Source organism: Palaemon carinicauda, chromosome 25 (assembly GCF_036898095.1).
Source record: "Palaemon carinicauda isolate YSFRI2023 chromosome 25, ASM3689809v2, whole genome shotgun sequence".
Classification (NCBI taxonomy): Eukaryota; Metazoa; Arthropoda; class Malacostraca; order Decapoda; family Palaemonidae; genus Palaemon; species Palaemon carinicauda.
Window position 1 is genome coordinate 95391138 of NC_090749.1, and position 111166 is coordinate 95502303.

Sequence of the window (111166 nt, forward strand, 5' to 3'; positions counted from 1 at the left end):
TCTCTAGGGCATTGTCATTGTCGCTTACCTCTGCCATTCAAGAGCGGATAAAAGGGGACAGTGCGCTAAGGGAATACCACAACCAATGCAGGAGAAATGCAACATAGAAATTCGGCGGCCGCCTTCAGGTAACTGAGGCAGTCATTGACTCACAGGCTTCCGTTCCACAGACTGCACTATTTCTTTCTTACTTTACATTGAAGGCCGCTTTCTAGTTTTACTTCTCACGAAAAAGGACTTTTTTCCTCATGTACATTATTTTTAAGTATTTGACGAATCATATGGTATCGTTGATTTTAATTGTAAAATTAACACTTATGACACTTGGGAAACAAGAAAGTGTTCAACTTCTTGAAACACTTGAATGTCAAGTTAGAACTTATCGTATAATCTTGGGGCCACATATTTTAAAGCTCTTGAACCCGCAGTAGGTGCTAGTTGGCTCTAATGATTCAAAATCATTTGTAACTGTTAGCACGATCAGTTGGCTGTATGATATGCAGAAAATATTTCAAAAACTTTGGGCATTCAGTTTTGCATATTAGATTGCCCTATGCAGATAGCGCCGTCAGTGCGCCTCATGTCGTGTACTGTTGGCATTACTTACGGGTCTTGTTCCTTTAACCCTATCTGCACTTACTTTACCTCTGTTCTCGCTTCCTTTCTTTCATCTTGTAAAAATCTTTTCTTCTTAGTTGTACAGACCCCAGCATTAGGGATATATAGCCCAAAATCAAAATTAATAAATCCGATACCTATTTTTTATTCCAGGCACAGTGAAGTATGATAGAATGTCTTTTCCGCGGAAGAGCCACCGGTTGCTATTGAGAAAATATTATTCATTGGATTAAACCAGCCAGTTTATTGGTCAGAAAGTTTGTGTGGAGCATATTTCATGCTCCTAGGAAAATTATACTGGATCTAAATGATAGTACTCATGAGAGAAGTCAGGAATGATTTGTTTAAGAGCCACGATACCCTCATTGTCATGTGTTGCACATTGAAGGCGATGCACATAGATGTATGCCTGCCATCCAGCAAAACTAATGTACAAGCCCCTAGCTGCACTCTTTCTAGCTTTATACTATGCCTCCATTCCCATTCAAATTTTATTATCTTGCTATAGAAGCTCTCTTAACTTTTATTTCATAGCATAACTAAGAGGTTTTTCCTCGGGTACATTTATGCACCGCCGAATGGCCTCACTGTCTCCAGCTCAGGATCATACAGCAGCTGACAAGGACCTTGATGTGAACGAAGAAGATACAGTTTCATCAATGCAAAGTGAAGACAGAAGCAAGCCACCCACAAGTCATTATAGCTGCTGAAATTATGGTGGGAAATGTAAACAAAACTTAATGTTGTGCCGAGTAAAGAAATATTTGCCCAGGTATACGATGCTTGGAAAAAAATGCCACAGAATGTATATGAAGCTACCAGCTGAACCCAAAGCTTCTTCAGTAACACTAGGAGTACCTATTGCAAGCTTGCGACTACCACCACAGCTAATAAACGAGTTGGACAGGGTGCTGGTGACAGAAATTAATTACCCTGAACTCTTTTTTTCAAAAGGAATCCTACAATGTAGTACTGATGTGGTTTATGAGAGATTTTTAATACCCAGCTAGGCTTGAAAATCCAATCAAGCATTAAAGTGGCAACGGAGGTTGAGTACTTCATAAATTCAGCAAAATTCCTTTTATATCACTATCATTACACAAGGAACTGAACTTGATAACTATAAGATTTGCCTCTTCATATCCCTGATTCAACAAGCATATCATCCTATGTTGAGATTGACAGCACAGTGCTCTCATCCAAACCCTATTCGAAATAAATTCATGTGCACAGCGAACGACATGTTGCGAACATATAGCTACATGTATGCAGCATATCCTGATAGACTTCTGAAGGTGGCTGACTTCCCAATGTTATCAAGAGTAATAAGTGTTGAGAAAATACTTCTTGACGTAGGGTGTTTCAGATTAAATATTCATGAATGGTTGCGTATGCATCATCAGTGATGCAACGACCAAATTCTACTTGGAATGAGTTACAATTACTCAGTGGTAGAGTGGCGGTGACAGTAAAAATGGCTTACAAGATCATTGGGCAAAGATAGAAAATGGGTTTTCCTTGAGTGTTACAGATTATCTTTGGCCATCTTTCAATACCTCAACACACCATTCAAAGATGGGGAGAAGTCCCTAGTAAATTTTACCACTGGTAAAAAGCTCTTGGACAGTCCCAACAACCTGGCAGCATGACAAAATGTGGTGATTCTTTGGCCAAAAACTGCATCATATGAAGCTTCAATTGGACAAATTATGGGAGTCCGTCATTGCTGAAAACAGTTTGAAGTCTCATTTCCGAAGTGAGTTCCTGAGTGATATTGCAAGATCTGGCCACTGAGGTTTGTTACTGCCTAGGGATAGTGCTCAGACGCTCCTCTACCGCCAAAAGTCTCAACAGTCTGGTAGATGTTACGGGGGATTCTAAGAAACTGGAAACGGCAGAATATACACATCTACTCTTGACATTTGCATGAAAGACAAACATGATTCACAGAAGACAATTTGTCCTCTTGAGCTATATGGGCAATTACATAAAGGGAAGTTCTGGAATGACTACGATAAACATTGTTTGTTTTATAACTGCTATAATCTTATTTCTTTTTCAATATCTGTTGGCAGAACTTCTGAATGCATATGCTGAAAGTAATCTTGTTTCCTACTTTAGTATGGAACTTGTGATGCTTCAGTTACAAATACCATAAATCATTTCATTCTGGTCATAAAGCTCAAACGATTTGTCTTGATTTCTGCAGTACTTTTGACTGACAGCCATAAGGCTTTTGTTTTTCAAACTGTTAACAGGAAAGAGTCAGTGAATCATTGCTTCTTATAATTAAATTTTAACCAATAGATTTGTAAAATCTCACAGTGGCAACGGTAAGTTTTTTTTTTTTTTTAAGTTACTTTTCCTATTGTATGTGGTTTTGTCTTGAAAACAGATTTTTGCTTATGCAGATGATGCTACTCTCGATACTTTACTTGCTTATCAAGTACTGTTTTTGTGATCCTATCACACAGGGGAACCTCCCTAAAGGATCGACAACATCAGTTTATGGTATACATTCTTGGATATTTCACATATCGCACAGCGTATTATGTGTTTATTATCAAATCCCTATTATTGAAGCACTTAGAGAACAAGAAAGTTTTCAGTTTCTTCTTGAAAACCTTAATATCTTCAGTCTTTCGTATACCTATAGTGGGAGCTTGTTATATAGAATTGGGGTGTCGTATTTGAAAGCTCTAGAACCTACAATAGACATAATATATCTTAGTTCCAACTTCCAATAATTTGAAACCATCTGTAACTATTCCCGTGTCTACATAATTCATTGGCTGCATAATGTGTAGTAATTCTCTAAGATATTTACCTCGATCGAGTGGTTGCTGAATCAATTAATTAACAGATATAGACAAAATCAATGCACAGTGCAAATTATGGGGAATCACGATAAACTCTAAAAATTAAAGTATGACTTTAGTAGGTCAAAGAGATCGGATCCTCCCGAACAGAATATCTTCGTTGGTAATGTTTCTAGATTACAATTTGATTATTTATTTCAAAAGAAACTTAACTAAACTCTCTCTCCTTCAGATGCATAAAAAATATATTGAGTCTCATAATATATTTCGGACGAAAACCTGTGATCTAATAAATTCCTTAAACTTGATCTGGATAATAATATTGGGTACAGTGACTTAAGTAACTTGTGAGGGCACGTAATGAGAAGCAGCTGAGAACTGACTTGATTATTAGGGACATTCTGCTTATATACAGGAGTGCAGATGGAAAGGAAGTACCCGGGTCGGGGCGAACGACCTTCGTCGCGCAAAGGTCAAGTATGACCGGGCATTTGTGTTTATTACAAAAGTTTACATACAATGTGTGGAGCATCAAATACATGAAATGGCATAATATATACATCAGCTGAAAGGCCGGAAAAAAATCTACATTCATTGGTATATACAAGCAGGCCGTAGCAAGTACGGGTAAGAAATGATGAATACAAAACTAGGATTCTGCCAACTGGAATCCAAAAGAATTATGTCTTTACAAGTAAAGTACTCCCCCGCCAGACAAGGATTATTTTAGCCTACAATGATCATTGTTGATAATGTTGCATCTTTGATCCTGGTATCCTTGAGGAGGACGAAGATGCCCCCCTGGATTCTTGAGAGTTGTGGTCAGGGGTAGTTTTCAGAGGTTGGCAACTCTGACGTACTGTCCGACAGCATGCCTCCCTGGGCAAGGTCCCCGGTGGGTTCAACTGTCTGCCACTGACGCTGGTTGCGCCGAGTGGGAGGAGGCTTGTTTTGAGGCGGTTCTCGGGGGGTGCCCCTATTTGGTCTCCACAGCATTGTCGTCCAACGTCAAGAACACGGGTTTCAGCCTGTTGACCGTAACCCAGTCTTCTTGGCTGTGGATTAAGATGAAGCACACCTTGGACCCTGGTATGGCTGTGTCAGTAAGGTTCATGTGCGTCGTTCCTGACGATGTAGCTGCAAGTGTCCAGGACCTTTGGTTTGAATCATTTGGTTCTATCGGGGAAAGTTCTCAGACACGGTGTGAATTTCTCGGCGATCTCACGCAGCCTTGCAATTAGCGTGTGTCGATTAGTGTTGTTTGTTGGGCAGAACTCTCCCGGAACGGCCAGTGTCTCGCCATACACTTTTTCGGCCGGGGAAACCTTGCCGTTCGCTCTGGGGACGGCCCAGAGGCAAAGGAGGACCCATGGTAGTTGTATTTCCAGTTTTCATCGTTGCAGCGGTCCATGAGGGAGGCTTTCAGTAAACGGTAGACACTCTCTACCATGCTGTTGGCCGCTGGGTTGTACGCCGTCATGCTATGAAGGGACATTCCTAGTAGGCTAGCCAGGGAGGCCCACCGGTCGGACAGGAATGTCGTTTGCAATGTCGTCTGGTACTCCATAACGGCTGATTCAACTTGACAGGAGGACTTTTGAGCAGGCGTTGGTTATGGACTCCATCATTGGGGTAGCCTCTGGGCACCAGGTGGATCAGTCTATGATCATAAGGAGGTACCTGGCGTCTCCAAACTGTAGGAGGGTTCCCACGATGTCGACGTGAATGTGCCTAAAGCGGCGCCTTGGTTGAGGGAAGTCCCCGCTGCCGGATTCTGTGTTGACTGACGAATTTCTCAGTGCTCGTTGTGCTGTCTTGCACCAAAAAGCAATATGTGCCATCGTTAGTCCGTTAATAGTGTCTGGTTCCTGTGGGGTCGTACATACGTAAATGGCAGGGCCAAAACACTAGGGGAAAATCCACGAACGCAAGAGTTTTGCGACGTAATGAGTCCGTTAGTGGCGTTATTTGATGTCAACCCGGGAGAGGAACTTTCAGAAATCCTAACAAAGTCATCGTATGGTTCCGTTAAAGGTTTTCTGAAGGTAATGCAACTGTAGTGAGTCCGTTAATGGCATAGCCAAAACTGCAAAGTTACCGTTCAATCCTGGAGTTCACCAGTTGTGAGGGCACGTAATGAGCAGCTGAGAACTGACTTGTTTATCATTCGGGACATTCTGTTTATATACAGGAGTGCGGGCAGAAAGGAAGTACGCGGGTTGGGGCGAACAACCTCCATTGTGCAAAGGTCAAGTCTGACCGGGCATTTGTGTTTATTATAAAAATTTACATACAGTGTGGAGCATCAAATACATGAAATGGCATAATATATACATTGGCTGAAAGGCTGGAAAACTCTGCAAAAGCCGAAAGATTTTTCAGAATGCTAACAATCATTTGTTTTCTCTCTCTCTCTCTCTCTCAACACACACTGATTTTATACTTTGTAACAATGTTTTTTTTTATTTGGGCTATTTTCCTGGTTTTTATGTTTTTTATATTGTAAGTGTTGTTATTCTTTAATTATGGATGACTCTTGAAAATGACAAATAACTCATCGTTAGCATTATTATTCTTGAATAAATGTTTATTCATTTAGCACAGGAATTTTAAAATTCTCGTAAATAAGATTTAGTTACCCCTGTAAAATAGTTTTCTGTAGAACTACTAAAAGAAAACGATAAGAATATTAATGGCAGACTGTAGTCTTTTGACATAACGGGTACAGAAACAGACTACCTAACTTGTTGGGACTTTTTTTTCCGGCCATAATCAAAAGCTAAATGAACTTTTAATAAACTTTACCCAAATTTGCGTTTTCTCTTTTTTTTAGTTAATTTGCAGACCAAGTGGAGAAATATTTGTAGTTGCAATAGAAGGTTGAAGTAGAAAGCATTTTGACAGAAAGGTTTAAGAAAGGAGACAGAAACGGAAGGGAAGTTTGGGAAAAAACATGACTGCTAAAACCCTTTGATGATAACTGCAGTTCACTATTTAAGGTAAAGTCATTGAGTCCTTGACACTCAAAGTTTGAATGAGACATATGTACACTGGAAACTGATCGGTTAAACCATTCATCTTCACACTTATTCAAGAAATCACAGCTGACAGTTTTCCTTAGGCATGTTACTAAATCATTTACATACTTTAAGTTGCCATAGCCTTTTAGAAAAAAACCTGCCACGTAATCTGTGGGATTTGAGTTGTCTCTCTTAAACTGGATTTGCTATAGGAGTGTCTACCTGCAGAGTAATCAGCAGCTATTGCCTGACTCTCCCTGGTTCTATAGCTTTGGTGGAGAGGATGTAATGATCAGATGTATATATGTTAGGTCTCTAGGATGTGAGCTAAATATGGGGGTTTTGGGAGAGCCTATAGGTCTATCTGCTGAGTCATCAGCAGCCATTGCCTAGCCCTCCTTGGTTTTAGCTTGGGTGGAGAGGGGGCTTGGGTGCTGATCAATAGTATATATGGTCAGTCTCTAGGGCATTGTCCTGCTTGATAAGGCAATATTACTGTCCCTTGCCTCTGCCATTCATGAGCGGCCTTTAGAAAAAATCCGAAAAGGCCATTCATTGCCTTATTTACTTCCAGTCCACAGTAGTTGGCTACATACGGCCTGCCAACACAAGAAGCCATGTCCCCATCTCCGTATTGGGCGATCTTAACTGAACTGAACCAGTAAGCCATGTGGCTAAAATGGATGAATACTATGAGTGACATACCTATACAGAGGGCTGTTTTAGTTCAGATTGAAACTTTAACAACTTTCAGTAAAATTTATAAATATTATTTAACCCTTTGGTTCAATATTATTCATTATGACTGATATGCGTATAAGGAACAATTAGGTACTGTATATGCTAAGTCCCTTTGGGTTAACTATTATGTAATGTATTTGTTCATATGAACAGATATCTTTGAATTAGTTTTGTGCTGCTTCATCCTTGGTAATAAATAAGCTCTAATTGTAAAAAACATTTTAACATAGGTTCAAGTTACCTTATTTCTGTGAGGTCATCCACAAAAAGCTAATTAATCTTTGAGATTTTCTATTCTATCTTTATACATACTTACAAGGTAAATAATTCCTACACCTTTGATTCTAAGCATTAGTAGAACCATAGTGCAGTAATACATTGAGATAAAATTATAATTCGTTTCTAGATCGAGTTCGTAAGTCAATTTGCTCGAATCTCAAATTAAATTTTCCCCATATAAAATAGATTTAATCCAACAGGATCCTAACATTCAAGAAGGCAGTATAAACCTTTCTGGAAGGAAATCACTACCTGCCTGCTCTAGTTTACCTCTCTTCGGAGAAGCTCGTTCCCTTGGGAGAATGCCTCTCCCCTAGGTGCAGTGGGCTTTGAAGAGCCGGTGGTCTCAGACATCCGACCATCCTGCTATCGGTGCTCCAGGAGGTTGTGAGAAGCCTTTGTTGGTGGCAGGCTGGGAGAGGAGACCCTGTTAGCGTGAATATCCCTTCAGGTTTCTCCCCCATAATTCCTTTTATTCTCGGATGCTTCTCGCAAAGGGTGGGGCGCTCACCTAGGAAGGGAGCAAATCTCAGGCCTATGGTCAGAAAAGGACTAAGAACTTTCACATCAATTTCTTGGAAATGAAATAATAAGCATTACTATACTTCTCAGAGACTCTTAGGAGGTCACTCAGTGGTATTGATGATAACTCCACGGTAGTGACATGCATCTCCAAACAAAGCCTCGCTCCTGCCCTGCCTGCTGGCAGTAGAAATCCACTGGTGGGCACAGACCAATGCAATCTCCCTCTGGGCGAGGTATATCACCGGTAAGAGGAATGTCATTGCCGACTAACTGAATCGACTACAGACGACAATTGGTTCCGAATGGTCTTTGCTTCCTCTAATGGTGAAGAGACTTGATTTTCTGGGGATCCCAGTCTCTAGACATGCTCGCCACTCAACCGGAACCCCAAACTCCCTGTGTATTTCTCACCAGTCCCAGACCAAGCTGCAGTAATAGAAAAAGCCTTTCAGTACCCATGGGATCAGCTAGACTTTTATGCATTCCACCATTCTGTTTGATTCATCAGATCCTGAACAGAGTCCGAACTTCCCGGTGAGTCACAGTAACGTTAACAGCTTCAAAGTGGCCAACAGCAGAGTGGTATTCAGACCTAATGGAACTCCTTACAGAAGTTCCAAGAGAACTTCCAAGATGGCTATACCTACTGTCAACCACACATAAGAAAGTTCCACGAAGCAGTACAGTACGTTGCCTGTCACTTTATGGCTGGAGACTATCCAGCCTCTCTTCTGAAAGAGAGGCTTTTTTTGGACCAACTGTGAAACAATCTTCCAGACACCTCCGAAAGTCGTCTACAGCAGTCTACCAGGCCAAGTGGAAAATCTTTTGTGATTGATGTTGTAGGGGGTATAATGCTCCACTCAAAGCCACTTTTCCCCCAATTGCTGACTTTTTGGTTTCCTGAGGAATGAGTAATTCTTTTTAGTCACTGCGGTAAAAGGTTACTGCTTGGCCTTGAGCAAGGTTTTCAAACTGTAAGGGCTTGATCAAATGTCCTCTTTATGGGAACTCTCAGCTCCCATTATGAGTTTTTAGCAGACTTCTCCTCTGCGAGAACTCAAACCCCCTTCCTGGGATGAAACAAAGGTACTTAGGTCTTTAAAAAACATATGCATAAAGCTTTGGACAGGGATTTTACCCTGAAGACCATCTTTCTCCTTGTCTTAGCTTCAGTCAAGAGAGTAACTTACGTCACACTCCAGAGGATGAAAAGAACTTTATCAGTTGTCCCAAATTTGTAGTCAAGACACAAAACCCGGTAGAGAACGATATCAGATTTGACTCTCATGATCTTGTCTCCCAAACAGGTAACTGATGACCCAGATAATCTTTTACTCTGTACCGTGAGAGCAATCCGTAAATATTGAAAGAGAACGGCGTACCTTAAGCCCAAAATTTCTAATTTGTTCGTGAGCACAGGTCACTCCAAAAAGAAAGTATCCAAAAACAGTTTACTTTTAGTTAAGAGAAACAATCCGTAAATATTGAAAGAGAACGGTGTACCTTAAGCCCAAAATTTCTAATTTGTTCGTGAGCACAGGTCACTCCAAAAAGAAAGTATCCAAAAACAGTTTACTTTTAGTTAAGAGAAACAATCCGTAAATATTGAAAGAGAACGGCGTACCTTAAGCCCAAAATTTCTAATTTGTTCGTGAGCACAGGTCACTCCAAAAAGAAAGTATCCAAAAACAGTTTACTTTTAGTTAAGAGAAACAATCATGAGAGCATATAAAACCGTGATCTTGCTGCAACCATAGTGTTCTGCAAAAACCACACCACTAGGTAGCACAAATCCTCAAAGTTTGCGCATGTTTGAGGCAAAAAGCTATTACGGACCATTACTTTAGAGATTGTACTCGTAGGTCCTTGGACACTCTCTTTAGGCCCTATTGTTGCAGCTCAACAAATAATCCAATCTTACAGGACATGTAACTGTTTTTCATCAAAGGCATCAGTTACTTATTGCATTATAAGGGTATGTAATGTGGATCAAGTTGGATGATCACAGATTGACCTGAAGCCTTCACTGGGAATTCACTCTAATGTAAGTAAGGATGCCATGTTTTTTTCAGCAATCTTTGATTATATATTTGATATATTCTTTATGTGACAATGTTAATAAAGCTTCAGCTTGGGCACAAGACAAACTTTTGGAATGGACTTTATGAGCCGGCTGTACAGTTCCGAATAAATCCACCTCTGACCTTTTGCTCTTACTTATAAGTAATTGTATCTGTCAGAGGAAGGGCATACCTCTTAATGGAGACTTCTCTCCCCCCCCCTCCCCCCTCAACAAGGAAGACTCATTTAAATTACTAAACTTTGTATCCGTGAAGGAATAAACTAGAAATTTTAAAAACAATTTATATTTTTCCTAGCTATACAAACCTGTCATTTAATCAACAACACGACAAGTCTTTGACCAGAAGAGAGAGGAATGTATTATGCAATGGCGTGGAGCACTGGAGTTACCTAGCAGCCCTTTTAAGGTCCAACTGAACCCTTTATATCTTACTTTTCTTTCCTTACAAAACAAGACTAGGAGTAACCCATTTAAATAGCTAGAAAAAATATGAATTATTTTAGAAATTTCTAGTATTGAGAATGTGAAATGTTGAGGGTCTTGGCAAAGTTGCAAATGAAAACGGGGCCCACTTTCTAAGTTTTTGTTAAACAAATAATATTGTTATTGGAGGTACTATTTTTTTAAGCATAAGGACATCCACAAATAAACATGGACTTCACCATGTGGCAATTCATAAAATCAGATAGATCACATAGCCATTAATAAAGAGAAAAGGACGACTCTGAGAAATGTAAGAAGCTATAGAGGTGATGATATTGGTAGTGATCACCAGCTCCTCATTGCCAAACTAAAATTAAAACAAAAGCAACCAACAGAAATGTAGATAAAATGCCTAAGTTTGATAAAACAAAGCTTCTAGAAGATGAGCACAGAGAAACCTTTGCAATTGAATGTAGGAATCGATTTGCAGTCTTGGAGACGTTAAGAGACGAAGAGCAGACAATTAATGAAGAATGGCGTGAAATTAAGAACATATATCAGTCGGCAGTGAAGTGTTGAGACATTCTGTCACAAGGAGAAAGCCATGGATATCAAATGATACTTAGGATACTATAAAAAGGAGAGTGACAGAAATTGGTTGTAGAAAATTTTTGAGAAAGTAATGAAAATAACAAGGTAGAGCATATTAAATATTCTAGTATTGATAGTGAGGTCAAAAGAAAATCCAGAAATGACTGGAGAGAATATTTTGACTGGAAAGCAGATGAGGCTGACAAAGCTATGAATTCAGGGAGTGGCTATGGTGTAAGAATTGCTTACAGAATTCTTAATAAAATCTCTAATGGGGCAAAGAAGAAGTACATACCCATGAAAAAGAGAGATGGGTCTGTTATAACAACTGAGGAAGAAAGGCAACGTTGGATGGAACACTTTAGTGAGGTTATGAATAGGAGATATCAAGGGAATAATTTGATTGATATACCTGAAGCTGATGAAGACCTTGATGTTCCCATGAATGAATTCAGTGCGTTTGAAGTAAAAGCCATCCTTAAAAAACTCAAAAAACGGATCACCCCTGGATACGATGGAACAACTGCTGAGAGGATACTGGCCGAAGTTAAAGCGACTCCCAGAATACTTACAAGATTATTTTGTAGAATATGGCATGGCGAGGCAAACTCTGATGAATAGGAATTAGGAGTGTTGGTGAAAATGGCAGAGGGAGACTTGACTGATTGCAATTATTACATAGGCATCACACTTACGTCAGTTGTCATGAAGATATATAGAGAAAGAATGATGAAATCTGAGAGATGAACAAGCATAGAATATAGAAATCCACTTTTGATGGCATTTGTGGACTATGAAAAAGCCTTTGATAGTGTGCACTGGCCAATTTTGAGGAGAGTCCTATGTTATTATGGAATTCCTCTTTAAATATGTAAATTTGATTATGTCCATTCACGAGCATAGAAAGTGTACAGTTAATGTTAGTGTAGTCCTACCAAATGAATTTCCAGTGAACAGCAGAGTACTCCAAGGGAATGTGTTGTCACCTAACTTTTTTTTCCTCCTCATGGATTTAGTAATACATAGAACAGTTGGGGATGGTGGAGAAGGATTGACCATAAGAAATTAGCTGACCTAGGGTGTGCTGATGACACTCTCCTTATAAGCAGAACATCACAGGATTTGCAATGCTTGCTTACCAGAATGCATGAAATATCATATGAGGTTGGGCTCAAGATACACAGAAGAAAGATAAGAGATGATGAGAACAGAACATGCGATGGAAGATGAAGTATCATTGGAGGGAGAAAGGATTAATGAGGTAGAATCATTTAAATATTTAGGAACTACGATCTCTAATACAGGATCTTTAGAATTTGAGTTTAATGAAAGATTAAAAAAAGCAAATCAAACAATGGCTAAGTTAGGTAAAATTTGGAAATCAAATTGCCTTTAATTACATATAAAATCAGGCTATATATCAGTTTAGTGACATTGGTGTTACTGTATGGACAGGAGTTGTGGTATTACAATTAAACAATATCCAACCGATTTTGTAGATTTGAGAACTAAGCCCTCAGGAGAAAATTGGGAGTTAAATGGCAGGACAGATTACTAGAGTGCCATATGTGAATAGTGAGGGGCAGATGGAGATGGTTCAAGCATGCTCTTTACACTCCCCAAGAGAGATTAGTTCACCAAACTTTCAACTGGGCTTCACAAGGCCCTAGAAGAGTTGGAAGACCCAAGCCTACATGGCTGAGGACTATGAAGTGTGAAGTAGGAAATGACAAATGGCGAAGTATTGATTTAAAGCTCAAGATAGAGACGACTGTCGAAATCTAACCGAGGCCCTTTGCATCAATAAATCGTGGGAGATGATGATGATGATGATGAGTATTTTTAACAAAAATAAAAAATTTTAAGTAATTTTCATTTTTCCTAACATACTTACCGAGAATTACTTTCTTTTGGAGTCACTTGGTGATCTCTCTTTCTCGACCAAGGTTTTTGGTGCCGTTATCCCCCACTCCGTTCTCCCTATAGGCCTACCCCCGCCGCCAAAGAATGCGCCCCGAGGGCAGGATTAGGGCAGGTCACTGCTTCTCTGGGCCATTCTCCTCATTAAGTTCGTCGTATAGCCCAACTTGGCAATGGAAGGATGGCACTCGGGGACGGAAGGGAGGGCCATTACCCGAAAGAAATTCTCGGTAAGTATGTTAGGAAAAATAAAAATTACTTAAAATTTTTTATTTGTTCCAACACGAAACTTACCTCAAATTACTTCCTTTTGGAGACTTATACTTTAGGAGGCGGGAGTGCTATTCTGACACTTGACTCGGCACGTAGGGCCTAAAGGGCTATGGAATGCGGGGGCCTATCAGAGTACGGGAGTGAGGGTAACTGCGCAACCTTACGCTATTACCTAAGATTTTACCTCTTAAAAAATTCTTCTGACGATTTCCTCCGGATGTAGTCGCGAAGAATGTGTTCATCGTTGGGTACAGCCTCTGGCCTTACCGCTACACAGCCCGGAGGGCGGCCATGACTGTCCCAATGGAGAACCCGTCCAAGGATTTCCTTGAATAACCCTTGAGGTAGTGGGCAGTAAAGGTTGACTGGTGCGACCAAGTGCCAGTCTGTAGGATCTGCCTCACAGCCAAGTTACTCTCAAAGGGCAAGAGGGTGCTCAGACCCCTGATGTCATGGGTCCGGGGAGTGCCTGGCACTGCCATTTTATCCTCTTCATAGGTTCTAGCGATGACTTGTCTCAGCCAGCAGGAAATGGTGTTCTCGGAAACTTGCTTCCTATTAACACCTGTGGAAACGAAGAGGTTCCTGATACCTGGTCGGAGTGAGAGAAGTCGAATGACAAACCATGTATCTCTCCCACTCTCTTATCGGACGCCAAGGCCAGCAAGAAGACGGCCTTGAGGGTGAGATCTTTGTTCACGATATCTTTCAAGTGTTCAAAGTGGGAGCGACACATCATCTTCCGGACCTTGCCTAAGTCCCTCTGGGGCACCTTTCCCGCCTGAGGGGGGTAAGACTGCTCGAAGCTTTTGACAAGCATCGCTATGTGTCTCGAGGCCCCCAGGACGATGCCCTTCAGGAGGAAGACTTGGCCTAAGGCAGCCCGAACCCCTTTTTTATGGCTGGGATTGACATCTCCGCTTTGTCCTTGAGAAACACCAGAAAATCTGCCATGTCTGGGACAGAGGCCTTAAGAGGTCTAATGTGCCTCTCAGCGCACCACTTCGCGACGGAGGTCCATTTTGTCTGGAAGACCGCGGTTGGCGACTTCTTAGGAATAGAGACATTCTCTTAGCCGTGGAGGAAGAATATCCTTCTTTCTTCAGGAGCCGCTCTTAGTCTTCAGTCGTGAAGACGTAGGGAGAGAGGCCTGTCGTGGAGCTTGAGAAAGTGAGGCTGGTGCAGAAGGTCTGACCTGACGGACAGAGGCCACGGTGGTTGACTCGATAGGTCTTTTAGATCCGCGAACCACTCTCTCTCTCCAGCCACCAGGGCGCTACCAAAGTCATCTGTAGGTTTCGAGCCGTCTTTACTCTGCTGAGCACTTGTCTTATCAGCGTGAAAAGGGGGAAAGGCGTACACATCCAGATTGTCCCACTTGTGCTGAAAAGAGTCTCTAAGGAAGCTTTCGGGTCTGGTACAGGGGAGCAATAGACTGGGAGTTGGGCGTTGAGGTTGTTGCAAAGCGGTCAACCACCGGGGAACCCCAGCGTTGAATGATGAGCTTGGCTATTCCTGGGAGAAGGGACCATTCTGTCCCTACTATGTGTCCCATTCTGCTGAGGCCGTCGGCCAGAACGTTTTACTTCCCGGGAATGAACCTTGCTAACATCACCCCTTGATTTTCTTCCACTCAATCTAGATTCTCTATGGTGAGATCGCACAACTCCTTCGATTAAAAGTACCATGCTTCTTTATGTATGCCACTACCGTGGCGTTGTCCCTCATCCACGCCACGGTGTTCCCCTTTAGCAGACTTGCGAAGTGTAGGCACGCCTTCTGGACTGCTTCCAACTCCAGGACATTGTGTGGAGTTGCCTCTCCCCTTCCAACCAGGTCTCTCGGGCCGTTTCGTCGAGGGGAAGGGCTCCCCATCTCTGGTTGGAGGCGTCTGTGAACAGTAGTAACTCGGGAGGGCCGGTCCCGAAGGACGTCCCCTTGAGTGAGTTCGACTTGCAATGCCACCATTCTAGGGAGGGTCTCGTGTCTGGAATGACTGGGAATAGCACCTGCTGCGAACCCGTCTGTCACCAGAGGTTCCTGAGATTCCATTGGACGGATCTGAGCCTTACCCTCCCTTGGGGAACTAGGTTCTCCAGTGAGACCAGGTGACCTATCAGCCTCTGCCCGTCTCCCGCCCTCCTGGGGTGTTCTGACAGGAACGGCTGACTAATGAGCCTGAGGTTTCTTATCTTATTCTCCGAAGGGAAAAATTCTCCCCGAAAAATGTCTAATGTTATTCCCCAGTAGTTCATTCCGGTGGAAGGGGATAGATTTGACTACTTCGGGTTGATTCAGTTCCCCAGATCCTTGCAAAACTGGAGGAGACTTCTCCCTTGTCCCTCCAAGAGGACCTTTGAGGCGGGAAGAAGACACCAGGCGTCCAGGTATCTGATAAGGCGTATGCCTCGTTCGTGCGCCCCCACTGCGACAGCCGTGGGGACTCTCGTGAACACTTGGGGTGCTGTTGACAGACCAAAGAAAGAGGGGTCCTGAATTGCAGGATCTGGGAACCCTATTTCACCCGGAGGAACTTCCGACCCGAGGTGTGGACCGGAATCTGGAAGTATGCGTCCTTGGGGTCGATGGTCATCCAACAATCTTTCTCCCTCAAGGACAGCAGGACTGAATTCTGCGTGTCCATTTTGAAGTCCGTCTTCTTGACGAACCTGTTGAGAGCTGACAGATCTATAATCGGTCTCCACCGCCCGGTCGCTTTTTCCACCAGGAATAGGCGACTGTAGACACCTTGCCCTGGGAGAAGAACTTCTTCCATGGTACCCTTCTCTAGCATGGACGACACCTCCTCTTGAAGGGCGGTCCTCTTTAACGGGTCTTTGGGATCTAGCCATTCTATCCGGTTGGCCGGAAAAAGCGTGGGTGGTTCCGTTAGGAATGGAAGTCCGTAGCCCTTCTTTAGTAAGGACACTGTCCAAGGTTCCACTCCTTGAGCCCTCTATGCTTGCCAATGACGTCTGAGTCATCCTCCAACCCGAGGGTTGGGTGGGGATAGGGGGCCTCCCACTCTTATCTTCTTCTAGAGGGGCGGCCTGATCTGTCTCCCCTAGAGGCGGGGTAACCCGACCTGAAGGAGCTAGAGGGCGCTGGAGCTCCCCTGCGGAGGGGCTGAGGCGTTGCGGACCAGGAGGAAGAGGGGGGCTTCTCTCCTAGTAGTGCTGGTAGATGCTTGGGGTGTCGCGGCACTATCCGAGACAGACTTCTTATAGGGCGGTCTCCTAGGAGTCGTAGGTCTGGGGACATTAGTCTCCTTCTATTTCAAGACCTTCTCCATTATGGTTTCTAGTTCCTTCCGAGGAAACAGAGACTCTCCCCACAAGGGAAAGCTGCGAATGGCTCGCGTCTCCCTGTCTGGTGCCTTCCAAGACACCTTCGCCAGAACAGTGTCTCGCTTCCAGAACACCCAGTTAGCTGTTAGTGTGAGAGACTGACATGTCAATAACCTAAGGGTTGAAGGCCTTGCTGGACAGGGTCCTCGGGGTCAAAGGAGGCTTGTACACCTCCCAAAGGGTAAGCCCACCAGTCCAGCCAAGAGGGGACGTTTACTAAGTCCCTCGACATTTTCTCCATCATGGAGGCTCCTGCTGGCGAGAACCAGACTGGGGCTGAAGAGGCTCTACTGTCTGAAACGCCTTGACTAAGGATGTCCTGCTGACCCCCCCTTAAAGGTTGGGGGACCCCGGCAGTGCTGGCCACTACCTTGCCGACATAATCCTGCTCTAGGACTAGACCTCGGGTTAGAGGAAGTGCTAGGGACGTCTTGGGTTGTAAGGAGTCTGCATGATCCTCAAAAAGGCTTGACTTCCAGGAAACTACATCCGTAGTTGCAGGTTCCGGTACTTGTGGTGTCTTCTGCAAAGGCTAACCACTCTCCTATAGACGGAGTCCTCCGTCAGGGAGCGCTCCTCTCCGTCAGCCGAGGACCCGGCTTGGGGCCGCGGAGCTGGGTTACCGGGCACGCCGACTGGACGTCTAGCTCTTTGGGGCCAGGGGCGCCGTCCTGCCGAGGTACTGGATTTCATCTGCGGGGACGTCCGCACCAGGGGCCTGGGTTAGCGCAAGCAACGCTGGTTCAGCGGGGACTCTCGTCGGCCCAAGGCTCTGGGTGCCGAGGATGCGGTTCCCGTGGGCTGACCCGACAGCGGGAACCGTTCCTTCTGACCCGAAGGCCGCACCAGCCGGGCTGGTTCGGCCAGGCCGCCCGACCAGAAGCGTGGTTCACCCGCTGGGCGGGGTTAACCGGAGGCTTCGGGGACTTACGCTTACCTGTAGAGTCCTTCCTACCGCTTGATCTCGAGGCGCCGGGTCACCGGGCACTCCCCGGGCGCTTCGGTTCTGGAATACCAGGCACTCCCTTGCGGTGGTACCGGTTTTCCCCGGCGGGGAGCTCCGCACCAGGTTCGGGGTCAGAACCGGCAACGCCGTACCGTCGAGGACTACTGTTCGTGTATTCTCTCCGGGGGGACGCGGACGCGGATCCTCGTGGGCTGACCCGACGGAGGGAACCGTTCCTTTTAAAGTCCGAGGGCCGAACCAGCTGTGCTGATTCGGCCAGGCTGCCCTTAAAGAAGCCCGGTTACACTTGGACGCGGATCCCCGTGGGCTGACCCGACGGAGGGAACCGTTCCTTTTAAGTCCGAGGGCCGAACCAGCTGTGCTGATTCGACCAGGCTGCCCTTAAAGAAGCCCGGTTACACCTGCGGGCGGGCTGGGGGACGCGGACGCGGATCCCCGTGGGCTGACCCGACGGAGGGAACCGTTCCTTTTAAGTCCGAGGGCCGAACCAGCTGTGCTGATTCGGCCAGGCTTCCCGTAAAGAAGCTCGGTTACACCCGTTGGCGGGGTGAACCGGAAGCTTCGCGGTCTTACGCCTGCCTGAAGAGGCCTTCTCGCATTTCTCATTGCGAGGGTTATATCTGCGTCTGGAGGATGGCCTTCGTGGTGAGAAAAAACCCTGGGTTGTCGGTCCGGGGAACGCTGCAATACAAACCTGGGAGGCTCCTTCTCGGCGAGGCCCTCGGCTGCAGAAGAGACTGAAAAATACGCTAAGAGACTGGAGAAGAATTAGGGACATTTTCCCCCACATGGGGTCATCAGAGGAGACGTGGCCTGCTTGCACCAGGACTCCGTCTCCCCACACACTCTCGAAAGTAGTACTTACCTCGAACTACTTCTTAAGAGTTATCTTCTTCACAATAAACCAACCTCGTCTCCTACTCTGGGTAGGAGAGGGTGGTAGGGAAGCTCTGTCAGGCGGGACGCCCGGCGCTAGTCTTCTTAGGCGAACCCTTCGTCGCCTACTTCTTCTTGGTGCTATACCGCACCCATTCAAACTCTTGGGGAAGAGCAATGGACACTTCCCCGCAATTGACTTACCTCGTCCCCTACTCTGGGTAGGGGAAGATGGCTGTATAAGAATCTCTATTCGACGAGGTATCGGGAATTAAGTTGGCGAGGAGAGGCTCGTCTTCCTATGAGCCTCTTGGATGTATTTTCCTTTTGATGCCGAAGTGCACTCACTGCACTACGTTCCAGGACCAGTAGACCTGACACGTGGTTGAACGGGAACATAAGCTGCCCCTACACGGCTAACACCGAGGATAAGGGGAGGAAGAATGATTTATTGTAAAAATTGGTCCTTTCACCTATTAATTCCTTGAAGAAAATCAAGGAATACTGTTCCATATTGCACACAACGCACGACACAAGCACTTAAGGAAATATGTTATTTTCATTAGTAAAATAAATTTTTGAATATACTTACCCGATGATCATGTAGCTGTCAACTCTGTTGCCCGACAGAAATCTACGGTCGGGATACGCCAGCGATCGCTATACAGGTGGGGGTGTACACAACAGCGCCATCTGTGAGTAGGTACTCAAGTACTTCTTGTCAACAAGAACTCAATTTTCTCCTCGGTCCACTGGTTCTCTATGGGGAGGAAGGGCGGGTCCTTAAATTCATGATCATCGGGTAAGTATATTCAAAAATTTATTTTACTAATGAAAATAACATTTTTCAATATTAATCTTACCCGATGATCATGTAGCTGATTCACACCCAGGGTGGTGGGTGGAGACCAGCATACATGTTAACAAAGAAGCTAAGTATCCCGTATCTTATTTTAGCCGTTATTCAAAATAACAAACAAAATAAATAAGTACCTGGTAAGGAAGTCGACTTGAACCATTACTCTGCCTTTTTAAGTACGTCTTCCTTACTGAGCCTAGCGATCCTCTTAGGATGCTGAGCGACTCCTAGGTGCTGAAGTATGAAGGGCTGCAACCCATACTAAAGGACCTCATCACAACCTCTAATCTAGGCGCTTCTCAAGAAAGAATTTGACCACCCGCCAAATCAACCAGGATGCGGAAGGCTTCTTAGCCTTCCGGACAACCCAGAAATATTTCAAGAGAAAGATTAAAAAGGTTCTGGAATTAGGGAATTGTAGTGGTGGAGCCCCCACCACTACTGCAATCGTTGCTACGAATGGTCCCAGAGTGTAGCAGTTCTCGTAAAGAGACTGGACATTCTTAAGATAAAAGACGCGAACACTGATTAGCTTTTCCAAAAGGTTGCGTCGAAAATATTTTGCAGAGATCTATTTTATTAAAAGGTCACGGAAGTTGTGATAGCTCTAACTTCGTGTGTCCTTACCTTCAGCCAAGCTTGGTCTTCCTCATTCAGAAGGGAATGAACTTCTCGTATTAACAGTCTGAAAATAATAGGATAAAGAATTCTCTGACATAGGCAAAGATGAATTCTTAACTGAACACCATAAAGCTTCAGACGGGCCTCGTAAAGGTTTTTAAAATAGAACTTAAGAGCTCTACAGGACATAATACTCTTTCTAGTTCATTTCCAACCATACGATAAGTTTGGAATAATGAACGATATTGGTCAAGGCCGAGAAGGCAGCTCGTGTTTGGCTAGAAAACCAAGATGTAGAACATGTAGCCGTTTCGGATGAAAATCCGATATTCTTGCTGAAGGCATGAATCTCACTGACTCTTTTAGCTGTGGTTAAGCATATCAGGAAAAGAGTCTTAAAGGTGAGATCTTTCAGGGAGGCTGATTGAAGTGGTTCGAACCTGTCTAACATAAGGAATCTTAGAACCACGTCTAAATTCCAACCAGGTGTAACCAAACGACGCTCCTTTGTGGTCTCAAAAGACTTAAGGAGGTCCTGTAGATCTTTATTGTTGGAAAGATCTAAGCCTCTGTGACGGAAGACTGATGCCAACATGCTTCTGTAACCCTTGAAAGTGGGAGCTGAAAGAGATCGCTCTATTCTCAGATATAAGAGGAAGTCAGCTATTGAGTTACAGAGGTACTGGTCGAGGATACGGATACTGACTTGCACCAGTTTAGGAAGATTTCCCACTTCGATTGGTAGACTCTAAGGGTGGATGTTCTCCTTGCTCTAACAATCGCTCTGGTTGCCTCCTTCGAAAAACCTCTAGTTCTCGAGAGTCTTTCGATACTCTGAAGGCAGTGAGACGAAGAGCGTGGAGGCCTTGGAGTACTGTACCTTCTTACGCGTGGCAGACGTAGCAGGTCCACCCTTAGGGGAAGAGTTCTGGGAACATCTACTAGCCATCGAAGTACCTCGGTAAGTTATTCTCTCGCGGGCCAGAGGGAAGCAACTAGTGTCAACTTTGTCCCATCGTGAGAGGCGAACTTCTGCAGTACCTTGTTGACAATCTAGAACGGAGGGAATGCATATAGATCTAGATGAGACTAATCTAGTAGAAAGGCATCTAAAAGAACCACTGCTGGGTCCGGGATAGGTGAGCAAAGTATTGAGAGCCTCTTGGACATCGAGGTTGCGAAGAGATCTATGGTTGGCTGGCCCCAGGTGACCCAAAGTCTCTTGCATAAATCTCTGTGGAGGGTCCAATATGTTGGAATTATTGTCCCTTCCTACTGAGACAAACTGCTAAGACATTCAAGTTGCCTTGGAAGAAATTTGTTACTAGTGAAAAGTCTAGACCTGTTGAACAGGAGACGAGGTCACTAGCGAACTCGCACCATGTCAGAGAGTAGGTCCCTCCTTGCTAGGAGATGAACATCAAAGCAGGGAGTTGTCCGTGTTGACCTCCATTACTTTGTCTTGAAGGAGAGACCTGAAGCTTTACCAGGTCAGACGTACTGCCAGAAGCTTCTTGCAGTTAAAATGCATTGTCCTTTGACTCGAGTTCCATAATCCCGAGCATTCCCTACCGCCTAAGGTCGCACCCCAGCCTACGTCCGATGCGTCTGAGAAGAGAACGTGGTTGGGAGTCTGAACAGTCAGGGGAAGACCCTATAAAAGATTGATAAAGTCCTTTCCTCAGGTTAGACCAGACTTATCTTCCGGAAACCGGGATCGAGACCGCTTCTAGCGTCTTGTCCTTTTCCAGTGAAGAGCTAGATGAAACCGAAGAGGACGGAGGTGTAGTCTTCCAAGTGACACCAATTGCACCACGGATGACAGTGTCCTAACCAGACTCATCCACAGCCTGACAGGGCCGTATTCCTTCTTCAGCATCTTCTGGATGGATAGCAGGGCTGGGGATTGATCTTCTTGTTCAGCCATGTCCTCATCAGAGGGTTCCTCATCCGAAACTGATGAGGAAACGGCAACGGAGTGGGCAACGTCTGACTCGCTGAATCCGGTCGCACTGGTGGATGCGTGACGGAGCCGGACACAAGATCATGGTACTGCTGCACAGTCTGTGGACTGTCAACCATGGGGATGCGAGGAAGTACAGCGACAACCCGAAACTGTCTAGACTGTCTGGGTGGTACAGACAACCCCTTATCGGGTTGCTGAGGTTGCCGCACTGCGTCACAACAAGTCACCTCTGCTGGTTGTTGAACGTCTTCCCAGTGACACACTGAACGTCCACAACCACCTCCGAGAGTAGCTTAACATCAACGTGCGACTGGCAACCCGCACTGGGTCGCACCGGTGGAGGAACCATCTCAACTGGCGGACGTGAGTAGGATACCTCAGCGTCAACAGGGCGTACAACCAACCGGTAGGAAGGTCGTTGGCAAGAAGGTTCTTCTCCGTAAAAAATCCTCTATCAAGGACTAAGCTTGGACTGCATGTCTTGCAACAAAGCCCAAGGTCTTATGGGAGCAGGTGTGGCAACAGACGGGGTTAGCGACTGAAGCGGAACCATTTACCCTCCCTGGAAGCATGTTATGCTTAAATTAAAGTCCATAGGAGGCTAAGCAGCTTAAGGCTCCTCTCCAAATGACAGAGTCCTCAAGGGAATATCAGAAGGAGGGAGAACAGCACTTTCTCATCTACAGGAACCATATCCGAGAAAAGCTAGGTTCTCTCAGTGAGGGTTTCACTGGTGCAAAAGCAGCAGACCAGAAGGCAACATTATGAAACTGCTTGACAGTCTGTGAACTGTCAAAAACTGAACTGTCAACCACAACAGGAGCGTGAGGACATACAGCACTGGTGTATAAGTAGCAGACCCGAAGGCAACGTCATGATAACTGTTTGACAGTCTGTGAGTTGGCAACAACCAAAGTTGTGTGGGGAAGCCTCAACTCCTGACTGACTAGTTTTCTGCGGGCGAGTGGCGGTAACCACAGTGTGTTGCGGAGGCTGACACACCGTGTCAAAACACGGCAGCTTGTGGTAGCTCACGCACGGCAACGGAGTGCTCTGTGTGTGGGAGTCATCATACATCTGGCAGGGTTGACTGTGCATGGGTGGAGGAGCTCTCACAACAAGAGTGTGAGAGCAGGAAGCCATGCCGGGCGCACAACCGTGGGAGGTGTAGGCCCACGGGTGCATCGTCAACCTTCTCCGCAGTCGGAGTGTGGGAGCTGGCAACAACAAAAGCAGAGTGCTGGAGCGTGGGAGGGGCTGCGGTGGGTTGCGGAGCATGCTGAAAGGTATGCAGAGCATGCTGTATGGTATGCGGAGCATGCCGCATGGGTTGCGGAGAATGCCGCATAGAGCTGGAACCCGGCAGCTCTACAGCACTTTCCCACTGCTGATGCGGTAGCTCACGCATGTCAACGGATGGTGCAGCAAGAACATGCGTCTGGCAGGGTGGACTGCGCATCGGAGGTGGAGCTCTCACAGGTGGAGTGTGGGAGCAGGCAGCCGCAGTATCTGCTGAGCGCACAACCTCGGCGGGTTGTAGGTTAACAGGTGCATTGTCAACCTTCCAGCACGATACTCCTGCATGAAGGAGCAAGTTGAGACTGTATAGTCTGCAGCATGGACCACTAGGGTCTATGAAAGACAACAACAAACGGAGCTACTGTCCGTTGTGACTGAGGGTCTAAAACAGCTGGTGCGGCAACAGACGGAGTTACTGCCTGTTGCGGTACCACCTTGCCTCTCTTGGGAGGTGTGCAGTTGTCGTACTGCAGCGAGTCCGAACTGACCCAGTGGCTACACCTAGGCCGTTGGACTTGCGCGGAAGGGACCGACTTGCACTTAAAAGCTGCAAGATTTGGTCCATGGTTTCTGCGAGAAACCTCTTCCGCAGACGAGGAATAAATGGGCTCTCTCGTCTTTGTGTGGGTGGAGTGATCACGTCGGCAACGTGTGTAGATACACCCGAAACCACGGAGGGAAACGTTTGTTCGTCGATCAAGACCTGTGGAACCCATAAGTCCTTCGACATTACTTCTCCCCTGGCCTTGGGAGCTTGTAAGAGGTATTGGACAAGGTGAACAACTGGCACGAACAAACGAACCCTCGAACGCAACACTGTAACACTTTGCGCATATCACTTTATCACTTTTGATTTTCTGTTTGCACTTATTTCACTGAACTCGAAACTTTAAGTGGTTTGTACCTGAAACACGCAATCCTATCCTTCATTAAAAGGTAGTAATTGCGAAAACAGTTTTACAATGTAACAGAAAAACATAATGAAAGATAAAGAATTCAGTGGCTGGAAAAGAGACTAAACACTAGATCAAATAAACTACGTTTAAAATCTCTCACCGTATAAGCCTGGGAACAAGAAGAAAACTCTAGAAACGTTTTACCTTCTTCCCCTATAGCGACTAGGGAGAAGAGTAAAAAAAAAAAAAAAAACGAGAACAACGTTACCCGCTTGAACGAAACGTTTATCCTCCTCTCTCTCCCTCCGTCTCTATCTCTCTCTCTCTCTCTCTCTATCGTAACGATAGAGCGCAAGTTGAACGTTCTGAACGTCAACAACTGTGGAGACAAAACTAAACGTTAGTTCAACTTTGAAAACAGTACGAGACTATCAAAGAAATTCTTTCAAAAACATTAAAATTAAAATAGCATAAATTCTTAACAGGAAAAACGATATGACGGGCTCAATGTTAATTAACTTCGGTTCCAAGTAAGGACCGCCTACTATTAGGAAAGGTCGCATATAAACAAACATAAAAATTAATTTTTATAAGTTTATAATAAAAGGAAAGTTAATCGAAGAGGCCTATAAATGGCGGAGAGATATAAAATAAATCTATAACTTTGTTAAGCAAAATTACCAAAACCCTAAACACACTTCCGTCTAAGGGAAGGGTGGGTCATTAAAAGTGAAAGAGAGTCTATACTCTCTTCGACACCAACACTTCCGTCTAAGGGAAGGGTCGGCCATTTAAAAGTGAAAGAGTCCATACTCTCTTCGTCACCATAATTAAATCTATCCAAAACGAGTTCAAGTTTTGAAATGAAGATAAAACCCCTGCATAGCGAAAGCTCAAAACTGGAATAGTGTACTTCACCAAAAAGTTGTGAAAACAAATCCAGTTAGGGACGGCGTATTAGTAGGTCTTGCCGGTGGCACGACAGAGGAAAAATTGAGTTCTTGTTGACAAGAAGTACTTGAGTACCTACTCACAGATGGCGCTGTTGTGTACACCCCCACCTGTATAGCGATCGCTGGCGTATCCCGACCGTAGATTTCTGTCGGGCAACAGAGTTGACAGCTACATGATCATCGGGTAAGATTAATATTGAAAAGAATTAAACACCGGGTAAGGACACGGTTGAAAAGTGAACGCACAGGAACACTTGGGAAGCACACTGCGAAAAAACACAAGTCCCCACGCTGGGAACACGTGGAACACTAAATGCGCACAAAGGATCGAGAGAGACTGAGAGTGAGGTGTTGAACACCTCACGACCAAGAACTTAATGAGGAGAATGGCCCAGAGAAGCAGTGACCTGCCCTAATCCTGCCCTCGGGGCGCATTCTTTGGCGGCGGGGGTAGGCCTATAGGGAGAACGGAGAGATCACCAAGTGACTCCAAAAGAAAGTAATTCGAGGTAAGTTTCGTGTTGGAACAAATATAATTAAAATACAAATCTTATTGTCCTCACAAACCCATGATATAAAGAGGAGTTCGCAATATACACTGACACATTTGTAAGTGGGATGTACTGCGGGAGAGATAGAGGAACCGCGATATAGCAGATTACTGCAAATGTTTAGCCTACAAAGAGTAATAAAGGAGTAACAACTTTTGCAGGACTAGGTTGGAGAGGGCCTTTAACTGAATGAAGATTTTTTCCTATAACTATAAAAAATTTTAAGTAATTTTTATTTTTCCTAACATACTTACCGAGAACTACTTTCTTAGGAGTTACCTGTAATCTCCTCTCTACCGACCAGAGCTTTGTGTAGTATACCCTAAACCCGTTTTCTATGGAGGGCTAACTCGGGAGTAAGAGAACGTGCCCCGAGGGTAGCTTTTGCGCTAGGTCGAGGTCCGCTTGGGTCGTGAGCGCCAGTAAGTTCTCCAGATGTTGCACAATTCTCGCAAGGGCAGAGAGGCACTCGGGGAAGGTAGGGAGGGCCATTACCCGAAAGTAGTTCTCGGTAAGTATGTTAGGAAAAATAAAAATTACTTAAAATTTTTGATTTGTTCCAACACGAATACTTACCTCGAACTACTTTCTTAGGAGACTTACACTTTAGGAGGTGGGAGTGCCTTCCTGACCCTCAGACCCAGCAAGCAGAAGCCAAGAAGCCTAGGTATAAAACAAAACATACTAGGAAAACGGACGATAGGGTAACTACACAAAGAGCTCACGTTAGTGTCTAAGTACTCACCCTTTGAAAAACTTCTTCTGATGTTGAATCCAGTAACGTAGTTGCAGAGACGTGTTATCCAATGGTTACAAGAGGGTTATCTCCGATAAGGATAGGGAAAAAACGGGGATTAGGGTGAAAGGGAACGAACCTGTGTCTCCCGGTTTGCTATCCACGATTGAGCCTGGAGCTTTTACCGTTAAATCACTTGGAGCGCGGAGATGACTGCTCCAATGGAGAACCCGTCTAAGGACCTCCTTGAGTAGTCCTTGAGGTAATGAGCAGTAAAGGTTGACTGGTTAGACCAGGTACCTGCCCGAAGGATCTGACCCACTGCCATGTTTTACTCAAAGGCTAAGGACGTGCTCAGACCCCTGATGTCATGGGGTTTGGGGGCGCCTGGTAAGGCCAGTCCTTCTTCCCTGTAGGCCCTGGCAATAACTTGTCTCAACCAGAAGGAAATGGTATTCTTCGATACTTGTTTCTTAGTAACACCTGTGGAGACGAAAAGGCTCTTGATGCCTGGCCGGAGATGAGCAGTCCTTTCTAGGTATTTTCTTCTGGCATGGACCGGGCATAATCTCAAATCCTCAGAATTCCCCGTCCTAGGGATTGCTGGCAGAGAGAAACCTTCGAATTTTGGGTCCCAGACAGCTGGGTTCTGGGTTTTCACCACAAATGAAGGAACGAACTTGAAAGAGATCTCTTTCCACCCCTTCGAATGGGAGACGTCATAAGACAGCCCATGGATCTCCTCTTTTTGCGGAAGCCAAGGCTAGCAAAAAGACTGTCTTGAGAGTGAGATCCCTGTCTCCGATATCTTTCATTGGCTCGAAGGGGGGGGGGCCACTTAACATCTTCAGGACCCTAGCTAAGTCCCACTGAGGCACCCTAACTGCTTGTAGGGGGCAGGACTGCTCAAAGCTCCTGACAAGCATCGAGATGTGTCTAGAGGAACCCAGGTCGATGCCCTTCAGAAGGAAGACTTGACCCAAGGCAGCTCGTACTCCTTTTATAGCTGGGATTGACATTCCTATCTCGTCCCTGAGATATACCAGAAAGTCTGCTATGTCTGGGACCAAGGCTTTGAGGGGTTTAATGCTCCTCGAAGCGCACCACTTTGTGAAAGAGGCCCACTTCGCTTGGTAGACCGCTGCCGACGACGTTCTCAGGTATAGCGACATCCTCCTAGCCGTAGCTGCTGAATACCCTTCTTTCTTCAAGAGCCGCTCGATAGTCTCCAGGCGTGAAGGCATAGAGACTGTGGGTTGTCGTGAAACCTGAGAAGGTGCGGCTGTCATAGAAGATCTGACCTGTCGGGGAGTGGCCACGGAGGGTGACTCTTCAGGTCTTTTAGGTCTGTGAACCACTCTCTCTCCAGCCACCAGGGTGCTACCAAAGTCATCCTTAAGTTTCGGGCAGTCCTTACTCTGTTGAGTACTTGCCTTATCAACGTGAAGGGGGGAAAAGCGTACACGTCTAGGTTGTCCCACTTGTGCTGAAAGGCATCCTCCAAGGCTGCCCTTGGGTCTGGGACAGGATAACAATACACGGGAAGTTGCGCGTTCAGTTTGGTTGCAAAGAGGTCCATCACCGGGGAACCCCAACGTTGGATGATGAGCTTGGCTACTTCTGGAAGGAGGGACCATTCTGTCCCTACTATTTGACCCATCCTGCTGAGACCGTCGGCTAGAACGTTCTTTTTCCCGGGGATGAACCTTGCCAATAACACAACCTGGTTCGTTTCTGCCCAATCTAAGATCTCTAGGGCGAGATCGCACAATTCCCTTGATTTCAAACCTCCTTGTTTCTTTATGTACGCTACCACTGTGGCGTTGTCGCACATCAACGCCACAGTGTTTCCCCTTAGTAGATCGACGAAGTGCAGGCAAGCTTTCTGGACTGCCTTCAACTCTAGGACATTGATGTGTAGGTCCTTCTCCCCGTCCATTCAGGTTCCTCTCGCCGTCCCGTTGAGGAGATGGGCTCCCCATCCCTGGTTGGAGGCGTCTGTGAAAAGAAGTAACTCGGGAGGGTCGTTCGCGAAGGGCATCCCCTTGAGCGAGTTCGACCGGCAATGCCACCATTCCAGGGAGGGTATTGTGTTCGGTAGGACTGGGATTAGTTTCTGTTGCGAGTCCAGTTGGCACCAGAGGTTCTTCAGGTTCCATTGGACAGCTCTGAGTCCGAGTCTCCCCTGGGGAACCAGTTTTTCCAACGACACCAGATGCCCTATTAATCTTTGCCAGTCCTTCGCCCTCCTGGGTTGCCCCGACAGGAACGGACGAAGGATCTTCATCAGATTGCTTATTCTGTCCTCCGACGGAAATGCTTTTCCTAGAAGGGTATCCAGTGTCATCCCCAAATAGGTCATTCTGGTGGAGGGGGATAGGTTCGATTTTTCCGGGTTGATCATGATACCCAGACCCTTGCAAAACTGGAGAAGTTTCATCCCTTGCTCCTTCAAGACGTCCTTCGAGGAGGAAAGAAGCAACCAGTCGTCCAGGTACCGGATGAGGCGAATGCCTAGCTCGTGAGCCCACACTGAGACTGTCGTGAAGACTCTCGTGAATACCTGGGGAGCTGTTGACAATCCGAAGCAAAGGGGCTTGAATTGCAGGATCTGGATACCCCATTTCACCCGGAGAAACTTTCGACTCGAGGGGTGGACCGGAATTTGGAAGTAAGCGTCCTTGAGTTCTATGGTCATCATGTAATCTTTCTCCCTCAAGGACAGCAGGACTGACTTCAGAGTGTCCATTTTGAACTCTGTCTTCCTTATGAACTTGTTGAGAGCCGACAGATCTATCACCGGCCTCCACCCCCGTCGCTTTTTCCACCAGGAACAGTCGACTGTAGAAACCTGGTCCTGGGTGTAGGATCTCCAACATGGTGGACACCTCCTCTTGAAGGGTGGCCCTCTTCAACGGGTCCTTGGGTACCAACCACTCCGACCGGCTGGCCGGAATTAGAGGGGGAGGTTCTGCTAAGAACGGTAACCTGTAGCCCTCCTTCAGTACGGACACTGTCCAGGGCTCTGCTCCGTGAGCTTTCCATGCTTGCCAATATAGTCTGAGGCATCCCCCAACCTGAGGCTTGGGCAGGACTAGGGGGCCTCCAACTCTATCTCTTCCTGGAGGAGCGGCCTGAACGGCCTCTCCTGGAGGCAGAATAACCTGTCCTAAAGGAGGCTGAAGCTGCTAGGGCTCCTCTACGGGGGGGCTGAGGCGCTGAGGCCCAAGAGGAAGAAGGGGCTTCTCTCTTCGTCAGGCTAGGAGGGGCCTGAGGCGTCGCGGCACTGTCTGAGACTGACCTCTTATAGGGAGGTCTCCTTACCGGTGTAGGCCTGGGCGCGTTTACTTCCTTCCTCTTAGCCACCTTCTCCATGATCTCCTCCAAAAGTCCTTTAAGGGGAACAAGGAGTCACCCCACAAAGGAAGGCTCCTCATGGCCCTCGCCTCTCTGTCTGGGACCTTCCGGGACAGCTTCGCCAAGATGGTGTCCCTCTTGCGAAGAACCCAATTCGCTGACAGGGCGAGAGACTGGTAAGTGAGGAACTTAAGAGTCTTCCCCCCGGAGGTGATAAGCTCCCTCAGGAGGCTTTGCTGTTCTGGGTCTGTGGGGTCATAAGTAGCTTGCACACCTACTAATGTGGAAGCCCACCAGTCTAGCCAAGAGGAGACGTGCACTAGGTCCTTAGATATTTCCTTCATCATCGCAGCCTCTGATGGAGAAAAACAGACCGGGGCTGAAGAGGCTCTGTCCTTCGAGGCGCCCCGTCCCAGAATGTCGAGAGCAGGTTCCACTTTGCAGGCTCCCGGCCGTTATCCTTCTGGCACATAGACCCTGCTCTGCGTTTTGAGCCCCAGGAGCAACTTCGAAGAGCTCTGCGTCTTGGGAGCTTCGGTATTACCTGCCACCACTCTATCAACATGCTCTCGGGCCACAGGAAGTGCCAGGGAGGCTTTTGGTTGGACAGGAGCCTGCATCAACCGGATAAGGCTGGACCTCCAGTAGTCCTCATCGGTAGCAGCCGGTTCTTTGATCTTGTGATGTCTCCTGATCAGACTAATTACTTTTCTATAGGCCGAGTCCTTCGTTGGGGAACCTTCCCTACCGTCGGCCGAAGCCTCGAGTTGTAGGAGCCGGGTCACCGGGCGCCTTGGTCCTGGCACAACAGGCACTCCCCTGTGGAGGTACTGGTCCTCCCCGGCGGAGACCTCCGCACCAGGGACGGGGGTTAGGACAGGCATCGCCGAACTGGCGAGGACTAGCGTCCGATCATGCTCTCTGGGGGACGAGGATGCGGATCCCGTGGGCTGACCCCACAGCGGGAACCGTTCCTTAAAGTCCGAGGGCCGCACCAGCTGGGCTGATTTGGCCAGGCTGCCCGTAAGGAAGCGCGGTTCCCCCCGCTGGGCGGGGTGAACCGGAGGCTTCGCGGTCATACGCCTGCCTGTAGAGGCCTTCTCGCGTTTCTCGTTGCGAGGGTCATAACAATGTCTGGAGGATGGTCTCCTTGGCGAGAAATCCCTGGACCGCCGGTCCGGGGAACACTGTATCTCCGACTTACGGGGTACGAAAACCCAATCACCATAGGGTGACCTACTCCTCCTGGGTTTCCTCCGTGGAGAGCGGGACCGCCTCCTGCTGTACCTAGAACGGGATCTTGAGCGGGAACGCCTGCTCCTGGACCGCTCCCTCCGACGCCGATGTTTCCTCCTGGCTTCTTCTCCTGAAGAGAAAGACTCCCCACCATCCGAAGAGCCCGACGTCACCGTACCCACCGTACGGCGGGCAGAAGCGGGGGCCGCGGGGGACTTCGCGACTCGTTGCGTACCCGAGGTAGAGGGTTGCAGGAAGGTTTCCGGAACTTCTGTGAGAGGGGTTGGGAACGAGGGTTGGCGCCCAACACTAGGGAACCAGGTATCCAGGCCCTCTTCCATCCGCATAGGGGACCTACCTGGCGTTTTAGGAAGCTTCCATCCGAAGGCATCAATCACTGCGGAGCCTAACTTACCCTGGTTGTCGCCGCCTGCCGAAGAACCTGAAACACAGGCCCACGAAGGGGGCGAAGACACAGAAACAACATTGCTACACCATAAGGGGTCATCGGAGGAAATGTGCCCCCCAAGCACAAGGGCCGAGTCTCCAGAACTCCCTGACACAGCACTAACAGGCTCTTCACTAGCCCGAGAAGGTCCCGCAACTCCCACTTCACACTCACCAGACTCCTGGGGAAGAACGCCCGGCTCTTTCCCCACAACGGACTTACCTCGTCCCCTACGCTGGGTAGGGGAAGGAGAGACAGAAGCCCCGTCGGACCGTTCACTGGGCGACGGTAGCGGCGAAGAAACACTAGATTTTCTGGGTGAACGTTTCGACGATTTCTTTTTCTTCGTGCCGTAACGCACCCACTGAATTTCACTCCAACCAACACACTCGAGGCATGTATCCGAAGGCGAACAAACTTTGCCCCTACAGGAAGAGCAAAGGGAGTGAGGATCCACTTCAGGTTTGGAGAGGAACGCTCCACACGATTTTCCGGCTCTAGGCTCAGGACAACGGCGGATCTGCTCCATATCGCACAAACACAAGACACAGGAACGCAGGGAATCAAAGGAATACACTTGGGAAGCACAAGGATGGGTAGTAAACGCACAGGAACACAAGGGATAAGCACAAGTTACCACGCGGTAAACACGTGGGACACAAAGGGTCGAAAGAGACGAGAGCGACGTGGTGTCACGTCGCGACCAGAGAACTTACTGGCGCTCACGACCCAAGCGGACCTCGACCTAGCGCAAAAGCTACCCTCGGGGCACGTTCTCTTACTCCCGAGTTAGCCCTCCATAGAAAACGGGTTTAGGGTATACTACACAAAACTCTGGTCGGTAGAGAGGAGATTACAGGTAGCTCCTAAGAAAGTAGTTCGAGGCAAGTATTCGTGTTGGAACAAATCGGCAATTATTTTGGATGTATATACACACTTTAGGTCATGTGGCTCTGGTTTGGGTGATAACTGTTTGGGAAACCAACTCTCCTCTTCAATGAAGGTACAAGTATGTTCAACTGTCCAAGATTTTGTGGTAAACTTTGTCCAATGGATGCATTCTTTGGATTTTCCACACAAACCCAGCTGACCTTATGTCAGCACGGATTGTCACTCGTAGAGCATCTTTTAGCTTTATAATTAAACTAACCTTATGATGATATAATTCATCATCATAATCTCCTATGCCTACTGACGCAAAGGGCCTTGGTCAGATTTTACCAGTCGTAACCATCTTGAGCTTTTAATCTAATACTTTTCCATTCACCATCTCATTATCATTAGCTAGGCTACAACCCTAGTTGGAAAAGCAGAATTCCATGAGCCCCAGGGCTCCAACAGGAAAAATAGCCCCAGTGAGGAAAGGAAATGAGGAAACATGGAATGGTGTGCCTGAATCAAGCAAGAGTACCTTTAATATTCAACGAATGGGTTTGCTTCCACCAACTATATAAAGTGAGAGCCACCCAAGGAACACTCTTGCTTGTATCTTCTTATAAGTGCCTTCATTCTTCCAAAGAGATAAACACAAGAAGGGAAAATACAACCTGAGGTAAAAGGTGAATATCAAGAAAGGTTGGAGATGGCATATGACAAGAGTGAAAGTGAGAGAAACTGGTAATTTAGAGGGGTGGAAGTTAGTAAAAACAAATTTTGTTGCAATTGCAAGCGATGTGTGTGGCCAGAGGATTGTTGGAGGCAGCATGAGGAAGAGCAGTGAATGGTGGAATAAAGAAGTGAAGATAAAAGTGGAAGAAAAAAAAAAAAAGAGGGCATTTGAAGAATGGCTGCAGAGTAATAGTGTAGAGAAATATGAAAGGTATTGAAAGAAAAATGTGGAAGTAAAACGAAAGGTAGCTGAGGCAAAGAGGGTGACAGACTGGAGGTGGGGTCGGGGATTGGGTCGTTCATATGAAGAGAATAAGAAGCTTTGGAAAGAAGAAGAGAGTAAGGAAGGCTGGTTCAAGAATTGAAGAGACAGTGAAAGATGGAAATGGAAGGTTGTTAATAGGAGAGGAGGCAAGTAAAAGATGGGCAGAATATTTTGAAAGTTTACTGAATGTTGAGGATGATAGGGAGGCGGATGTAATTGCTGTTGCAGGTTTTGAGGTGCCGGTGATGAGAGATGAGAATGAGAGACAGATTACAAGAGAGGAAGTGAGGAGAGCACTAGATGAAACGAGGGTAGGAAAAGCTCCTGGTATGGATGGTGTGAGAACTGATATGTTAAATGAAGGGGGTGTGACTGTACTTGAATGGTTGGTGAGATTGTTTAATGTTTTATGTTATCAATGGTACCAGTAGACAGGGTGTGTGCGTGTATTGTCCCACTATATAAGAGTAAGGGAGATGTGCATGAGTGTTGTAAGTGAAGGGGTATTAGTTTGGTGAGTGTGGTTGGAAAAGTCTATGGTAGAGTACTAATCAATAGGATTACGGAAAAAACAGAGCATGCAATCTTAGAACTACTGTACAGGGCGGTTTTAGAAGAGGTAGGGGGTGTATGAATCAGATTTTTACAGTTAGGCAGATATGCGAGAAATATTTAGCAAAAGGCAAGGTGTATGTTGGGTTTATGGACCAGAAGAAAGCGTATAATAGAGTTGATAGGGAAGCAATGTGGAATGTGATGAGGTTATATGGAATTGGTAGAATGTTGTTGCAAGTAGTGAAGAGTTTCGACAAAGGTAGTAAAGTGTGTTAGGATAGGAAATGAAGTGAGCAAGTGGTTTCCAGTGAGAGTGGGTCTGAGACAGGGATGTGTGATGTTGCCATGGTTGTTTAACTTGTTTGTTGATGGAGTGGGGAGAGAGGTGAATGATCGAGTGCTTGGTCGAGGATTGAAACTGATAGAAAAGTGATCATAATTGGGAGGTAAATCAGTTGTTTGCAGATGATACTGTACTGGTTGCAGACTCGGAAGAGAAGCTTAGTCGATTAGTGACAGAGTTTGGAAGGGTATGTGAGAGAAGGAAGTTGAGAGTTAATGTGGGTAAGAGTAAGGTTATGAGATGCACGAGAAGGGAGGGTATTGCTAAGTTGAATGTCATGTTGAATGGATAGTTACTTGAGGAAGTAGATTAGTTTAAGTACTTTGGGTCTGTTGTTGCAGCAAATGGTGGAGTAGAAGCAGATGTACGTCAGAGAGTGAATGAAGGATGCAAAGTGTTGGGGGCAGTTAAAGGAGTAGTAAAAAATAGAGAGTTGGGCATGAATGTAAAGAGAGTTCTACATGAGAAAGTGATTGTACCAACTGTGATGTATGGATTTGAGTTGTTGGGAATGAAAGTGATGGAGAGACAGAAATTGAATGTGTTTGAGATGAAGTGTCTAAGGAGTATGGCTGGTGTATCTCGAGTAGATAGAGTTAGGAATGAAGTAGTGAGGGTGAGAATAGGCGTAAGAAAGGATTTAGCAGCTAGAGTGTATAAGAATGTGTTGAGGTGGTTTGGCCTAGTTGAGAGAATGGAAAGTGACTGTCTGCTAAATTAGGTGATGAATGCAAGAGTTGATGGAAGAAGTACAAGAGGAAGGCCCCTGTTTTGGTTGAAGGATGGAGTGAAAAAAGCTCTGGGTGATAGGAGGATTGATGTGAGAGGGGCAAGAGAGCATGTTGGAAATAGGAATGAATGGCGGGCAATTGTGACACAGTTCCGGTAGGCTCTGCTGGTTCCTCCGGTCGCCTTGGTGACTGCAGAGGTAGAAGCAGAAGGGGATTCAGCGTATGAAACTTCATCTGTGGTGGATAACGGGGGAGGGTGGGCTGTAGCACCCTAGCAGTACCAGCCGAACTCGGCTGAATCCCTCGTCAGGCTGGGAGGAGCGGAGAGAGGAAAGGTCCCCTTTTGTTCCTTGTTTGATGTCGGCTACCCCCAAAATTGGGGGAAGTGCCTTGGTCAAATACATAGATAGATTTTGAGGTAAATTGGAAACACTGAAAATGTGTTGATCCCATTTGGAAAGTAAATGAAGCATGGCAGTAAATGACCCCACAAATATAGGTACACTACTTTTCGGACTTGAATGTCTTAAGATGTTAGATGTAAAAAAAAAAAAAGGGGGGGGGGCGAAAATGGCAACAGACAGCGATAGGAAAACAGGAAATTCCATAACGAATGGGGTAGTTTCTTAGATCTTAGAAGAAATGATCTGGTATGTTAAATGGAGAGGAAGTCCCTCTCAATCTTGTCTGTTAAATCAGAAATTCAAGGCAAAGTCATGGCACTTTCAAAACAATGAACTTGGGCACTAGTGATGCCTTTTTTCTAAAGGTTACTGTATAGTTGACAATTTGAGGTGAACCTCACCGTTTCATGCATAATCCAACTAATAAAGAAAACCTCTGAAGCTTTGGCTTAATGTTTTAGAAAACAGGCAGAAAACGTAAGAACAACTTTGCTTAGAGGAAGCAAAGTCTGTGATGAACTTGGTAAGCAATGTTGATAGCTTTCCCTTCCTCAGCCATGAGTGCGGGAACTCCCTGCCTGGTAAGGGGATTGTGTGCTGTCAATTTAAAATCGATTAATAGTTTTGTACTTCAAACGCTATGTTTGAAATATAAGGAGTTTCCATATAAGGAAAAGAATGAGGGGCATACAATGTGCAAATTTCAATTGTGACTCAGTCAACAGAAATATGGTGGTAATAATAGTTCACAAACTAGATTAATTGTAGTACTATAATGGGGCTAATGAACCACTTTTACACTCTGTTTATGTGATTACCGGTATATCATGTTTCCTTATACTCCTTGCGGACTGGAATGATAATCCTACCTCCCGTCATGACATAAGCTCGGCATAGGAAAGCCCATCACTGCACATTAAGCGGTACACTGTAAGCATTAATAATGGGATTTTACTTCAGTTCTTAGTTCTTTTCTCCTATCTTGCTGTGGAAAGACTTTTGTTTTTTAACTTCGTAAAACCTTCAGGAACAATGAAACTCCGGAAAACATATATTCATTTGTATTGCATACAAAATATTTAAAATTTCATTACATTAACATTACAAAACATGGAAGGAAGTTATTTTCAAATCTCTACAAACATAATTACTAACCATTTGAAAATAACAAGACAATGTATATCTGGCACTCTCAAAACAAGCTTCTTTTTTTTTTTTACTTCTTAACCTAGTCATTACATTAAGACTTAAAAGGACAGACGGTGCCTCTTAGAAAACAAGAGACGAAACCATCTGCGTAACCTTTTAGCAATTTTTTTTTTTTTGGTGTGACTTTCTTTCACATTTATGATTAGAATTTGCAAAGCGTCAAAAATACTTGAATGGCGAACTGAGGCGGCTCCTAAACTCTCGCTGTCGTGACCTCCGTCATCACCAAGTCATGGATTACTCCCCTCAGTTTCAAAGTGTTAATCCGAACGGATGTGTTAACGAGATTTAATTAATTTAGGAATATTAGGTTTGTGGGTTAAGAAAAAACAATCCTCGGTAAAAAAATACAAAGGTGCGAAAAATGCAAACGGCATTTGTATCATAATACTTCATCCCTTTACCCAGAAATTCTTTAGAAAGCCCATGACACTTTTGGGGTTAAAAGAGGTCGAGGAAACCCTGCGGATTTAAGTACAAATTGAAGCCGGCAAAGGGACGACTTCCCTTCCTTCGTCTGAATTCATGTACGTACATTCCTCAATTGCACGTGTGTACATTCCTCAATTTCCCCAATGAAGAATTCCACGTAAGTCAGTCAAACCCGTCATGTTGCACTACTTGTTAACAAACTCAAAACTGACAGCAGCCACAAGCGACCTAAAATATAGATGCCTTTCTACCTGCATAGAACATCACATTAAGCTACCAATCCTGAACTACTCAAGAGCCTCTTTTATTAGCTCTTAATGTATACCTGTCTAGCTGCAATATCGTATGGAACGGCCTCCCTAGCCGCAAGGCTTGGCTATACGGCCAAATATCAATAAATCAAATTAGCTGCAAATTATTGAGATGAAAAAATATTTTGAAATTAGTTTATCAAAATGTACAATGACAAGTGAAAGTCAATTTCATAGACTCTGGCATAATGTTTCGAGCCAACTTTGGTAAATGATAATTCTTTAACCTTCCAGGTGCCATAAACACAACACGACTGGTCGCTGTGAGCAAAACGGTCAAAGGCAACCTCAAAGATATCAGATTTCAGCGACCCCTCAATTTCTAATCAAAGTTAAATTACTAAAATGTCAAAACGATTGCATTTCTTATCTTGTTTAAATAATCTATATATATTCATCAATACAGAATTTTCATAACACAACTGATAGCACATAAACTAGGACTCTAACTTTTGTAATTCATGTTTAAATAAATCTTGGAATCTGAAATTGAACATTGAATTGGGATTTGCATGATCATAAATTCCTTTTGATCCCACAACTCGGTACCTATGGAAATAAATAAGTAATTGGTGTATAAAAAGAAAATAATCTTTAGTATAACACATTCAAAACATATCTTTCCAGATTACCTTGACAACCTATACGTTGGGAAAAAAGCCGCGATATTTCCATGGGTTAAAGAAATACAAAATACTCGTCAAAGCAATACTGAAGAATGATCATGGCACAAGGGATGATGACATATGGGGTTCAGGGACTGAGGACTGGGACCTAGAAAGTCCAGAGTGCACGGAGGAGACGCACTTTGTAAACTCCGAGGCTATGTCCGGGCTAAGTTACATTAATATAATTTGCTTGTCAATTCCTGCCTATGTCACTTGCCTAACATTGTGCATGTTGACATCTCAAAGGTTTCCTCTCTTTCCTAAAAAGATTTACGGTAAGTTAATATACAAAAATAAAAGAATGCCACTACACTCCGTGGCTGTAAATTGAACCATTGTTCCCGCAAAAGCTATTCTTTTTACATTATTGATAAGAAAAAATACTGTACATTGGCAGAGCTTTATAGATGTAAATATACTGCTAGACTCCACTCCAACATTAGCCTAATTAAATCTACGATATTTATTTTCCGTCTAATAAAAAAAAAACTATTATGAAGCATTAGCCAAAGCCCACAACTATTTTGCTCGCCGTATGTTATTCAAGGGACAAAGCTCCCGTGCGTTTCAATTAACCTTGAGAAAAGAACTAAAATCTAATTTTTTTTTTTGTACCTCTTGAACACGGATTTTAAACCAATATAGATTTAAAAACAAACTGAAAAACAGTGAACACAACTGGGTTAGAAATACATAAAAGATACATTTATGAACTGAAGTCTATTACTTTTTCAAAACACCATCACACCTGAAGATTTTAGACAATGTCTAAGTTACAGTTTTAGAAATACTCGTCATGAAAGTACTTTAATTCGAAATTAAATAAAAAAAGAAAACTATTTCTTTTGCCATACTAAATTTTCAAGGCCTCTATGTAACCCTCTTTTTGAAGAGGGAATCTTCTGTTTTCTTTACAGCTACCTGAACAGATCTTGCTGAGGACAAAGGCACCACACAACATAGCTGATGCTTCAGGGGAGCCTGTGGACTCACCTCTAATCACTAGAGACAAGGACACTGTCGGTGTCCAAATGTTGCAGTGTGACAAAACAACAAAACTGTCTTTCACTTAACACAGGTGGTATCTCTGTATTGATCCATACTGATAACAGGAAGGGGAACAACGAAGATTGCATGTTGGGCAGGCTACAATTCACTGCTATTTGAGTCACTCTTTCACTCAGATTGGAGCTCTTCCACTACTTCCTGAGGTGGCACATGAGTGGTCTACTCTGTTAACTGCATTACACAAGCTCTGACAACTGGCTCAGGGCAATAAACATCCAACTGTCATCTCATCTGACATGGCCCGCTATGAGACTGTCATTCAGCTTTTAGATGAATAAACTATTTGCATCCAAATATTGCAAGAAATACACCAAAATGGACACAAAGGGTCGAACTGGGTAAGGAGAGCGCGGCGAGATGTTATCACGACGCGACCAGAAAACTTACTGGAGGTCGAGACCTGAGCGAGCACGCTCTCTGACGCCGGGTCGCCTCATGGCGCGTATCACTCCGCCAGAGGTTCCCCCGCATAGAAAACGAAAGTAGGGTAAACTACACAAAATTCTGGTCGGTTGGGAGGAGATCCCAGATACTCCGAAGAAAGTAGTTCGAGGTAAGTACTCCGTGTTGGAACAAACACCAAGCTGGGTGTTGCACATTGTGATGTAAGTAGAGAGATCATCATAATTGATGTCCTTTGAAGTTATAATAAAGATCATGGCTACATCAAACAAGATGTAATGCAGCTGGGGAGATTGATCTTGAGTATACATAGATGTGTGAATGGAAGCTGATGTCTTTAGTACAGCAACAACTAGGCAAGTCCTCAAATGCACACATTACAAGTGATCTTTGCATGCCTATTATCTACTCATGTGCGGTAAGTTTGTGAATCTTACATGGGAATTTCCTTTTCCAATTGTGAGAAAAATATAAAATCCTTGGGATTTTCAGTTGAGCAAAACAGCAACACTGCTGTCTACTCGAAGCCACTCGGTTCCCCAGGAACCAGAGAAGAGAGATGTTATGCTGACTGTCCATAAGCCACCACCAGAGAAGAGAGATGTTATGCCGACTGTCCATAAGCCACCTGATCACTGTAATTTTGCAGCTGCATATTTAGCGCTTCTGCGAGACCTATAAGCTAGCATGCCGAATAAATCACTTCCTCTTATCGAGTCGACGCAAACTGTGACGACGTATAAAGAAGGCAAGTCAATGACAGCTATGGCAAAGGAGTTAGTCGTCTGTAAATATATAGTCTCAATTTGGTGTAACAAAGCTGATGGAATCAATCTTGAGGTGGCTTCTTTCCACTTAGTAAGGGTAGAAAAGAGACTTTAGCAATGGTAAGCACCACTTCTGGAAGGACACTCCAATATCAAACCCTTGTTCTCTAGTTTTGGGTAGTGCCATAACCTCTAAACATGGTCTTCCACTGTCTTGGGTTAGAGTTCTCTTGCTTGAGGGAACACTCGGGCATGCTATTCTTTTTTTTTTTTCTTGTCCTCTCATGTTTTAGAAGTTTTTATAGTTTACATATAAAATATCTAATTTAATGTTGCTACTATTCTTAAAATGTTTTATTCTGATTGTTCATTACTTGTAGAATATTTCCTTCTTTCTTTTCCTCACTGGGCTATTTTTCTCTGTTGGAGACCTTACTTTACTTTGACAGCTGCTTTTCCGGTCCCACACAGCACGGAAACCCCACTCTCTACAGAACCTCCACTGTCGTTATATCTTGTTCGTTCAGAGTATTCGACTTTTCATATCATGTATTGTTCATTTACTGTTGAATCGACACTGTCACAAGTCTCATGGAATAAGAAAGTCTTCAGTTTCCTCTTGAAAGCCTTGATGTCTTCAATCATTCGGATGTCTCCTAGGAATTTATTGTAGTCTCTCGGGGCCCATATTTAAAGGCTCTGGAGCTTACAGTAGACATATATCTAAGTTCTAAAAGTTTGAAACCAGCTGTAACTATTCTCGTGTGGACACGATTTGTTGGCTGCGCAATATGTAGCAATTCTCTTAGATATTTTGGACGACCGGTTCTGATAACTTGGTGGGTTATTGTACATACTTTAAATTCAATTATTACTTTCATAGGCAGCCAGTGTAAATCAATTAGTATAGGGGTGATCCTTTCTCTAAGTGAGACACCTTTTATCAGTCTTGCTCCTCTGTTTATTATGTTTTGCAATTTCTTAGGTTGTACTTTTGGTAAATAGTAATAGATGGAGTTGCAGTAGTCACTCCTGATAATAACGCAGTTTATCACAAGTTTCTTTACAGAATTTTCCTCCAGGTACTTTTTTTATACAGCAATATTTCTTAGAAGATAACCAGTAGTTTTTACAACATTATTTATTTGGGCATTGAGTGAAGTTACAGTCAAGAAATACACCTAGATCACAAACTTTACTAGACATTGGCACTGAATCATGATGTTAATTTGAATATCACCTAAGCTTCTCATGCCGTTTCTCTTTACCTACCACCATGAACTCAGTTTTGTTCTCATTTATTTTTAGTTGTTTGATTGTCATCCATTCTCTAACACTATCAAGGATTTGGCATATGGCATCCTGCTTTTCCAACTAGGATTGTAGCTTAGTTGTTAATAATAATAATAATAATAATAATGATAAAAATAAAAGTGCAAAGATAGGAGGGGTCCAGGTGTCCGAGGAAAACATCCGAGAAGACAGAATGCACCGCACGTACATCGACTTAGGAAGGATCTTGGTCTTCCCAGTCATACCGACGCTAAGAAGCCCTTACTATACGACGCGATGATCATAATCTAAATTCAAGAACAACTTGCACGTCGCTGCTTCACGGGGATCAAATGCAAATGCAGACGAGAGATGGTACTGGATCCTATCCTAGCCTATCAAGCACCAAATAAATTCAAATCGCAATGAATGCTTTATCACTTCCTGGCTTTCCCATTTTCATAAACCGAGGCCAAAGATCCTCGGTTATTATCACCTAAATCCTTTCTTTTAATAGTAGAAGGGATTAACATGCATAACTATTTAATCTACAGTTAGCAATTCTTCCTCAAGAAAAATTGGACAGGTTGAAAAACATGGCTATGTGAACATTCCCTTCACGTACAGATTTCAACACTCCCAGAGGTGAACCACGTTCCTCCAGCAAGCATAACTGATACATGCTAAAAGCTACGCGTTTATCAAGTTCCCTAAGCTTATTCAAACCACAGCTTGATATCTGTCTGCTGGCTCTACTTCACTTCAGGAGTAATGGTATCTGTAAAAGTAACAGATTTTGTTTTTCATATAAATATATCTGTACAGAAGATCCTCCAATTACAAACTTGATTGGTTCCAAGAAGCTGTTTGAAAGTCGAATTGTTATTAAGTTGAATTTGTTAAATCTTAGCCTAGTTTAGGCCTCCCCTGAATCCCATGCCTATAATTTTTGGCTGCGAATGTCAACAAATAGTTAGGTTTCATATGATATAGATATCAGCTTATTACAAATGTCATTTTGTTTTCTGTATTGAATGATAAAATATTGTTTTATTACAGTATTTCTTTATCTTTTTTTTTATTTTATTTACAGTTGGATTTGTGTTGTATCTCCGAATGTTTGTAAGTTAGGGATCTCCTGTAATTAATTTCTTAAAAAATTCTGTAAAACAAAAAAATACATTCTGAACTTTCAAATCCCAAAAGCACAACTTTTACAGCAAAACTAAAACTTCTTGGAAGTTCTATCTGGCCTCCATTAATCAAGTATGTACAGGAATTATTTGCAAAGCAACAACTCCTTATTCATGACAAACAAACTCGGCATAACTCACGAAACGGAAGTTGAACAGACGTAGTGTCTACTACAGAAGCCAATAGAGATTTAATTACATTAAACCAATAAATGAATAATTCAAATTATCAAATTACATTCCCCAAAAGGTTACTCTTGAATGACCAAACATATTATTATTTTGCAGCTTTTGAGGTAAAATTCACATTCTGTAATTTCCCCCCCACAAAAGGAATTTTTTGTTTACATCACTTGTAAGATAACATACGAATCTGTCAAAATTGAATTTATTTTTGGGAATTGAGGGGGAACTCAACATCTCCCAATCGTCTCATGTTTAGTTTGTTCACAGACACCGTATAACCAGAGGGACCTCTTGCATGGAACTCGTGGGTTTCATTCACCTCGGTTGAAGGTACATTCAAGCATGTACCTTTTCTACTTAATTTTTATAGCTTTTACTTATTCATCCTTAATTTCATAGTATTCAGATTTACTACTGTATAAGCTTAACTTTTTATACCATTCCTATTGATTGCTCTATTGTCTTTTCCTTGTTGATGTTTTTCTGTTTGGTGCAGTGATATATCATTGTGCTTGGCACACAACTGTCAGAGGTATTGATTGAAAAGAGGCAGATTATTATGTGAGCCTGAAGGCCTGAAAGATAAAGTCTTTGAACAAAAACCAATAAAAAAACAGTAATGTATTCAGCCGATTACAGCTCTCTCGACACTGCGTCGACGTCGAAAACCCGAAAAAAAAGTCTGATCAACTTTCTCTGGAGAAACACCAACCCCAAACCTGTCAATGTTATTACTGGACACCCTAAGCAGAGCCTCGTCGTGAAATAGTGCCACATATCGAAAGAGCAACGACGGCAACAGTCGACTACTCGAACACTTTCATTCTCGCCAAAAGAATTAATCAATTGAGATTGTCTCTCGTGAAGTTAAACTCGAAACTTATGCAACAAATTCTCTGTTTGTATGCGAGCATTTGTAATTTACTAGAATGTTTCGATTCAGTGCAAAATACTTTTGCAGATTACCTTTAATGATAACAAATGTAATGTCTTTATTCCCCTCTCCTTCAATTACATTAAAAGTAATGTCTTTATTTTCCTCTGCTTCATATATATTAATATACTTTAAAAGCCATAGAAGATGGACTAGTGGGCAACTGCAATGTAAATGTACACCAAAAACATTTCCCCAAAGGTTCAGATTCCAGTATCATCTTCACTACACGGAAAAAACAAGGTACTTTTTGGAGCACTCCTATAGGAAAGCCAAATACTTTAAGCTAAGAATATAATTACATAATAATTTAGAAAAAAAAACAGCAGATTTTCTTTTGTATTGCAACTGTCATATACAAAATATGAATTACTTATCACATGAAAGTTCCAATCACCTTCCATTTCTACGTTCCCTTTTCTATGTACCTAACTACTGTACTACCTCCCCAAATCACCGTACCTATCTAGAACAACATGCGAAGCACTTGAATGTGCGATCACTAAAAATTTAAATAAAAAATCTACTTTCCCTCGACACCATTATTTTTTTCTTTTTCTCTTTGAGAAACTAAGAAAATCATGTATAAAAACATCAAATGTAAATTGCAAGAGGTGTCGCAGACTACGGCATATTGTCCGCTGATCACAGCCAAGCGCAATTGGATTCAAACCCAAAATAAACCTTGAAAATAAACACTACGCAAAACTACTATCCTGTAAATGATACAAAAAAATTTTTCACTTCATCCCAAATACACGTGAACAACTTGCTCGAGATGTGTGCTTCCAATAGCACTTCCTACCATCTGTAGATGTAATGTATCTAAAGCAAGAACACATTCAATTAACGAAGTGCATATTCATTATCAAAATATTAGCATACATGACAACCTTCATCTGACAACCCAAAATAACCTGTTCAACCTATGTGACTTGAGTACTGAAAGAAATAATAAAAATAAAAGGATATAATTTTTAACAATAATAGTTGTAGTACAACCAAGGTATCAATTGCCCAGACTCAAATGAAACAAAAGAGGCCTCTGATAGATATAAAAATAAAAGGCGGCCCAAAGAGGCTTGAACTAACCTCTGAATTCTAACGGGAGAACAGACGTCTCAAAACGTACCAATCTTACAATTCTTGACCGTTGCTACATTTTGAAACGACAGCAGAAACTATTCGTAGTCCCGACGTGAGCTGAACGCCGTCAAAACCGAACACGGGGCATTCCAGAGAGCGGATTTGGCATAGTCCGAGGAGCCTTGGCCCTATTTATTGCTTTGAAGCAGTTTGACTGAGAAGCAAAAATCTTATATACATCAACTTAGCTATATTTACAAAAAGAAAAAAAAATAACTTTTTTAACTATGAGAATCAAAGGATGTTAAAATAAGCAGGTTTCCTGAAATAACCAATGAGACCAAAGCAATGCTCTTATGGCAATTGAATCTCAGAAACTGATTTACAGAAACATTAATAGAAGTGGATACCTTCCTTTAATTCTTCCTATTATTAGAATCATCGATCCTTTCCGTTAGTCTTCTATAATAAGCTAGAGAACTGCTCCTTGAAATAAGCAACTCAGGAAAACAAATATTTCAAAGGCATAAATACAGCATCACATTTCTTTCAATAGTAAAATGAAATGATTTGTTTGACAAAAAAAAAAAATACACTACAATATCTTTTGTATGAAAAATATCTTTGTCAATTTAACAAACTAATATTGATAAATACTTACACAGGGCATGAAGTTAAAACTTCCCAAAGGCTGACCTGAAAGTTTTAATCTGATATCAGTATTTCTATAACAACACACAACACAGACAGCAGTACTACCCTTGCAGGAGCAATGCAACATGCAGGAGACTGAAGTTCTTTGATTCAGTCGGATCTACAAGATTAGAAAAAAAAAAAAAAAAACCCTGTACTGGGGTCAACAAGACAACCCTAGGTTCTGCATTCACGGTTTACCTACCAACCTCTTAAAAGTCTTCAAATCCTGAAACATTATCAAAGTACTTTATAAAGGCACAGATTCTCTCAACGCAAACGACACGAAAGGAACTTCTTGGGAGAACATTGTACAGTTATCTAAGGCCGGCTGGCCGCCGTCCAAACAAACCAGAGACGATAAGGATCTTGGGCTGCTCGGGGAGACGACAGCAGGGCTTCGAGGTTCCTGTGAGGTGGTCTTCGATCAACGACTGTTCGGACATCTGGGGATATAGGATTTCTTGTAATTTCAACTGGAAGGTGTAGGTGCTATCCACTGCGCGTGACCTAGAGTGACGAGTCTCTCGTTGACGAAAATCAACTGAAATGGAAGACAAAAGCAGTATTGAGTGACGGGTTTCTCGCTATTATTATTATTATTACTAAGCTACAAACCTAGTCGGAAAAGCAGGATGCTATAAGCCCAGGGGCTCCAAAAGGGTGAAACAGCCCGGTGAGGAAATATACGGTAAATTATTCCTAAAGCTATCAACCCTATACTAGAAAATACAGTAAGCTACAGCTTGAGTTCTGTTTCTTAAAGATGAATGAATTTTGGTGACAAACTACAGTAGAGGAATGAGATTTTCCAACATTTACAATATCATATGACTTTTTAAAATATACCTACACCTTCCATATCGCAGGTTTCAGAAAACAACGGTTTATACAAATCACTTGGTTTGGTAAAAAAAAAAAATTAATAAGTAGATGTTACCAGCTTATAATACATACAATAAATCCTCTGCGTAAGAACAAGAAACTTCCCCCAATTCTAAGTTCTCAAGTTGAGAAGTTCTAAAGCACAGCATGACCAATCTGGGTAACCAACACACAAACCAAACAGCTCTCAAATTTTCTCAGTCAGACGATCTTCTAATGGAAAATCATACAGGTATTTCGACAATAACTTGTATTTTTCGCATTTATACTAAAACATTTTTTGAGTTGGGCTGCGGTTTGGTCCTTAAAAGCACCTCCCCAAATATAGGTTTTTTCCTTTGTCAAACCCTCTTGTTATTCTATTGCGTGGTCCGTAAAACCAGCTTTGCAAAAACTACAAATGACTAAAGTCATTTGTATTTTCCGTAGCTATACAAACCCGAGTCATTTTAATTGGGGTTAAGCCTTTTGGTGCACTTGGTTACAACCATACACTACAAATTTTCAATACATTTTTATTTTTCCTAGCTAATACAAACGAGTCATTTAGATGGGGTTTACTCCTATGAGGATTTTCTGTAAACAGAAAGAAAGAAATGGTGCCTAATGGTAACTATGTACTGTAACATGTCACTAGGGAACTCCACTGCTGATAAATGTTACGAGCTGCTGCGAGACAAGCTTCACTTCTCTCCTGGTCGTCTTGTCTAGAAGCTGACTTCCCTTTGCCACTCTATGATCGCGACTTACTTCACACTTGATTATCCTTGCAGTGCTTTCTGTGCTTTGCTGTACCATGTCTTGTACCATGTCTTGCCCCGACTGTGACGGTCGCCCTTGTGACACCTTCACGAGTCGGGTCGAGGTTGACCCGCATCCCCTTTGCCCGAACTACCCCAGTAAGCAGTGTCCCACAGAATCTCCATGTGAGTATTGTAGGGAGTAGCCGTCCTCCCAGGGGGAGAAATATCGTTCATGTCGTAAGAAACAAGCTAAGAGAGATCGTTTCCCTTTCTCTTCTCCCGTAGACACCAAAAAGCGTAAGCTCATCTCTGGGACACACACTCCTCACCCCATTCCTCTTTTACCGGATCCCTCAGGGAATCCAGTAACTGTTGATGACAGCCGCGATATGATTACTTTGCATAGTGATCAAAACTTTGTTAATGTATTATCGCCATTACAAGGGAAACCTGGCTTGACTTCTCCACATTCTCAAATGCTGCAGTCACTTCTGCAGGTGGAGAGAGTTGGTGGCCTATAACATTGGTATTCCTCAGTGCTAGTGTCTCTGGTCAGCATTTGTCAGGTAAACTTGGTTGAGGTGGTGTCCCTCCTTTTAGAACACAATTACCCCCGTCAAATGCACACTGGTGGAGCATAAATTCCAGAGCTTTTACATTGGAATGGACTACAGTACTGTAGTTCTTCGTACGGCTTTTGGACATCAAGATTTGAAACGTTCTCACATACTGCACAATACGACACTGCTCCTGGCCATTGGTCTTTCTAATCAGGAACAGGCTTAGAAGGCTGATATAGCTTCAACTTCTAGGTTTTACAGTTGCGGAGCAGAGAAGGCAGCTGTTTCCTGAGTCAGATGCTCATAGGGGTTAACTGGTGTCAGTGCAGCCACATCTGTGTCAATCTGTAGTCCCGTGAAACTTACACTGATGGGAAAGAGTAGGCGGGGTTGGTCCCATCAAGAGTTCTCTACATCTGAAATCTGTTCATTAAGTAAAACTAAGGTGTCCTTAGCTCGGTTTGATACGAGGATGTCAAACTTATGACAGGCTTTATCAGGCTTTGGAAAGCACCCGTCAAAAAGGCATTGTCATTCTACCCCCCAGAGCAATAGGCGCTTCCCCAAGACCGTTAATATGGTGGATAAGATCCATTACATGCACAACACTCGGCACTGAGGCTTGGACTTTCGAGAGAGCAACATCTGCCACGTCATAGGCTTCTGGTTGAACGCATGATGCCGGAGATTTTTTTATTACTATCAGGGGTGAAAGGCCTTTAGACTCATATCTAAGGCTGGACACTGGTTGGGTAGGTTCCTACTTAGGAATAAGTTTAGGACTCTTATCCTTTCCGGAACGTCTTTACGTTCCCATCACGCCTCCAACATACAGTATAATCTGAGGAGTGTGAGGAGGAATACTAGTAGTTCAGCAACTCCGAAGGTCTAGAGGATCCAAAGGAATAAGCGAAGGCACCCGAGGCATCGAAGACGACCATACACCAACTTGCAAGGACACAAATCCCAGTCCTGGAGGTTGCCAGACAGGGATTTAGCCAAAAGTTCTAGAACCCCGGCACTTCTGCTCAATCTGTAAAGCAGCAGATGCTACAGAATCGTGTTCACTCAAGGCATTCTTAGTCTCGCTATGAAGGGCAGGAGAAAAACCACATCCACAAAACTATGAAAAAAGGACTAGGGAGTTTCAGGAAACTCCAATAAAGAAGGTTCAGACAGGACAAGTTGAGGGCTTGAAAAAAGAATGCTTCAGCTTCTTTCAAGGAGGAAGCTGTACGTGATGGACAATCCTGCTTAGCCTTCTTCCTACGAATTATATTTTCTCTCATTGAGAAGACAATAACTAATTGCAAACATTACAAAGGGGATTTATATCACACCTTTTTTTCCCTGCAACAGGTTCTCATAACCACTGTTTCAACAGTCACACTGAGCAGATTAAAGATTTCATACAAAGCACAGAGAGGGGTCAGTATCAGAAGTCCTACTGTCGCGGCGACCAAAAGCTAAGTGGTTGCATTTATGCTAACATTACCTCACTAAAGTGCTAGTGGGTACATGGTGTAACCATATAGTGTTACCATACCTACAAGAATTCTTCTATATGGTGGTAACAAAGTGCGTCAAAAGGCTTACCCAATTAAAATGACAAGGGTTTGTATCTGCATAGGAACAAACATGCTTAAAGGTTTAAAGGTCGCTCATGAATGGCAGAGGCAAGGGACAGTGACATTACCCTAGCAAACAGGACAATGCCCTAGAGACTGACAATATATACATATGATCAGCGCCTAAGGCCCCTCTCCACCCAAGTTAGGCCCAAGGAGAGCCAGGCAATGGCTGCTGATAACTCAGCAGATAGACCTATTGCCTCCCACAAATTCCCCATGCTTAACTCAAAAGGATGGTGAGATGGCAGTGACCAAAGGAACTAACGAGTTTGAGCGGGAATCGAACCTCAGTCTGGTGTTCACCAATCAGGGACGTTACCACATTGGCCACCACAATCCTTAGTATATCCCTTTTATAATCTATTGCGAAAAGGTTTTTATCTTTAAAAGTTTGCAAGTTGAATGTTTTAACCTGGGAGTCTTAACGTATATCATATATGTGAAAAAGAAGTGAATTTTCATAAATACCATTCGTGCAAAGCTATCAGTAAAGATCCCAGCTTTAAGGACATGGTAAACAGACCTTAACCACAGGATCCTATTGGCTTTTATAAGAATTTAAATTCACTCGGTAGTTGCTTACAAGCATTCAGCCTTAAAGCCTACATCTTATTAATGAAAATCTCTAGTTCCCTTGCTCACCTCTTTCTGGTCGTAACGGTAGAGGTTGACTAGAGGCACCCCGTCGGGCGTGTACGACGCAACCGTGGCAGACAGGATCACGCCGCTAACTAGTTCTTCCAGGACTGCCGTGGAAGTGTCATCCCATCCTCCTTCTGGGGAGAAAAACAAAAATGGTTAGCGTTGCTCTCAAATTGAAATAAGAATAATTACGTTCACCTAATAATTTTCCCGGAGGGATAACCAAAAAACAGACTGAAAACAAAGAGAATTGTAATCTTTTTCTCATTGAAACTTCCTCATCGACTCTACATACAATAAGACTACACTAGTTTCTTAATTTATCCTAATGGAGGTTTGTTATGATAAACTTTCAGTGTATGACTGATCATAGCATAAAATTAAAAAACCATAAAACTCGCTAAGTGACATTTTCTTGTGTATCTAAATATATACATACATACATATACCAAGGCACTTCCCCCAATTTTGGGGAGTATCTGACATCAAAAAAATGAAAAAAGAAAAAGAAAAAAAAAAAGGGGGACGTCTCCTCTCTATGTTCCTCCCAGCCTGACAAGGGACTCAACCGAGTTTGGCTGGTACTGCTAAATATCTATCTATCTATCTATATACCAAGGCACTTCCCCCAATTTTGGGGGGTAGCCGACACCAACAATGAAACAAAACAAAAAGGGGACCTCTACTCTCTATGTTCTTTCAGCCTAATCAGGGACCCAACTGAGTTCAGCTGGTACTGCTAGGGTGCCACAGCCCAACCTCCCACATTTCCACCACAGATGAAGCTTCATAATGCTGACTCCCCTACTACTGCTACCTCCGCGGTCATCTAAGGCCCCGGAGGAAGCAGCAGGGCCTACTGGAACTGCGTCACAATCGCTCGCCATTCATTCCTATTTCTAGCACGCTCTCTTGCCTCTCTCACATCTATCCTCCTATCACCCAGAGCTTTCTTCACACCATCCATCCACCCAAACCTTGGCCTTCCTCTTGTACTTCTCCCATCAACTCTTGCATTCATCACCTTCTTTAGCAGACAACCATTTTCCATTCTCTCAACATGGCCAAACCACCTCAACACATTCATATCCACTCTAGCCGCTAACTCATTTCTTACACCCGTTCTCTCCCTCACCACTTCGTTCCTAACCCTATCTACTCGAGATACACCAGCCATACTCCTCAGACACTTCATCTCAAACACATTCAATTTCTGTCTCTCCATCACTTTCATTCCCCACGACTCCGATCCATACATCACAGTTGGTACAATCACTTTCTCATATAGAACTCTCTTTACATTCATGCCCAACCCTCTATTTTTTACTACTCCCTTAACTGCCCCCAACACTTTGCAACCTTCATTCACTCTCTGACGTACATCTGCTTCCACTCCACCATTTGCTGCAACAATAGACCCCAAGTACTTAAACTGATCCACCTCCTCAAGTAACTCTCCATTCAACATGACATTCAACCTTGCACCACCTTCCCTTCTCGTACATCTCATAACCTTACTCTTACCCACATTAACTCTCAACTTCCTTCTCTCACACACCCTTCCAAATTCTGTCACTAGTCGGTCAAGCTTCTCTTCTGTGTCTGCTACCAGTACAGTATCATCCGCAAACAACAACTGATTTACCTCCCATTCATGGTCATTCTCGCCTACCAGTTTTAATCCTCGTCCAAGCACTCGAGCATTCACCTCTCTCACCACTCCATCAACATACAAGTTAAACAACCACGGCGACATCACACATCCCTGTCTCAGCCCCACTCTCACCGGAAACCAATCACTCACTTCATTTCCTATTCTAACACATGCTTTACTACCTTTGTATAAACTTTTCACTGCTTGCAACAACCTTCCACCAACTCCATATAACCTCATCACATCCCACATTGCTTCCCTATCAACTCTATCATATGCTTTCTCCAGATCCATAAACGCAACATACACCTCCTTACCTTTTGCTAAATATTTCTCGCATATCTGCCTAACTGTAAAAATCTGATTCATACAACCCCTACCTCTTCTAAAACCACCCTGTACTTCCAAGATTGCATTCTCTGTTTTATCCTTAATCCTATTAATCAGTACTCTACCATACACTTTTCCAACTACACTCAACAAACTAATACCTCTTGAATTACAACACTCATGCACATCTCCCTTACCCTTATATAGTGGTACAATACATGCACAAACCCAATCTACTGGTACCATTGACAACACAAAACACATATTAAACAATCTCACCAACCATTCAAGTACAGTCACACCCCCTTCCTTCAACATCTCAGCTTTCACACCGTCCATACCAGATGCTTTTCCTACTCTCGTTTCATCTAGTGCTCTCCTCACTTCCTCTATTGTTATCTCTCTCTCATTCTCACCTCCCATCACTGGCACTTCAACACCTGGAACAGCAATTATATCTGCCTCCCTATTATCCTCAACATTCAGCAAACTTTCAAAATATTCCGCCCACCTTTTCCTTGCCTCCTCTCCTTTTAACAACCTTCCATTTCCATCTTTCACTGTCTCTTCAATTCTTGCGCCAGCCTTCCTTACTCTCTTCACTTCTTTCCAAAACTTCTTCTTATTCTCTTCATATGACTGACCCAATCCCTGACCCCACCTCAGGTCAGCTGCCCTCTTTGCCTCACGTACCTTGCGCTTTACTTCCACCTTTTTCTCTCTATATTTTTCATACTTCTCTATACTATTACTCTGCAGCCATTCTTCAAAAGCCCTCTTTTTCTCTTCCACTTTCACCTTCACTCCTTCATTCCACCATTCACTGCCCTTCCTCATGCTGCCTCCAACAACCTTCTTGCCACATACATCACTTGCAATCCCAACAAACAAATATATACTAAATATATGCTAAATATATACTGCATAATAAACCAAAATACCCTTTTCCCTTTGATTTCATTACAAAGACAGCTGAACTCCTCGACCCTATGCTGTTTTATTTTTCATAAGTTAGCAAGAAAAGGTCCTTTTTGCGCCTGTTGAAGAATTGGTAATGAAATACAAAATACAGTACCATACAGTATGCTTCACTATATGTCAGACTTGGTTGACCTTTCAAAGCAACGGCAGTCTTTATGAAATTTAGTAGCCAATGTTTTACAGCGATTTGGCAGTTACGACAAAACAGAGTATACCTAAGTAGATTTTGCTGGTGGCATTTTCCACGTTCTGTAACCTATACAATTCTGTATCATATGAAATCTTGAGAGATTTTTACATAAATTACTGTACATGTAGTATTAAGTATAGTTTATTTTTTATACGCTTCCTCCAAAGATAAATACTAACTACTTTAAGAAGGTAAGCCCATTGTTAAGTGAGGAGTACCCTACACAAGTAAATAATCAATGCTACTACAGTATAGGGGAAAAAACCTCCCTAATATGCAGTACTGTACATTAAACAATAGAAACATTCCAGCAAAAATAACCGACTAGACTTGTTTTAGGGAAACATATTACAAAGCTGTACCTACTAGTTTGACCAGAGCCACTAAATTTGAAGCAATGATAAGTAGACCCTGGAACATTAAGCTTTATTTACAAGTGGATTTTAGAAATCAACAAATGGCAATGCCATTTCAATCGTAATGTAAAACGGAAGATAATTAGCGGAAATAGCAAAAAATTCAATAAATATAGCAATATAAATAACTCATTTTATTATCTACTGACCTGCATTCCACATACACTGTAGAACATAAATAAAAACAAACAAAACATCGAACAATGATGGTTATATAAATCTCAGACGAAGAAAAGCATAGTTATTATCATTATTATTACTAGACGGATGCTATGATTCCAAGGGTTCCGAGAGGGGAAAAATAGCACAGTATGGAAAGGAAATAAGGAAATCAATAAACTTAATAAAAGAAGTACTGAGTCAAAAAATATAAAATATCTTAAAGATCAGTAACACGATATAATAGATGTCATATATAAATTACGAAGAGAGACTTATGTCAGCCTGTTAAGGAGAAACTACAACATTAAAACAAATCTACTTTTTTTTTTATCTACTTAATCTCTCCTGAGAAACAACGATTTGGACATCTGTCCATTATTACGTTTTCTGAATTTAATAATGTATACAATACTTATAAAAAATACAAGAATTATTGATAGTCTACAAAATCATAAGTTGAATTAAAATGAAACGAATATTCTATTCAGGCAGAGTTTTCCAATTTTAACTCGGATTTAAATTTGCCTTCCTAATCCGAACCTGGTGTTAGACTTATGTCTGAAAGTTGAAAATTTCTAGAACCATCTATAAGACTGCAAGCACTTAACTAGAGGGGCACTCAGTAGGGCGCAGACCTTAACCGCGGCAGCTTATTTCTCAGCCTTTTGCTTGACTTTGACCTTTGACCTTAACATGTATTAATTGGCGTGGATTTTCATACACTCAAATATGAACCTAGTCTGAAGTCTCTGTGACTACGAAGTCCAAACTTATGGCTGATTACATCAATTGGACACTTTGCTTGACTGTGACCTTGACCTTTAACCTAGACCTTCCAAATTTAATCATTTCCAGCTTTTTACATAAAAGTTAATCTCAGCAAGTTTCATTACTCTACAAATAAAATTGTGGCTAGGCTAACAAATACACAAACATAACCTCCTTCCAACTTCCTTGGCTGAGGTAAAAAAATAAAAAACTCATACGTCATCGTTTGTGTACTTACTGGAAGTGGGCTGGATTCCATGCAACAAGCACTGTGTCGCCTGGAAGGGCAGTGTTGCGTAGTCACGTCGGATTTGTCGGAGCGACGAGGCGGGGACTGTCAGCGCCCCGCCGACGTCCAATAGCACGACTAAGACTGTATCCTCTGTGGAATTCAAGACCTGACATCGATACCAACGGCTGTCTATTTGGGCAACGCACACAGTTCTCTCTGTGGATGAAAATAAAAATTGTATGTTCAATGAATACATATATTTTACAAATAATTTATAAATTATGTCCCTAACTTAAGGCATCTCAATTTATAACCTAACAAAATTCTATGACAATTTTATCTCTGTTATAGAAATTTTCTGAACACATTATAAATGGAAATTATAAATATGCAAAAGTTAATCATTCTTAACTTTATAATAGTAACCGAATGAAGATAGTTTAGCCTACATATATAAGAATATACACAAACATATATAAGAATATACACAAGAGTCCATTCACTTAAAAACTTACAAATGATCTGAATTCTACTCCAAAGTGTGACAACACTGAAGTTCATTTTGGTTTCCTCCCACCTAAGTTCAACAAGAGTCACTTGTTGGTGACTGTAATGCAAGGTTTTGTCAAAGACATTCCATATGGAGACACACTAAACATGTTCTTTGGCAATATTTGAACTACCAAATACTCTCGTCAATCACAAAACAAAATGTATCTAATTCTACTAAGTTACATAAGTACCAGCCACTCCTCATAAGTCTGCAGACTAAATATGTCAATGATGTTAACTTGTACCCATAATTTCAGAATTTAGGCGTTTTTCCTAGGAGTTCCATTGGGTTTTTCTACACAATTCTATGAGATAGGAAACCACTATGTTTAAAAGGGGGAACACAATGCCAATATACTTTTTAGCTCAGTATGTACGGAGAGACTCTTTAGGACATCAACTACTTCCAGAATGGATGTACAATAATGTTCCTATGTCCTTCAAATAAGGACATACAATTATGTTCTTATCCAAGTTGGTTCAACATACTGTACGTAAATAAAACCCAAGTTACATCAGTCTCTTATTATACAGGATGGAGAATTGGTAATGTTACTCCACTATGTAAATGTGTTTGAGGTCGCTCAAGCCCAATTGATTACTGCCCAATTTCCATAACTCCCATAATATCTAAAGTTTTTTTTAACATCTTTTGGCAAAAATTCTTAATAGGTTTGATAAAGGTATTCATCTGTTCCCTAGTTTGCAATTGGTTTTCGTAAAGGCTTTGGAGCATATGATGCCCTTCTTACAATCTCCAATGCTGTACAGAAATCCCTTGATTGTGGTCAGGAGGTTCGTATGATTGGCCTTGATTATGGTGCTGCCTTTGACTGTGTTACTCATGAAGCCCTTGTCTTCAAACTCAAACAGTTAGTAGTGGGTGGGTTGTTTCTTAGCATCATTATTGATTTTTCAAGTAATAGATCGCAAAGAGTTGTTGATGGGCACCATAGTGAGTATAGGGATGTGATATATGGTGTTCCACAGGTAGTGTGGAACACCATACTATATACACATGACATGTGGTTTGGCCTAGAAAACAAGCTTGTTGCATATGCAGATGATAGTACACTATGCATCAATTCCATCTTCAGAATGTAGATCTGGGGTTGCTGAATCCTTTAATAGAGATCTAGCTAAAATTAGTGCATGGTGCAAATTAAGGGGCATGAATCCTAACAAAACTCAAAGTATGATTGTAAGTAGGTCGAGTACAGTGGCTCCTCAACATCTGGATCTCAGCATTGATGTTTCTTTAACTCTGTATATCTTAAAATTTTAGGTATGATTCTCGATAGCAAATTTACTTTTGAGAACCACATTAGGTCTGTGTCTTCTTCAGTTGCACAAAACATTTGCTTATATAGAAATTCTTTTAGGATTTTCGGTGATCAATCTATTCTGAAGAAGTGTTTTGATTCTTTTACTCTACCTTGGTTCAAGTAATAGGTTTTCCAGCCTCCTCCTACTCAGAAGGGGCTGCTGAAGGAGAGAGAGGACTACCTCTCGAAGACACCGGTTCGTCCCAAGGTAGGAAGACTTCTCACCCGGTGTTGATGGCTTTCCTAAACCGGTCATTGTCCATCACAGCCCAACACGACATGACACCATGGCAAACTCTCCCAGATCATGAATTAACGAGAGAAGTTTGTCCCAATAGAACTCTTTCAGGTAGCTTAGGAGACAAATGCTGTTGGCATGTGTCCCTATTCTGGAGTGGAATAGATCAGGATCTGGATGTGTCTCCTTCACATCAACTGCCATCACAAAACAGCCTTATTATCTCCTGACTATTTAGAACGTCCCCCTAGGATGAAGTTTGTCACAATTCCTCCATATCCTATGACAGCTTTACTGCGCTGCGAGTAACCAAACAGCTTGTGTAGGGAGAAATGGCAGAGGTGGTGGGCTGGGTTACTTACAGGATCTAGCCATGCAGTAAGTGTGTGCTTCCTCAGAGGGAGGTGTGCCAAGAATTCCTGTGTACAACTGTATATGAATGAACTCTGGAGAGAGGACCCCTCTGTCTCATGACCTGAACCTTTATCTGGAGGTCAAGTCCTTTGACAATTCCTGACGACAGGCTGATAAGGCCGATGGTGGTAAATTAGAGGAGGAGAGTTCGTGAACAGGAGGAGGAATCCAGACTTGAGCATATCCACAGTTCCAAGCTCCAATGTGTGACAACAAACAATCCTCTATCTGGGTTGCTGGCCTCCTCCTCCAGATAACTTCACATGAGGAATCCTGCCCCTAGTGAAAGAGGCAAACATTGTGAAACACTTTGGTATTTCGCATGTCATCCTTATTAAGGGGGAATGCTAAGCTTGTAACCTTTGTTACAATTTTCTTATGTATTTTTCAATAGCCTCTAACGATTCCAGGTCACCCATCCTAGTACTGACATTCCGAAGATGTCTAACTTCACTGCTTGGAAGAGAAGAGGTTATCTCAGCATTGTTTGGCCGTTGACTTTCATACCAAGTAACTGGCCCATCTTGGCACATATCAGCTGTGCTTTTGACCCTGTCTGCTCTTTCACAGATGTTAGTCAGGAGTCAGCATCCGTCCTCAGAGCATGCTGATGAAGAGCACGATTGGTATTCATGTCTCTTAAGCTGTCCGAAGCATATTTGGTATTAAAAAGGGGGAGTGGGCAGCAAACAGGGTCGGAGCTCTCTGGTCGACCGACCGGCAAAGGGTGACATGCCAAAGGCTAGGAGGACACCAGCAAGTGACCGCTCAGAATTATAAGCCTAAATAAATCTATTAGATAGGCACACTATCTGCAAGAACTCTTGGGAGGTAGGTATATTCCTTTTAATTATACAGTACAATCCTCAGTACTTGCTCAGATTTGTATTTGTGTAGGAGTCATTTACAGTCTTTTCACTGTCTAACTTGCTTCTTTCCTTCAAATAAATATCAACCACAATGATATCTAATATTGAATTTTACAATTGGAATATATATTCACTAAAAATTGATTAATGCTTCTGGATGGTCGAGGAATCAAACCTATGACTCTTGAGTTGAAACTAACCGTGCTATCAAGGGTTGTGTCTTTTGTAGGAACAAATAAGGGGGCTAGAAGTGTTACTCCATGGAAGAGCAATCTATGGATTCTGAAGAGAGGGAGTGTGATATTGACCCAAATTCTATTAAAGACAATTGTCAGCAAAATAAAACCACTCTGGCTGATCTTGATCCATAATAAGAATAAAAGTAACTGGAAGTTGACGTGTACAACTACGAAGGTCTATTGGATAGACTTTCAAATTGTGTGCGAAAGTCGGAGAGCATACACAAACGATGTTTAGCTCTCGCAAGCACTAAAATCTCGTTAAAGAGAACACACCCTTTCGTTCTAAGGTGAAGCATGATGTGAGTGACACTGAGGTGGAATAAACCACCTACTCTAAACCCCTAACAAATTGAGCACACGCCAGTGACCTATCAAGGTCAGTCACCCAATGAAAGGATTGTTCAAGTGAGTGTGCGGCCATGCCAGCATTGCATTCTGATAATTGTGCGTTCAGGCGAGTGTACGCCAAGACAGCTTGCATTAGGCACAAATCTGAAGTCGCTTTGCAGACCAAGTATGGCGATAGGTAATAAAGTAATCAGTTACAAATAAGTGAAGATGAGTACTGTATGTTGAATCAGCAGCACTCGCTAGGACGCCTGTAGCTCGCACGAGTAAACAGAAGGGAAAAGACTTTTTCGACTGCAGGGAAGTCTAACGTCTAACTGCAAGGTGGCATAGGTGAGAATCCTGCGTTCCCCATTGGCCAACCTATTAATGGAGACATAATAACATTAATCAAGTCTCTGACACGAGGACTGTACTCCAAGATGCCATAGCGTCATACCTAGAACAAATTACAAGAGTATCGTTGAAAAAGCAGGGTTGCGGGCCTGCAATTTTGCTAGACTCAGGTTCAAGACCCACTTAAGCTCGATAGTTTCTTTAGTGTCTGTAACCTCAACATCCCTGTGAGCAAAGGATGGGGGATTTGGGGGAGCTCATAGGTGCTTCCCCCCTGCCGACAGGTGATTACTGGACGTATTGTTTAAACCTCATTATAAACTGTAATGACTGTGTACTCCAGATTTTTTCATAAATCTATCACATGGTATAGGACGAAGATTTGTATGCGCAGGAACAAATCTGATTGTTATAAAAAGATGGTAGTTGTCACTAAAAACCGACCTACGACAAATATCAACTTAAGTTGGATCTCTTCCAACCAATTAACGAAGTACAGTAATTGCATGGCACGATGCTATTCCTTTCTCTTTGTATCATGAGATAAAAGTCCTCTATTTATGAAAGATCTATATTAATGTTGTTACAGTGTTGGTCTTGAATTACATTACTTTAATTGTTCATTACTTCTCTTGTAGTTTATTCATTTCTTTTCCTCATCGGGTTACTTTTCACTGTTGGAGCCCATGGACTTATAATATCCTACTTTTCCAGCTAGGGTTGTAGCTTAGCTAGTATTAATACTAATAATAATACCACCAAATTGCAAAACTTACCTGGAATGGGACCAGGAATCTGTGGAGTTGTGGAGCCATCTGCATAGTTGAGGTTCATGCAGGCCTGGAGGCGCTGCAGCGCAGAGTACGATGGGTGGAGGGGTTGCTGAACCCAAACCTCATTGCCGCTGGCAACGGCGCTGACCCGGACCTCCACCACGACTCCCATGGCAATTTCAATCTGATTAAGGAAGGCAATGAACGTGTGATTGCTTTACTTTTTATAACTCAAAGAATATGATTTTTAAAACTGTCTTAACTTTATATGATTGTGTATTATTTATTTATATTAGGTCTCTTTCTAAAACACCACAGTACGTCGAATGTCAATACCTGCATCGCTTGGTTATTTATGACGCTCTGAGCGGGAGGCTGGGCAGGCGAACGACCGTGGACCTGCGCAAGCGTCAATTCTGGGTAACGGTTGATGGGGAAGTATTCGCGAATCATGTCCAAAGCTGCCTCTACTTGTGACTTTGTACCTGTATTATAAAAAAGAAAAAGAAATGGGCTGGTATAACACTTAGTCATTTTACTATAAATCCCTAAGTTGACACTGGTAAAAGCCTTTTAAATGGAATGAAGATATTGCTAAAAGTGCTTAATATAACTTAATAACTGTAAAAATCCTAGTGTTATTTGACTACTTCTGTAGTTTACTGATACAACAATAAAAATAAGAGGCTCAGAGCAAGAAAGTTAACATTTTTCATCATACAGTACTGAGACACCGTTGGAGCACATTTCTGTTTAAAACATTGTACTCCTCACGGCATTATTTGAAATAGTGTTGACTAATAAGTAAATGCCATACATGTAGATACTACAAAACACAAGCATTGATAGATTCTCACGGTCACGCACCAGCAAATCACAGAAAAAAAAACTATATTCACACCTTCCTATTCCCAGGTCTATTTCATTTGAAAATTTGTGGGGTAAGGGTATGGCATTCCACAAATAATTATTTGAGTATATATTCCCAATTATATAATCAGTGATTATAGAACTGGCTATGATAAAACCCATAAAAAGTCATATTACATGATTACAAATGGCCTTAAAATTTCACTTTCAAAGGGACATTCACTCATATAACTGTGAATACACATCAAGATGAAATACAGTTTACCGTATTCAGTTACAAACAAGATTAAGGAGAGACTGACAGCTTTAGATAAGCGAGTTTTCAAGAGCTGATGTAACGACTATGATTCCTTTCCTGTACAAGATCTTGTATAACTGAATACTGTTACTTATATCTTTTATTTCATGGCTGATATACAGAAGGTCTTCTGAGATACAAACACAAATTCAACTGAAAATAACAAAGATAAAGAAAATCTGTAATAAAACTTTATATCATTTAATCCATACATACATATACCAAGGCATTTTCCCCAATTTTGGGGGATAGCCGGCATCAAACAAATGAAACAAAAAAGGGGACGTCTCCTCTCTACGCTCCTCCCAGCCTGACAAGGGACTCAACCGAGTTCAGCTGGTACTGCTAGGGTGGCACAGCCAACCCTTCCACATTATCCACCACAGATGAAGCTTCATAATGCTGAATCCCCTACTGCTGCTACCTACGTGGTCATCCAAGGCACCGGAGGAAGCAGCAGGGCCTACCGGAACTGCGTCACAATCACTCGCCATTCATTCCAATTTCTAGCACGCTCTCTTGCCTCTCTCACATCTATCCTCCTATCACCCAGAGCTTCCTTCACTCCATCCATCCACCCATTCATTTAATACAGTAGGTAAAATGAAATTGTAATAACCTGATATCTATTTCGGATGAAACAGGACTTCTTCTTGACTTTCGTAGCTGGAAATTATAGATATGGGATTCAAAATTTGACTTTTAAACAGCTTCTAGGAACCAATTAATTTTGAAAGTTAAGGACCTTCTATATACAAATATTTTTTTCTAATTTATTCAAGGAAATAGAGGCTTGGAGCATGCCATCAAGTGTACATCCATAACAAAGAGTGTTCTCTCACTTCGTGGTCTAGTTGTTACCTAAATCCTGCAAATGGCTCGATCTGACTGTATCGTCAAAAATAGAACGGAACTATTATATACACATTCACATTTATTCAAACAGGACAATAAGTAAAATTTCTTAACTGCCATCGGACTGTACATTTGTACGAGACTAATTTCTAAACCTACATAGGGGTGGACCTATGTAAGAAATAGCCAAAAGGTACACAGCTGTTTACAGTGCTTTAGTCAAGGTGCACTGGCAGCATTGTTTATAACCAATTTACAGAAGGGAAAAGACTAAAAACAAGAGAGGAAAGACAGGACAGGATCAAGCAAAAAAGAAAAAATGTTGGGCAAAAGAAAGACCACAAGAGCGAGAGATTGCAATTGAAAATAAGGCAAAACATAGGATATGCGATCAGCTTGTGAAGTGGAGGCATATGTCTTGATTCGTGTCTTGCTATCAAATTGATTCGTGTCTTGCTATCAAAATCACCAGGTCAGGGGATGAGGGGTTTGATAAACCAAAAGTTTTCATCTAACAATTAAAGTAGCTGAAGACCGGAAGTAACGATACTCAAAACATGACAGAATAATGGAATTAAATAATTTCCTAAAGATAGGCCTCGAATACTTCCCGAGACTCGATATACCAATTTCTTATGTAGCTGAAGTGACGATCAAAAGGATATATTTCCTAAAATCATATTTGACATCAAGAATCACAACTTGAATCTTAATTGAGCTGAACACAGATAAAGGAAAACTTTCTATAGAGACAGGCATGAAGATGATACCAATCTTGCGTAATCGTATTTCTCCAACGCACTAATTTTTGCTGAACATTTGTTAGGGATTCGGATACTACGGTCTACATTATGGAGATGGGACCAATGAAGACTTGCATCATATCTATACTACTGTACTGTAATTGTTCATTGGCTACTTTCCTCTTGGTAAGGGTAGAAGAGAATCTTTAGCTCTGGCAAGCAGCTCTTCTAGGAGAGGGACACTCTAAAATCAAACCATTGTTCTCTAGTCTTGGGTAGTGACATAGCCTCTGTACCATGGTCTTCCACTGTCTTGGGGTAGAGTTTTCTTGCTTGAGGGTACACTTGGGCACATTATTCTGTCGTATTTCTCTTCCTCTTGTTATTTGAAGTTTTTATAGTTTATACATGAAAGATTTATGTTAATGTTGTTATTCTTAAACTTCCCTTGTAGTATATTTTCTTTCCTCACTGAGCTACTTTCACTGTTGGGGTCATTGGGCTTATAGCATACTGCTTTTCCAACTAGGCTTGTAGCTTAACCAGTAATAATAATAACAAGCATCAGGCCTGTTTTTAAAACCAAAGCCCTTATATTTCCTTATACAGTATAAGACAACCTTTATATAAGACATTATAAAAAATCAAGAGCAAATTCTAATGAATTCCCCCCCCCCCCATCTATAGTATAAGACAAATGCTAAATTACAAAATCCTGTGTGTATAAGGCTAGCCTTTGCAGCAACAGATATCAAATATTAATTTTGCAATTATGTTATTACAAATGTTGTTTTACTTATTGTCTCCTTTGAAATTCAAAATAAATGAAATAAAGGCAACTTTACATAATGTTTTCATAGAAACGCCACCTAAAACAGAAACCATTGTTTTGGTTACGTTCCATCGCCCATCAAAACGAACACATTTACACATTCAAGTAATAACTAATGATACTAACAGCTTTTAGTAAACTATGAAAATTGTTACTTACTATAAAAGGTTTTGGAAAGTATATTAAGAATAATTTTAGTTTTTTTTATAAGTGAGCATATCCTCAATAGCAATGGTTTGAATCAGCTGATGACGATTACATTTTCTCAGCTGAGCCCCCACAGAAAAAAGATTTCATTGATACAGAATTATTCATTGAAGATGTGCTAATGCTATAAAATGTAAAAATGGATTTATTACCATTATTATTATCTTATTTCATAATGTGAATCTTTTCATGTACGAGACTCATTATCGCACTGAGGCCAAGGCTAGCCTATTGAATTCAAGGTTTCAATTTCAAAATGGTATTATTAGATAAAGCTAAATTAATCTAAAAGTGACATATGTGAAAATTTTAGGTATGTACACAATGTAATAAAGTGATGGTATTCATGGTTATATACCAATAAATAATAGCCCATCGGTAATAAAAAAAAAAAGACCAGTATGATTGCTTAAAGAGCTTTCTTTGGAAGATATCCAATTTGAGGAAAAAGATAATGTTATATAGGTTAATTTCAAATCCCTTGTGTAATAACAACTTTTGTATTTTCAGTTGGGGCACATTAACCTGTAAAATCATACATGATCTTCTGTATTCCCTTATGTATAACTGAACAGAATACGAGAAAATATCAATTTTAGAAATGCGTGGGTCTAAATTCAAAAATTTCAACCCAGCGAGCATTGATATAAAATTTATTGGACCAATCATGCTACCATGAGGAACACCAGATCAAAAATATGTGGCATAGTCATAATGATGTCCATCTACTGCTTCTCTTTGCTATCTATCAGTTAAATATCAAATAACAATAAGAAATGATCCTCCACATATCATCTGCCAAGTTTGAAAATGAGGACCTCGTGATTAGGACGATCAAAGGCAGCACCAAATTCCAGACCAGTCACACAAACTTTACGACTGAAATCGCGGGATTTCTAAACAGAACTGGAGATTGTACGAATACGATCACAAGCTCCAAGGACCCTTTAAAAACAAACTGCTAACTACGGAACAGTTGATTACTCTCAGCATAACCATTCTTGCATTTTGCCAAACGATATAAAATAATAAAATCACAATAAGGGATGGTAACTGGCAAGAATAAAGCTATCACAATCACATTAATAATGAAAACAATAACAAGGTGAGCATGACTATACGATAAAAGGTAACAAAACTAATCTGTTCGAAACACTGAACAATTTCGGAAAAACCTGGTCTTCCACTGTCTAGGGTTAGTTCTCTTGCTTGAGGGTACACTAAGGCACAATATTCCGTTTCCTTATCTCCTTTCTTCGCTGGACTATTTTCCCTGATGGAGCCCTTATAGAGATTGTAGCAAACTGTTTTTTCCACTAGGATTGTATCTTAGCTAATGATAATAATAACATGGAGGAGATGACATCATGCAAAGCAAAGTACTCATTAGGATAAGAACTTCAAGTGATTGATTACTACATACATACATACATATACCAAGGCACTTCCCCCAATTTTTGGGGGGTAGCCGACATCAAACAAATGAAACAAAAAGAGGGGACATCTCCTCTCTATGTTCCTCACAGCCTGACAAGGGACTCAGCCGAGTTCGGCTGGTACTGCTAGGGGGCCACAGTCCACCCTCCCACATTATCCACAACAGATGAAGCTTCATAATGCTGAATCCCCTACTGCTGCTACCTCCGCGGTCATCCAATGCACCGTAGGAAGCAGCAGGGCTTACTGGAACTGCGTCACAATCGCTCGCCATTCATTCCCATTTCTAGCACGCTCTCTTGCCTCTCAAGGGCAAGTAATATTCAGTATAAATGTAGACAAAAAAGGACCATACCTAGATGTATTGAATGTTAGTCTTTGAAAGATTATATAATACCTGGGTGGTATGCGCTAGAAAAAGATTACTTTCCGTTACTACATACCAGTTATTGTTAACTGAGCTTTCTGTTTGATTAAAATACTGTACCAGGGAGAAGAGAGACACACAAAAACCTAATCAGAAAAACAGGCTTCAAGATTTATCACAACAGAACAATAAATAAAGTTATGAAAATAAATTATAGTAGAGCTATACAGTACATATATAAAAGTGACTTTCACACTAGAAATTCAGTAAACAGAGAAGTGCCTAAAAGAGGACACTTTATAACATCAAGAACAGGAGCAGATATCCAAGGCAAAACCATTCCAAAGGAGAGTTAAGGTGCCAATGGCAGACTTGACTTCCATATGAAAAAAATAGCCGAGAAAACACCACTTCTGCTTTATCTTAAATGCTGAGACACTATGTAACTAGACTGCAAATTATGTGAATGAAAGGAGTACATGCATTACATCAGTACTACTATTTGTACTTAATGTACATAAAAAACAAGAATGAGTAGGCTGAGAATCAAGTTGCCAACTAAGCAATTACACTAGATGGCGATCACAAAGTGAAGAATAACCACTAGTTAAGAGAACTAAAATACCATAAAAAGAATATGTAAATGTTGCAAAACATTGAGGTCCAAACTGTAAGTTTATATCCCAGTAGATGAGAGTTTTCATAGTTTATATAGGAAATATTCATTTCAATGTTGTTACTGTTCTTAAAATATTTGATTTTTCCTTGTTTCCTTTCCTCACTGGGCTATTTTCCCTATTGGAGCCCCTGTGCAAAGCATCCTGCTTTTCCAACTTGGGTGAAATACTTCAACTACTTGAACCCTACAGACAAGAACAATCATGGAAGCTGGAAATAAGATGAGACGCCCTTCAAACTTCCCGTATGAAACGAGAACTGCTACTGAGCATATTTCAGAAAAGATTTACCGAGAGGGATAACCTACATTTCTGTCTTATCTGGATTGTCCTAGTTTGGCTGTTGATTCGATGGAACTTCATAAGTTAAAACTTTTTGCAAATTCTCTTTTGTTGAACAGGTTGACACGCGTCTCGTTATATAGCTTATGCAAGATGGATCTAGTTTCATGTTGTTACTAATCTTAATATATTTAAATACTTTTTTAGCATTTCTTTTACATGGGTCATTCGTTATTTCTTGTTTCTTTTCTATACTGAGCCCTTTGGCTTGTAGCATCCAACTTTTCCAACTAGGGCTTTAGTTTGGCAAATAATAATAATAATAATAATAATATTAATAATAATAATAGTTTGAGACATCAATACAAAGAACAGTCCTTTCTTAGAGTATAAGACAAAATATGAGACAAAAAATGGTTGGAATTAAACCCGATAGCTGTAAGCCAAAAAAATATGGTTTTACATTTTAAAAAGACTTACTGAGAGACTAAACTGACTATAACTGGAGCCAAAGCTATTAAAGCACAGGGCAGAAAAATAATATAAAGGAACGAGAGCGAATGAAAGGGTTGTGAGAAAAAAACTATATAACAGAAAAAGACTTGTGCAAAAAACTGCCACTCGATGTCATTTTCTTACCTTCAACAGAGCACATCTTAAATACTCTGTTTCTGTGGGGGCCTACGATAATGGAAGCATCTGTAGCAGCTTTGATCTTATTGACAAAGGCTCCCTTTTTGCCAATCAATCGGCCAACCAACACCTGAAAGATATCATCGTTGAAATACAAAACTGGTATGGAAACAATCAAATATATTTTTGTTTCACAGATACAATTTATTACTATCACTAAAGCTTTGAAACTCTGAAAGACAAACGAGAAAATGCTGTTCAAAACAAACTGAAGATCTCAAATCTTAATAAAGTCTTGTAACCAGAGATTTGAAGTATAGACAGAAATCAATAAGAATACATATCATTCTAAGCATAGCCTACTCAATAATAAAGCTCAATACTAAACATTATTCTAGAAGTTTTATTACAGCTATGAGCAAATTGTGGAATGATCTTCCTGCTGAGGCAGTTAAATCGTTAGAACATTGGAAGTTCAAACTTACAGCAAATGTTTTGATGATGAACAGGCTTTCATAAGTCTCTCATCATAGTTCATCTATGAGAAACCTATTTTAACATTGTTGCTGATCTTAAAATATTTCATATCAATTATTCATTACTTCTCCTGTAGTTTATTCATTTCCTTATTTTCTTTTCTCACAGGGGTATTTTTCCCTGTTGGAGCCCTTGGGCTTATAGCATAGTTTCTTCAAATATGGTTGTTACTAGGATGGTGGTAGTAGTAGTGGTAGTATGTCCCCATCACCTAATTCAAACCTACTCCTGCTTTCTTTCTTCCATCTTTGTATACAACCTATTTCATTTTTACTTTCATGTAGCAAACTGGGCAGTTTCCCTCCAGTCATACTTCGGCACTGAATAAGCCCACTGGGACTGGTTAGTTTAGCCAGAGTCAATAATGGCTGACAAAAATTCAATGAAATCAATAAAACCCTGAGAAAACAAACCAGCCAAAGACTACTATAAGCTGAACAGACATATTTGAGCTGCATAAACATTACCCTGCTAGGGAATTTACAAACTGGATCTATAAATCTCAGTTGTTTAGCCAGGTGTTGGAATCTATGAGGCCATTCCAAGCTCAAGAGCAACTGGGAAAAACCCTGAAGTTACACTGAAGATAAAGTTAGAAAGGAAGCCGGAACGGAGGTAAAGTAGAAGGAAATAAAATGAGTGCAGCTGGGGGGCCTCTCCTGTACTTAGCCTATTACTCCAGGCTGGAACCTCTCGCACCAACACCAAAGAGAAGTTAGTCACGGTGCCTATCTGGGCAACGTCGCGTATCAGAAGATGAGCCGTTTGAAGTGAGATAAAATAAATACCGAGCAGTTATATAAGATTAACATTTCAGGAACAATTGATAAATCCACTATACATACAGATGAAATTTTAGAAAAGCAGAGTTGGAACTGAAATCCACTACACAGTACACACACGAATGTATAACAAATTTACAAAGCAACAAAAGCAGAATTAGACCCGATTGCCAAACTTCGATTAAGTAAAATGCTCGTCAGTGGATAAACCAGGGAAAAAGGGAGATAGTGGGACTCGGATACAAGCAAATAAACTACAGAACAGCAACAGGGATTCAAGACTAATATCAAACAACTACTAACTTCAAGTTGACAATAACATACTGAGTAGAGTGGTATTTTAGCTCCTTAAAGCAGTACAGCTTTAATAGCACTAAATACTAGTATAAATAGTTGAGAGCATCTCATACAAAAGCTAAGAAATTCAGGATGATACGAATGTTCAACGATGAAAATAAACTTGGAGATGGCCTATGACTGATTACAGCATGCTATCAACCTGTAAATAATCAAATAGATTTTTAAAGTAAATCATCTACTTTTCCTGTGATATTCAAGGATATGTCTTAATATTACATAGGTGTGCTTGGGGATATATTATGAACCATCACTCTCAAATAATATGATCAGAACCAACGGAATCAATTGAACTAACGTCCAATAAACAAGAACCTTATCATGAGATCAAAGAGTACACCCAAAATGACCACCAAATCTGAAAGACATAACTAACAACTGGTAATTATGAGTTACGATCTTGAGACAATCAAGCGAGTCTTTTCACTCACATTTGTCGAACGCCGATCTAGAGATATACTAGTAACAATATAACATCCTTCCTAAGTGCCAAAGAGTGGGATACCATTGGAACAAGAAGAGATCAAATAATTAGCGATAAACAAATGAATGTGCACCATCAAGTTAAGGGACTTTGCACTCAAGAATGCAATAAGGATGGAGAGTCCTACGATAATATGAGATATGGCAAAACCAAAGATTTGAGAACTAAGATATATATAGATAGCCATCAATAATTGCATATACTTCACTGTACATGATACAATTTAGTGGATTTGATTGTAAATCATATAGGCTGAAAAGATACAACATAAAAAAGGATGATCACAAACTGACAATCATATTTATCAAGTGGAATAAGAAATATATTTCTATAGTTATGGGAATAACATCCTTTGTATCAAGCAAGTACTACTCTGTGGAGCTGTCAGATACTGTATCTCTTTAGCTTGTTAGGACATGTATCAAAATTCAGAAAGTCAATGTGCAACATGTAATACTACATCAGAAGCCAGTTCAAGATGTAATGACGTTTTCAGATCACTCAAAATGCAAAAACATTTTGCACTGTGATTCAAACGTCCGTGGAAGATATAGCAATTGCTATTCTGGTCTTACAAAAAAAGACAAATTTGGAATTTGTATTTTTTCTAATTATACAAACCAGAAGATCTTTACACAGGAGTATTATTTGAGGTTAAAGTTTTCCGAAGTGTAACTACCTTCCGCTACTTAACGGAGGTATACCAACCAACCCGCTCACACCAGCACTAGTAAACCAAAGTCGCTTTTTATTTTGGCTTGGTAGAGTGAAGACGTAGACTTGCTCTCACTTCAAAACCTCTCATCTGATTTACAATTACAATGACCTGGCATAAAAGTTTTAAAAATTCTTTTTTCTTTCAGGTGGTGACCAGGACTTCCCTTTCGAGTGAACTCCGTTGCTTCCCTTAGAGAAGCCCTTCTGAGGGAATTTAAAAACAACAAACCTTTCTTAATAGTATAAGTACCGTCCAGTATAATTCATGAAATAAAAGTATGCCGGACAACATGTAGGTTTGGATACTTAAACGTGAAAATGTTTTCCACTGGAAATAAAAAAGTCCACAGAAAACTACCCAGGATAACCCCAGCATACAAAACATCACTAACAATGAAACAAAAAGACTGGACACAGAAGGAAACTTTATAAAACATGTGTATCCTACCTGAGGTATCTCAAACTCGTAAAAGATGAACGTTTCCTGACTAGTGACTGGGAATCCTGAAGGGTTGAACAACGTTTCGGGCTCGACTTCAGTAATGCTGCTCTGGCTACTTTCACTGGATCTCTGAAAGAAAAAACAAACGTATAATATTCTGTAATTAATATAGCCACACACATTTTCCTTGAGATTTTCTAATTTAAAAACACTTATTCTTAGAAGGGTTCAACTTCGATATAAGCTACAGCAATGTCTATCCTATGTAAGACAGCAAAAGTAACTACTGAACAAGCTGGATATTTAGTGATAGGATTTCTTTTATTCTGGCTGATATAAATACTAATATCTACAAGTAACTTTATCAGTATTTTTGGCAAGCCAACTCATCAGTGGTTTCTGAAGAGGCCACAGTGCGTGGCATTATCTTTTATCCTGTAACATCCAAGCCTTTGTTATTACCTAAAGTTATGTCTTACAAGCAACTATGTTGGTCAAGCAAGGGTTTTCATACAATCAACATTACATTAGAGCTTGTAAAATGTTTACACATTCAGAGAGAGAGAAGGGAATCTGCGACTAGGAAAAGAGGGGACATAAGTTTAGACAATCACCTTGAAACTTGAGTTGGCAGAGCTCAACTGTAGGGAAACTAAAAGGGCAAGGAATTCTTCCAGTAGCAACCAGATTATATACTTTATTTCAGATAGCTTATTATTATTATCATTACTTGCTAAGCTACACCCCTAGTTGGAAAAGCAGGATGCTATAAGCCTAAGGGAACCAACAGGGAAAATAGCCCAGTGAGGAAAAGAAATAAGGAAATAAACTACATGAGAAGTAATTAACAAGTAAATAAAACAATAATAAAACAAATTCATATATAAACTATAAAAACTTAAAAAAACAATAGGAAAAGAAATAAGATAGAATAATGTACCCAAAATGTACCCTCAAGCAAGAGAACTCTAATTCAAGAGAGTGGAAGGCCATGGCACAAAAGCTATGGCACTAACCAAGACTAGAGAACAATGGTTTGATTTTGGAGTGTCCTTCTAGAAGAGCTGCTTAACATAGCTAAAGTCTCTCTTCTACCCTTGCCCTTAAGAAGAAAGTAGCCACTGAATAACTACAGAGCAGTAGTTAACCCCTTGAGCGAAGAAGAATTGTTTGCTAATCACAGAGTTGTCAGATGTATGAGGACAGGAGAATATGTAAAGAATAAGCCAGACTATAAGGTGTATGTGTAGGCAAAGACAAAATAGGCCGTAAACAGAGAAGGATCCAATGTAGTACTGTCTGGCCATTCAAATGACCCAATTAATCTCTAGCGGTAGTATCTCAACGGGTGGCTGGTGCCAATCTACCACCTTTTATCTGTTACAAAAGGTTGAAATATGGAAGTGAGGAAGCAAGAGAGACTACCTCCTACATAGATCCAACAGAAGATCCCCGTGGTCCACGAACTACTGTTACTAATGACACGGATGCTACAATTGTTCACAAAGATGGTCAAACCTTACCAAAGGTTGAACTTATAAGAAGGTGGCAAGATTTAGTTTGTTTTCCTAAAGTACTAAAAATTGCCTAATGAGTTTCATCTTACATGCAACTACAAGGACATAATAAGAAAACTGCACTTTCCCATTCTAGTGATGAATCCATTATTGATGACCCAATATAGTACCAGGTTTACATCATACCTTTAGTTAATGCTTGGCCATGATGAGTTCTCATTTTTAATCCTGCATATTAGGAGCCGGTTCTTTAAAAGTGCAAGCAATTCTTGACAGGAAAACATTTCCATCCAGCAATCCTGAACTTTGAACACATTTCAAACTTTCAATTTCATATACAGCGAAGACAAAACATATACTGTAATATTGACTTTGAAAAATGCTGGAAAAGAAAAGGATGACAATCCTTCTCATTGACCAATAGGGTTCATGGTACCAATAACAGACAATAGCTATGATACAAACATGAATACATTAACTTCAACACATCATGGGTGCTATGCATCAGGTAGAATTACTAAAGACACAGGCCGGGGGAATTCAAGTCCATGGACAATGAAGTGAGTTTATACTGATCCATACATGCCAGTCTCCAGATATGACCTTACACATCTGAAACCGATGAGGTCTACGTCATAAAGGTGCACTACTTGGTTGGAGATGGTCAATACATTTTCTCACTGGCTCTGTCGCCGGAAAGGAAGTTTAAGCCCAGAGTTGCATGTGGAGGAAACCCCACAGTTGAACTGTGAAGGAAATATCTAGAAATAAAGCACAAATTGAAAGGAAGAAAGTAGTAACGAAGCCGAAGTAAAAGGTTGATGAGTGGGTGCAATATGGGGACAATGGGACATTGCTTCTATTGTCCCCTACTGAGGGGGAAAGGGGGGGGGTGCAAGATGCAGGAGAATCCTGCTTACACATCATTCAGTAGACTCGTAAAGAACCAGTGGGGACCATGTTAAAGGATATAGGAGTAAAAAAAAAAGATGGAAAACCCAAACTCTCCTAATCTGAAACAGCCCAGAGCAGAAAGATGTCTATAATATTCAAGTCAAATCCTTCGGCCAATACAAGCACCCATGACATAGATCCCTGCATCTTCAGACCTCCTTCAGGATGGAATACCCTTTACAGGGGAAATGAATCTGCCAAGGACATGACATTGTCAAAAGTCTTCCAACTCATCTGACCCCAAGGTCACCAGATACAAGGTGCCACAGGATTGAATGACTAAAACTCTTTTCAAATCTATAAAAGGATAGCAAATGCCTATTAACATATGGAACAGGGGACCCCTTAATACAAGCTTCTGGTAAACTGAAATCTTCAATAAACTCTATATTAAAAAAAAACACAAAAGGAATAATGACTTTACAAAAAAAGAAAAAAATCAATGCAAATGTTTACAATCTGCAGATGTGACGACAACAAAATTCACCGGTATTTCAGATCATCACTACTGTATTAATCATCATCAAGGACACTGTAAAGATAAAGCTGGTCAGAGGGACTGGTTTAGAAATGAGGGAGGAAGATATGGAGCTAGAAACAGCTCAATTAACAGGACAACTAGAAGATACTTAAAGTGAATGAATGAGAAGTAAGGCAGAGTGCACTACAATTAGGGACAAAAAGAACATACTAAGAACATCCCTAGAGTACAGCATTACCTTTAGTGGAGTAAGCGAGGCCCACTGAAAGGTGGCACTACCTCGTTTCATGGCAAATGTATGAATACAAACCTAAGTCACTTATATGGATACTGTGCTCTTATAGCTCCAGTAGTTATGACCCGAGATGCTTAGTAACAAGTTCAACCAATGCTAGTTGATGAGGAGGAAGGGGGTTATCTCTTCCCCATCTGAATGCACACACTATCTAGTTCTTCTGGCATAGGTAGCGAAGAGTGGAGTTGGTTGAAGTAGTTATTACCAATTACTTGGGTTTGCAGATGTAGGACAAAAGGCAGTCTTCCATTCAGACCTGCTTTCTTGAGAGTGCCTTCCAGGCAACTCAACGCAGTGGTTACCAAAATTTTTCAGACTGGCGCCACCTTGGCTTCCAGATGGAGTTCTTGCGGCCCCCCCCTTCCATGATATACTTTAAACTGCGTGACACAGCCATGCATTCCTTTATAATGTTAAATTTTATTATCGGTACTGTACACTGCATAAAAGTTTATTTGTCTTAGTTTATACATTTTGTCATTAAGATTTTGTAAAAAAAGAAAAAAATAAATAAATAAAAGGAAGCTATTAACTGCTTAGATGCTTTTAATGCCCCACTGTCCCTACAAACTGCAGTTTCTGTCTCAGGAGCCCCCAATATCAATCGTCCGCTCACTTTGGGAACCACTGCGCTATCGTGACATCATAGTAAGGAAGAGCACCAACTGCCAGGCTGGACAAATCTGCTGAGCCATCAATGAACTGCAAGCACAAACAATCACAGTGACTTTGACAATGCCAAAAGACCTGGTTTCCTTGCACTTCCTCCCTAGACGCTGCCTCACCAAGAGAAGCAAGGATTAAGGAAGTAACGATGATTGTCGGGCAGATTCTTCACCATTCCCTGCACTCACAACAAACAGCCATAGATCAAACCACACTATAATTTTTATGACTTAATACCAATAAGCTAATAGGTAACAAAGCCATAATACATCATGTACACATCGTCTCTTAGTACTGTAATAGCAAAAAGAGACTTGATCAGTAGTATTCAATGTCCTCTCTCCCATCATCAGCTACCAATGGCTAATGTTGCTACCAAGCTTCTGTGACAAGGGCTTGTATCCGTGTAGAAACAATTATGAATTGTCTATCCATTGCTAAGGACTCATATAATTTACAGTATATTCTATATTTTTAAGTTACTAAATGACATAGTTAAATACACATGATATAACTAAAAAGAAAAAATTCAACAAAAACAAATAAGATCTCACCAGGTTTCTGTCGTTATTATCTAGAGTTCTGTCCTTGGTTTCGGATTTTCTGTTCTTCTCGGATCCCTGAGCGTTTCGAATTCGATCCTTGTAACTCTTACTTTTCGAATTGTCGGTGGATTCCTTTTTGCCCTTGGAGCTCTTATTCGAGTCTTTAATAGTCGTTTTGTTCGAATCCTTCGAGCTGACGACAGCTGCCTCTCCTCTGGGATCACTGGAGATTGGGTCTTTGTTAGCTTCTGTATTCGGGACCCTGGAGGGCGATTCCACGGTCCACTTTTCTGTATTTCCAACGCCGTCCTCGACATAAGAACACAGATCTCTCTCTGCTTCGCAGACTGCCTCTTCGGTCTTCTTCTCTGCAGGAGATTTCTCATCCACAGAGCTTGTAGAATCGCCCCGAGCATTCCTGACCCGGCCCTTGTAGCTGCGCCTTCCCTCAGAATCAGTTTCTGAAGAAGGGGAGCTCTCCTTGGTAGCTTTTGCATTCAGGTCCTGCTTGCTGTCTGCTTCTGCTGCCTTTATAACTTCTTCCCTCTCAGGTACATCAGTTTTTATTTGTGACTCGTTCTCATCTGAAACGGGATGCATTCGAGGAGAATCAATGGTGTCGACAGAAACACAACCTTCTTTGTCTTGGTTCACAACACATCCATCTTGAGATTCTTTAGTTTCTTGACTTACTTTTGTGGTCTTCTCTGTTTTGTCTTCTGAACATTCTTTCAAATTTGAAGGGCTGTCTTCTACTGTTGTTACTTCGACATTGGCAATAGTTTCAGTTTCTGTGACTGCTTCATTCACGGCAGAAACTGAAGTTTCGGCGATTGTTTCCTCTACGCATACTTCTTCACAGAGCTCTCGAGTACTTTCTACGCACTCCACATTCTTAGATTCATCCACTAATTCTGATGGTTTTTGAACGCAATCTTCCTTAGTTACGGATTCTTCGGATTTCACAGCAGAAGTTGAAGAAACGGCACTTTCAATTGGCAATGACTCTGGCTCGGCTTTCTCCTGGACGAATGAGGAGTTTGTTGTGACTTCACCAGAGTCTTTAGAAACCGCTAAGATTTCTTCATTTGGCTCACTTGATTCAACAGATACAGAATTTTCTTCAGAAACAGATGAATTTTGAACATTTAATTGCGAAACTTTTACTACTGGTTCCTCCTTACATTCCACAGATTCCAAACTATCGTCTTTTCGCTCACCTACAACAGGGGCATTGTCATTATGTATAATGGAATCCTCCACTTCCTTAACAACTTCAGGCATAGCAGCAGCCGGTTCTAATTCTCCATCCAACTTCCCCCCTTCAAATAATTTAGAAGAAACATTTTGACTATCACTTGGCACAGAGTCACTATCTGTAGTCGCTAAGTTGCCATCAATACTAGCTATATTAGCAGAGGGAACTGTTTCAGTTGCATCATTCAATTGCAGTGTCTGTGTTTCTTCACAAGACGGCACAGCAACGCAAGAGTCCTCGTGACTTGACTTGGATTCTCCACACGGCACGTCGGAAGATAACGAGGCCGCCTGATCTTCGACTTGATCGCTCTCTGGTTTGTCCTGGGATTCCAGTAGGGCCTCTGCTTCTTGAGAAACTTCAGATTGGCAAGTTTTGCTGATTTCAACATTAGTTTCACTGGAAGGAATAGCTGAGCCACCCTCTTCCAAACTAGGAAGGGCTGTCCTGTCTTCAACTACATCGGCGGCCACGCAACATGGCTCCTCGATATGATTACTAGAGTCGTGAAGAGAGTTACTAGAGTTGTCGAGAAGAATACTAGAGTCGTTGAGAGGGTTATTAGAGTTGTCAGCCAATGTAATTTCGTCAGGCTTTGTCGAAATGTCCGGTGCTGGGGAAGAAGCTACTTGAGGTAATTTGACAAATGGTTCTTCTACCTGTTCGATTGGCTTGACTTCAAATTTGTCATCTAAGCTGAAGTCCTTTTCAACCAATGGACTGACCCGCTTCCGGACGTCGTTGATATCGTTATCCAGACTGAAGTCCTTCTCACTCTCGCAGCCTTGAAGCTCCTCTTCCGTTCCTTTCTCAACGTTGTTGTCTGGCCTGCCACGGGTACCGGAAGCCGCTCTTTCCATGGACACGTGACCGTTCAAGTTACGAAGGGGCAAAGCGTTATCGCCACTCTTGACAGGCAGTTCCGTCTCTTCTCTACAGCTAACAGTGGCGTTATTGTCGAACGCGGCGGCGTACAGCATGGCCGACTTCTGCTTCCCTGGATCCAGGCGGCGTTTCCTCGGTCGCAACAGGAGGTATATCAGAGCGCTGGCGCCAGTTATGGCTGCTGCCGCACCCAGCGCAAACTTCATTTCTGAAACACACACAAAACTGTTAGCAATCTTCGTTTGACAAAACGTTAGGAACTGCAACTCTGTCAGGTATCTCAATGTATAAATTCACTTTAAAATTAATAATGAAAGTTCCTCATTAATAAAATGACTTATTTCAAAATAATCTTAATACTGTAATCTTGGAGACAAACAAGACTTTTAATCTAATCTCATGTTAGTTTAAAAAAAAAAAAAAACTTGGCAATATTTTGTTATACAGAAAACTCAAAGATGTTAATGACCAAAATTACCAAAGCCATGTTAAAAAATAAAACAAAACAAAAAAAAAACAATATAAAAACAAATTTTTCAAAACAGGCTATGACAAAAACATACGACAGTATTGCTCTACCAAGACTTACACAAGCAATGTTTTGTAGGATAGCTGGACAAAAAAGGATATTAATACTGTGACAAAAACCTGGAAGAAAAGACAATTGTTTTATATTAGGTAACCAATCATGATGAATAAAAGAGTAAACTTGCTCTTTTTCTCCCTCGCTGTACCTGGAGACTTGGCCGCTAGTTTCAGCTAATTAAGTTTAATCCTCCTATCTGCTTACACGGCAAATGCCTGTGTCTCTTTTCAATTTTCATTGATTGCGATGGTGTTAATGAAAGAGTTCCGGTAGTATAAACGAACGTCGAGTTGAACACTTACGAAGGTCTACAGGCTCACTGTAGAAGCTAAATATGCATTAACCACAGCCCGTACTTCTATGTTGTACAGTAAAACATACAGCATTAACTATATCTTTCTCATACTCAATATACATGAATGTAACGAGAAACAAAAGCCTTTTATATATTCCAATCAGTATCTGTCAAAAGGTTGGTCATGCTCTTAGAATAAATTTCATAACTCATATTGGAAAACTAATCCCCATAAGCGAATCTAACTCAAGAGCTACTAACTGGTTTTTATGATTAGACAATAGTGCAGTAAATCCTATAAATCAAGGTAAAGATTTGGACCTGTATGTATAACTGTTTAACACTGGCCGATGTGATAACGTCCCTGACTGGTGAACGCAAGACTGGGGTTCAAGGCCCGCTAAAACTAGTTAGTTTCTTTGGACGCTGCAGCCTCACCTTCCTTGTGAGCTAAGGATTGGGGTTTGGGGGAGCCTATAGGTCTATCTGCCAAGTCATCAGCAGTCATTGCCTGGTCCTCCTTGGTCTTGATTTGGGTGGAGAGGGCTTGGGTGCTGATATGTAAATATGGTCAGTCTCTAGGGAATCGTTCTGTTTGATAGGGCAATGTCACTGTCTCTTGCCTCTGCCATTCATGAGCAGCATTTAAGCCTTTAAAAAAAAAAAAGGAAAAAAAAACAAGATAATTTCACTCAGGCTCATAACTTTTGGCCAGAGAACAATGACATTGTGTGTCAACATACTTTATGATGAGCTATTTTAGCGTAACTAACTAAAGAATAAAAGAAAAAAAGATGAATAATGTTTTTATACTATACAACTCATGTTGTTAAATGAACAAATGACATCAAGGTACATCGTGGGGACCTTGGATGATTAATACATAGGAAAAGGTTGCATTAAGAAACATAAATATGCACAATAAATACTAATGATTATCTATAAAAAATATCTTTGATTGACCGTGTTCAATTCGTAAAAGTAAATGAAAAGACTGGCTGTATATACAGTATTATCATTATTATTACCAGCCAAGCTACAACCTTAGTTGACAAAGCAAGATGCTATAAGTCCAAGGGCTCCAACAGAGAAAAATAGCCCAGTTAGGAAAGGGAACAAATAAACGATATAAGAAGTAATGATAAATCAAAATAAATATTTTAAAAACATTAACAACATTATATCAGATATTTGATATATAAACAATAAAAGGACATGAAAGCCTGTTCAACTCAATATCAATATAATTATGAACTTCAAGATTAATGCTTTTTGTTCTACTTTCCAGAACACGCGAGATTACCTAGTATGGATAATACGTCCATCGAGGTCCTTCACGATACTACATTTCTAATTTTACTTATGGATACCAAAGCTACTTAACGAGGTTGCAAAGGTAATACTAATGTTAATTATGGCGAACGAATAATGTATAAGAATGTATCACTGGCCATATATTGTTCTGACCATCCTTTACGTTCAGATCTTCCCGCACAGTTCCATCCTGTTCGTAATACTAAGCATGCATTTAATTCTAATCGTTCGTTCTTCTCCATCATAAGGTTCAATACTACACAGTATTCTAGAAGCTTTATTCCAGCTGTGACAAAGTTGTGGAATGATCTTCCTAAACAGGTTGATGAATCGGTAGAACTTTAAAAGTTCAAACTTGCAGCAAATGTTTTCATGTTGAACAGGCTTACATAAGTCTTTATATAGTTTATATATGGAATATCTATTCTAATGTTGTTATTATTTTTAAAATATTTTATTTCAGTTGTTCGTTACTTCTTGTATCGTTTATTTATTTCCTGATTTCCTTTCTCCACTGGGCTATTTTTCCCTGTTGGAGCCCACAGACTTACAGCATCTTGCTTTTCCAACTAGGGTTGCAGCTTAGCTAGTAATAATAATAATAATAATATTTCAATCGATGTCCCACCAGTCCTCATACCTCGTTTATCAAGATTCCTTTTAGAGACATCTACATAACATACAAATCCTACACAATCTCTATGAACGTGGAATCTGAATATTTTTCCATAGTACAGTAATCATTTGCCATAGTGCTGTTCACCTATCGCTCCTTTGCCACATTGCTGATTTATAAATACATCATATGAAAATCTATATTTCAGGTTTCCGAGGGCATATAAGTCTTATATTTTTCATATAAGATTATTTTTTGTTATAGTCATTTTTGGGCTTACAAAAGCTCAAATTTATAAATATATGAAAAATTACAAAAATTAAAAAAATATATCATATATTTCTCAATCTACTGTGTGGTTTTCAGCTATTGCCATGGGTGGAACTTAACACCCGCAATAGGTTCCAATTAGATGTTTGTATGTCAAATTGTTTGTAAGTTAACTTTGTTAAATTTTGGCCTAACCTAACTTCCATGCCTAAGATTTCCAGCTGCAAGTCAACAAGTAGTCCCGTTTCATATGAAATAAATATCACGTTATTGCAAATGTTGATTTGCTTATGGTATTAGATTATATATTTTATTACACTATTTCCTTATCCCATTACATTTTATGAACTTTTGATACAATATCTAAGATTTATGATTTCAGTTGGAGTAGTGTTTTTACTGTATCTCCAAATGCTTGAAAATCATAGTTTATAATTTGATGACTTTGGAGAAGATGCCGCAGGTGTTAGGCTAGCTCCCTACAATGCGACTGGTCGGCAGACCTGAAAAAACCTATATCCAAAAGGATTTTGCGTCTGAATATGTAGGTTGCCGGAGATACTCGCCTGCAAAAAGTTTTCAGTCGTGAGGTTCGCCTGCATTTAGCGTCCGATCCATCACACAACGGAGTGACTGCTCAACCCAAGAGTGGGGAAAAAGGAAGAGGAGAATGGAAAGACATCCTAACTTCCCTTCTAGACCTATGTTGCAACTGCCGTCTTAGACAAGAAACTACTTGTCCCACGAGGGAGCTGGGTTTGCAACACGACTTGTTAAGTACCTACCTCTGGAACAAGGATAAGGTTATTCCGTGGGTAGTGGGTTGTCTGTTATCAGATTCCTGCCTTCAGGACTAGAGCCACTGACAGGTTCTTCCCCGAAATTTAGGGTAGATCAGACGTACCTGACTTCATGTACTCGAACTGGGATGGCACATCTGGAATCTCATGGATCAGCACAATTGAAGGCGCATAAGTAAGAAGAAGCAATGTCCTTAGATATCTTCATCTTTACACTTTCGGCACAGTAGTCTTTTGTGCTCCGCAAGGGGACCTGAGTTCTGTAACAAGCATTGCTGGGCCCTCAATGGACAAGGAAGAGAGTGATCCTGCACCCAAATTGTAAGGAAGAGATGGAGAAGGGCACGAGATTGGAGTTGTGCCTAGCTAGAAACTGGCACTTGGATCTCGTGCACCTGCCCACATACGAAAAAAAACCTCCCAAGGTTTGGTTCTCAGTATCACACCATCCCTCCCACATGCACGGCGAGCGATTGGTCGAAGTAATATGTACGCGACTCCTATGAATTGCTCTTCTTGGACTTGTTAGGTGACATAAACTTTTTTTCTTCTTCTAGAAGTTGCAGTGAAGACTAACCAAGATGAGGCAGAGAAGGAGAAAGTTGAATTTTGCCTTCAACAGGGGTTGAGGACGACGCTCCCACAGGGGTCTTTGAAAATACAGTAGTACAATGCGATAGGCCCTAAGCACATTTCCAGAGTCAAGACGACACTGCAGAGGAGGATGGCCCCCATTCCCCTAACAAACAGCAGTAGCAAAACCGCCTTCCTCGAATGGAGCACTAACAATGTCTGAGGAATGCTAACTACCTTAGATTTGCGTTATTGTCATAAGGCCACATTAGCAAGGGAATGATGAGCAACAGACACGTCGGCCAACAGGACCAATTACGTTGTGGATAACAGGAGGTCTGCACAGTATTCCATCTCATATCTACAGTTTATCCGGAAACAACTAAATAACCTTTTCTTGATTTAATGTCCCTTGCATATGACAACCTGCCAGCACATTATTCCATCTAAAAGAAAAAACTAAAGATCAAAACAGCCAGATTAAGAGACAGCAGAGAACAAGTCTACTGCGCAACAGCTGAAAGCAAAGTGAGGGTTGCTGTGCAGGGCGAGTGGGCATTTCTAGTATCATTGAAATCATATTCCTTTCAAAGAACGATGCTTTGTATTCACGAAAGGAAAAATACTGTAATGAAGAATTTGCCTCAAAACACCAAACACAACCAAATTGGAAAGTGAAAATGTAAACTGCTCTTAGAAGCAAAACCAGCCAGTCTGTTAGAGATGGCAAACAACCATAAATGAACTTTGTCAAAATGTATGTACAAGAAACTGGACGCTCACATGGGAAGGATTTTTTTTTCTGACAGCGTCTGGAAATGGAGCCAATGCATGATCAGGTTTTTGTAAGGTACTCAAAGTGACAAACCAGCGAATGAGGAAAAACAGCCCATAATTCATGCAACTTGAATGACACTGAGATTTCCTATTTCCTTATATAACTAAAAAACTGTTTAAGAAAAAATTTACAGTAATCACAGCTATATTACATCAAATACTGTAAAGGGAAGCATTTAAAGTAATATAACAAATAGTAAAGGCATAAAGCTATCATTATATAAGAGCATTAAATTAATTTATCCAGTATAACTGCACCTCAACTTAATCTGTTCTCTCCCCTGTTATGTAAAAGGTAGTTGAAACTGATTGTTATGTAAGTGGATCTTTAAGCCCTCTTATAATACTGTCTCCTGATGACTTCTAAGCTATTCTATCATAGTTTGTTCTGTATTTGGATACTATACTTTACTGTGGAGATACAGTAATCGACAAATATTACTTGAAGTGCCAGACATTCCCCTCAAATTATCAATTTCCCTAATAGCAAACCTTCAAATGTTAAGATCCAACTGTATGACTGAAATCTTTTAAAATAAACAATCTAAAAGACCTTCACTCATTAATATATACTACTGTGTCTTATGACTCAAGACTCAAGAGCAGGAGTCGACACTTTGCTTTAGGCCAAAACTTTCGAACTGTGCAATCACTCAAGACGAATTTTCATTATGCAAAATCCAAGTATCTTTGGAAGGGTTACAGACATTTAGAAACATCATAAAACAATGAACAAATAAAATGCTAAAAAACAAGGTATTGAATCCACACAATCTATACTAGGCTACAATAATTGAAAGCAATTTAATATCAATATACTACAGTAAATACTAATAACAGTACATTTCTACAACACATCTCAATTTTTAATGCACCGAACTATTGCTATTTCAACGGTGTATATAGTTAGTTCCGTTACCTTTGAACACCGTTTCTATCCATAAAAAAGTTCCTTCCTTATACTGTATTTACTTGACATACCATTACGCAACATCCTAGCGCCAAATCATGCTGAACTGAGATTTCCAGAAGCGTTGACACAATCGCTCTCGTTTCTTTCAGTACATACAACTTCAGATAGATTTACAAGGTACAGTTACTTCTCAAACCTAGACACTTCAGTGTATTGTTGTATTTTCCTTACCGCATTCAAGTAGTTTACCGTATAACTACGTTTCTTATACAATACAGTATTATAAATTCATCAAGTTCAAAGATGTCACCTACTTTGTAAGGAGAGAAAAATGTTTTACTTATAAGTCCCTGTCACATACACAATATCTTTCGTGATATTCGCTCCGAGGGTAGTAACCCCATGATACCTCTACATGTAAAATTCTCTGGTATATCATTCACAGGAAATATCCCAAGTAGAAAACTGCCTAGGGGAACTTCCATCAGGACGACATGGTTATCTCACCTAAAAATAGATTTTCCTATGGCAAGATCCCTTTTATGAATTCGAAACAGCTTCAACCACTTAACACAGTGACAGAAGGATAAGGTGCAGAAACCATATCCCAAGCAGATAAGACCAGTGACAGTAAGCCTTTTACAGCATAGAAGTCAAGATATTAAGATAACTTTCACCGTATATGAATATTATTGGGATATTATCGGTAATGCTTAACTTGGGTAAATTATCTTTTATTAGCCTGGCTACGGTGTTTTTCAACAATGCAGATCAATTATAGTTCTACCCTGTAAAAGAAAATTGTTTCTTAAATGTCTGTGTCAATGAAATAAATATTTATCATATTATTATGTTTACTGTAGTGTTTTTATTATTAGTATTAGTCCCTTACCCTAAGGAATGTAGTGTTCTAGATTCAGTAGAGCTCTTTAAGAGCTTTGTAAACCTGCATGGTAGGAATGCCTCGCTTCCTTCTAAAATTATTTTCCTAATTGGAGAAAAAAATTAAAATTGCAAGACTGCTTTTATAAAGATGTGCATACTATGGACAGCACCAAATTGAAACCAGCATTCATGAAAGTGCAAACATTTGTACCTGTTACAAAAATTCATTAATAATTTAAGCCAGAAGCCATCTGAAAATAACGTTGTGTTTACTTGTTAGTTATGTACCTGTGTCTTGTTTCCTAATCTGGAGATTACTCTGGACTCGGGTATATTGGTTAGAGAAACATTCCTCGTTCAACTCTTCAATTAATATATAACTGTTTTAAATATGTTGACTTTGACCAAAGCAGGATCTTGGTATTAAGGCTAGGATATATTTTCAAGAACTTAATTACCTGTTGTGTCAATTGCCTATAAACTGTACATATACATTTTCTTGTAGACAAGGGACATTATAGTTGTTGTTTTTTTTTATTGTAGGGTACTAAAAAATCGCAGCCAATATTAGTGCCAGCGAGATACTTGAAGAATGGGACTTCTGCTTGTATTGTCGCCGTACACATACTGTACCAGTATTTTTTGTGTGGTATAACGATTTAGATTTAAGCAAAATGACAAATTCGAAGATAATTTGTATTTTTCCTAACCATACAAACCTTAGCTATTTACATTGGGTTTACCTTTTAGCGCAGCTGAAATGGCGAGCCATTAGAATTTAACGAGGGTGTATTACCCCCCCCGCTAGTTAGCGGGGGGGGGGGGGGGGGGGGGAGTGGTAGCTAGCTCCCCCCCCCTCACACACAGATGAATGCTCACTTTCACTTAGAGGTAGGACTTGTCTTGGGGGACAGGGCTGGCGGGCAAATATATGTAAATAGCTAAGGTTTGTATGGTTAGGAAAAATAAAAATTATCTTTGAATTTGTCATTTGTTCCGTAACCGAAATACAAACCACGCTATTTACAAAGGGTGACTTACCCATCAGGTAGGGTGGAAAGTCCCAAGCCATACTGGCTTTGGCTTTACCCGGGGGCTCAGAATCCGAGTGAGTCGCACTCGAGAAAAGGAGTCCCTGCACCTCACAAGTTGCTCCGCAAGGAACCGTGTGGCCTACATAAACTTGTGTGTGAAGGAAGAAGTGTGACCCGTCCTAGGCAGTTGACCTAGAGTTCCAGAAGGAACTCTGGGTTAGGACATTCCCAATACCACCTCGTCAGGGTATGGGGGACGCGACAGTATTGACTCAATACTCGGAACACAAGGAAGCATGGTTTACCTGCAGAGGTTTGAGGTCAGCTATGCAGAGACCAGGATGCTGCTTCCCCGTAGAGGGGATGATGAAGAAAGAAATAAGGGCCAGACATACTTCTTTCGTTCATGCAGACTAAAACCTGATAAAAATGCCCTCAACCTTCTGCTACCTGTCCAAAAAGGAGCCTGAGGTTAGACCAGCTGTTGTGTAGCCACCACAGAGCGATAGAAAACGTATCGAGACTCCTGTGGGTCACGCCCTGCAGGAAGCGGACTGCGAAGGTCATTAGACGCTTCCAGACTCCAGCTTGTAGCACCTGCGTCACAGAGTAGTATTACTCGAAGGCGAGGGACGTTGCGATGTATCCAACATCGTGCTGTAGGGCGACGTGACGGGGGAGGGTCTGGAGACAGGTCGAGATGAATGTCCTTGAGTCCGGGCTGAAGAGGTATACTGGTGACTCTCCCCCGTGTCCTCCTTGTGCTCCCAAATCGGCTGCAACTGAGGACAAACTGCAGCTGTTTCCAAAGCTAACCTCTCGATTCCTTTACTGGCAAGAAAGAGGTCTTGGGACATCAGATACAGAATGGAGACTCGAAATCTTGAAGGAATTGGACCGAAGGGCCGGGACCCCCAGATTCTGAGTCTAGCCAACAACTCAGGAGCGAACCTGAATGTTGCCTTCCCCTCTTCCTTAGAAAGGGCGGAGTCGTACGAGACCAAGAAGATTGCTTACACACTGGCCGTGGCCAGAGTGAGCAGGAGACCCAAGGCGGAATACAATCCGAGGCCTGTCGTAAAGGGTCTTGAGAAGATCTCTTAAAGGACTAAAAGTCCGAGCCATGCTCCAAGTTGGAGGTCTTCCTCCGACTAGGGCAGGGACGATCGTAGCTTCGCATGAGCGAGGAAAGATCCAGCAGGCAGGAAAAAGTTATTCCTTTAAGCCTGTAGGTCAGGGAAAGGCTGAGCGACAGGCTTCATTGCCGAGAGCGGGAAGGAGTTTCCTCCCGCCGAAAGGCAATAAGACCGTTATTGCTGGAGAAGAGGCCTCAAGGGAAGAGGTATATCTCCCACGGCACCAACCACCGAAGACTCTTCACTTTGCCTGGAAGACCCCTGCGGATGACTATCGCAGATGACGCGACCTCCGTACCGCGACTGTAGCGGGTTGTCTCTTCTTGAAGAGGAGGCGTAGTGTCTCCAGGCATGAAGCCGAAGCGACGCCCCGGTTCGGGAGAGATGTCGCAGTGTGGTTGTTTGAGTAGTCTGCGCCGTGGGAGAAGCTCTCCCGGGAGTTCCGTCAGGGGAAGCAGAGGGTCCAGAAACCGTTCTGCGCATAGTCCCAGTGGAGCTCTCCCATTGAAAGGTTGACAGACAACCTGGTCTTGTTGAGACCCATTGTCCACAGACAAAAAGGAGGGAAGACGCAGGCGTCGAAGTTGTCCCACCATCACCGGAATGCATCTTGCCAGAGTCTCGGGGTCTGAGACTGGGGGGAAGAACAGCGGAAGCTTGAGGTTCCAAGCTGTCGCGATCAGGTCCCCCAGACCAGGACTTGCTGGTTACTCAAGGTCAAAGACCCCCAGGTACACTATTTCTACGAGGCTCAGCTCGGATAGTCGGAGAGAACATTCCTCTGCCTGGAATGAGAGAGCCGATGGTGGTATTGAGATAATCTCAATCATCCCGGTATCTCTACTGCAAGATGTGAAGGTGTGAAAATGCGTCTGCTGCTGGTTAGAACACGCCAGAATCATGAAGTCGACGCGCACGGGGCGACTCGGCAGGAGCTGTAGGATCTGTAGAGGGGCCAGACTACGGCCCCTAAGCCTGCCTGAATGATGGAGAGGTATCCTTCAGGTCTTGACCATAGGCCTGGACCGGAACATGCCCCCCCCCCTTTCCTTTGACGAGTCCGAGAACAGCATCAAGAATGTGGGGAAAGGACGAGAATATCCACTACCATCAAGAGGTTCCATAGGTCAACACCCATTGCAGGTCTAATAGTTCCGCTGGTCCCATAGGGGCCAGGAAGTCCGGTTAAACGTTGCCTGAAACCACCGGAACTTGGACCGCCCCACATGGAACTTATCCTGAGGCGACCGTTCGGACTATAGACGGGTCAATGAGGAAAGGAGAACTAGGAAACGTTCCAAGGTAAGGCTGAAAGCTCTGCTTGACTGAGAACAGGTACTGCAACTCTCTTCAGTCTTGCCACAGTCAACTGAAAGGAAGGCTCGGAGAATGTGGCAACAGAATCTGGCGTCCCCAGGTGGTCACCCATCCAAGTACCGACCAGAACAGACGTTGCTTAACCTCGCTGGACGGACGAGAAGCGGGGTTTCCAACGTGGTAAGGCTGTTGACTCAATATCATGGCCAGATACTCCAGATGTTGAGGCAGAAGAAGAGAAGGCTCCAAGCAAAGTACCATGAACCTACACTCATGGTAAGCATCCGGAAGCTTGTCCCGGCGCTGAAGAAGGTCGAACCCGAGCCTACCAGAGTTGACCAGCCCTCCAAAAAGCAGAGGAGGCGGAAGCCTGCACCTGAGCGGCCATGAGGAAAGCAGGGAGAGTTCTCTGGGGAAAAAAACCTACTATGCCACGGCGGGATAGCCACACTGCATCATAAGCAGGAATACTTGCAGTCTAGGCTGAATTCGACGAGCTCCCTGGAAGATGGATGGAATGGAAACTGAAAGTACCCGTCCTTCCGAACCAGGATTTAAGGAGTCCTGTCGCCTCGTTACCAGTCTGATCGATTCTGCTGTTCTACGCTGGCCGAAGTTTGTTCGACAAACTTGATCAGGGCTGAGAGGTCGACTACGGAACTCCCCTCTCAGATCCTTCCCTACAAGAAAGGATCGACTGAAGAGGCAAGGGGTGAAGCCGTCGATGATCCTATGGAGGACCTTCGCCTAAGGTATGGATCATTCTGCCCAACCGGGCAACTCTTGCCGACGCTATGGCATAGAGGTTCAGAGACACTGAATTCGCTGACAGAGACGGCAGGCGCGATATCCTTGGCTGATCACAGAGATTGTGCGGGAATGGGCATCGGAAAGCTGTCATCCGGATGAGTAACCTTAAGCATCCTCCCAGCGAGAAACCTGCAATCCTAGAGTTCCTGAACTCTGCCGCTCCTTTTAGGACTATGCCCCCCCGGGGGAGCCTCCCGTGCCATCTGTTCCTGACAGGTGGAAACTGCAATTGGACACCTTGTCCCAGTTGTCGTAGCCGATAACTTAGGCCGACGTGGTTGAAAGAAAAGGGCGCTGGAGCCCTGCAGAGTCTGGAAGAAAGCGCCTTGGAGGAGTGAAAACGGAAGTCGATTTCCTCCGCACAGCCGCTGTCTAAGTCTCTGTCCTTGGGCACAAACAAACTCTTCTTAAGGATGGAAGGGTGTCTGAGGTCGTCGACCTCCACAGATGAGACACCCTAAGGAAGCCCTCAGTCAGCGCGTCCAGATGGTACAACATCGAGCTTGTCCGCAAGTTAGATACTTAACGACTAAAGGCCAAGGTGCCTGAGCTCGAGAGGAGGAAAGTACCCATGATCTTCCTGTAGCTTCCTTGAACCAAACCTCGGGCAGTAACCGAGGAGGGAAAGGACCTGGTAAGCCCCCAGAGGAAGGGGTAAGCAGTCACCCCTTGTCCGATGGAGAAATCTCGAACGGAAAGCCCCCCCGCCAAAAATCCTTCCAGGGAATGACGGGGAAGGGCTAACCCAGGTTCTGGAAAGAGGAGTGTTGCTCAGACCTCCCTGAAGTTTCTTCCTATTCTTGCAAGTGCCATGCTCTGCGTTTACGGGGTGCGGCCGTGTTCTGGAAATACGCTCCAGAACTCGCCAGTCTGGCCATGCTGCGAAAACCCCAATGGGAATCGTGGTCGCAATCGCCCTGGAGCTCGTGCGATGGAAATTCAAAGATTTGCGCGTGGGCGAACGTGGAAGCGCCCATGCGCGGTCACGCAGGAGCGCAAACGAAGGTGAGCGATGGAGGGCAGAAGGAGGGCGAGAGCTGGTGGTCGGCGAGCGATAACCCATACAGTAGACGAGCAATGGATACTGCAAGAATTAAGCCGACGTTTGTGCGAAGAAACACTGTAGGTTCAAGCGACGGAACACCGTCCGTCCGCGCGATGGAATACCGTTGGTTCGCTCGCGGGCGAACATTGGAGAGCATGGGCGCGGACGCGCATGAGCGTAGACATGCAGGCGTGTGGGCGCGCAGGCGCACAGGCAAGCGGTCGCGCGGGCGCGCAGGCGAGCGGTCGCGAGGGTGGGCAGGTGAATGAGCGCGAGTCCGAGGCGGCGAACGCAAGCGTTAGCGCGATGGCGAGGAAACGCGCTGCCGCGTGGGCGAGGAAGACCGCTGGTGATATGGATCAACAGGCGATCGGTGGTGAGCGCTAATGCGCAGGTTGGCAATGGCGCGTTGTGGCATGTCGACGCGTTGGCGAGCGACGGCGCGCAGCATGCGCAGGTGGGCGGTCGCGCGACGGCGCGCAGCATGCGCAGGTGGGCGGTCGCGCGACGGCGCGCAGCATGCGCAGGTGGGCGGTCGCGCGACGGCGCGCAGCATGCGCAGGTGGGCGGTCGCGCGACGGCGCGCAGCATGCGCAGGTGGGCGGTCGCGCGACGGGGCGCAGCATGCGCAGGTGGGCGGTCGCGCGACGGCGCGCAGCATGCGCAGGTGGGCGGTCGCGCGACGGCGCGCAGCATGCGCAGGTGGGCGGTCGCGCGACGGGGCGCAGCATGCGCAGGTGGGCGGTCGCGCGACGGCGCGCAGCATGCGCAGGTGGGCGGTCGCGCGATGGCGCGCAGCATGCGCAGGTGGCGCGCAGCATGCGCAGGTGGGCGGTCGCGCGATGGCGCGCAGCATGCGCAGGTGGGCGGTCGCGCGATGGCGCGCAGGTGGGCGGTCGCGCGATGGCGCGCAGCATGCGCAGGTGGGCGGTCGCGCGATGGCGCGCAGCATGCGCAGGTGGGCGGTCGCGCGATGGCGCGCAGCATGCGCAGGTGGGCGGTCGCGCGATGGCGCGCAGCATGCGCAGGTGGGCGGTCACGCGATGGCGCGCAGCATTCGCAGGTGGGCGGTTGGGCGGTCGCGCGATGGCGCGCAGCATCCGCAGGTGGGCGGTCGCGCGATGGCGAGCAGCATCGCAAGTGGGCGGTCGCGCGATGGCGAGCAGCATCCGCAAGTGGGCGGTCGCGCGATGGCGAGCAGCATCCGCAAGTGGGCGATCGCGCGATGGCGAGCAGCATGCGCAGATGAGCTAGTAGCTGGCGAACCATGTTCCTTCAGAAGTGTTGGAGAACGTTGGCGTGCCGGCTGTAACACACGCGGGCGATCCGGAGATCGCTGGCGAGCTGATGATCGCTGACGAGCAGAAGGCAACGCGTGGAAGCCTGCGCATAGAAGAAGAGTCCTTGACCCAGACCTGAACCGAAGTTCTAGATCGCGAGGGCGAACGTGGGCGCGTAACAGGAACCAACAGGAACAGCAGGGATGATCATCATGAGAGCGCTGATGAGCAGGAGAGCGCCTGTGCGCTAACACTGAGCAGGAGCAGGAGAGAACACAGCAGAAGGGCGCGCAGGGGAGCCCTGACACGCAAGGGAAGAACCCCCGTGGGAGGCAACCCTTTGCCCCGAAGGGATCGTTGTCAGTCGGGAGACTGATGTCCGCCGGAAGACCGTTAACTGTCCGCCGGGAGACTGATGTCCGTCGGAAGACCGTTGTCCATCGGGAAGACGTTGCCCGTCGGAAGACGAGATCAGACTGCTGTCCATCTGCACCAAGGCAGAAGATCAAGAAAAAGGAGTTGTAGGCTGCAAACGGAGATTCAAAAAGGCGCCTCTTAGCACCCTTATAGGGAGATGAGAGGCCCTTACGACGAGGCGGACAGTGGGCCTTACGGCGAGGGAGGCCAACAGCAACAGCAGCAGAAGAATCCTCCGAAGAGGAGTCTCTATGAGTGTACTCTCTCGCGAACGAAAGAGAAACACTTCGTAGAAGAGACTGGTCAGCCAGTGACCTAAAAGGAGCAATCCTCCGAAGAGGAGCTCTGCAGTTGCCCAGCCCCTTGAGCGAAACTGCAGGTGTGACCGCTCAGCACCAAGAGCATAGTCGCACGAAAAAAAGGCAAGAGAAGAACCCCCCAAAAGGGGAAAAACTCAAGCCTGGACAGGAAAAACTTCCCTCGGAAGGAAAGTTACCCGCCCAAGGAGGCAAGCCTCCTGAGAGTTCTAAAATGAACTGGAGAGCTGTCCGTCGTCACGGGAGTACTTCCAGTAGAAGGAGACACGCCCCTGATGAAAATACAAGGGGGGAGGCAGCAACAGCCGAATCCCCAGGCCTCAACAAGACAGCTCACACTGTTGCCATATTACAGAAACGAACTAGATCGGTAACTGTAAAAAAATAAAACAAAAATCATTAGTACACATTCATTCCCCCGGGAAGGCTCCAAAGAGGAATCCCGAGGGAAAGGAAACAAGAATTATACAACAGGCACGTGCCCTCACAACCACTTACACTCACGTAAGGAGAGCTGTAACCAAAACAGAATTATAACAATTATAATTATGTAACTATGTAATTATGTAATTACAAATGAATGAACACTAAAGAAAGAACGAAAACCCCGAAAGGAATCGTTCTACAAGCTGAAAAAAAAAAACAAAAAAAAACAACTACAATTAGATTCATAAACTAATTGATACAAACGTACGGCGTAGCAACCCCCCCACACGGAAAGGAAGCTACAAGGGCGTAGTAACACGTAGTAAAAGGGTGAACGACCTCAAGAGAGAGAGAGAGAGAGAAAGACCGAAGTCAAACTCGATCGCCACCCATAAAATATGCCGTGGTGGCCAAACTGCCGAGGACACCACGTAGATATCGTACACTACACACACAAATCTGAAAAGGAAACTTACTGATTTCTATACCCAAATATATATACAAACATGAAAACATGTTTACATATATATTGAGTAATAGAAAAGTAAGCGATTAAGTAAAGACAAAACAAACAATGGCAGCCAAGAGAGGACCAAGACAGAGACGTCTGTCACAGTCCGAGCCAAAAGTGAAAGTGAGCATTCATCTGTGTGTGAGGGGGGGGGAGGGGTAGCTAGCTACCGCTCCCCTACCCCTCCCCCCGCTAACTAGCGCGGGGGTAATACACCCTCGTTAAATTCTAATGGCTCGCCATTTCAGCTGCGCTAAAAGGTAAACCCAATGTAAATAGCGTGGTTTGTATTTCGGTTACGGAACAAATTTCTTTTTTTCTAAAAATTATAAATTTGGAAGTAATATATTTTGATTATAAAATAAATTTTTGAATATACTTACCCGGTGAATATATAATAGCTGACGTCTCCGACGGCTCGACAGAATTCAAAAACTCGCGAGCGATCGCCATGAAGGTAGTGGGTGTGCCCACCAGCGCCGACTATCGGCCAGATACTGCATATACATGTAAACAGCTCCAGTTCTTCTCATCCCGCTGGGTCTCTATCGGGGAGGAAGGGGGGGCCTTTAATTTATATATTCACCGGGTAAGTATATTCAAAAATTTATTTTATAATCAAAATATCATTTTTAAATATTAAACTTAGCCGGTGAATATATAATAGCTGATTCACACCCATGGTGGTGGGTAGAGACCAGTATTAATACAGTTTACGGCGTATATGCTTAGAGTTTTTGACAGTTATATCATAACCAAACCCAAATAAATATAGGTACCTGGTAAGGAAGCCGACTCTAACGATTACTCTGCCTTGTTAGTCCGCTTTCCTCACGAAGCCCAGCCATCCTCTTAGGATGCTGAAAGACTCCCAGGAGCTGAAGTATCTAGGGCGACAACCCATACAACAGGACCTCATCAAAACCCTTAATCTGGGCGCTCTCAAGAAATGACATTTGACCACCCGCCAAATCAAAAAGGATGCGAAAGGCTTCTTAGCCTTCCGTACAACCCAATTAAAAAACATTTCAAGAGAAGATTAAAAGGATATTGGAATTAAGGGAATGTAGTGGTAGAACCCTTACCCACTACTGCACTCGCTGTAACGAATGGACCCAGTGTGTAGCAGTCCTCATAAAGAGTCTGGACATCTTTTAAGTAAAATGACGCGAATACCGACTTGCTTCTCCAAACGGTCGCGTCCATAATACTTCGCAGAGATCTGTTTTGCTTAAAGGCCACAGAAGTTGCTATAGCTCTTACTTCGTGCGTCTTAACCTTAAGCAAGCAACGCTCTTTTTCACTCAAGTGAGAACGAGCCTCTCGGATTAAAAATCTAATAAAATATGACAAAGCATTCTTTGACATAGGCAATGAAGGCTTCTTAACTGAGCACCACAAAGCCTTAGATCCACCTCGTAAGGATTTAGTCCGAGCTAAATAAAACTTCAGAGCTCTAACTGGACACAGCACTCTTTCAAGCTCGTTGCCTACGATCTCTGACAGGCAAGGTACATCAAATGACTTAGGCCAAGGACGAGAAGGCAGTTCATTTTTGGCCAAGAAAACCAAGCTGAAGTAAACATGTGGCTTTATCTGTAGAAAAGCCGATGTTCCTACTGAAGGCATGGATCTCACTGACCCTTTTAGCCGAAGCCAAGCACACTAAGAAAAGCGTCTTGAGGGTGAGATCCTTCAGGGAGGCTGAATGTAATGGCTCACACCTGTCGGACATTAGGAACCTTAGGACCACGTCTAAGTTCCATCCAGGAGTTGCCATACGACGCTCCTTAGAGGTCTCGAAGGACTTAAGGAGTGCTTGGAGATCTTGATTATTGGACAGATCTAAGCCTCTATGTCTGAACACAGACGCCAACATGCTCCTGTAGCCCTTAATAGTGGGCGCTGAGAGGGAGCGAACATTTCTCAGATGTAGGAGAAAGTCTGCAATTTGGGCTACAGAGGTACTGGAAGAGGAAATGGATGATGACTTGCACCAGTCTCTAAAGACTTCCCACTTCGACTGATAGACCTTGATGGTAGATGCTCTCCTAGCTCTCGCAATCGTTCTGGCTGCCTCCTTCGAAAATCCTCTAGCTCTTGAGAGTCTTTCGATAGTCTGAAGGCAGTCAGACGAAGCGCGGGGAGGCTTTGATGAAGACTCCTTACGTGGCTGCCGTAAGAGATCCATCCTTAAAGGTAGACTCCTTGGAACGTCTACCAGCCATTGAAGTACCTCTGTTACTCACTCTCTCGCGGGCCAGAGTGGAGCAACCAATGTCAACCTGGTCCCTTCGTGAGAGGTGAACTTCTGCAGCACCTTGTCTAGGATCTTGAAAGGTGGAAAGGCATAAACGTCCAGGTGAGACCAGTCCAGCAGGAAAGCGTCTATGTGAGGTGCCTCTGGATCTGGAAAGCAGTAAGTCGAGAGCCTCTTTGTCAGAGAGAGTAGCAAAAAGATCTATGGTGGGTAGACCCCATGTCATCCATAGCTTCTCGCACACAGTCTTATGCAACGTCCACTCCATGGAGAAGACTTGTCCTCTTCTGCTGAGGCCGTCCGCCAAGACATTCATTTCTGCACAAATCTCGCCAAAGGAGAGATGTTACTGCCTTAAAAGGAGTTCCTTCTGATCCGTGGATCAAAGAACCGAGCCTTCCAGACTGTCCAGTGGAGCTCTCTAACCCAAATCCGCTGCATCTGAAAACAACACATGGTTTGGGTTCTTGATCGCAAGAGAAAGACCTTCTCGAAGTCTGATGTTGCTGTCCCACCAAGTCAGACATGTCTAGACTGAGTTGGAGATTGGGAAAGAGATACTCACTAAGCCCTTCTCCTTGTTCCAATGTTTAGGTGAAATAGGAAAGGGCATAGGTTGAGTCTCCCCAGAGAGTGAACTACTCCAGCGATGAAAGAGTTCCCACGAGGCTAGTTCAAACTCTTACAGAGCAACTGTTTTTCTCTTGCAAGTGAAGGACTTTAACAGAGCTTGTTCCATTCTTGCGGGAGACGAAAAGGGTCGAAAAATCAGACACTGTATCTCCATTCCCAAAAAAAAAATAGTCTGGGATGGGATACTGTAAGTTACGACTTCTCTACGTTCACTATGAGACCTAGCTCCTTGGTTAGGTCTAATGTCCATTAGAGGCTCTCCAGACAGCGATATAATGACGAACGCCCTGATTAGCCAGTCGTCAAAATAAAGGGAGGCTCTGAATCCTCAAAAAATGTAGAAAGCTTGCTACATTTTGCAATGGCCTTGTAAAAACAAGAGGAGCAGGAATGAGGTCGGAGTACAGTGTTCGACAGTGGTACATTACTTTCCCGTCCACAAACCTCAGATGTAGTTGAAAGTTTGGATGAATCGGGATGTGGAAGTATGCATCCTGAAGGTCGAGAGAGACCATCCAGTCGCCTTCCATTAATGCTGTCAAGACAGCTTGGTAGACTTCATCGTGAAGTTTGTCTTGACAATGAACACATTGAGCGCACTTGCATCTTACGTACTCCTGCAGTGAACGTGGCTGCCAGATCATTGGAGCCATCCCTGATAGTCTTGTTCCTGCAGAGAACGTGGCTGTCAGATCTTTGGAGCCATCCCTGATAGCCTTGTTTATGCATGACATAATTGTACAGCAAAACTTCAAACGCTCGAAAAACTCCTAACAGGAGATGGTCTAGCTCTGAAGCTGACCATAAAATCTTGGAGCGTCTCATGGCCAGGCGGCAGGGAGAGTCTATGAGGCTTGAGAAGTCTATCTGGGCAGAGGCAGGAACTCCCAAGCCGAGAACTTCTCCCGTGTCATACCAGACGCTCGCTCTATAAGCCAGTTTAAAAGGAGGGAAAGCAAAGGCTGTCTCCCCCAAACTCCTCCTGGTGATCAACCAGTCGCCTAGCAAACGTAAAGCTCTCTTAGAAGAGCGAGAGAGCACTAGCTTAGAAAACAACGGCTTCGAAGTAGCTAGGCCTAGTGTAAACTCTGACGTTTAGGCGAACGAGGAGCAGCAGTTACAAAATGATCCGGACAAAGATCCTTAAAAATCAGCATGATTTATTTAAAGTCCATAGAGGGCTGAGCAGCTTTAGGCTCCTCTCCGTCTGACAGAGTCCCCAAGGGAATATCAGTAGGAGGGGGATCAGCAACTTCCTCATCTGAAGGAAAACTCGTCCGACAATTGCCGAGTCTCAAGCAAGGGAGAGACCTGCCGTGGTGGCAATGCTTGACAAGCAGAGTCCACACGCAAAGGAGCATCAGTAGCAGTCAAGGACGCTACGTCATGTAACTGCTTAAAGGACTGACCAGCAACAACATCAGGTGTGGGAGGACGCTCGACGTCAAGTCGAGACTGCCTTGACTGCCTAGATAGAGCAGTTAAAACAACTCTTGACTGCGGTGCTTGACGTTCAACGTCAAAACAAGGCAACTGTAGCTGGTTGGCGAGCGTCCTGAACGTCAACACGAGACTGCGGCAGCGGCTGAACGTCAACACGAGGCTGCGGCAGCGGCTGAAAGTCAACACGGGACTGCAGCGAGTAAGGATGCAAGTCACGTGACTGACGTGACAAACTACCGACATCACGTTTCATAACGTCAAACGGACGAGTAAATGCTCATTTGGGCGGCTGACGGCCAGAGTCTCGTTTAGTGTAACAGCGACTGGAAAGCGAAGGTTTATCGTGAACCTGCTCAACGTCATACTTCTCCATAAGGGAGGCAAGCTTAGTCTGCATGTCCTGCAGGACAACCCATTTAGGATCAACAGGAGTCGGGACGGGCCGAGACGACGGTAACGTCTGTGTTGGCAAAACATTGCCTTTACCGCGACCCTCGGACCCCGTGTTACGCTTGCGTTTAATAGGCGAATCGTCTTCCGACGACTGCAAAGGGTCAGAGCTGTCCCCATGGCTACAGCCAGGACGCTGGACCTGTCCTGAATGGACTGAATTCCGCTTTAAGGGTCTAGAAACTTTGCTCCAAGATTTCTTTTGCGAGAAGCCTTCGGATGACGAGGAGAAAAACAGCCTCGCTCGTCTTATGGTAGGGGCGATCTTGCTAGACACGCCCGATACCATAGAGGGAACGTTTGTTCGTTGGTTAAAGCCTCTCGTCCCCATAAGTCCTACAACATTACTTCTCCCTGGAGCATGGGAGCCTGAAAGAGGTATCGGACTAGGTGAACGACAAGCACGAACAGACGAACCCTCGGTCGCAACACTAAAAAACACTTTGCGCAATTATCACTTTATCACTACGAATTTCTGTTTTTGCACTTACTTCACTGAAATCGAATTTTTCAATAATTTCACATTAGGCATGAATAAAACTGATTTCTACCTGAAGCATGCAATTCTCCCCTACATCAAAAGGTTATAATTGCGAAATAAGTCGTATAATGTAAGCACATTAATACAAGCAAAAATCAGTAAACATATATATCGAATAAAACGGAAATATATAAAGATAAAAGGATCAGTGACTGGGGAGGAGACTAAACACTAGTTCATTAAAAACTACGTTTTCAATCTCTCACCGTACAGTGCCTTGGGACGAGAATAAAAACTAAAAACGTTTTATCCTTTCTCCCCGTACAGAGACTTGGGACGAGAGTAAAAAACTGACTCGAGAACAACGTTACTCGCTTGGGACGAGAATAAAGATCGGAACGTTCTCTCTTCCTCTCTCTCTCTCTTGATTTCACACCGAAGAGAAAAACCCACTCACCCTTCGTCAATAAACAGGTTATTTGACCAAAGGAAAAAACTGAAAGGACTAAGAAATTGAAAATTAACAAGTTCCTTTAAATTAGTATTTAAAACATTTCAGTTTGAAAGAAGAATGAACAAAACGTCAAAATCGATTTACTCTTTCTGCAAAGTGAAACCGTGGTTCTCTCTTTCTCTATCGTAACGATAGAGCGCAAACTGCGTAGCATAAATAAACCAAACGTTAGTTCATCTTTGAAACAGCACGAAGAATATTCAAAGAAAATCTTTCATAAAATATCTAATAAAAAATATTCATTTAATAACTCTTACAGAGCAAATGATTTAAACTTAACGAAAATAAAAGTTGAATGGGCTCAACGTTGTTTAACTTCGGTTTCCAATTTAGGACCGCCTACTCTCGGACTAGGTAAGGCCGCTGTAAACAAAACATTAAAATTTATCTTGATGTTTAGTATAAATGGAAAGCTAATCGAAGAGGCCTAATAAAGGCGGGTGAGATATAAAATATATAGAGGAAAATCTATAATTAACAACAACAATTTATAACGTGATAAGATAATTGCTAAAAGCCTAAAACACACTTCCGTACACTAAGGGAAGGGTCGGCCATTTTTACTCTATGGAAAAAAACCAGAGATAAAAGAGCAAGGGCAAAACATTTTTACTCTCCTTTCAAAAGCATTTCTTTTGAGGATAGTATTGAATAATACAACACGGCGAAAGCAATAAAACCAAAACCAAGTACTTCACCAATTCGGTAGAAAACTCGAGGTCATAATAGCGAGTGGAATCGACTTGTCGATGAAACCGACAGAGAAGAACTGGAGCTGTTTACATGTATATGCGGTATCTGGCCGATAGTCGGCGCTGGTGGGCACACCCGCTACCTTCATGGCGATCGCTCACGAGTTTTTGAATTCTGTCGAGCCGTCAGCTATTATATATTCACCGGCTAAGTTTAATATTTAAAAATGTATTTTTCCTAATAATACAAACACGAGCCCTTTACATAGGATAGATATCAGCGAATATGGAATACTCAGCAGTTAAACTTTTATATATAATAAAAAAGTGTAAATAGGTGGCCAGTAGCTAGGACCTGCTAGTCAATTCCTGCAGGTAATGTACAGTAAACATGGTCAGTCTTTTGCAGACGCCTGCAGGGAGTATCCGCGCCCCAGAGAGGTTCTTTTGGAATGCCAGGGTCGTGCTTACACTCCTGGCCTCACAAGCTCTAACCCGGGCTATATCAGGAGCAGAAGGTGAGGAAGGCAAACAGGTACAGGTAATAACTTCCCTCAGCCAAAATGAGACTGTATTCTTAGTCACCTTTTCCTTAACTCTTCCAGTGCTGACTAAGAGGCACTGCAGGTAAGGTAGAGTTGCTTGCGTACGTTTAAGCTAGCGCCTCGGCGCCTTAACAGGACACAAAAGCAGCTGATCAAGATCGTAGGTTACAGCTCTAAACCCCACGACCTGAAATGATGAAAATCTGGAATCGAGAACTGATGGATTCTGGGTTTTATCGACAAACTCGAGAGAGCGAGACCTGCCTCCAGCGTCCCGTATTAGTGATGCTAATGAAGATATTCTCAAGCTCGATAACCTGGTTAGAGGAGGCTAAGGCAAGCAAGAAAATTGTTTTTGTTTTGCGGGTAAGATCCCAGTCTGAGGCAAGCCTCAATGGTTCATAAGGTGCCCTCTTAAGGAAATGTAAGAGTTTGATGATGTTTCAATGTGGTGGTCTTGCCTCTATGCAGAGCTGTTGAGAAAACAAAGCAAAGAACTTTGAATTGGTAACACCCTGCTCGCTATTACAAAACGAAAGTCTAATCGCCTGCCTGACTGGGCCTCAAGTCTCCAACCTGAACGAGATTTGCAGAACACACTCATTCAGGGCCGAGAGATCTACGGACCGGCCTCCAGATGCCTTCTTTACTAAAAAAAAGTCGACCAAAGAAGCTTGGGGAGACGTCACTTTCCCTGCATTCACCAAGTCGTTGGACTGTGCTGAAGGCGCACAGAATTGTTGCGCTTGAAGGTGGTTACTTGCATATAGATGGGAGAGCACCAGCATGTAACTGCTCCAGATAGGCGCACCACCTGCTAAGACAAAAAATTTACAAATGAGGTGCTCCAAAAGGAGAGCACTCTAGCAGGCAGCTGAAAGGGTGTGCAATTGATCTCTCACTGAGCAGTTAAGGTTGCAGTTTATAATAACACACGTGTGTAATGGCTAAAATGGGAGCACGAACCAGAGATCGAGTTAAAAGAAAGTGACTGATCGCCAACCAATCCAAGATCACGAGCAAAAGCAAAACTTTCCAATAAATACTCACTACTGTGAGATTGTGTGGTGTTGTTCCAATTGATGATCGAGTTGCGAACAACTAATGAGAAAAAAAAAATAGCGTGAAATCTCGCCATCTGTCTTTGTCCTTGGTGAAGGATTGGCCAACACCGTTTCTCCCCAAAGAAGAGAAATGGTAGGAATGAATATGAAACTACTATTGATTGGTTCAACAGGGCTAGTCGTCCAATAGGGGAAAAGGAAGGGCAATTGCCTGGGGTCATTTGTTTCTGACTGGCAGCGTGTACAGTCTTCTGACATACGACGTACCAAATACATCGCACGCTCCTTTCCCTTTGCAGAAGATCGAAAAAAAGAGGGGTTGTTCCCCATACCCATTCTAAAACCAGGTGTGAATACCTCGCGAGTCATGATCTACAAGGAAGCTTGAGAATGATTTCTAGCACACAAGAAGATCTGTTCATCGGTAACGACTGTAGATCCATACTTTCTCTGAGGTTTGAGCCCTCAGAGAGGGTTACATGAAAACATCCTATCATCTGAGGCATTAGGGAACTCCAGATCTGTTCCATTCCAAAGGAGACTGAAGACGTTCCCTAGTGGGAACTCTTTGATTCTGGGGAGAGAAGGTGTGGTCAAAATAAATTTGATTGAGGACAATCGATAATTGTTGCTGAAAGAAACGATGGGTTCGAGGACAAGGGTTACCAAGAGGCGTAACTTGGAGCTGACAACCACAAGTTTGGTGGTCAGTAAGGTCTACTAGATAAACAGGCAGGTCATAATTAAAATTGTGGGTTCATAGTTGCGCTCCAGCATAAACGAGCGCTCTGGATTTTGTGACGCAACTGTCTTTATAAAGGAGCAGCCCGCTAAGGCGACGTAGTCTGGGAACAAGGAGCGTGATAAGCTCTGGTGGTAACCTACTTGCTTCAAACCCCTAACTGGCAAAACGCGTGCTAGTTAAGCACGCGGGGTAGGGTGGCATGCAGTACCACCACAGGCTCAGAAGAGGAGGGGTCGTCTGGTGGAGACAAGCGAGTTAGTTCGCATTGTAAGCCAAGGAGAACTAGTACATGTGTTGAGAGTTATGTAGCTCCTTAATCCAGGAATCCAAGTGAGAGGAGGGCTTCTCAAATATGGGCAGCATGTGTCCCAGAGGAAAAGCACAGGGGAGATGTCAACAATAATCGTGTCTCTTCCACCGGTCTCATGGCTATACCTCCCCACGGGGAGCCCCACTGGGAGAGTGCACCAAGGAAGGCTAGCATGAATCCATGGGAATGAGTGACACTGTGACTTGTTAAGTGTGCTACAGTGTGAGCATACCCCCGTGCTTGCGGTTATTAGAGCGGAATCTTGTGCGCGCATATAAGGAACATGCTGTGAATGGAAGTCTGGCGAGCTAGGTTCAAAATGTAGTTGGAAAAGGTTGTACAGTATATGTGAAGCAGCGCGTTCATTGATAAACGATGATCCAGAGTTCAAACATCTCATGCTCAGAAACGTATTGCTCGTGAGTGTGCGCATCCAACAGAAGGATGCGGTCTCCATTTGGGAAGAAGAGCTTGTTCCTCCAAATATTGTCATCCTCCAAACTCATAGGGGGTTGGACTCTCGGGTAAGTCTGACTCAAGGGTGGAACATTCCTTGAGTTCAGACCAAAGACAATGTCATAAGACTGAAGTTTATTCCCCTTCCAAAGGATTATTCCAAAGGCATAGAACAGTATTGGCACAGGGAACAAGTGTCCAACAGTTAAAGAAAATTTTAAAAGCCAAGTTTGCTTAGCCGTAGACATCCCCACGGAAGCAAACACTCACAAACGTGCTGAAAAAAAAAACGCAACTAAACCACTAAGAGACTCCAACCCATGGAAGAACATCTGTTCTCACTGACAGCTAAAACCAGTGAATGCTCAGTGAGCAAGCAGGGGGGGGGGGGGGGTTCCCGGCTTCTGCCATGTAACTACTGGCCATATGTTTAACCATCTCGCTCAAAAATTTCAATTACCAAGTACTCCAGCTTTGCTGATATCTATCCTACGTAAAGGACCAAGGTTTGTAATAGTGTAGGAACAAACAACTTTGCTCTGTGCGATACCAATCTAAACTTCAGGATTGTACAAGCTGACTTTATTTTGTTTTTGACACTTTATCATTTTTAAATAACTATGTAGCTAGGAACTCACAGACTGGAAAACCTCACAATAATTTTGATGTTCAGACCATGAGAGAGACTCCTTTGGTCAAAGGCAGCATATATACCAGTATGTATTCATCTTCATAACTTAAAGTCATGTAAAGCATTTTACTAACACCAATAAACACAAGTCTATAGCATTCCATCAAGATTAAGAAATAGGTAACTAGTAAACTCAACATCATTTTCCAATTGCTCACAGCTTAAATAACTTTATATTATTTCTAACAGGTACCTGATGGTGTCAATGAATGACAATCCATGGAAAGTACCAGAGTATTTATAAAAGCACACCTGCATTTAGAAAAAGGAAAGTGGTTTTAAATTTACGAAGTGTCGTAGATGGAAGGAGTTCATATCATGCAGTTTTGGAAAGCTCTTTGCTTTATCTGAAAGGACTCTACTGAATACTTCCTGAAAGAAATTAAAAAAAATATATACAAAAATTCAACAGTCGCCATTTTCTTCTAGAGCTTTAATAACCAGAAACTATTCTTGAATTATGAATATTATAATAATGAATATTTCAGCCCGCACGACTGTATGCAGTAATCACAGTGCCTTCATCAGCTTAGCCAAGATACGATGCACCTGCGACAACAATTAACGGAAAATGGAAGCAAATTGCAAAAGCAACATGTATTACAATTACAAAAGTACAAGGCTTTGTGACAACACCTACGGATAGCTGACATTTCCTGAACACCTCGTTTCCTCATGCGTTACTGTAGTATTGCATGAGACAATAAAACCGTTAATTTTGATACTGACAGCATTAAAAAAAGTTGATTTATGGTTTTCCTGGGTTAATATTTGCAAGTATCGAGCAAATCTTTTATTGATTTTATATGGTAATCCCTTAAAAATTATCTTTGCTATGTGCAAATGAATTTCTTCAAATCACTATGGTGGTGAGTTGGTAGGGGCGACGAGTCATCTAGACACAATCATATGAAAAGACCTATTATTCAACATCAATGCTGCATGCAGAAAAAAGAATATTCTATTGCTAAATTAGGGCGGACTCTCGCCATAAACTGATTGCCTCACTACGTTAATTGGACAAATTTAGGGAAACTTAAAAGCCACCGACGGCAATTATACTTAACTAACCTAACCTACAGAGAAGAAAATGTCAATGTCTAAATTGCTCATTCTGGTTAAATCATACAGAGGACAAAAATACACCTACGTTAAGCTAACCTAACCTAGTCCTCGGGTTTTAACAGTTTTGATTTTTAAGTTTCGAGGATACAACACAGTCCACCACAAAGGAATTACATTATTATTCTATTATTTTGATTTTGTTATCTATAATCATGTCCTTCAAGTGTTTCTTATCAAAATTTGTTGTTTCTATAACAAAAAAGTACCTTTTTAAGTTCTAGAGATACTGCATTAGCATACGCAAAGGACTTTGATGCTTATAAAAGGAGCCGTATTTATGTTTGATCCGACTTGCATCACGTCATAGGAAAGGACCTCCGTTGTAATCCAAGAACGTACCGTTTACACGCATCGAAACACATTCTACTCGGTTACAGGTCATCACTCTTTTTGCATGGTCGACTCGCCGCTCCACACAGGATATACCATACAATTCAACTCTTACTACTATAGAAGGATGTAGTTCAACTCGTCCCATAGCCAAGTCCGCCCGTTGTGACTACCAACTCGGCCCACATCCAAATACAAATTCAGTGATGCTGCAAAAGCTATAATGGACAACTTCATCTGATCTGATCTGTCAAAAATTGGCCGAGTTGGCTATCACAAATGGACCGACTTGGCAAAGGTGATGGGCCAAGTTGGTTACTTTAAATGGTCCGAGACGGACCTATATCCTATAGAACACTTGACTCTAATGTGAAGACAAAATTGACTAAATCCTTTCGCTTTCTAATAAATGGAAGTTTGTAAATCACTCGACGCACCAACTACAGAAAATATAGTCCCCGCAGAGATTCCGTCAAAACCAATCATGTTGTCTCCCGCAAAAACAGCTTGAAATTTGTAAGCGGATGTATTGTGACCGCTGCTAATGTGGGAGATAATGTGATAGGCTAAGACGCCCTCAGGGGGCGCTGCTTATTATGCCCGGAATCTTGGCAGCGACTATACAACGAGTTGCAGTAACTATGATGTCGTTATAACAATGACGTTCATAAGGTTAGGTTGGTGTTACTTAGATGAAAACAAATCTATTTAAGTTATTTTTACTACTAAATTAAATCTATTTATTTGAGTAATACTACTAAACTAAATATATTCGTCCTAACCTCTTTCAACGGCCGAGCCAAAGCGTGTTAGCCGATCTACATTTCTTCATTTATGAAATAGAAAGATGAAAAATGTATTTGATAAGACCTATGTAATATGGAAAGGCCTATGTAATGTATATACTACAACTAAACCAACCCAATGAGACACGTCTATAGGCCTACCTAGGCCTCAAAATTTGTATGGTAGATATATATGGAAAAAAATTACTTAACCTAAATTATTCTAGCTAATTAAGCCTATGAAATGATATGACAATTACCTAAATATTAAATAAAACCGGGTAGGCCTAATAGGCCTAAGATTTTCGTTGACAGGTTTATTAAGCTACAGCGAATTGACTAGGACTAAACTAGGCTACGTTGCCTAGAAGAAACCCGAAGGCTAAGGACACCATCATGAATTAATAGAATTACGCTAAAGAGACCCTTAGAAGCAGCCCTTAACTAAAGGGCGCACTTCGGCGGGAACCAGTCCACCCCTTCGGAATACCATACGTAGGTCCATATTAATGTTAAATAGGGAGAAAAGATGACTTAACAGGGGAATAAATGCGAGTTAATACATAAAGGGCGTCATTAATCCACTTGGCAGTTGTAATCCCATGCGGTAAATCCATAAAAAAAAGAAAAAAAACTAAAAAAACGAGTTCGCCCTGAGACTAGGTCTAGGCCTAATGCTTACCAAAGTACATAATGGCTATACAGAAAGTTTACAAAGTTGTTTACCACACGATGTATATTATCCCTCGGCGGCCACACACATACACATTTACAGACACATTCACGGGTATACACACATACGCAATGTGCTATGGATGTGTAGATAGACAACACACGAGTGTACACAGTGTTGTTGCTCTTCTCTCTCTCTCTCTCCCTCTTTCTCTCTCTTTAGCTCGAATCCTCGATTCTCGTTTTTTTCTTTCTCTCTCTATCTCTCTCTCCTTACCGCCAATTTCGAAAATAAATAATTAATTGTAAAATAGAACCTATTCATTATACATTTTATCATTAATTTAATATATTCTTTATCAATGATATATCCCATCTTGTAGTTTTCCCTCTTTCATCTGGTCTAATTTTTACACCATTTTTGATATCATGTATCATAATCATTTAAGCATTTTTAAATCAAATTGTAATTACTTTGTAATATATTAACTTATTACTTAATTCTTCTTGATTTATTAACTTATTTTATTTAATCTGTCATAACATGTGGTTATTATTTGCCGGTGTTGTGAAGTACAACAGTACCGTCAACATGGCATTGGCCATTTCTCACTCTTATTTGCATTTATTTCATACATTTTTCAGTGGAAATTGTGGTATATATCTATAAACTATATGTATATTATTTATTTATATATATTTCTTAAGCATATTAGATCAATAAATGAATTTAGTGTATTCTATAAAATTTTAAATTCTGCGCATTTTGACGATGTCATGCATTATAAATGCCAACTAAAAATATTTACATTTCAATACATATCTTTAAAAATACAAGTTTATCAGTATATAGTTACAAATTGATAGACTATTTATGTCATATTTTTAAATAGATCTATATTCTAAATCAAAACATTCTTAGATTTATTAAAAAATGTAATGAAGGAAAATTAACGGAAGGCTGATTGAAAATGTGACTCATAGCTTACTCATGAATAAAACATCTTAATGTCCATATTTTAAGCCTATCAAACACATTAAAATTCGTATCGTGTCAGCCTTGTTACCATGGAGATTTTGAAACGAAAGAATTGGCTTTTAATTTAAAAAAGAGAAAAAAAGCCACCGGCTATGGTCCCATACAGTTCTACCACTTGACATAAAATATATCTTATATAACGGCAGTTTTTTTTTTTTTTTTTTTTTAGTAGATAATTGTAACGGAATAGTGAGTCATTTAGCCTACACACACACACACACACACACACACACACACACACACACACACACACACATATATATATATATATATATATATATATATATATATATATATATATATATATATATATATATATATATATATATATATATATATATATATATATATATATATATATATATATATCACCCGTTGCTAGTCCACTGCAAGACAAAGGCCCCAGCCATGTCCTTCCACATGTGTCTGTTTAAGGCCTTTCTATGCCAGTATATACCACCAATTGTTTAGTTCGTCAATCCATCGTTTTCTCTTCCTTCCCCTGCTTTGTTTCGTGCATCTATGGACCTATTCTTGTCATTCTCATTACATGTCCTGTCCATGTCCATTTCTCACTGAGAAGATCCTCTATTTTAGTTTGCTCTCCTATCCATGTTGCTCTTATTTCTGTCTCTTAGTGTTATTCCCATCATTATTCTTTCCATAGCTCTTTCAGTTGTAACTAGCTGATGTTCCAAGGCTTTAGTAAGGCTCCACGTTTCCTCTGACAGTGGGTGGCACATTATAAATACGACACAAGTCACTGTCAAATGTATTCTTTGAAACCTCCACAACATCAAGTGGTTCAATTTACATTACACATTATTATTATTATTATTATTATTATTATTATTATTATTATTATTATTATTATTATTATTCAAGCTACAACCCTAGTTGGAAGCAAGATGCTATAAGCCCAAGGGCTCCAACCGGGAAAAATAGCCCAGTGAGGAAAGGAAATAAATAAATGGTGAGAACAAATTAACAATAACTCATTCTAAAACAGTAACAACGTTAAAACAGATATGTCATATATAAACTATAAAAAGACCCATGTCAGCCTGTTCAACATAAAAACATTTGCTGCAACTTTGAACTTTTGAAGTTCTACTGATTCAACTACCCGATTAGGAATATCATTCCACAATACACCGAATAGTCTGGCCTATTTTTTCCACATTCCCCACTGTCCTCATACACCTGACAACATTGAGATTACCAAGTAATTCTTCTCTTGAGGGGTTAACTACTGCATTGTAATTGTCCAGTTGCCACTTTCCTCTTGGTAAGAGTAGAAGAGACTCTTTAGCTATGGTAAGCAGCTCTTCTAGGAGAAGAAAACAACAAAATCAAACTATTTTTCTCTAGTCTTGGGTTGTGCCATAGCCTCTGTACCATGGTCTTATTTCTCTTCCTCTAGTTATTTTTAAAAAAATATACTTTATATGAGAGTATTTTAATGCTACTACTGTTCTTAAGATATTTTATTTTGATTGTTCTTTACTTCTTGTGTAGTTTATTTATTTCCTTGTTTCCTTCTTCACTGGGCTATTTCCCCTGTTGGAACCCTTGGGCTCATAACATGTTTTTCAAACTAGGATTGTAGCTTATCTAATAATAATAATAATAATAATAATAATAATAATAATAATAATAATAATAATAATAATAATAATAATAATAATAATAATCTGCTTCTCTAGTCTTGGGTAGTGCCGTAGCCTCTATACCATGGTCTTCCACTGTCTTGGGTTAGAGTTCTCTTGCCTGAGGGTACACTCGGACAGACTATTCTATCTTATTTCGGTTTCTCTTATTTCATTAAAGTTTTTATAGTGTATAAAGGGAATATTTTTTAATGTTAATCTTCTTGAAATGTTTTATGTTTCCATTTCCTTTCCTCACTGGGCTATTTTCCCTGTTGGAACCCCTTGGCTTATAGCTTCCTGCTTTTCCAACTAGGGTTGTAACTTCCAAGTAATAATAATAATAATAATAATAATAATAATAATAATAATAATAATAATAATAAGGCACTACCCAAGACTAGAGAACAATGGTTTGATTTTGGAGTGTCAACATACACCGTGGCTCCAATAATTTGAAAGTATCTGTAACTATTCTCGTATCTACATAATTCGATGGCTGCACGATATGTAGCAATTCTCTTAGATATTTTGGACGCCTGATTCTGATATTGTACACATCGTGAACTCTATTCTAGCTTTAATAGGGAGCCATAGCAAACGTATAGAACTTCACCAAGACCCCGAAAAATCAGTTTGTTGTCGTAAATCCCACACAGGGACAGTGACATTGCCCTATCCAGCAGGACAATGCCCTAGAGACTGACTATTTATATATGATCCCCCTCTCCACCCAAGCTAAGACCAAGAATGGCCAGACATTGGTTGCTGATGACTCAGCAAATAGACCTATAGGCTCCTCCAAACCACCCATCCTTAGCTCACAAGGATGGTGAGGTTGCAGCAACCAAAGGAACTAATGAGTTTGAGCGGGACTCGAACCCCAGTCTGGCGATCACCAGTCAGGGACATTACCATATAGGCCACTGCAACCCTCTAGGCTGCATATTTTCTTTTCCATAGAAATAATATAAATTCTTTATAAAATTTTATTCCCATTATTCCATCCGATTTTGTTACTGACCATTTTTCTCTCTCACATTATTTCTGACTTACATTATATGGAAACTGTAATTTTATTCCATAACGTATCTGCAGGACAAATAAAATATCTTTTCCTTCCTCTCCCAAAGCTATTATTTCCTCATCCTACGTCTTACTATTTTCATTCTTCTTCCTAATCTCACAAATCCACCAGCACCCCCTGCTGACCCAATGACCCAGAAAGGAATTCTAAAAATGCCACCAGGTAGAGTTCACACATTTTGTCTTTAGATATTTTTTGTATTTACTTCTCTTGCCTAACCACAAAAATGATCAGATATATCTTCAGAAACTCATATTGACATTAAGACACACACACACACACACACACACACACACACATACATATATATATATATATATATATATATATATATATATATATTATATATATATATATATGTATATATGTATATATATATATATATATATATATATATATATACATATATACATATATATATATATATATATATATATATATATATATATATAATATATATATATATATATATATATATATACTTGAGCCAGACTTGAGACTGACTTAGTTCTTGTAAAGCCTTAGAATATAAGCTAGTTACAACTGAAAGAGCTATAGAAAGAATAATGATGGGAATAACACTAAGAGACAGAAAAATAAGCAACACGGATACGAGAGCAAACTAAAGTAGAAGATATTCTAACAACTTGCTAGAAAAAGAAATGTTCATGGACAGAACATATAATGAGAATGAAAGATAATATATGGACATTAAGAAAAACAGAATGGGTCCCTAGAGATTGCAAACAAAACAGGGGGACTGAAGAGAAGACGATGGATCGACGAACTAAAGAAGTTTGCGGGCGTGGATTAGCACAGAAAGACCATAAATAAGGACTTGTCTGATGCCTTTGTTCTGCAGTGGACAAATAACTGTTGATGTTATACACACACACACACACACACATATATATATATATATATATATATATATATATATATATATATATATATATATATATATATGTATATATGAGAAAATTTTAAAGAAATTACCATATAAGTCTAATGATGATAATGAATAAGTACTGTTCTACTTTTGCTAATAGAAACCAAAATTTGCATTCATTATGAATCTCTCTCTCTCTCTCTCTCTCTCTCTCTCTCTCTCTCTCTCTCTCTCTCATTCGAAGCCATAGGAATCCTAGCAAGGAAAAAAATTGTAAGACAGAGAAACATTTCTGCCACTCCTAACTTACTTTCGACCTATATAAACAAAGGCCTATACAACACTTTTATTTTTGTATAGGTCCCATGTTTATTTATGGATATGCGCGCGCGTGTGTGTGCGTGTGTATGTGTTCGTGCGCGTGTATGTAAACAAATATAGGTATGTGTTAATAGCAACTCTTCCCCCCCTCACCCTGTACCTAAAGAAAAACAAGTCATTAGGGGGTTTGGGGTCAGTTGGGAAGAGCCCTTGTGAGAGGGGGGAAGGGGGAGACAGGGCCCACAAGTGAAAAAATATGTTACAGGTGTCTTAGTGCCAAAATGCTACAAAATCTCAGCTACTTGGACGCAAGCCTTGGTCGATAGAAACTATTTACTTGTATTTTTTGTAGAATATCCATTATATAAAAAGTGAAATGTATTTAAAAAATCAATAAATTATCAATTATTTTAAGCAGCGGACCATAAATGGTGGCCGGAAAAATGGACGCTGAGTCGATTTCCACTGCTCTAAATTTTAATATTGAAATGTCCCATTGTCCTACTGAATTCATTTCTGGCATCTACAGTATGTGAAAGCTGCCAGCTACACAATTTTGTAGATAAACAAAGGAGTTCTATTATTTTTCTGTGGCACAAATTAATTGATATATATTGATCTACATCTTGCCACGTCCTGTGGATATGACACAACAGG

General features: G+C 42.2%; 1 protein-coding gene across 3 annotated transcripts; it reads right to left on the bottom strand.

The window, feature by feature from the left end:
• Positions 1-41956: 41956 nt before the first annotated feature.
• On the bottom strand, positions 41957-105736 carry LOC137618719 (KH domain-containing protein akap-1-like). Of its 3 annotated transcripts, XM_068348883.1 has the most exons (10): positions 105579-105736; positions 77536-77594; positions 74813-77154; positions 70352-70474; positions 67033-67156; positions 60162-60310; positions 59829-60009; positions 54735-54944; positions 49996-50129; positions 41957-46078 (listed from the first exon to the last, which is right to left on the bottom strand). In XM_068348883.1, exons 3-10 carry the CDS (start codon positions 77150-77152, stop codon positions 46007-46009), a joined length of 3333 nt encoding a protein of 1110 aa, XP_068204984.1. In that variant the 5' UTR covers positions 77153-77154; positions 77536-77594; positions 105579-105736; the 3' UTR covers positions 41957-46006. The 3 variants fall into 3 exon arrangements, with proteins under 3 accessions (XP_068204984.1, XP_068204983.1, XP_068204982.1); XM_068348882.1 differs by lacking the exon at positions 77536-77594; XM_068348881.1 differs by lacking the exon at positions 77536-77594 and having other exon boundaries at positions 105535-105736.
• Positions 105737-111166: the final 5430 nt, after the last annotated feature.

Bases quoted from the DNA above. Each gene is read 5' to 3' on its own strand.
- LOC137618719 (XM_068348881.1), bottom strand. The intron at 60,311-67,032 runs GTAAGAAAATGA...TTTATAATACAG, and splicing joins TAAGATGTGCTCTGTTGAAG to GTACAAAGTCACAAGTAGAG. The intron at 50,130-54,734 runs GTAAGTACACAA...TTTTCTCCCCAG, and splicing joins TGGAATCCAGCCCACTTCCA to AAGGAGGATGGGATGACACT.